Source organism: Lycorma delicatula, chromosome 3 (assembly GCF_047948215.1).
Source record: "Lycorma delicatula isolate Av1 chromosome 3, ASM4794821v1, whole genome shotgun sequence".
NCBI classification, from domain to species: Eukaryota; Metazoa; Arthropoda; class Insecta; order Hemiptera; family Fulgoridae; genus Lycorma; species Lycorma delicatula.
The window spans coordinates 144,466,633-144,588,528 of record NC_134457.1 but is presented as its reverse complement, the minus strand read 5'-3'; the positions used below and the strand labels follow the sequence as shown (position 1 = coordinate 144,588,528).

The 121,896-nt window shown below is 29.4% G+C and overlaps 2 protein-coding genes and 1 long non-coding RNA gene across 4 annotated transcripts; 2 read left to right on the top strand and 1 right to left on the bottom strand.

The window, feature by feature from the left end:
- The first annotated feature begins 9,822 nt into the window (after nucleotides 1-9,822).
- On the top strand, nucleotides 9,823-35,843 carry mora (cysteine and histidine rich domain containing protein). Of its 2 annotated transcripts, XM_075360726.1 has the most exons (8): nucleotides 9,823-10,014; nucleotides 14,221-14,327; nucleotides 22,260-22,415; nucleotides 27,745-27,843; nucleotides 28,513-28,653; nucleotides 29,902-30,075; nucleotides 31,298-31,495; nucleotides 34,863-35,843. In XM_075360726.1, exons 1-8 carry the CDS (start codon nucleotides 9,933-9,935, stop codon nucleotides 35,073-35,075), a joined length of 1,170 nt encoding a protein of 389 aa, XP_075216841.1. In that variant the 5' UTR covers nucleotides 9,823-9,932; the 3' UTR covers nucleotides 35,076-35,843. The 2 variants fall into 2 exon arrangements, with proteins under 2 accessions (XP_075216841.1, XP_075216842.1); XM_075360727.1 differs by lacking the exon at nucleotides 27,745-27,843 and having other exon boundaries at nucleotides 9,825-10,014; nucleotides 34,863-35,838.
- A 3,709-nt stretch (nucleotides 35,844-39,552) lies between these two features.
- Nucleotides 39,553-41,922, top strand: LOC142322076 (uncharacterized). Its single transcript, XR_012755770.1, has 2 exons — nucleotides 39,553-40,632; nucleotides 40,668-41,922. It is a non-coding gene; the product is annotated as an uncharacterized LOC142322076 (long non-coding RNA).
- A 1,728-nt stretch (nucleotides 41,923-43,650) lies between these two features.
- Nucleotides 43,651-107,043, bottom strand: dsf (nuclear receptor dissatisfaction). The gene is made up of 8 exons (XM_075359216.1): nucleotides 106,905-107,043; nucleotides 105,189-105,269; nucleotides 103,396-103,557; nucleotides 76,722-76,966; nucleotides 66,316-66,426; nucleotides 52,815-52,898; nucleotides 50,156-50,396; nucleotides 43,651-43,904 (listed from the first exon to the last, which is right to left on the bottom strand). Exons 1-8 carry the CDS (start codon nucleotides 107,041-107,043, stop codon nucleotides 43,651-43,653), a joined length of 1,317 nt encoding a protein of 438 aa, XP_075215331.1.
- Between the last annotated feature and the right edge of the window lie 14,853 nt (nucleotides 107,044-121,896).

Genomic DNA, 121,896 nt, shown 5'->3' with positions numbered 1-121,896 from the left:
GACAAGAGAACCACATAGCTGTAATTGGGCTTACTGTTACTTTATATTGAGGCAGAGTTATCAATAAATAAAAACAGAATGTATTTATGTATCATCTATTTTCTTACATTTTAGTAGTGGTATCATTTTGAAGGATACCACCTCTGCATGTATTTCTCAAAATGAAATGATAAAGAATAAATAGGAATGCCTGGCAGCATTATTTCATAGTATTTAAGTTTTTAAAAAATCCATTTAATGTGGATGTTCAATTTAAGGTCATAAGAATGACTATATGCATCTTATAGAAATCATGATAATTTTGACATTATTCAATATAAAGGCTAGTAAATCCAATCTAGAATCATCACCATCAAACATAATAAATGCGATTACATCAGGTACTAGTGTAAAACGTTCCCTGCAGTATACATATATTGGTGATGGGCTTTTTCATGTGTACTCTTGCATTGTACAGCTACCCATTACATGCAAAATTAGTGGTGCTAGCACATAAATTACTGCATAAACTTCAACTTAAAATTAAGAGATCTCAAATATACCTTCATTATCTTACATCCAATTAATGTAAACAAGTTACATGCATACAATCCAAAGCTAGCAATGTATTTTTCATTCACTACAAGTTTTTTATGCGGTATTAGTCAACAAGAGTCATCAAAATATAAACCGGAATTTATTTACATAGCTTTATTGATATTAGATAAAATTACAAATAAATTACCTTAATCTCTATATAGTTTCCTTCAACAGAAATACATTTTCTTCACTGGATAGGTAGCTTCCTGATCCTCTCATCAAAAGAACAATATCAGGAGGGGTAACAATTTACCTCCCCAACAACCCATTGCATACAATGCTCGACTGTGGAATAGTCTTTGAATTTTTATCCACTTGCGGCTTCTTTCCGTAAACCAAACATGCAGAAATCACATAGTGACAAAATGGACTGTACGATGGGTGTTCAATAGAAGTCCAATGAATTTTAGCAAGTTTATCGCAAGTCTGAGCTTCTGTACGCAGCCTTGCATTATCATAGAGAAGGAGGTCATTGCAAATCTGTTGCTGGCATTGTTTGTTGCAATAAGCAGCCCTGATGTCATTCAACAACTGACAATAGTATGCTGCATTTACCATCCTTTGTTCATACAGGAAATCAATCATTAGCACACCTTTTGAGTCCCATAACACATTTGCCAGAATTTTTCCAGCTGACAATCATTTCTTGGCCTTGATTGGTGTCCCTCCTAAGTTTTCCACTATTTCATACTTTTTCTCTTGCTTTCCAGGATGTAGTGGTGAACCTATGTTTCATTGCAGTTACAATACAGTCCAAAAATGCCTCTGTTTCTTCCTCAAGCAATTCAGAAGCTACTGACAGATGTCTTTTCAGACATTTCTCTTTGCATCAATGAGAAGATGTGGAACCCACCTCGCCAACACGTTGCTGTATCCAAGAGCCTCTGGCAACACTGTATGCACACTCCCAATATGTATGCCCACCTCTGATGTAATTTCATCAATGATTATGCAGTGCCTTTCACAAAATCACGACTAGAATGACATCATGACTGAATTGGTACTGGTCTGCGGATGATATTCATGGCTTTTGTTCTCCACTGCATCTTAATCACTGAACAATTTTTTTACCAATCAAACTTGAATCTTTGAGAGGGAAGCATATCTGACCTATGCCTGAAGTCATGTCAAAATTTCATAGGATTTGACACCTTCATTGGCGAGAAATCTGATTATAATTTTTGTCAGAGCAAGAGATATCATCATCTCCTGCTCTGACATTCTGCTACTGACATGGGAACATAACCTATGTGCAGCTAGCTGGTTCTCCCCTCCACACATATCCAATTAATCATATCCACAGCATCTCACCACACTCACTGCTCTTCCTCAGTCAGGCAAAATTCTGGTTTATATTTGAATGATGTATTTGATGAATTAAATTATACTTTAAAATTCTCTGCAATTGATCCTTACTAAGAATTCATCAAAGTTAATCAGTATACGTTTCAGTGAATCAGATGTGGATCCAAGATTCCTACATGAGAATAGTATGAAGTTAAAAAAGAAAAAAATGTCACCAACAACAGCACAGCAGTAACGTTCATGTGAAACAAATATAATGCTATTTACCTCCTGATTTAAAGGTAACCTGTAGCCCAAAAAAAGTGTTTGCTTTCCTAAGATATTATTTCACTATAATTATTACTAACATCAATGATGATGTTTTAACATCATTGTAACCACCCAATGCCGCTTTTTAACCTCTTTTTAGTAATTTTCTTTATTTATTTCTTAACATCCTTGTTTATATGACATAATTCAAGAGTGTAATAAACATACTGGTTCAGAATCTTCAGAATATTTCTTTGATGTTCTTTATATTTTCATGATGACCAGTTCGTGAATTTCAAAGTTGCTGCTACATTTGTTTTTGCACAGCTTTCAAATAGAACATTTATATAGTAATTAATTAGCAACTGATTACACAAATGAACACTTTTTAGAATTTTATTTAATCAATGTACTTTATTGTCTTAATAGCAATAACCATTACAATATTACTCACATGATCAGCATGAAGATACATTAATAGCATGAAGATATCAACCTGTAGTGTAATTGTACCCAGTACTATTTATCTTATGAGAGCCAGTTTATTTAATATGACTTTAAATATTGGTAGTTTTCCTTTTTTCTTTTGCTTCTACTTTCAGTAGAGCCATCACATCATAAAGGAGAGTTTCTCTCAAAAGGAGTTTTTTTTTACTAAAAATTTCATTTATTCTGAATTTCAGAATGAAGAGTACCATTGCTCTGAAGAAACAAAGTTCAAAAAATCATGGACGGAAGTTTTCTGTAGATAAGCTTCTAACTGATGCAACACCACAAGAGAAAAGAACTTACAAAATTTATTTAGGACTTGATACAGAGTAGCTAATTAAAAACTTGGACATTGAATATGTTAATTCCACAATTATAATGAAAAAAAAACAAACAATCTACTCCTTAGAATTGTGCAGTTATTTAAATATACAAATTATTTTATTATAATATTATTTTATCATAATATAAAACATTATAAAAATATCTTACAATATTTATTGTGTGTAAACTTATTTTACTGTTTAACACACTTTTATACAATTAGTGTGAAATTTTAATGTAATTTTAAATGGGTGTAAGCTACTTTGAGAGTTTATAAGTTTAAAAAATAAATAAAAGAAAAGTCAAAAACATTATTGTTTTATATAAGAGTAATTTATTTATTGATAGATATCTTGTGAATGTTGTATATTTAAAAAAAAAATTATTTAACGTAATATCAGCGCATACTATTTAGGACACAATTTTAATTTCAGTGTTTAGTAATTATGAAAAGAATGTTCATCTTAAAAACAGTAGATATATACTTGTATGTTACTAATGTTTGTGTCAGTGTGCAGAAAAATGTAATTAATCCTAATGTAATTAATCACCAATAAAGTATGGTTTTTTAAAAGAATTAAAAAATTTTTTAAAAGTATCGTTTTTTAAAAAAATGTATTCATAATGATTCAACCCTAGTCTCCTCACATTCAAGGTAATTATTGTGCTTTAATATAAATGATTATTGAAGAGCAAAACATTCAGAACTCTTTTTATAAAATAAAATTAAAATTAGATAGAAAACTTAATAAAACTTGTTTAGTAAGTTCTAAAAGAAGTATTAGCAGATCGTCTTGCTAATTTATCCGTAATAATTTTAGTTTTCATTTTTTTTTAAGTCTGGCAATTTAAAATTAAAAGTAACCAAGATAATTTTAACATAAAGAAGTACAGCAAATGAAGCATAATTAATACATTTGACTGTTTTAATTACTGTGAATGTATTTTTATTATTTGTATATGCAGTGAACAAGACCTATTTAATATTTTTGTGTAATTTTATATATATATATATATATATATATATATATATATATATACACAACATAAGCAATACAAATAAGTTAGTACATCTGTATGTTTGGTTATGCATGCTGTAGATCTGTATTTGATTCATAACAGTCAAATGATGTCATTTCATATCAAGCCAGACATGTATAGACATGTCATGAGTCAAGTAACGAGTAATTCAACATAAGGAAATATTCTTCAGTATGAGTTCAGCTCTTGGTATGACTTGCTGTGTTTTTTAGTTGTGGTAGTGGTTTTAACATACACATATTACAAAGATTGTTTCATTCGTGGTGCCATAAATTTTGTGTAAGATGTAGCATGCATCAAGTGCTACGTTAAACTAACCTAGTGGTTAAAAGGAAAAAATGAGCATTTGCCTTTTGGTGTACCTATGATTTGGTGAGAGCCTGCTAACCATTATATTGACTGCTGTTTTGATAACAAATATTACTGGTTTCAGTTCAAACAATAAAAGCAGTATTGCATACCCAAATGTTCATTCAGCTACAAGACCAGTACTTCATTGTATTTATTTACCAATTCAAATTGCTACGACTTCTTGGAAAGAAATTTTGGATTCCCTAGAAGTCTCAACCAATGAATTCTCAACTAAAATAGGTATTAATTATATTCTAGAAGAATCAAATTCTGAAACTCACTTCCACCATACAAGCAGAACTGAGCAACCTAATTCGTGACTTTTATTTGTCAAAATTCCTTGTGCAGAACTCCAAAATTCATGTCTTAAGAATGGAATTTATAAAACAAAGATACTAAAATTTCAGTATATAGAAATCAAAATGAAAATTCACTAAAATACTTGAGAAGATTTGGTTTAATTTGTTCCTGCCATGATGTTAGGTGGCTAATGTCTGACTTGGACATTGAATATGTTATTAATGATGACTCATCAAAAAGAATCTTAAAGGCAGTGTTGTTGTGTAAATTGAATAAGATTTCTTCTATACCGATAGGACATGCTGTAAGAATGAAAAAAACATGGAAGTATGTCAAAATTTTAAAAGCTATTATTAAGTATAATGAAAACTCATAGCGAATCATTACTGACCTGAAAGTGATAGGGCTTCTCAGTCTTCAGAGTGGCTTTACAAAATATGTGTTTCTTGTGGTTGTGGGATAGTCAGACTGCAGATAAATATTATGCAGTTAAAGACAGACTAAAAAGAAATCAATTATCCCAGGAAAGGAAAATGTTGTCAATGTTCCCCTTGTTGAAGCAGATTGTATTATTTTATCACCTGTACACATAAAACTAGGCCTGATGAAGAATCTTGTAAAAGCATTAGATAAAGATGGAGATGGCATTAAATATTTAGCTGAAGTTTTCCACAATTAAGTGAAGCCAAATTAAAAGAAGTAATATTCATTGGGTCAAAAATACGAAAATTAATTTTGAAAATATATTTGACAGCAAACTGAATCCTAAAGAACTGTAGCATGGAAGTCATACTTACTGGATTATTGCTGTTACTGGTTTACTTGGAAACAAAAAAGCTGAAAACCATGACCAGCTTATACAGATGAACTCTCTTAGTAAACTACAAAAGTTTAGTCTGCAGAATGTCATTGAAAATTAATTTTTTACATTTTCATTTGGACTTTTTCCCTTTAAACTTGGTTGACATCAGTGATGAACGAGGAGAAGGTACCACCAAGATATATTGGAGATGGAACAATGTTATCAAGGCAGATGGGATGAATCTATAATGCATGACTACTGTGGATGATAAACACAAAAGGAAAATAAGAAAGAATATATATATCACAGTTAAAGAAATATATATATATAGATATATATATAAAAAACCAAGAAAAGATACATCCATTAATTAGAAAACTGAGATAGCAAACAGACTTAAAAAGTGAAAGGGAGAAAATACTACAGACATGGGAAGAAACTAATTTTTTCCTCCTGCTCCCCTGGGTTAGTCCTGCAACCATGCACTCTGGCTAATAACCCAAGGGATTGTCCTGTGACTAATGGGCCTTCCCACCTGCTGGCAGTATGACCGGCATAGCAGGTCGGGCCACCAGTTCTGGATCTTTTATAATCAACTTGTCTGCCTCTAACTGGCAGAACAGGGATAAATCTAGGCTCAACTATGCCATTCCCAGGGCAAATATCTTGCGTGCGAAAATGTACCCATTCTGGTACCATCTACCCTGACGTGTATCTATCTAATCTTGCGTTGGCCAACCACCGCCAGTAATTGAGTCTTTTGGGGGGCAAGACTCAAACCCTGCAACTGCAACCAGTTTCTCACCTGCCCGATCGCTCTCGCCGTCTTTCCTTCCACCTCGGTTTCAGTTTGACACACCATGAGCACGGCCAGATCGTTGGCATACACAGTGGTTGAGACCCCGTCAGGGAACCCCAGCTTCAGTACTCCATCGAAAGTAATGTTCCACAAGAAGAGGCTCAGGACCAATCCTTGTGGAATGCCGCCATACATGTGAAATCTGATTTCTCTTTCTTCCACAACCATCAGTAGTTCTCTATCATGCAGGTAACTGCTGATGGTGGTGCATAGATAAGGGCTGATACCTCTCCTCCTCAATTCTGCCATTGTGGACTTTCATGGTAAACTATTAAAAGCATTTTGGACATCCAGAAGGACGATCAGGGGTATCCGTCTGGTCCTCCTGGTGCCTGATCTACTTGTTTCTATCCAATCTATGACCTTTTTAAGGGCATACCTGTTGATTTACCCTTTCTAAAACCAAATAGAGATGGTGCTAAGCCCCCTGACACCTGTAATTCAGCCGATACTCTCTCTGCCAATAGTCTTTTATATAATTTTGCCCACTTTGAACAAATTTGTTCAAATTTGCCTTTGCAAATCGGTCTATACACTTGGGGCTGTCCTGTGAGTGCTGGTTTGGGGATTAGAACCAGCTTTCCCATCTAACAAGATTTTGGGAAGCTCCCCGCCCATAATGCTTTGTTGACTGCTTTAGAGGAGTCAAAACTAATTACATAAGTACTCCTGCAAAACTAAATCTAAAGCCAAAAGTTAATTATTTTGTAAATAAAAGAAACTTATAAAATGGAGACAACAAAGCAAATTAAAAAGGTTGTATTTAAACAATTCTAGAAAGCTTTTCATAAAGACTGACTTTAATCTACAATGAATGAAGTAAGGTGGTTTTCAACTACAGGAAGTATTAGAAAATGACGTCAAATAAATAAACAAGGAACAAAACATTAAAAACTTTATTCTAAAAAACAATATACCATAGAGAAACTCCACTTATAAAAAAAGAGCACAAAAAATTTAGATAAAAAAAAATAGCAGAGTAAAGAAAATTTACTGAAAATTGTGTAAAAAAACTATAATCCAAGGAATGAACTTAATAATAAAAGTTATTGAATAAAACGAAGCAGAAATAAGGAAACAAATTAATAAGAAACTTTAAGAGCCTATTAAAACTACTTTATAAAGTAGTCATACATAAACTAAAAGAAATCTAAACCAATTTAAATTAAAAAAAAAAAAACAGAAATAATTAGATCATAACATAATGGATAGGAAATAATTTAAGTGTCTTCATCCCATAAATTATTTGTACTTTTGAATATTTATTATTTAAAAGTGGAATTCTAGTAAAAAAGAGTAAATTAAGGGATACATATTTTTAAATGTTATGTAAAACTTTTATACAAAAAATAAAAGAGCTTTTTTAAAAATCATTTAATTTAGTATCAAGATGATGCAGCTGATCTGTAGTTAGTCAGTTGTTGTAGTTAGTTGTTAGATGGTGCCACTGAAAGGAGAAAATGAATTAAAATTATAATCTAACTTTATATAATAAATAAATATAATCTAACCAAACTTAACCTATGCTCGCTTTGATCGCTAACCTTGGCTAGTGAGCAAAGTGAGCGTAGATTAAGGTTGCTTCAATAATATTTATATTTTTAGATTTGTTTTATATATATATATATATATATATATATATAAAACAATTATATACATATATAATTAATTATAATTATATATATATAATTATTTATTTATTTATATAAATTTATTATACAGTCCCCCTTCAATTTACAGAGGTGTTACTTTCCAGAAAATCTCCGCGTGAGATCGTGTAAATTGAGACTCACATCTAATGCAGAAATACATGTTAAGTTATTGTTAAGTTAAACAGTAAATGATATATGTAAATTACTGTACTGAAAAAATGCTGTACTTTATTTTACTATTTCATTCTTACAGTATCATTGTATTATTTTAATATTACAGATATATGTATTTAAAAATAAAAAATATGTTCTATTTATTTTCTTCTTTCAGTGGCGCCAACTAACTACAGATTGGCTGCAAGCATCTTCTTTAAAAGTACCCAGTAAATTCCTTCATTTATTTGATTTTTAATATATGATCAAATGCTGCACATAAAAATATTTGAATTTCATAAAAAAAACAATAATTAATAAAAAGATCCTTAAGATAACCAAACGACAATTAGTTTACGTAGTATTTGGTAAGTCTAACGCATACTTCATTTATGTCTTACTGCAGCATCTCCACAGGAATTTGATTAACCTCTAACTGGAATCAGTGTTTCATCTTCTAAGTTGTAAAGCTTGCTGACGCACTGAATACTTAGTTTTCAAATAGTCCCAAAGAAAGAAATTGCATGCTGAAAGGTGAGGTAACCTAGTTAGGCAAATAGGAAAGTTTCCCCTTCAGGAGATAACATGGTTAGAAAACCAATTCTGCAAAACAGCTTTGTAATGCAGCTCACAGAACAGTTTTTGTTGAAAAAATGGTTCCCTCTTTTCTATAGCTAAATAACTGCTTTTTTAAGTAGGTATTTCAAAGTCTATTCTTTCTACTGTACTGAACACCAGTAGATAATCTTAAACAAGCAGAATTAATAAAAACAATCAGGCATACATTGAAATTATAAGTAAAACTGATGCTGATCTTCCCATTATTGTAAAAATGGTGGACAACTCAGCAGGAAATGTGCATTTACTTAAAACTGTAATAAGTAAAGTTTAAATGTCATCATATTATATTTACTGTATTAATCTGTAAAGTATATATTGTTAGAAATCAATATAAATTATAATTTCACGTTATTGTTTTATTTATAAATTAAGGCAGTGTTCTAATTTTAACATTTTTAGCATTGCCAAAAATGATATTGATAAATAAACTTAACTTACTCCATTACAAATTATTTGCATAAGACTTTGAAAATTATGTGTTATGTTCAATCACAATTGAGTGTCTGATTTAAAATTCAGTTCCTTTATTAGAAGTTTATGTGATAAAAAGTTATTTAAATTTGAAGTTAATAATAATGTGAAGCCAGTAAAAAAACATGCTTTTATTAGCAGAAACGTTATACACCTTCATCATGTTAAAATTATTGTAACATCAACATTAAATCTACGTAAAGCATTGAAAAACATGAACTAATTACAACACTTAATTTCCTGGTGACTTCAGAAGTTCTAAGTTTTCTGACAAATTTAGTAGTCCTTTATGTTGCACTTTATTGAATTTTTTAAAGTTTATTTCATACATAAGATGATCATTATAATAAAAATATAAACACAAATTAACTTTTTTACAAAATGAATTTTACTAACAGTAAACAGGAGTGAATTGCTAAAACTATTCTATTACATTAATTCAATCGCTATAAAAGCTGTAATATTTTCTAGAGTTAAGAATAAGATAGATTTTATACAGATAATAATACTAAGCATGAGATATACTGTCACATCATATTCCATGATATTTAAGATTTTTTGTTCCCATTTTAAACAGGTACATATTTCCCGCTGACAGTCCACCATTTCCATAGCAACGGGAAGATCAGCTGAGATCGTATCCTGCAGTTAAGAGTATCTGCTTGAGTGTTCGTGTGGTAGTTCTTGCTTGTTCGAGAATATTCATTCGAATTTTGTCAGTAGTTGTTTGTTAGAAATGCCTGGTGAAAAAGGAGATATGTTACTTTGCTATAACAGAGGATGTGGCCAAATGTTTGATGCTAAAGAAAATAAAGATGGTAATTTTGATTTAAAGTTTATTACTTTAATTTTTTAGGTAATTATTTTTGAAGCCATGTGCTTTCGCTGTCTGTTACTATGGAAAAATATATTTCACTATCAAGGTTGTGAATAATTTTAGAGTTATACTAATTAAATAGAATTTATTTATTTTAATCACACATAGAGCGGTTGTACGAGTTATTTGAACAATATAACCTACAAATGATTTACTAGTTAAGGTCCCCATTATTAGTTATTTGAGTTTTTACTATTGTTTAATTAATAGAAGTATGGATATTTTATCCTTTCTTAACGTAATTTTGAATAATTTATGGTTTCAAGCCAAATATTGTATATTTTATCCTGCTAGGGTTATTATTGTAGTTCTTTGTGAACTTTGATTTACTAATTTTAGGTTAATACAGATCTTTAATTCGTTTCTTGTTGAATTTTAAACTATCCCTTTGTTATTTTTTTATCATTTTTATTACAAAGGTTTAATTTATTATAATTACAAACTATTTTTTTATCTCTGTAATTTGATTGTTTATACTTTTTCATAGGTGATTATTGGATAGCAATAACTTGATAATTAAACATACTTTAGTGAGTAATTGTGGAGTTATAGTAATTGTGTAGTGAGTAATTAAAAAATATATATTGGAATTCTAAGTGACAAGATTATTTTTACAAAAATCTGTGTTCATAGATTTTAGTTTTTATTGCATTCTTCTTTTTAAAACTTTTTGTTTTACTAGATGGTTTTTGGTGGTAACAGTTATTTAAAACTATTAGTTTTAACTATAAAACTAAATTGATTTAATAGCTACAACACTTTTAACTCTTTTTTTTTTCATTTTTATTGTAACAGTGTGTACAGTTATTGCAGTGCAGATTGTATCTAATAATATTATCAGAACCATTGACTTTACAATAAGATGGTACATTTATATGATATGCCTAATTCTAATTAGGTTTAGCAGATTCATCTGTTTCCATAAAAGTCGGTCATGTTTAAATTGTGGGACTTACAGATTCTTGATCTGAACTGATAGGCTGTTTGATTCCTTATATCAAATTCAATCTCCTAGTTGCTTACTATTAGAAGTGATTCACTGCTCTTCTTCCTCCAAACTTGCTGTATTTCTTTGTAATTATTTTCAGAATCTATTATGTGTTATTTCCAGTACTAATGCTAAAGGGCTGGGCTAAATAAATGTTAATTTGCAAAATTTTTTTCTATCTTTAAAATGTTAAATTTTTTGAAATAAAATTAGTTTATTAAAGTTTTAGCTAATAAACTTTGTAAATATGATTATTAATGTTATTATTTTTGTGTAAAATATATCCACTTCTGTAATATAAAAATGAAACATATCTCAGGACCTTTTAATTATGTTAAAAAATATTATATAGTATATATAAAAATAATTATTTAATCTATGTGAATGTAAACAATACGAATGAAAGAAGTTATTTTCAGTAAAAAAAAAAGTTGAAAATAACATTAGAATAAAAAGTGGTCCAAGCTGTTGGGTGAAAAGCAACTTCTTCCCCTTCTCCAAACTTTAATTAAAATATTGAAACTTTAATATTACATCTAACCTATTTTTTCTCTTTTATCAAAATTTATTTTATCTACATGAAAAATGAAAATACTATGGGGCCAAGAGGTTTTGGTCCTATTGATCCCCAACAATTCCTTTTGAACTGTTTTCTTTTTTCCATAAAAAGAATAAAAATCTGTTAAGAGGAGTTGTATTCTTCTTAACTTCTCATCATGCCCCAAAGCGCACCCCTTATTAACAATAATTAAAATCTGTGGTACTTAAACTGTTCTTTCTGAAAAATGTTGTATGTGTTCAGGAAACTTTAAAAAAATGGAGAAAAAGAAGTTCTCATGCCTTCTTCGCATCCAAAGAGTTGCAGTCTCTAATTAACAGAAATTAAAATGCTGCAAAATGGAAACCACTTATAAAAATCATTCCCACTCCTCTGAGAATTCATTTAAGCTTCCCTAAATTCAAAATTGAAAGCTTCTAATATTCAATCCCTTGTTTTTCTAAATACGATATTTATTGGTAGGCCAGTAAAACCATTATAATGCTGAGAATTTGAACTGTGTAATTACCCCAAATAGCAAAATTATTAACTTCTTGAAGCCTTTTCATTAACAAAAAATTTTTTTGCGATACTCTGACTTTATTATCAAACTACATCAATCTTCCAAGTGCACACAAAAATATTATTTACATAAAAAATATAAGGGACCCTCATCCAAATTCTTTATTTAGTAAAAATTGAAATTAATTATTTCCACCTTACAAATAAATATTATTTTAACAATTCTTTTTAAAAATTGTATTTTTGAGAAATTAAAAAACAGTCATGTTAATCATATTTGAATCCCCCTTATCTTCCTTCCCCTTTTACTCTTCAGTTATGAAATTCTGATGACCTTTGCAATTAGTATAATATGACCACTTGATAAATTAATAATTGTTGAAATCATTGTACATAAAATTAAACTTTTATGTTGATGTATATATTCCCATCAATGTGAAATATATTATGGGAGAAAATACTATGACGTAAGCAAGTCCGTTAATCTTATACTGTATTATTTTCATTAATTAATCTTCATGTTTTCACATAACAATAGTATTAGTGTTAATAAAATTTGTACTAGAAATTAATCATAAACATTATTGAAATACAGTATGAGCTCCACTATAATGTGGCTTGATATACTGCAGATACGAATATAACGTGGATTTATAACCTGTCCCCCAAAAAAATCTGTATATCTGAAAAAAATAGAATAGGGGAAGAAACGCTAGTCACCTACCACTGAATTCCATATCGGTATAAAATCCACCATAAATCCTTTGAAATTGTCAATAATACGCTTCTAATATAACATCTGTCAGTTAGTCGCAACCAATTTTAAAGCCTTGGAATTCCCAGGTTGTTGGTCAGTACTGTCACAGAGTAATACAGAAGACATTGAAACAGGAAATGTTCGTATTTTTACTGATGAACCCACATTGGAATTGTCAAATTCAACCAAGCAAGAATTGTCTGCAAGTCTCAATCTCAATCTCAATGAATATGGTCAAGAAGACAAACACCCATTGCCCATTACATAACCAACGAAGAAATTGTAAACTCCATTCTACAACCTAACGATAATTTCTCGTAGGAAGAAGGGGAAGGTGTTGCAGAGGTCGCTGTTACAGAGAGGTCTACACCCTCAATTAAAGACGTTCTGGAAACGTAATATGTCCAGAACGTCTATATAATACAAAGATGTTCTGGAAAAGAAGTGTAATAAAATAGATGGAGCAACAAAGTGATAGTGTTGATGGTCATTTATTGAATTTACAAACTTTAAAGTCGTATTATAAAGAAGAAATATGCAACCACAAAACAAAAAACAATAACTTCTTATTTTAAAAAATAATTTACATTCAAAGAAAAAATATTGTATCTTCCGTATTTAATCTGTTTCTATTTAAGTACACATTATACTTTATTGGCTTTTTCTATTAAACCAGTATTACTTGATTTTTCCAATTTTTTTAATTGATCCCCTTTGTGATTTAAAATTTACTTCTCGAAATAACATGGTTAGCCTATAACACTGATTTCATGTAAGACCCCCAATAACTGCGTTATAGTGGGGTCTCACTGTATGTTATAATTTAACATGAAATATTTTTTTGAAGGCTTTCCCTATCTAAATATTTTTAAAATGAGCCCTCCGAAACTGTATTTTGTGTCTATTTGGACATGTAAAATGTTTTTATGAGCAATAGTACTTGAATGAATAATGGCAGCATACAACTATCACCATGTGAAACCAGGCACTCTTGTAATTAAATTATTTTTTATTATTAAACTTTTATCACTTTTTTATTTTGTCATTTTCTTTTCTTTCATGTCATTTGGGGAGAAAGCTCCTCCTCAACTCTAGTATGCTGATACATTTTTTTGTGTATTCACATCTTGTCTGTTTCATTTTGGGTTTCTGAAATTATTGTTTACTAATTTTATAATTGTATTCTTTTATACTTGTGTGCTAGTAGTTCTTTTACCAGGAAATAAACGCATAAAACTGCAATAGCTGAAAATAAATCCATTGCATGACTCACTTTCATTATTTTGTCATTCCTTTTTTGCAGCGTAGTATTTACCAAAATGCATTTATTATTTATTTTCAGATTCATGTGTTTTTCATCCTGGTGCTCCATTTTTTCATGATGCTTATAAAGGATGGTCATGTTGTAAAAAGAAGTGTACAGATTTTACAGAATTTCTGAACATTAAGGTGAGAAATAAATTTAAGTTTGAATAAATAAAATATTTGCTTGTTAAAAGTTTCAAGACATTAGAATTTTATGTGAATAAATAATATTGAAAATATTGGGCATTTTTAGAAGAAAAATGAAATTTCATTTATGGTTTTACTCATGAGTTTCACTAGATTTATGATAGGTGGTTAGCTAACAATGAAATTTAGTGTTGCTGTTTTACAAATGGTAGGAGGGGGGGTCCTTCCTCTGAATTAAGAATGGCAGCTTACAACTTGCCCTCATTTCCAAGAAAATTTCATGTCTTTAAATAGGTTATTTGTATATTTGCAGTCACAGTAGTGGTAACAGTTGAATGATGGGCATACTAATCTTATAATCAAGAGGTCTAGGATTTGACTCTGTGTGACAATTAGTTTTTACTTTTAATTTTTTTTATTACAAGTACACTAATGCAGACGACTTTTTATAATAATAAAGTTACCAATAATTTTCTCCAAAATTAATTGTTTTATTCAATTTTTCAGGTCAAAAACTACACGAAACCATCAAATTTACTCAATAATTTAAGTTTAAATAATTTCAGTATGGCTTTATTTTACTTTTAGACAAAAATTGGGGTGAATTTTCTCTCACACTTTAAAATGAAGTATTTCTAGACTTGTATTTTAATTTTCGTTGTTGAACATAAGCTGAAATCCTTCCTGTTTCTTTGTAAGACACCTTGTACTTTTTTTTTAATCTAATATTACCTAACAGAACTTGTATGAGCAGTTTTTTATCCCTCATAAGTAATGGGGTTTTCTTTTATTTTTTTTTAATGTGTATTATTTGGTTGTAATATCATTTTATAATGAGTGAAGTGTTTGTGGAAATAACAATATTGACAGCTGTAAGAAAGCAATCTGATTTTATGAAACTATGAAGCTAATTAGATATCAAAATTATTTTAATAAAACGAAGTTTTTTTGTTTGTTTCTGTACAGTATAAAATTTAATTTTATTGATTGGTTTATAATGATATTATCAGTATTATTGATCCTGATTATAATTAATTTTCGTATTATATTTACAAGAGAAAATTTAATTTAAGTACAAATATTTGCTTCAAAAATTCATAAAAGTAATTTGCAATTTGATGACTATCTTTAAAAGTCTTTTGTTGAATCACTTCTAATTAGTGCTTATTAGAAAAAAAGATATAATTAATAGATAGGTAATTTCTAATTTTAGCAAGTTGAGTGTAAATGGTTGGCTTCAAGTTTTAGGGTAATAAATCATTGACATCAACATTTGCAAAAAAAAAACATGCTAAACATTTTTTCTTAAGCTCATGTTTATATTTTGCAAGATAATTTTAAAAAAAAAGATGAAAGTTTATTTTTTATACAGTTTATATTTTAGAGTACTGCTTTCCTTGTTTAGAATAAAGTAATTATTAACTGTTCCGTTTTATTTCCATGCAACACTTGTTACTAATGCAAGTTAGCAGTCTCATATATTCATAACTTTTTTTAAATTATGTATTATCTTTTTTGTTTTAGTATTTTTCACACCTTTGCTTGTCATAAAAGTTCAGCAATTTTTTATTCTTGCAATTTTTCAAAATTTTGATTTGAACGTAGAATAATTTTATGTAATTGATTCTTCAGTCTGACCAAATTGCTTTCTGTTAGAGAAAGTAATTTTGTATGAGTTGGATCAATTTTGATGAAATTTTTAGATATAATTTTAAATTTAATAATCATGGATTTTAAACTGAATTATTTGTATGATTTATAAATAGTTATTATTTTTATTTATTTATTATTTTTATATTATTAATAATAATATTAATTAAATAGTTAATATTAATAAATAAATAGCTTTATACATTAAAGTATATTTGATTTATTTAATCACAATAATTGTCTAAGATCACAGTGTTTTTTAAAAGTTTAGAGAACTGTTTGTAATATGATATAATGCGGAGTACTGTAGCTGAACTTTGAAGGCATTGTTGTATGGTTTTACCATGCTGCAACAGCAGCTCCAGTCAACACTGCAGTTGTGCGGTGCTATTTTAGCCATCTGTAGAGTTGTTGTTTAGTTTCTTGCTATGCATTTTGAATCTTGTTAATCCTATTTAAAGTAAATACTTAGGTACGAGTATATAACTATACAAATACACTGATAGTTGGATATGTGATATGTTTATATCAAATTTATTTGTACAGGTATCATTTATTGTCTTGTTCTGCATTAATGTTTTATTGTTTTTTTGTTTACAATGGTTTATTAATACTTAATGATTTTTTTTAAATTTTATTTGGGCTACCTTTTGCAATTTTTTTTTGTTGTAGGCCAATACATTTACTGGTTTCACCAATTATATGATTGATTAGTAGCAATGAAAATTATTTATTTAGGTGTATTTCTTTTTTTCTATATAATACTCAGATGTGCTATGATGAATTGAGATCTTTAATTGTTCAAGAAGTGGTTAACTGGAAAGAATATTCAGCTTTTATTCTAGAAGACGCCACTTACTGGCTATCGATAGAGAATTTGTCAGATTATTTGTATCTTATGTCCCCAAATTGTGAATATGCCAGTAGCATGGAAGTTGTGGCAGCAACAAAAATTTGCCCACAATTTCAGTTTCAAATGTTTAATGAGAATTAATAAGCTTACACAACAATAGGGAATGGCGCTATAGTATGTAATTTAATATTCTCAGGTTGTCGAAATATGGGACATTATGAGAACTTGGAACCTAATGATGATGTTGATACATCTTCCGCAAGTTAGTTTCCTCATGGTAATTTAATTCTTGGCATTGAAAAAAATAATGAAAACTGGAAAAAACAGTGTTGGGTCATTCTGAATTAATGGAAAATTATTACAAAGTAAAATAAAACAGAGATAAAAAAATTAAAATGTTATCATATGTTAGGCCATAAGCCCTAAATGACATATTTTTTTATCTTCAGTCATTTGAATGGTTTTATGCAGCTCTTGAAGGTTTCCTATCTAGTGCCAGTCGTTTCATTTCGGTATATTTCCTACATCCTACATCCCTAACACTTTGTTTTACATATTCCAAACATTGCCTGCCTGCACACTTTTTCCCATCTACCTGTCCTTCCAATATCAAAGCAACTATTCCAGGATTCTTTAATATCTGGCCTACAAGTCTGTCTCTTCTTTTAACTATATTTTCCAAATACTTCTTTCTTCATTGATTTGTCACTTTATCCACTCATCTGATTTTTAACATTCTCCTACAGCATCACATTTCAAAAGCTTCTAATATTTTCTTCTCAGGTACTCTGTCTAAGTTTCACTTCCAAATAAAGCTGCGCTCCAAACATATACTTTCAAAAATGTTTTCCTGACATTTAAATTAATTTTTGATGTAAGCAAATTATATTTCTACTGTAAGCTCGTTTCACCTGTGCTATTCATCATTTTATATTGCTATTGCTTCTTCCATCTTTAGTAATTCTACTTTGCAAATACTGTTATTTGAAAATTTTGAAGAATTCTGTAATTCTACTTCCATAAGGTTTTCTCTTCCTATTTTTATATTCAGTGGTCTATTTACATTATTTCTACTACATTTCATTAGTTTTGTTTGTTCTTGAATAGGACTTCATCCATGCCATTCATTGTTTCTTCTAAATCTTTGTTACTCTCAGCTGAAATTACTATATCATTAGCAAATCATAGCATCTTTATCTTTTTACCTTGTACTGTTACTCTGGATCTAAATTGTTCTTTAACAACATTAACTGCTAGTTCTGATTAAAAATTAAAAAGTAACGGGGATAGGGAACGTCCTTATTGAACTCCCTTTTTTATTATGGCTTTTTTTAATGTTTTTCAATTATTACTGTTGCAGTTTGGTTCCTGTAAATGTTAACAATTGTTCTTCTGTCTCTATACTAGAACCCTAAATTTTTTAAAATGCAGAAAATTTTATTCCAGTCTACATTATCAAATGCCTTTTCTAAGTCTATAAATGCTATATGTTGTTTTGTTTTTCTTTAATCTTCCTTTTACTATTAATCTGAATGCTAAAATTGCTTCTCTTGCCCCTATAGTTTTTCTGAAACCAAATTGGTCTTCTCCTAATCCACTCCAAATCCACTCTCCTCTCAATTCTTCTGTACAGAATTCTAGTTAGGATTTTTGATGTGTGAGTAGTTAAGCTAATTGTTCTGTATTCTTCACATTTATCTGCTCCTGCTTTCTTTAGTATCATTACAATAACAATCTTTTTGAAGTGTGACAGAACTTCCCCTTTTTCATAAATATTACACACCAGTTTGTATAATCTATCAATCACTTCCTCATCTGCACTTGCAGTAATTCTACAGGTATCCGGTCTATCCCAGGAGCCTTTCTGCCATTCAGATCTTTTAATGCTCTATTAAATTCAGATCCCTGTATTGTATCTCCCTTGAAAAGGGATCAATTACTCAGATGTCCCTTGATACCGAGATCAATTCAGTGTTTGACTGAATTGATCTCTTCAACTTCTTCATAACAACACCAGTTTCTAATTCATTTCCTTGATATAACTCTTCAATATATTCCACCCACCTATCGACCAATTCTTTTGTATTATAAACTGGTGTACCATCTTTATTTAATACATTATTGTATTTTAATTTATGTACCATAAAATTCTCCTTAACTTTCCTGTATGCTCCGTCTATTTTACCAATGATCGTTTCTCTTTCCACTTCTGAATGCTTTTCTTTAATCCAATCTACTTTTGCTAATTTGCAAATCTTCCTGTTTATAGTATTTCTTAATTGTTGATAGTTCCTTTTACCTTCTTTTTAACACTAGCATTCTTATACTTTCTACGTTCATCCATCAGCTGCAATATATCCTCTGATATCCTAAGTTTGCTTATGCTGATTTAAGAATTTCCATTTTAACATTCTCCCATTCTTCTTCAATATTTTTTACCTTATCATTTTTAATCAGACCTCTTGCGATGTCCTCTGCAAAAATCTTTACTTCCTCTTCCTCAAGCTTCTCTAAATTCTACAGATTCATCTCACACCTTCACTTCAGGTGGTTAAACCCCAATCTACATTTTATTGTCACTAAATTGTGGTCGCTATCAATGTCTGCTCTGGGATATGCTTTGCAGTAAACAAGTTGATTTTTAAATTTTTGTTTAACTATGATATAGGCTATCTGATACCTTGCAGTATCGCCTGGCTTTTTCCAAGTGTATATTCTTCTATTATGATTTTTAAATTGTGTGTTGGCAATTACTAAATTATACTTCTTGCAAAACTCAATAAGTTGGTCCCCTCTTTCATTTCTTCTGCCGGCCTGTATTCACCCACAATATTTCCTTCCTTGCCTTTTCCAATGCTTGCATTCCAATCTCCAACTGTTATTAAATTTTCATCCCCTTTTATGTGTTTAATTGCTTTGTAAATTTCTTTATATACACACCCTACCTCATCATCATCATAGGTACTTTAGGTTTAGATTTTATCCTTATTACAATGATTCTATCGCTAAGCTTTTTGAAATACTCTACTCTCTTCCCTATCTTCTTGTTTATTATGAAACCTTCTCCTGCCTGCCCTTTATTTGACGCTGAGTTAATTATTCTGAAATCACCTGACCAAAAGTTGTTTTCCTCTTCCCACCAAACGCCACTAATCCCTACCTCATCTACATTTAACCTATCAATTTCCCTCTAAATTTTCTAACTTACCAACCTTTTTTAGACTTTATTCTACACTTTTACTCGTAGATGTTATTTTTTAATTTTCTGCTGACCCCTTCCTTGGTAGTCCCCACCCCGGAGATCCAAGCGGGGGACCAGTTTACCTCCAGAGTATTTTATCAAGAAAGGCACCTCCATTTTTGTTACATGAAAATGCAGAACTACATTTTCTTGGAAAATAACTGCCATTGCTTTCAGGTGCGCAGTACTCAGAAGAATGAGTGATGTTGATATGGCCGTTTAAGTGACCCACACCTTTAACAACTACTGAAAGAGCTGCTGCCTTCTTTCAGAAATCATTCCTTAGTCTGTCTTTAATAGATACCTCTCCGATGTAGTTGCACCTTCCATCCACCTACTCTGTATCACTGAGCACTCAAGCCCTCTCACCATCGGCAAGGTCTCATGATTCATAGAGGCAGCTAAATGACATAGATGATGTAAACTAAATAGGTAGACACTCATGTTCAGGCATTTCAGTTGTGTAGTTTGTAACATTTTTTTGGAGATGTTTTCTGACTCAAAGTATTCTACAGGTTGCTCCAAAGGAGTAATTAAACTGGGCCGCACTTGTAATTCCCTATTAATTCAACAACTTATAAAAAATGAATTAAATCATTCCAAAAACTTTATGCTAATATATATATATATATATATATATATATATATATATATTAGCATTTGCATCAATAGGAGCAAAAATGGCTCTTCTTCCAGGTTATGAACCTGGAAAATGGCTCTTTAAAATGAGGCTGAAAGTGGCTTTAGATGGTGAACCACTTCTCCACCATGACTTGCTGATTCAAAACAGAAGAACAGAAAAAAATCAATATTCTTGATCCAAATTTAGAGCCCTCTTTTATTCCCTTATGGGAATCAGAGCTGGGGAATTACTATCCCGCTGCAACTCTGATCAAGAACTACTTTTAACCTTGGAAATCCAAGGTCTCAGTACTGTCCTTTAATTCATAATGAATTCAATCAATTGTTGAGTGCAGGAAAGTTTAGTAGCAATACATTGTTGATGACTATGAAAAAATTGAGGCTAACAGATTGAATTATACAAGACAGAATCAATGTCACCTTAGGGTCGAATAGTACAAGGATCTCTCTCCTTATTGAAATCTAGAATGCTGAGATTAAGGAAAATTTACTTTCTGCAAAAGCTTTTATTTTGCTATCATCATTTCAAGTTAGCCCATGAAATATTATTCAGCACTTTCAACATACAATGGCAGTAGTTAGAAATTATGGTAAGCATGATCTATTTATTACCATGATGTGTACTATGAAATGGGAAGAAATTTCAGAAAATTTGAACAGCCAATCAATAGAACATTGTCCTGATTTAGTAACAAGAGTTCCAACTAAAACTGAAAGGCTACTGCTACTCTATGTATCTGAAGCTAAAGGTTTTGAAGATCTAAGAAGAATGAATGTTGTTCTATACAATAGCTTACAAGAACCTGCAATGCATAGGGGTTTACTTAATAATGATGAAACCTGGGAAAAGACCTTAGATGAGGCAGGAGTTTGTAGCATACCACGAAACTAAGAAATTTATTTGCTTACCTTCTTATTTTTGTGTTACCGCGTTATGTAAAACACCTGTTTGAAAAGTATAAACACAATTTCTTAGAAAGTTTTGCAAATAAGACATAAAAATGGCCATACACTAAATTTTGAACAATACCAGGATTTAATTGTAATAGAAACTAACAACTTTAAGTGTTAACAGTGGTTCATGCAATAAATACAGTCTTCCAATGCCATTATATAATATATCACAAACTCCATTTATTTATTTTAATACTGCTTTTGAAAAGTCAAATAAACTAAATTCAGAATAAAAAGTAGTATTTGAAACTATTAACATTGGTAACCACTTATCAAGAGCTTCCACAGACATGTTTTTTTTATGGTATTGGAAGCAGTGGAAAAACTTAGTGAAATAATATACTATGTATTCTAGTGCCCATTGTATTTTTTTTTTTGCAACAGCCCTTATTGTTAGTTAATGTAAATTAGTTAAGCTGTACCCATAATCCACTTAAAAGTAATCACATTTGTTACAGTTGGTAACCTATAATTAACTTGCCATTATTGAAATCTATATTATATTATTATAGTTTAGATTAATATGGTATTGAAATAATTATTTAATTATATTTCGGATTTATTAATCTAATTTTTTACTTTTTTTTAGGGTTGTACAAAGTCTTTTCACAGTAATGTTAAACCAGTTGAACCAGAGAAACCAAAAGTTGATAAAAATATTGAAAAATCAGAAGTTATTGAATACAGAGCTCCAGAATCACGAACACCTATTGCTCTTGAAAGACCATCTTTTGATATACCACTTGTAAGTGATTTTTGAAATTAAGACTTTATATTAAATCTAGCTTATAAATAATATTCTGAAGTAAGTATAATTTTTGTTTTTTTATGTACCCATTATATAATTCAATGATAATTATTTAAAAAGGTTGGGAAACAACTACCACATACAACTCACAACTTTTTACTCATAACACAATTTACTCACATACAAATCACAACTTTTTTCTTGAAAACCAACATGAAATTTATGAGTCCGCATGATATGCAGGGATTTCCAAATGAGGGCCCACTATCTGTAGTTACATATTATGGTATAGTATACTAATGTACAGTAGTAACATAAATAAATTGTACCATGTATTCTAACTACTTTTGATTTCACATCAGTAACTTAATGTTAAGTCACATCCATTATCTAGGCTGTATTGTAATGCTTGTTTATAAATAAACTTTTGTCATAAGGGTTTTTTATCTTCGTATTTTTGGTTATTTTAACATTTGTTATTATTCATCATCCTATATTTTATATTCAACATAAGTCATCAGCTAAACACATAACAGTATTCATTTTTAGTTAAGTGAAGGTTTATAGCTTACATTTTGTGGGTTCAGTTAATACTTATGACAGTTTGAACTTTAAGTGACCTAGTAAAAATAAGTTCTGTAAAATGTTCGTGTTCATTTACGGTCGGCGAAAAATGAAACGTTATTCACTTAGCCGAGGGAATTGGTAATCGAGCAGCAGATCACAAATATCATAAATGTGTTATAATGAAGAATATATTATAGTATACAGAACATCATAAATATGATATTCTGGAATTGTGTATAAGAGATTGGAGAAAGAAAAAAGAGAAGCTTATGCATAGAATTAAAAATAGAAGAGCAGTTTGTGGCAGAATTATAAAGTTTCCTCAAATGCTCAAGAAGAGCAGTTGTTTCTTACATTCTAGACATACACGAGCAAGTATTTGCTGTTTAACAGAGATTACACACAGTTAAGAATCACAAAACCACACAAATTATGAGGGAAATTCAAACACTGAATTTTAAAGCAAGTCGAGGTTGGTTAAATTGTTTTATGAATTGATGTGAACTGTCAATAAGAAAATGTAACAGTTTACTTTGACATGCCATTAGATTCAGCAATTAATGCTGGCAGTGATAAATCTGTTTGCATGCATACTTGCAGTTATAAAAAACAGGATTATACAGACATGTTGACAGTACTTGTAGATGACAAAACATTTCCACCATTTATTGTTTTTAAAAGAAAAACCCTTACAAAGGGTGAAAAAGTACCTGCGGGTGTAATTGTTAGATGTCAAGAAAAATAATAAATGAAATAACACGCTAGTTTTAGAGTGGGTAAAATATGTGTGGGGGAGTGATGATCTGGTGCTCTTTTAAAATAGAAAAGTATGTAGTGACAGTTTCCATATGCCACAGACAATGTAAAAAAAAGACTTGAGAAAACAAAACAGTGCAAGTTTGTATTCCTACTAGAATTATGTTATTACTCCAGTCACTTGATGTTGGCATTAACCGGCCTTTCAAAGTCCATTTGAAACATTTTTATTCAGAGTGGATGAAGATTACAGTCCATGAAACAACTCCTAGAGGAAGATTGAAAAAGCTGAGTTTTACATTAATATGCAAGAGGATCTTGCTTAAAATGATTGGGCTGTGAAGAACTTCAAGAAATGCCCCATTTCTAATAGCCTTGTTGTAGGGAAGACTCTGCTGTATGGGATGACAAAGATTATCACACTCCTTCTGAAGTAGAAGATTAAAAAAAAAGATGAATATAAAAACACAAGTAAGAATCCTTCAGATTACCATATTTGTAATTAATTTAATTTCTTATTAAATATAATTTAATTTTAAAGTACATATTTGCACTTTATTTTTATTGTATAAAAAATCAATTGAAAATTTTATGTGTTAAATTTTTTTCCAAAAACTAATAGTAATTTTTTGGGTGTGTATCATGCACGAGTAAATAAATAAAGATGCAAATAATAATGCACTTTCTAAATAAATTTAGAAAGATCATTCATTAGATGGTTTATAACTAACTTAATTAAATATAAATATAACCATTGCAATTAGATTTTTTAGGTAGACTTTTCATTTCTAACCGGATATACGAGGTGCTACCCAAAAGTTTGGGGAATTTTACCATAAAAATAAAATAGCTTACCATAACTTATAATTTCCACTGTCTCCTTCAAAGTAATCCCCTTGGGCATTGATACAGTGATCCCAGCGTTTTTCCCATGATTCCATGCATCCCTGGAAGTCTGCAGTTGTAAGTTTTCGAAGCACGTTCTGCGTTTCTTCCTGAATCTCCTCAATTGTGTTAAAACGACCGCCTTTCAATTGAAATTTTATTTTCGGAAAGAGAAAAAGTCACACGTGGTAAGGGGTCAGGTGAATAGGGTGGGTGGGGAATCACTACCGTCTTTTTGGAAGCCAAGAAATTCCAAACAGCTAGCGATGTGTGCGTGAGCGTGTTGTCATGGTGCAGAACCCAGTTCTGCACCATGTGGGAAAACTTTTGGTAAATGTTTGAAAATGATGTATAAATTGCAATTAGTATAAAGTTTAAGTGATGAGAATAAATCATATAAAAAGATCTCTGTGAAGACATACAGGAATGTGTTTATAAAGAAGATTGTTTCTTTTACTGCTTAGTTTTTTATGATGATTGAAACTGTTGAACATATGTGTTATTTCTCCAATATAAGCATGCTTTGTGTTGTTTCCCATGAAAAAGGTGTATGAACTATTATTTTTTCACAAATATACTAACTGGAGAAGTTTATCTTTATATGTGTAATGAATGGTTAATGCCTAATATAAGAAACTGAAATTCCCAGTACAAGATGGCTGTGGCTAATGCCATGTTACACTGTGAACTGTAGTCTTGAACAAGATTGAACTCTGCAAACTATCTGGATGAACACCTCACAAGAGATTGGGTTGGTTGTGCAACTGTTAAAATTATGGCATTGATACGTTGGCCACCAAGAAGTCCAGACTTAGTCCCTTGAGCTTTGTAAATTTTTGTGGGGTTTTATAGAAGACAGAATTTATCCCTCCTTCCTGTTGATATAGATGACTTAAAACAACATATTACAAATGATGTTACTAGTGTTAAATGGGATGTGCTTCATTCCAAGCATGCTTTGCTTATTTAGGATGAATTGGATTGTGTTAATATTGTCTTGTAACTTACAAGACAATGCACTTACACTTGCATCCCTGGAAGTGTGCAGGTGTAAGTGTTCGAAGCAACTTACAGTATATCCATTGAACGTTTATAGATACAAACTGTAAGAAATTTCCTATGAAATCATGTAAGAAATAATTTCCTTATTTGAAAATATAGTTTTTAAAAATCATCTAAAGTATTTATTTTATTTGTAATCATTTAGTATTATTATGTATGAAATCATCATGATTACCTGTCTCCTACTAATTTGAAAGAACATGGATATTAAACATTTTTAATTGTAATTTTTTTTTTTTGTAATTGTAACACATGAATTCATTTTTAAAGTTTACAAAAGATAATATATTATATTTACAAAATATATTATTTATTTTCTATGTTGTTATCTATTAGGCTTGTTTAGCATTTATTGTTTACAGAATATTTAGTTGAAAAAGATTTTCAGATTCCTCTTCACAAAGTTTGCTTACATATGTAGAATTTAATTTAAGGCTTTCCAAGTTTGACTTATATAATCTGTATTGTGTGTGCGCATCCTTGTAGGTGATTATAATGGATATATGTAAATATCTGGATGTGCACAGCCATTAATGAAAATTAAAATAGGTTCATCATTTTCTCAGTTATATCATAAAAGGGAAACTACATTGTAACATGTTTTCAAAATTTTAGTAAATTTCTTAAGCATATTTCTGACAATTTATGGGATCCAGTTAATCATAGAAACATAAATGTGCAGATATAACATTTTATACAGATTACAACTTTTCTTTTATCATTGAGGTTATCATGAAACAGAACATCTGTTTCTGATATAATACAATTTCAAGTCCATATGGAGATATGTTTTTTAATTCATGAAATGAAAAAACTGTGAAACTTCATTTCGTTAGTGATAAATTCATACAATGTAATCTGTATTTCATAAAAACTAATTTGCAGATACTTCGAAGATCTAAATAGCAAAAAATAAAAGTACCTAACAATACACTGAAGTAATTAAATAAAATTGGTTTTATTTTACTACTAGAAAATCATTAATAAAAATCAAACTGCTGATACGTCAACTTATTACTTATATGTATCACAAAGTATCTTCTTCTTACTTGTAATTAAAAGTATTACAAAAAATTCTAAATCCATAGAGTTAGATCTGTTCATATAATAAAGTTGCAAGAAATTACAATGGGTAAGAAATTATAATGGGTTTTGAATTTGTGAAATATGTGCTTACTACATTTTTTATTGACTTTGTTAGAAATAATTTGTTAACAGTCAAGGTAAATCCCATTATTTGGTTGGTCAGTTGCAATTTTCAGAATGATTTCATATATCAGTCCTTATGACTGATAAAATAGAAGGATTTATGGTCTCTTGGGATTGGGTGTTAAAGTTATTCAAATTTGCAAATAGCCAAAAGAGTTATGTATTGTGATTGGTCAAAATTTATTGCTTTCCAGTTGATAAATTCCTTTCTGTGCCATTGATTGATTGAAATATAGAGAATATAAAATATAGAGTAAGGAATTGGTCAATTCCTTTTGTTGCTGTGGGGTTGAAATTAAGTGCGTTTAAATTGGTAACCTTTCCATACTGTGGTAGATGTAAATATACTATTTTGTGATTATTCAAAAGTTTTTATATTTGTGGTTGGTTAATATTTGAAGTCTAGTTGGAAATATGTGTAATCTGATTTTCCTGAACAAAATCAAATTATACAAACATACTAAAATTTAATTGTATAGAAATAGAAACCAACATTTAATAAAATGCTTTTTATGGGTGGTTTAATTTATTCCTGCAGTGACATTAATGGGCTGATGTTTGAATTTGATATATTTGCTGTTGATGAGTGGTATTTATTTATAGACTCGTCAAAAAATTCTTAAAGCCAGTTAATGTTGTTGCATAATTCAAATAAGATTTCTCTATAATGATAACTCATGCTTTAGCAACAAAGGAAATATTTGAAGGTATGTTACTTATTTTGAATGATATAATAATATTATGTTATGCAATATATAATTATATTTTGAATGATAATTAATTATGATGAACACTTGCCGTAATTTGTTTTGACCAGAAAGTTACTGGGCTTCTTTTCGGTTTACAGAATTGCTTTTCAAAATATTGTTTCTTGTGTTTTGGAACAAAAGTTGTGGTACCAATGCTACCAGTCTACATTGCTTTGTTCAAGACTGGACAAAAAGAGGTAATTTCACTAAAGACAACAAAATTTTAAGAATACTCCACTTGTTAAGACTTTGTGAGTTATTTTACCTCTTTTACTTATTGTATTAGAATTAATAATGAATTTTGTGAAAACATTTGATAAAGATGGAGATGGCTTTAAATATTTAACTCAGGTTTTTTCACAATAAAGTGATGCAAAATTGGAAAGAAAGAATTTTTATTGGCCTGAAATCAGAGAATTGATGTATAAAATCATTCAAAAGTGTTGTTCTAGTGTTTTGTGGATAAAAAAAATTGAAAATACTATTTACAATATAACTCTGGGCAAACTAAAAAAATGTAGTTTGCAGAATGTTATTGAAAATCAATTTTATGTACTCTTATTTTTCCCCAAACTTAGTGCTGTAAGTCAAACCGAGTGCTGTAAGAACAAAGTACTGAAATGGTAAATAAGCACATACTTTCTTTTGATAATTCTGTATTTTAATTTGAAACTCTGAATTCCTTGCAGTTATGTAGCCAACTTTGATGCATCTTTTCCAGTGTCAGTTGTTGAGTTTATTCGTTTTTTTTTTTTACTTTATAAGTTGACTTGTTTATCTAATGGTGGTACTGTACTAGTAATATTTCCAGCTTATAATGGAAGTTGATTGAAATTATTTGCTAAGGTGTAAATGATTTTTTGCAGGTAACTCTGAAGCCAGAGGTTTCACCAACTCTGCGACAACAGGTTGCTGCATTAGTCAAATCAACTGACAGTTCAGAGGATTCTGTCAGTGATGAAAATATTGCTATAGGAACTAATTGTAAAAATAATAGTTGCAAACAGGTATCAAGTATAACATTTTTTTTTTATTATATTGCTAAAAAATTATAATTGTATTATATTTTTTAAACATCTCCTTTTGAAAATTTGGGCTAAACATATTTCTATTTATCAGAGTAAATCAGAATGTTTGAATTTTTGTTTTATTGATTGTTTAAAACTCTTGTTACTTCCTTGTATAAAGTAAAAGAAGTATTGTGATTGAAAAAAATTTTGGTTGTTACATTTCAACGGAAATATCTATTTTGATCATCCCTGAATCCATTTTGACTATTTTTGGCATGAAATCTGTATCTCACATAACTCAAAAATAATTAGCTGTAGGATATTGACATTTTGGATTTAGGACTATTGTAACATCTCACTGTACACCGCCCCTTTTGATTGCATTCGACTGAACCAAAAGTATCCAAAAATTCCAGAATCCAAAAATATTTGGATTTTGGACTTTTTCTTAACTGCAGTAATAAGCCCTCATTGAGAGCTTCTCAACAATATATCATAAATGGTACTTATATTCATTGGTTCCAGAGTTATAGTGAAATCAAATTTTAAATAATGAAATATTTGTTTCTTACAAGGGGAAGACACATCGGTTCAGATCCGACTTCATCTCCTTTTTTTAACTTTTTTTTTTAATTTAAATATATTGATTTATTAATAATTATTAACCTCTGATTGTAAAAAAGGTTTTACGATAAATAAAAAAATATAGATAGTATGAAAAAAATATCGGAAGTTATTAATAAAATAAAATTTTATGTACTTTTCATTAAAAAAAAAAAGAAAAGTGTATATGTAATTTAGTAGGTGTACCAGGAGGTCATGTTTTGTCCACATCAGATTTTTTCTCATTGGGTCAATGTGAAAAAAAAATAGTGTAATGTTTACTCTCTTATACTTATATTACATTACACTGGGTTTGGCCCAAACAACTTGTTGGTGAAGTATATTTCTGAAATGACAACAAATTATTGTTAGGAGACTTGTATTTGATAACTAGTTTTTATTCCCAGAAATTTTCATCAAAATAGTTTTAAAAAAAATTAACCTGTATGTAGAATGAAATTTTCACTTGTGTAGGATTCAAATCCAAAAAGAAAGTTAAAAAATATAACCAGTTAAACCTTGTTGAAAAAAAAAATGATGAGCAATTTCTTGTATGAATTTGTTGCAAACATTAAGAGACAAGTTTCTTGATTTATTATTAGTTGATAAATTTTATGTATATATTTTTTTCACTTTCTGTAGACATATGAAGGTACTCCATCATTGACTTCACCTTGTGTCTATCATCCTGGGGTTCCTGTTTTTCATGAAGGTCTTAAATATTGGTCTTGTTGTGTAAAACGGACAACTGATTTTAATGCATTTTTAGAACAAGCTGGTTGTGCTTCTGGAACACATGTTTGGCACAAATCAAAGGTTTGTTTTGTATTAATAAGTTTACTTTTTTAATGAATTAGTAATAATTTACTTGCACTTTCAGAATTTCATTTTTATTTTAAAGGTCAGTTTGTTACTTTATATTTGGCAAAACCTAAAAACTGTTTCTTTCTCCATCTTATATAAGACAATAGCTAATATGGATTCTATAAAATTTTTTAAATCAAAAATAAAATAATCTGGGTTTCCATTTTAGCTTAGAACTTAGGCTTTTTAGAGGTCTTTTGGCTGAACTGCGTATTGTATAACCTAGTTTTATTTGGATAGTTCATTCTTCATTATGTTGAAAATTTTACCGATGAATATTAGGCAGTATGCTATTTTTCTTCAGAAGACTTGATTTGATGGAATTTCATGGAACTGCAGTAGTATAGGTATTGGTTGACTTTTAATTCCTGAATTGCAAAAACTCAAAATTATATATATCACATAAAATCTAATACATCCTGTGATGCCTTCCTACTCTGCTTGGTTTAGCTCATACAAAAATCTATGTTACTTTTTAATACATCTTCTGTAAGCCAGACTGATGTATAACTGACCTGTGTGTGTGGTTGCAAGTTAATAGTTTATACTTCTAATCATTCAACTATTTTACTACTATTTCAACCTGAAATCAAAAAAGTGATTTTTTGAAAAAAAAAATTTACTAAAGTAAGAATAATGTAACTACTCTATTAACTTTTAAGAAAACTTTTTGCTGTAGTTGGCTGCAGATAATTCTAAAATATTACAGTACAGTAAAAACATATTGAATAAGGTTTGTACATGTTAGATTCAAATTGTGGAAAGGAACCAATTCTTGCTGTTTGGTAAGATTTACTTTTTTAGGAGGTTTTTGGTTATATTTTATAAAATGGATATCTATGTATGAAGTTTTAATAATTTTCTCTTTGTTTGTAAAAATATTATTGAAAGAGAATTTAGATAACAAGAAATATAATTAGCAAGATACATCCTTTACCCACAATGGTATACACTGATCTAAACTGCTCATGTAAGATCTAGGTCAACTTTTATTTTTATAACTCAGTTACATAATGTAAAGAAATCCAAACAAATAATTACAATAGTCAGCATTATATTTATAATATAATAATTGCTTATAGTAGTAGTATATTTGTAATATTTCATTTAAGTAAGTAGAATGTATATAAAAAAAATTCCATTCATGAAATTGATTTTCATGTGTAAATTTTAGGCTGCTGGAACAGAAGATAACAAAGTGCAATGTCGTTTAGATTGGCATCAAACACCAAGCCATGTCTATGTATCAGTTTTTGCAAAGAAATATGACCCTGACTCATCAGTAATTCAACTTGCTCCTATAAGGCTTAAATTTACGCTATTTTTTCCAGAGGGAAATGGTACCTATTCAAAGGATTTAGAACTTAGAGGAGTAAGTAAGATTTTTACTAGTTTTTTTCATCATAGACATAATTTAATACACTATTACATTTCTTAGTTTTGTTTTAAATAAAGATTGTTGATAACAATAACACTGAAGTTACATAATACTAAAAACTACCAGGGTAAATCAAGTATGAATGGGATTTTTGTTCCTAAGCGTCTACAGTTGGTAGGACTGTGTCCGTGCTTCGAGTATGCTTGGGTGAGGTCATGAGGATTGGGGAGAGCCGGCCATTCCACACTCCCAACCAATTCGTCAGTAACGCTCACAGTGTCGGAGCAACAGGTGCACCCTTCCACTGTGCAACGCATAATTATAAAATTTCTTGCTCGTGATGGAGTTCAAGGAACAGAAATTTTCCGAAGATTGACTGCACAGTTCAGAGACCAAACAGTGTCAAGGACTTGTGTGTTTGTCTGGCATGAAGAGTTCAAGGAAGGATGAGAACAAGTGGAAAATCAGGAACACAATTGTTGTCCTCTGACCAGCATTACAGACAAAAATATTCACGACGGGTGAGAGTACCCGAAATTGCAGAACAGGTTGGAATAAGTTAAGGGAGCTGTCAAGCAGTCATCACAAACAACCTACAGTTCAATAAAATGTGCCAGATGGGTCCCTTGTCTTTCACTGCAGATCAGAAGTTGAGATGTTTGGTCTGTCGGAGGCTTACAGCAAGTTTTGCAAAAGAAGGTGATGCATTTTTGAGTCAGATCGTCACCTGTGATGAAACGTGGGTCCACCACTACACTCCCCAGTCAAAACAAGCCAGTATGGAGTAGCAGAAGAAAGGGGAGGCAGCCCCAATGAAAGCCAAGACTCAACACTCAGCTGACTAAAAGTTCTTTCAACAATTTTTTTTTTGACCGGTGAGGCATATTGCTCATTGATTTTTGCATGAGCGATGCACAATCAATGCTACTTACTACTGCGAGCTGTTGAATGAGGTGAGGGTTACACATCACCGCAAAAGAGAAGACCAACCGTTCAAGAGGCTATCCTCCTCCATGACAACACCAGGTCCCATTCTCCAGCTCTAAGAGTCTGAAAACTAGAAGAAATGAATTGGACTCAACTTGATCATCCTCCCTACAGCCTGGACCTATCACCTTGTGATTTTTATTTGTTTGGGTCACTTAAAAAAAGCTCTAGGAGGGCAATGATTTGAAGATGATGATTTGGAGATGTGCACAATTGGCTCCTGATGCAACCCGCTTCATTCTACAATGCTGCGATAAAAAACCTTCTTTCACACTTGGAAAAATGTATTTCTAAATCAGGAAACTATGTAGAAAAATAAATTATATTTGCCTTTATTTTTTAATAGTTTTTTTTTTAAATCCTGTTTATATTTTATTTACCCTCGTACATTCAGGTTATTCAAGAATGCTAAAAAAATATATTCTCCCTTTGGTAGTTGAAGATTAACTTCTAATACTGAACAAATGTAACTGTTTTAGGAAAATAATTTTGAATAACATAGCACATTTGAGCAGTGGTTAAGGAGATAATTTATTATTACTTGATTGTTTCTTCTGTAAAGGTACAGTTAACTGTACAGTTTATAACCAAGTTGATTACTAAACAATTCTGAGAATTAATGAACATTTCCTATAAGGAAGCCTGAGCTTGTTCTCAGGTGATTCATTATTATCTGGAAGAAAAGTATTTATTCCAGCATTTATTTGACTAGGTCAGTGCAGTCAACCAACACAATTAATATTTTTTTTTACTAATGTGGTGCTTCATCCCAGTGTGGAGCAGCACGTTACCCTAGAATTATAGATGGGCAAAATTTAAAATAAATTTATAAATAAAATTTAAATTTAAAATAGAGGGCCTTTCAATTTTTGGCAGGATTATGCTTATCTTATTTCATGTATCCTCTCTGGATAGTGTCCCTTTTCACAGTCTAACTCTTTTCTTTATATTTGATTCTTTTATTCTATGTGATTTTCTGTAAATTTTATTTAAATGGTAGGTTTGGGATGGGATATGTTTAATGTGTTTTTAATATTTTTTGTGATGTTTTCTGGTGGGGACCTTGCCATGGATAAATCCAGTACCTATAATTCTATCTGATGGCAATACAGAAACCTTAATCCAGGTTTATTAGATAACTGACTTTACTAGGACTTGAACGCTGGAACTCTTGCTTTCCAAATCAGCTGATTTGGGAAGACGCGTTCACCGACTAGACCAACCCGGTGGGTTGGTCTTCGTGGATACCGGTGTTCTTTGGTGGTTGGGTTTCAATTAACTACACATCTCAGGAATGGTCGAACTGAGAATGTACAAGACTACACTTCATTTACTCTCATACATATCATCCTCATTCATCCTCTGAAGAATTATCTAAACGGTAGTTACCGGAGGTTAAACAGGAAAAAAGAGGTTTATTAGATAAAGGAAGAATGATTTTTTATCCTCGCTAATACATAGAATTCATCACTAACTACAATCAACAGTCTGTATTCTTGTTATTTGATTTTGGAATTTTTATTGTCTTCTAAGGTTGTGATTTGATTATTACTTAATGAGTAAATAATACCTATTGTTAATTTATTCAACTGTATTTAACAATTACTATAAAAGAGATAATTTTGTAGACAGTTTGGAGTAAATTAATTTTACTGTCTATTAAAAGTCTATTTTATCTTGTTTGTTTTCTCTTATTCCAATCTTCATGTTGTAAGATAATGATTCGTAGCTGTCATCAGTTGAATGAATAAAGAGTGGAAATCATAATACATACTTCCACCAGTTTAAATAGTAACATTTAAAGTAAGAAAATTTGTCCTTCCTCAGATAAAACATACAAAATGCTATATTAAACATTTTTTCAAACTGTAGTAAACATTTTTAAAAACACCTTATTTTGGGTCAAGCCTGTTATACTACTTTAAATAAATGAACCTATTGACTTCTAATTCAGTAAAACATAAAAAAAAAATATGTTACATTTTCTTCAGTTTGAAGTAAACTTTTTGAAAGATTTCTTCTACAAATGGACCCAGAATAAAAATGTTACTAGTTGCTTCAAAATAAAAAAAACCTAATGGATACTAAGCTGTAAATCATGATTTTGGCTATTGACATTTTTGTCCTTACTTTACACCATTCAGTTTGCAGGATGGTATTTCCTGATGTTCCCCTGATGATGCAGAACTATTAGGTGTAAGGATGCAGTTTAATATCTGAAGCATCACCCAACAGCTTCTTATCTTATTTTTTTAATCAAATGAAGCAATTGTTTATGGTAATTTGTCTTGTTTGATTTCATTTTTCAGAGAAAAAGAGGAGAACTGATCATAAATTACTTATCATTAATCAGTTATATAATTTTTTTTTTCAGATTGTAGATGTTGCACAAAGTAGTGTATCAATGATGCCAACAAAAGCAGAAATAAAACTACGTAAATTAGAACCAGGTTCATGGTCAAATTTGGATTTTCCACAGGTACAACAGGCAGATGAGAAAACGAAATCTTCTACACCCCATAGTTCAAAAGACAATGAGACTAATTTAGTTTCAAAAGTTGATGCTGTTGATCTTAGTGATTTATAAATATTTAAAAATAATTGTTTTATAAAGGTATATAGAACTGTGTAACATAATAACGTTGAATAGACATTATATAAAAGGGTAGCGAAGACTTTAATTACATGATATAAAGTGTGTTAATACTTGTTAGGTTTTTAATTTTTTGTGGAATCTTTCTCTATTGAATGAGGCATTGAATTGTATAATTTTAAAAGGAGAATTTTATAAGAAGAAGATTAGTTGCATAAAAATCAATCTTGTATAAAATACTTGCCTAAGTGTATCATAATTTAATAATACAAAAGAAATATTAAGTTTTTAAAATAATTGTTTATTAAGGGTAATATAGTTAGTCAAGTATATTTGATTTACTTGTGTTATAACAAATTAATTATTATTTTACCAAAATAAATATTTTAATGCAAAGTACATGAGCTAAATTGACACACTTTAGAACTATTAAAAGTTTATTATACATTTAAATGTATGGAAAACTTATAAGATAGATAGATATTGATTGAAAAACTTCATCATAATAAATGCAAATGATAAGAATGTAAAAACATAATAAAATAAATAATTACTGAAAGTAATTTTGTCATTTTATTGACTGTCTACAGATCTACCAGATTTGCTATCAGATTTCTGACTACAAATTTGTTAGCTCTGTATACTAATACAAAGAAGAAAATTAAAAGAAATAAAGTCATAAAGTATTCCTTTGTTATTCTAATTTAACTTACAAGTGTTTTTCAAATCAGTACTTCATAAAAAAACTGTATGATATAATTAGCATAACTTTACTAATGATTAGTAAAATGGCATTTTGAATTTGTTATAGTTATTATGTTTCTTCTGATATTCACCTCTTTAATGTCATTGTGAGCAGAAGACATTTACTATGTGGCTAAATGTTTTAATTTTATTTGACTTCTATATAAACAATGGTTTAAGTATCTTTGCACTTTCTTGTTAATTAAGGATCATTATGCTAACATTTTTCATAAAGCTGATTTTACTTCAACATTTTCATGGAACGGAACATAACGCAAGGATAGCAGGAGTTGGTTTTTTCCTTGCTAATTGCAGAACCTAGACAAATGTCCCTTGCTGTTCTGTCTTTCTATTTTATCTGATGGGCGGGTTATTATTTGTTTAGTGGTGGTATAGATTTTATTTGTTTCATTTTATTTATGGACAGATTTGGTATTTGCATTCTGGTCCTTTAGACCAATGAGAAATAATTGACTAGGGCTGATACGGGGAAACTCCTTTTGGTGCTAAAGCCTTCTGGTCTAACAGGAATTTGCCTTCCGTGGGAGGCCTAGTGTTTGGAGGAAGCTTCCAGACACACATGTATCCAGGAAGGGTTTGGAGGGATCGTGTGGCCACCGTCATTGTGCTGGTTCATCTAAAACAGACATAAAAAAGAAGGCATGTTCTGTATTGCAAGAAAGATATAACAGACCTCGTTAAGGACAGTATGACAACCCTCTCATGTTTCAACCTACTTCAATGGATTTTGAATAAAAGTTTTAAAAGATATTTTATTTTATTTTATATACTTAACTGAAGACTTTCACTAATTTGTCTGTCGACAATGAAAAGGGTTCGGCCAGGTAGCAGCGTCTTATCTATTTCCTGTTGAGGACACCTGCGGAGCATAATATAACAAAACCATATTTCAGTTATTATTAAGCATTTGTTAGGACATTAAATTTTATCTATATCTACACTATTGTAGGATATTATAATCGGGTAGATTAAATTAATATTGGTTCAAGTATTTATTTTATTTTACATTTAATCTGAATAAAATACAACACAACTAAATGTTTATTATTTGTTAAATACTAGTTAGGGTATTATATTAGTTAGGGTATATTTTCTATTTCTGAAGTATTGTATGATGCTGGAATGGGGTAAATAAAATTGATTTAATTTTGCTCAGAAAAAACCGTATGTCCATACATTTATGAATTTTTACAACTTTACACAGACATCCCTTTATAATGACTTTTTTAAAGACTCAAATCATTTCTGGGAGTTACCTGTTGGCTCACCCGATGTAGAGGCTCCTGGCCTGTTTTATCATGTCCCACCTTTTCACGGTGGTTCATCTAATGCGGCATGAAGCCTTTTCCTCACACCTTGCAGTGTAGGGTCCTCTCGGCAGATGTCCCTGAGATGGCTGTGCTTGGGCACGGCTGCTCTCCTGAACAGTCCATGCGCATGTGATACGCCCACTTCCAACACGGTTTTTATGTCCACGTCGTAGCGAAGTGTGATGTTTCTGACAAACCACGGTGCTTGAAAAATCGTTCACAGCACCACGTTTTGGACAGCCTTAAGCTTTTTCTGGAACGTGGAGCACAACAAAGCCCCCCATGCCGAGTAGGTGTATATCAGAAGTGGCAAGACATAGAATCTGTATATGAGTATCTTAGTCACCAACAAAATGGGGCTGGCTCGATTAAGCACTGGGTATAGGGAAGCCCTGGCGACCTTTGCCGTCTGGGTTACATATTTTACACGTTCCCTTAAGATAAGCCATTTTTCCAGGACCACTCTCAGATACTTACCCCTTTTATTTTCAAATTTACCTGACAAGACATTCATTAACGGCTTTCAACATCAATAAACACATAATTAGAATATCTTTTGTTTGTTAAAATGTTAACCTAGCTGTTTTACTTTCATCTACACCTTTATAGAAATGCTTAATTGACATCCACTTTTTACAGCTGATACTTTTCTTCTTAGTCTGAGCTAAATTAATAATCACATCAAGTATTGTTATCTCATTTAAAACTTCTTATTGTTTATTCCATATTCCCTGAACATTCCCTATACCAAAATTCATAGTCTGTTTTTTTCATTTCTATTGTCTTATACCATTAAAACAATCTGTATTTCTAGACTTTTTTCAGACATATGTTAATAATTGAGATTTATCTGCGAGTAAGGGACTGGCCCACTGCACAATCATAAAGGAGTGAAGCCTTAATTCTCGTTTTCTTCATTGAAACTCTGCAACAGGACATTAAGGTTTCAGGATCTTTGTTAAATTGGTGGTCTAAACTCATACTCGCACAGTTTCCTTTCAGTCTTTTGGCATTTTATACGTGTACCAGTGAGCCTCTCACAGAGCCCCACCACAACTATGGAACATGCTGCTGTCCATCTATGACTTCTTATTTTGATAAAACCATTATTCACAGCTAACCATCATATCTGATGGCCATCTTCTCTCTGCTTTGTGGCCCAAGTTAGGCCTCCCATCCTTAATGCAGGTTATTCTTAATTTTAAGACAAAAATGGAGGAGGTAAGTAGGGATAAAGAGATACATCTAGGATCAATGTTTATTTGACTACCTAAATGAAAACTGTACCTATGACAAATGATTTTTTAGCTTATTTCAAAGGATATATATTTTACTCATTTTATTTTCTTTTTTGCCAGCTGGTAATAATTAAGTTATTTACTTATTTTTAAACTTACTAGCAGAATCTAGTCAGTACTTATTAACAACAATTTTTTTACTGATTCTCTTTTACTTATTGCTGAAGGAACAATATCATCTGGCAATCTTGACTGTTAACTAGTCTAGACCTCTCTTTGTAGATCATTCCTTCAGTTCCTATAGTAATATATAAAAATTAGTAGATCCATGGGAATAGACTCATTTCATTCCTTTTAGTGGTTCTTATCTTTCCTGGTCTTCTACATTTAACAAATTTCAGACTATTGTAAAAACTAATTTTTTTATTTGTTTCAAAAGTGTTTCTGGTACTCAAAAATATTGATATAATTTACCAATTAAATGACATTAATTTATCGCATGACAATAAATCAGGGTATTGAGAGAGAGTTCTCTCAACCATACTCTCTTGGTAAGTTGTAGTGATTCAGTGTCCAACAGCATTACAAAATCATAAGTTGAATAATATTTGTAAAAATATGTTATGTATATACACCAAATTTTTGTTACCTGATGATCTCATCATTCATGAAATCAGTGGGAAGTAATGAATTAGAAAACTAGGAAACCTGAATAAATTATGAATCAGTTTTTTTTTTGCCAAATACAATTTTTTTTAATTTTATATTTTACACATATTAATTATTAATATTATAATTATAATCTATTGCACATTATAAGTTGACTAAATTACAAAAAATAAAAACAAATAATATTTTTGAAAATTTGTTGTTCTACACAAGATTTCTATCTATTAAATAATTACATAATAACATAAAGTTATTCTATTGCACTTGTTTGATATTAATTTCTTTTTAATTACAAATTAATTTAATAGTTAAAAAATCTTATGTGGTTATTTTAAGGTAGATTAGGGATTAATGTTTTATTACATTGTTTCCAATAAGAAAAAAAATTAGCTACCATTGGATATGCTACTAACATTTATTTTATCTTTTTTATTTTATTATTATAAACTACAAAAGTTATTTAATAAATACAGTATTTATATTTAATTAAATGAATAATAATTAATAAACTCTTTTTTCTAATTCTAAATATCACAGATGTAGTAAGTTAACATGTATATACTTATACATACATATTATAATATTATTTACACTAGTTAAAATGTTTACAATTAAATGACATAAATCAATTTTTACAATTAATTACCCTAATTTAAATATACTTGCATTACATTTATGTTAATATAGAATGTGTTTGTAAAGTTAAACACACTGTATTTTAATTGCTTTTCATAATTTAATTTCTTCTTTGATCAGCATTTTTAAAGATATTACAAATTTTAATTAACTCTCAAGATACATGAAAGTTTTATTTTAAGAACTTTTCTTTGTTAATTATGTAGCTCCTTTACTAGTTATTTGTGAAACTGTTGTTAATGGTGCCAGTCTTAAAATAGGTAACCAGTGTTATGTGGTTACATAGTAAATTTGTTAAATTTTCTTTTTGTGTTTTATAAAGTTGATTCTGTTAAATATAGTTTGTGTGAATTTTAATTATTTTGAAGTGTGCAAATGTACAGTAATTACAATACCCAAGAATTAAACATAGTACATAAAAATCAATATATTAATTCACTTGAATAGTATGAAATTTACAAACACAAAAATTTGACAAAAACAGTATATTAAATAAAGAAATACAACTGATCAGACATATATTCTAAAGGAATTTCTAGCTGCTCTAAGAAATGCATCATTAACAACATTGTCACTTCACTATCAACATTACAACTCTTCTGAAGAAGGATCTTCATAATTAATTCCAAAAATATTTTCCGATAGTACAGTTATAATTTTCAAAGTATGTTATTAATTTTTAGTATTAAATTTATATCAGGGGTATGCAAACGAGAATACTTTTCTGTGGATGAAAATTATAAATCCATTTATGTTGCTGGCATCTCCATATTACCAACAGTATAGTCACCCTGTGTTAACTGAAATTCATTTCATGAGAATGTTAAAAAAAAAAATTAACACTTAACAGGCATAAACAACTTTAAATATTTTCACATAATTGTTAGAAAAGGACTAATTAGCAAATATAACTATAGCCATACAAATATAACTGTAGCTTATTTATTAAATGTAACAACAGACAAAAGTTAGCTTATTTTTTAAGAAATGGTCATAGGACACCATTGAAATAATTATTGAATGTTTGTTTTATGTGGTGTCTGGCTGTAATGAAGAACAAGAAACAAGGGTACTTCCTTTTTAGCAGTTTTTTTATGATTTGTGGAATATATGAGAAGTAGAAAGTTAGGTAGATGAAAAGATATAAAGCAATATTGAAATATAATTCTTTGACATATGGTAATAATAGTACAGCAAAAAAATATTTTATATAGTACTACATGATGTTGGGGAAAATGATGAAAAAGTTGTTATTATCCCACCAAACATCTTACCTGTCAAGTAGTCTTATTTCACCGGGGAACTGAACACAGTCAAGCGAGTGACCAGGTTGGACAGTGAGCTAGAGACAGAAACAACCAACAGCTAAGAAATAGTTTTACAGATAAATAGATTGTCATAATACAAGCATGTTTACTTGCACACCTTCATAATAAATGTAATTTGTATGAAACCTGTTACTCTAGATTGAATGTTACTGTAGCAAGTGCAAGTGAGGACTGTGGAGGCTGTTTCTTCGGTGGTTTCTTGCTTGGCAATTTGGTGACAAGTATCAAGAACAAATTTGGTGAGCTATTAATTATATTTGTTGAGCAATCTTCAGCTATTTGCAATGAAGTAATGTTTCTTCAGTCCTGTGGAAGATTGAATTGCTCATCCTGGTTAACATTCAAACTATATTGATAAGTGACAAGCAAAGAAATGATGTGAAAACATTATAAACTGTTTCTATAATGTGTAATCATGTGTTAAGTGAAATACCCAATCTCTGTGTTAATAAGTTATGCTTACAAACATTTGTTTTAAGATATTAAAGGTATTTTTATTGTATAAGAGTTATATTGCATAACTATGTTTTTTTATGTTATTGATGAGTTATTTTCATAGTACATAGATTAATGGTTTTTATGACTTTATAAACATTTTTTATTAATTTTTTTTTTAATGCATAATAATAATGATATAGTTATGATACAGAGTTTAACACCAACAATAAAATTATACATTAATTGCTTCATTTAAATTATGACTGAAAATGTTTGGTAAAAAATTATGTTAGTATAGCATAATATTATACATCAAATTATTATTTTTTTAAACATTTTTGATTGAGGTGTAAATGATGATACTTAACATTAAATGACTAATTTTTATTATTTATAATAGTTGGATTATTTGTATGTACATATTTATTACTAAATAAATAATATAACAATGTGACTAGATAGAGCCTCTTTTATGGTAAAATTATCATTTTTTGCCATTGCAGTTTTTATTTTACCTTTATTTAATTCTTAAGGATGTAGATGAAGGAAAAATAATTTGATTATAAATAAATTAAACATAAATTAATTATATTGGAAACCTGTAGTAAATAAATTTAAAAATTAATTTCCCAAACATATACATTAATATGTTTAAATATTTTGAATAAGAAAAGTACTAAATATTCAGTAGTAAATAGAGATGTCAAGTCTCTCATTCATGCTGAAATTTATTATGCAATCTAACTGCAGTAGTAAGTTTCTTAATGTTTACCTTGGTTGCTGCTGTTAATTATAATTGCAGAGATTGTATTTTTTGAATATTTAAAGTTTGGGGCCTTTAACCATTGCCCGCTGCACAATGTTCAGCTATATTTCAGTATTCCTTGCTTACTTAAATCATTAACTTGTAATGTTTTGTTCATTCTGCTGTTACAAGCAGATTATCTGTTTCAATTTTATCCAGAAAATTTTTCAGTAATTTAAACCTTTCTGGGAGTGAAGTAGCATACCAGGCTTTCATCTGGAAGGTTCCAGGTTTGGTTTGAATCGAAGTTAGGCACAGCATTTTTTCACACACTACCAAATTTCCATTCCATAAGCTTTGAACTTAAATGATGAATTAATCAACAACAATAAAAAATCTCTTTATTCCATGATTTTATCTTTGTAGCAATTCAACTTCATAATTTTTTTCAGTTTTAGCTGTTTGTTTTCATGCATACAGATAATATTTGTATTCAACTTTAAAAATTACTTTGGTTTTTCATGTAAAATTATCTGAAAAATTACTAGTCATTCATGTAATGCTGCATCTACAATTGAACAATTAGTTACAACCAGTTCATATGATAAATTTCAGCATGTTTGGAGTTAGAATATTACCCATTTAAAAAAAAAATGTTAATTTACTTTAAAAGCCTTTTTTTCTCTTAGTTCACAGACAAATTCCAATAACTCTTTACCAAGAAAACAGTGAACCAGTAAATTTTCACTGTAAAATTAAACACCTTATTAATAAAATTATATTAATTATCAACTTTTTTTTTTTTTTTAGTGCAATGCAGTTGCCATTTATTGGAAAGTGTTTGTTGATTGGCAGGTTTAGTTAATAAAAATAAAATGCTTTTTGACAAAACTTAGTTTTTTTGAAAAAACCTTATTTTCATAAAACTGTGTCAATAAACATATTAATAACATGCAGTATTGTGAAATATTTAATAATATATTTTTTTTTAAATCACAAATATCATATAATACATTGTAAAATTTATTTATATTGCATATAACACTTTCTGTGTTTATACATTTTATAAGAAATGAAAGAAAACATCATATTTCATGACAAAATAACTGGTCAGGGCAGGGTTCAGTGAGAAGCCTTGCCTACCTTTCATGTAGGGAATGCTATTAACAATGAACAATTGACTTACCTATAAGAAGTAGGTAATTTAGATGAACTGATTATACTATTACAGTTGTAGATGATAAACACTGCTCTTGTAATCTTTTCTTCTAGTTAGCTCATTGATGTTATTTAGCATCAGCAGTCACCAGCAGCATTAAAAGTTTGGTGTTAATTAATACCAACTATATTCATTGTATTAATAAATTTAAAAAAAAAAACTAACTTGCATGGAAACAAATTTAAGCACCTCTGTCATTTCCATTATTCAACATTTATAGTTCAAGCATATGATTTCTCCATATGATACATATCACCCAGAAGCCTTTGTATTGGTATATCACCGATAGTTTCTTTAAAGAAGAGACGTTCTACTGTTGCCTGCCGTACTGCTCTTAGACTGGGTAACATCAGTAATAAGCGACCAAATCGGGTTGGTTGGCGAGCATATCTACCTCTTACGTAGTCACCAAGTATGCACTGTGCTTGATCTTGTAGCATCTCAACAGGCTGCACATCAACTAGTCCTGATGTCTCTAAATTTTTCAGAAATACAAATTATTACCATAAATTATAATTGCTATCATTAAGATAAATTTCTATACTACTTCTCAAAATGCATTCAGTATATTTTAAACAGTCTGTAACTATAGTTCACTTGAATAATGGAAGTTATAGACGGTAGTTTGAGAATTACAGTTTTATTTTTGTAACCATTATTAATGTTTTTGTTAATTTTCTCTGTAAGCAAATATAACACTTTAACAATAGAAATGCATAAACGTTATCAATTCTTAATGGATTTAATTAATACTAGTAGTTTATTCCCTTATTTTTGTTTTGTATTTTTCAAATATTTATATATGTTTATTTATATACATCCCACAAAAATATCAGGGGGCTACCTAATTACAGTTTTATAATACATTAATTCTGTGTCATATAAACCCAAAACTTTCTAAACATAAATTTGTATAAGTATTTATTTTACTTCCTCCCTAATTTTGATAAGTATTTTTATTTTTGGACAGTGGTTGAGGATATTGTTCTTTAGATAGTTAACATCATACTGTTCGTGTGTAGTAAAGATAAGTTAAACAAACTATTCCTTTAAAGGTTATTGTGATTAAGTATGTACCTGAGTCTGTAGATATAGTTGCTGGGATAGTTCTTTGTAACTTTTAGGAAATCTCAAAATGAGTAAAATATAAATGGGCAAATCAGTATACCTTAAACTACCTTTGTAGTTAATACTCATCTTTATTTTTGGAGGCAATTAAAGGAGGTAGTGGTCCCTCACTGTTGGTATCATGGTTGCTGTTATAGAATATTATACTGTGACCTTGAAATGAGAAGTTTACTTGCTTTAATCCGAAATCTGTTTGGTGTGTTAAAGGTTTTTAGTTATAGAATTATTTTGAACATCATTCTAAAGAAGGTCTAATGCAATTGCATGAAAAACCTCAATTTTTGAAATTAAAGTGAAAGTAATATTGTAAAACAAAATATATAATAGTGCAAAAAATGAAATTTCATTTTCATACTATATACTTACTACTAGGCCTTATACTATTCCCATCCCAACCCCTTAGGGAAAAACATCCATTTTGTGGCAATTCCAGTTACCACACCATCCCCTCTGTTCTGATCCCTGAGGGACCTTACCGGAGGTTGTCTTTAGACCCACTAACTGATTACATCTCACAGTCATCAGACAGGATGCCACCGATGCAAATGTCTCAGCAGACATTTACATTAGTAAAAATTATTATCTCGACCAACGTCTTCACTTTAGGCTTCTTTCAGACATCTTCACTCTTCTTTTCCTACAATATCATCCTCTGAACTAGCTAACTGAGTCTGCAGAAGCATGAACCCCGCACCTAGTCCAATTTTAATACCATCACTTGAGACTGTAAATGCCTCAATCATCAACTAAGTAACAAAACTCAATACAATGTTAAACTCATACCGTTCAAAATGTGTTATATGTAACAACGAAATTCAGACCTACATCCCATCACCCACTATGAACATCATACCTGAAGAACGCCCTTAGCAAGACAGTGCCAAACCTCACAGCTGCATGAACTACCATGCCCTCAGTAACGCAGTCACCCCCCTGCGAACAGCAGCTCCACTACCCAACCTTAACAACTATTGCTCCAAATTAACCATGCAACATTTACTCCCATCACATTCGAAGACCGCTCTTGGAAAGACAGTGCCACACCTCACAGCTACATGGACAACCATGCCCTCAGTAGCGCAGTTACCTCCCCCCTGACTACAGCGGCTCTGCCACTCGACTTCAACCATCATTGCTTTTGAATTAACCGAGGCTCGTTGCCAAAACACCTACCCCCGGCCAATCAAATGTCTCAGCTGGGATCCTACTCCGTTTAAATACCTTCCAATTAACTCGGAGACCCAGAAAGTAGTTCACTCTCTCAAGTTCACTACTGTGGTACATTCATCCTCTTACCGGGGACAGACATGGAGGACATGGTCCACGTGTCATCAACCCCGCAATCCGGACATAGACCTGAATCTACTAAACGAAACCTAGCCAATGTCTCCCAAAAAGCACCATGCCTGGAAAGGAATTGCGTAATATACCAATTGGGGGAAATCCACTTAACCGTGTGCAAATCAGACACAATTGTAAATATGCCATGCGTGTAACGACCAACAGGGGAGACATCCCACCTGGCCTGCCAAAATGTAAAACCCTGGTTTCAATTTCCTGCATACATTCCGAAGTAAGAAGACCATCCTGTTTGGAAATACAATGTTCTATAGCAAGAATATGTATCGGCTTAATGCCAGCAATAACTCAGACTGCCTCCTGCGACATAGTCCTACAAACCACCGACAACAGCCAACAGAAGGAGGCGCTGGGCTCTCAAAAGAATGTCCTTGTAACACCTAAAGATCATGCGATGACCCCAGACAGGTGCAGTGTATAACATGATAGCCTCACTTACACTCTTGTAGAGGATACGCATGGTACAGAAATTCAGCCCCCCAATCGGGATGGATAACTGCGAATTCCAAAAAAAAGCAGCTACAGTCTTCTTGGCAACATATTGAAGGTGTTCCTTGAATCAAAGATTCTCATCAAGGATTACACCCAAGTATTTTTGAGCAGAAACATACCTAATGGGAAGGCCGGCCATTGAAACCCATGCTCGGCGTGAATTGGCCAGTCGACCCTTCAACAACATCATCATGGCTTTTTCTGGACTAAAAATCATCTTATGCTGGAGACTCCACAGACTGAGAATCACACATGCATGGGCAGCTCGGTGTTCTATCTCATTCCACAAGTGCCCCTCAAGCAGAAATAGCCCATCATCCGCATAAGCAATAATGTGGCAGCCATTAGGCAACCTCAACCATAACATAGAATCAAACTCAATTAACCAAAGAAGGGGACTCAATACACTGCCCTACAAACACCCTCTGGTCTTCCCTACTTCCGAGCTGCCATCACGGAGGCAACGGTTCGACAGCTAAATAACTTGAGAGAATCTTTATTTCATTCCACATACAACCACGTTTCTGCATTTGAAACAAGGCAGAAGGCCACCATAATTATTAAAAGCCCTGGATATATCCATAAAAACAACTAACACATACCTACATACATTGGAGGAAGCAATATTCATCACCTTCAATATGGTGTACTTCATGCTCTTGTCAGGCCGGAAGCCGTATTGACTGTCCATCAATAATTGTTCAGTAGTTAATCTACTAATAATACGGAGATACAAAACTTTCTCAAAAACCTTTGCAATTACAGGCAAGAGCGTCAAAGGCTGATAAGAACTAACAATAGGGTCCAGCTGTGTAATTATATTACACAGCTTAGTAGATTATTGTTAATAATATACTCGGTGTAGTACATGAATATTGGAGCTCTAAATAAATTAAAATAACTTATAGCTATATTTACTTGTAGATATTTAGAACATGTACAACCTCACACACTTCAGTATCAACCTTTGCAAATTACTTCATAGAAACAGGATGCATGATTAAAGTTTTTGTGGGCTGCACCACAACATATTGGTTTTACTCATAACTTGTTACTGTTGAAAGTAATCACTCAACTAATATAAAATTTACACATTAAATTTGACAACTTATCAAATATTTATGATAAATAAACTGTTCTGTACATTTGTAATAAAGTATACTGTTTGATCACATACAAAATAAGTTTTAATACAATTTCAAAATAATTTCTATTTTCAGTAGATATTACTATTTTTTTCTGCATTACTACTGAGGAAGATGCTGAAGCATAGACTTAATATTATAACAGCAGATGCAACTTTTCATTCTTACATTAAATATGTGTTCCTGTATTTGTGCAGCAAGAAACCTGTAAATGTGGAATTTCTTTCTTTTTAAGTGTTTCTTTCCTATAAAAGGGTGAGTGTTTCTTTTTTCTTAATAGAGTGCACTAAAGAGGTGGATATAGACATGGGGTATAAATAAAAAAAATCAATATATGTTAAGTGCATATTATAGAAAAGTGAAGTTGGTTGGTTTCTTTGTAAATCAGATTGATTTTATTTATGGATTCAGTGAAAGACATTAGCCAACTATTTGAATCCAGCCATTTATACTGTAATTATTTAGTAACTATTTAATATGCAATATTCATATATACATGTTAACATTCTATGTTCTTTTGATCTTAGAAGTATAATAGCTGTTTTACAATTAAAGCCAATACTGTCATAGAGATATATTCTTGACTGAGCATAGAATTTTAGTTAATTCCGCTTTTCCTTCAGTAGATAGATTACTAATGATGGTTATTTCATTGAACAGAATGATAAATGTGGTTAAAATTTTCATAGACCACTTACTTTTTAAATGTATCAAAGTGTGGTTCCGGATATTTTTGGAGTTATTGTGTAAATTTTTCAGTAGTATTTAAGGTGATTCTATTGTTGATGGATCCTATGTTAACAAGTTTGTAAAGCCCTTTAGCCTTTGGTTAATTAATATATTAGTCCTGTGGTGTTTTTTATATGCTCTTTTTCTTAAATTTGGTCATCTTGTAAATCTCACGTATTTAAAAAGCAGAGAATTTTATGTTCCAAGTTTGAATTTATGGCTTCAATATTATATGAGTAAAAGTTTTCATGTTGGTATTCCAATTTCTGAAAGTGACCTGCAATTGGGTAATCTCTGAACACATTCATTTTGTCTCCAAGTAGATTTAACCATTCTGCTCAATGTATTCCATACTCCAGTCATTGAATCAAGTCTAAAAGCTTGTATGAGTTCATTAATATAGATATTTTATTGAGTCGAGTTCTTATTATAGTTAGCTGATATGTGTAGTATGTGATGATACTCAACAAATACACTTGGCTTGCAGCTTTTTGCCAAAATGAATGCAAGAGATTACTCACAATGCTGTGTTCAATCAAGCCAGTCCACCTGTTCTTACAAGATTTGGAACTATGTAGAAACTACTTTATTGTGAACAAGCAAACCTTTTTTGTCTTCTACTTAGATTGCTAATAGCATGATTATATTATTGTTTCTTGTTCTTGTTCTTGTTTTCAGTTTATTTTTTACTTTATAAGTACATGTATTTCTACATATTGCTGCAAAGTGATGTTTTTTGTTAGTTTTTGTATCTTTTGATTTTATCTATTTTTATCAATTCCTGTATAAGATTTAATTATTTAATGAAATCTGCATTTAATTCTAGATTTTTATTTTATATAAATGATTATAAACCATTAAATAAGTTTTTTTTCTTTATCTGTTCAGCGTAGCTCAATCTTTATGCAGTTTGATACACACATTTGTTCAAGACATAATAACTAATAAATTACCATCAGGTTTCAGGAAAATTATCTTTTTGTAATAATTATGTGGAGCACTAATAAAGTATTTATATTTTATGGAAATTAACTCTATATTTCAGCCATAATTTTTTACCCACCTGATAGGAGACAGAGTATTTAAACAGGTTAACTGGCAGGCAGGTACTATCATCATGAACCTTGAGGGATGTGACCTTAACCCAATAACCCAAAGTAGGAGAAGGGATCAAGGGTAAGGAAAAAGGTTGGATGGTGAGAAAGGATGATGTACATATAGATGGATCTGATTTGATGCAAACAATCTTACCCAGATGATAGCTTCAATGATATAGCCAGGCAATGCGTATCCAGTTATTCAGATGGGGACATTTTTGCCCTTGATGGAAGCAGAATGTTACTGATCAATGATTTTTCTTTGACCACCTTTAATGTCCTGCAACAAAATTGCGGGACATTAAAGATGTCCTTTACTTTTACCCGAGAAATTAAAGTCTTCCTGTTACAAATCCAGCTGGATGCTATTAGTGATTATCACCCATCCTTGAAATTGTATGAATATGGAAATACCCAGCTGAATAACAAAATGTTTAGCTAGACCTTTCCTGCAAATTGTGTTGGTATATCTATTATAAAGTAGAAATAGAATATAAGAATAGTTACCCAAAACAAATTACTGTAAGTTATATAACTTTTATGTCACAGTAATAAATGCATTATGATATTTAATGAATATCATTACTTTCACAGTAAACTACTTCGATTGTTGTCTCTTGTACTTCAGGTGCTTTATATGTGCCATAAGAAAGACTGGGATAGATAGTAAAAAAGAAAAAATATCCCTTACTTCTGTAAAACAGTGCATAATATACCATATTTCAACTCGACAGAGGAGTGTTTTTAATACATGCTAAAATATACAATATACTCACCAGGCGTAAATAAAATAACAGCTTTCATGCAGCCACATTCACTACCATCTGGAGATAATTGTCTGAATCTTGCTAGTATCTCTTGAATGGTCTTTACTTCATTACAAACAACAGGATCATCTGGAGGAAGACGTTCTCTAGCTTTTCCAGAATTAAATAGTGGAGATAAATCCCAAGGAATTGACCACTGTGCTAAATGTAATAAAAATAACTCCTTCCATGATTCTTGAAGTAACAGCAACTGAAAATAAAGTATTTTATTAAAAAAAAAAACTGCAATGTAATTAACTATGATAAAGAATAAAAAGTAAGCAATTTTTTTTTTTTTTATTAAAAAATATTAAGATAAAATATTCTCACATTTTTAAATAAAGAATTTTCCCTACTGGATAGAGAGAATGTGTATATAAAATTCCCTTATCTTGGATTTAGGTTATTGAAAAATACCAAGAATTAAATAAAACAGCTAATATTGAAGAAGAAATTTAAACTATATGTTTTATAAAAGATAGGTGATTAGTTATTTACATGCTCTAAAAAGATAAGATATTATTTTCTCCATGCTTCACAAAAGGTAGGTTTTACCCAAAGTAGAATAATAGCATCAATACATGCAAAATGATGTGTATATTGAAAACATTGAAGAAATAATTGATCATTTATAATAAAAAAGAACATTTTGTTTTATGTGCTGTCATTCAAAAATAATACCTTATTTTTCATTTGTTTTATGATAATGCGATTTCAACTTTCCATATTTTCATTAATAATGTAATAAGTTGTAATTAAAAATCAAGCCTGAAGATGACCTAGAAATTAAAAGATGTTGTTCAATTCTCATTTGTTAGATTTTATTACCTTATTACTTTTGAATGAATTGATCTTATTATTTTTCCAATATTAGTATATTTTAAGTAATTAATTATAATATTCCATGAAAATGTTTAAATTTACTTATAAAATTTTTCTCCACGGATGATTGAAATTGAAGTTTCACTAAAAAATTAATCTCTTACATCTCAAATTTTATATATACTCCATTTGTTTGGAATAACAATTACACAGCTCTTATATTTTTATTGTCTTATCTTTATATATTACTGAAACTTTACTGTAAGTATTTCAGAGTGTATTTTTAAAAGATAAATAAAGGGTCATAAAGATAATACCACCAACAATGTTGACATGTGTATATGTTTAAAAAAATAATAGTTTCTTTTATATAAATAAAAATTCAATCAAAATGGAAATTATGCAAAACCAAAATACATTGGAAGTGACCCGTTAATGAAACATCAAATTACTTAATATATTTGTTAAGTTTAAAGAAAATAAATTGCAGTTATTTAGTTATTTCTTAAACTGGAGGATTAGCAACACCGGGCAATTGGAATTTTACTATTTTGTAGTGTACTGTATATTCTGTTGAAATTTATATCACATTTCTCCACATCTTCCATGTAAAGTTGAGCAGCTAATTTCATTCAATCTTAGGTTAATCATCCCAGAGATAGAATAATCAAACATCCAAATTCAGACCAATTATCCAAAGAGTAATAAAACAGGAATATTCAAATCCAGTTAAAAATAACCTTTTGTCAGGTTGTTCATCAATAGAAATTAGAACAGTCAGGTTAAAGGCAGTGTTATCTTCTTTTTTAGACTGCTAAGATCTAAGATTACATTTTATGTAATCTTAGCAGTCTGTTTCTGTCTATTTTACCTGCTTCAGTAACTTATTTGAAATGTATTTTATAATAACAAAATATATATTGTTACGTGTTCAAGGTTTGACAAGAATATGTATATATGTTATGTAAAACAGACTGTACATGCAAAACTTTTTCTACCTATTTCTTTTCTAAACTATCTCTTCCTAATATAGTTTATTATCCTTAAATAACCTATACAAAATAGCAGTTCAGATTAGATATAAAATGAACTTAATCCCAATTAAATCATAAGTAAAAAAATACAATAACGATTTACTATACACTTTATAATAACTAATGGAAATTATTATTGAGTTAACAATAGATAAAAATTGAAAAATCTCCAATTCATACAATTCACTTTATTCAAGTACTATTAACTTTTAATTTTTACAAAGAACTACCCTACACTTTATAAATGAATAAAATAATGTTACTTTCACTCCTGTTCACAAATAACTCGCGAACAGTTTTTTTGTTTTCAACCACTATTCTGAGTGGAATACTCATGATGATGCATTCTTCACCATTTTTTTTTTACCAAAACTTAATCCGAATGCTCTCGCATACTGTAATCGCTTTTGTCACACTTGAACTTGAACTTGTAACTGTTCTCCACTGGTCTCAGGCAGTACTTATATCTCCAGACCTGCCGTACCAGTAAACAACCCGTCCTTTTGATTGTTCAAGCATAATATTTTGTATTGAATTAATTAACAGAACATCATTAATTTTTCTTTAAAAAATGATATCTCAGAAGCGTAGTTAGAGTAGGTTAGCTGTTTGTACCATTTTTATGACCTTGACCATTTATTCAAACTATTACTAACTAGTTTCTGATTGTTGAGGAACTAAAATTTGAATTGGTGTCAAAGATAGATAAATACAAAAGATAATAAAAAATTGAAGTATTATTCCTCCATACCACTTAAAGTTATGTGGATTACCTGATCACGCTTTGAAAGCGTCTGGAATGGTGCTAAGCATCGAACCCATCTAACTGCCATGAAAAGAAGACGTGCTGTTGTTTCCTATAACAAATTAAATGATGACTTATCATACTACTACAAATATTTTTTAATAGTTATATTTTTTATATTACCAACTCCCTCTTTAAGCATATACTGATTTTATTGCATAGAAAACTCAGTTATGTTTTATGGTTTAAAATAGCTTAGTACTTATTAGTATTATGAAGGATAAACTAGCCTTCAGGCCAGTAATTTATATTGTTTATAAATAGTTGTTAAAGAGTAGTTTAACTTAAGCAGAAGTAGGGCTGATTTCATAAAGAGATTTTTAATAAAAGAAAACTTCCAAGTGGAGAAAATTTTTCAGAAAATCTGAAAGAATTTAAAAAATGTTTATAGCTGCTAAAAGTGTACAAATGATATGTATTTATTATTATTATCTTTTATGACCACAGGACTGTATAGTCCGTTATGCAAGTCTTTTCGATAGGAGTGTTTGGGCCTTGCGGTGCTTCCAGTACTTTTTCATATGTTCTGATCTTTGTGCCCATTCTAGTGTTGAAAATGTTTGTGTTGTGAGCTTTTTTCTTGTGAATGTTTCTGTAAATATTTTAAAAAATGTTTCTTATTTTTAATAGGAATATTTAAACATTTTTTTCTCAATACCTAATACAATTAAAAATGTAATAAAAAGAGACTGCAAGTTCCTTTACATTTTTAAACAACAGATTATGTGTATCTCAGGATTTCTATTTAAAATAATTACTCTAACAAGATTATTTATTTTATAGTTATCTTATATTCCCCAAAATGGATAGGTATTGCACATCTGTTGTTGCACACACAATGTCAGTTTTTCACAGTATAGCATTTTTGTACGTGATTGAATTGTCCTCCTGAGAAAAACCTCAATGTAAAAAATTATAATTGAAAACAAAAGCATTCTTGTATTATACAGTTTGAATAAGGAAAGAAGGAATCCTCAGAGAGGTGCTAAATCAGGCTTGCATTAAAATTTTAACTAACATGGTATATTTTTTAAAAATCTTAGAATCACCTTATAGAAAAGAGTACTATGGATATTTTTTGGGCAGTAAAATTTTAAATTAAATCTAACTTATAAATTATTTATAAATTTATAGATGTGGCAATAACAAAAGTGTTCCTGATCCTCCTAGTCAGGGGATTGTTTATTCCTATAAACAATCCCCTGACTAGGAGGATCAACATTTTTACTCTACAAAAATCTACGTGTGAAGCCAAAATTACAGCCTCAGAATGCAAAAATAATTGACAATTTCTGAGGAACAAATGGTTTTGAGTACTCTTGGGACGGAGGCCAGAGCTCATCAAGGGTTGTAGCACCCTGATTTTTGTAAACATAAACAGATTTATTCCTTTTTTATGTTCCATAAATACAACTTACAGAATAACATATACCTCCATAATACAACTTTTTTTATGAAATATGTTATTCCATATTTTATGAAATACTTTGAAAAAGTAAATACTTGGTAGCGAATAATGTAGTCCAAAAATGAATAGTTTATAAGTAAGCATTTTATAATTAATTGGACAAAAATAATTCTTTTTCATTCTCTCATGTCCTTTCTTAAAATTTGTTATATAACAAACGTATGAGATATATTTTACAGTTCTCGGTTTTTTGTTTTGTTGTGAAATCTCCATTGTGTTCATTACAGTTGTCAATCAGAGTGACGGCCACCTCAAACCACCATAATTTTGAATTTTACCTTAAGTTAATTTTAAAGTAAAACAATTAGTTATAACTTTAATATAGGGTAGATTCACCACTCCTTTTTGAAGTGCCTCCTTTCAGTGGTCAAATAGTACATAATTTATTTTTTATGAATCCAAACATAAGCTTAAAAAACATAATATCCAGTATTTACTATAACATAATTTGTATGTATACAATATTCTTGTGCATATAATTTTATGTGTGTTAATCATCACGATTTCTCTCATTGTGTTCTTCCATAAGCAACTGCTCTTCTCTGAAATACTCATGTAATCGAAAGTATCACATTAAACAAAAAATAATAAATAAAAATCTGTTGATTAAAGAGTGCTTACATCAGGTTTTTATTACTCTAAATATTCATCAGAAATGCAATCATGAAGCAGTAGTTAGATTTCTTAAAACACTTTGACAACTTTAATTAATTTTTTGTACAAAATGAAGTAAAAAAAAGTTGTCTCGAAAATCAAAATTTAACACAATTTTTTATTTATTTGAAAAATAGATTTTTTTTATTTCAGAAATAGAAATTTCAATTTTAATGATTCAAATTATTTGTTTGTTGTACATTTCTTACACAAACATCTTGTGCCAGTAAATATTTGGTCAAAATTAAATTTTTTTACGAATTCATAATTTTTTGACAAGAGAAATTCTGAATTTGTAGAATAACTAAATAAAGTATTAAAAACCACCGTAGAAATAGCAAGTACAAATAAACAAAGTACATTAAATAAAAATTTAAACCAATGAGAGAATAATTTGATTTTGATCAAAAAGGCTGGGATATGACTGGGTTGTCCAATTATTATTGATTGCTAAATTATAGAATAACATACTGTGTTTACATCGGTAAGTAAAGTCCCAACATCTTTTTAATTCTGTTGTTTCTGTAGGTTACCACATATTCTTTACAAGAAATTTTTTTTTTGTATTTTTCGCGAGGGTTGTATTTACGGATGTTTGTTTATTTACAATAGAGAATAAAATATCCCTTTATGAATTAGATATTATTTTTATTCACGATTAACTATACGGCAAAAATTCTTCAATTCTCTTGGTAGCTTGTGAAAGAATTGATGGAATGGAGCGGAGAGACTCGAACAGTTAAGAATGATGATACGTTGTTGCATTTTTTGTTATTAATTGAATAGTATTTAAAAATACTTTTTATTGTTTATTTTAAGTAATAACTAAAATTTATGTACGTGTATAAATAAAACTTTAATGACTTATGTCGTTTTAAAACAGCGAATCATGGAAAATAGGAAAGTTACATAAAAAAATAAAACTTAAAAGTCTAAGAACTACTTCAAAGAACACAAAAAAGTAAAAAAATACTATTATATTCTTTAAATTTAGACCTTTTGATTTTGGTGATAATTAAAAACGAATAATCGCTAACTTAATAAATCTTAGTTTGGTTTGACTTAAGTACTTCAAAAAGTAAGGATATTTTATCCTTACAAAAAAGATGCATATCTTTTATTTTTATTTTTCGTAAGAGCTTTTTCCAATTAATATTATTGTTTACTTTTCTTTTTTTTAAATGTAGATACCCTACAAAAAATCCCCGTCTTATGAAGTGAACTGTTTCTAAAAACATAAGAAAAAATCTAGGTCATGATAAAAGTAGAGAAATGCTGTGAAACGATGTTAATTAATAACGAACACGTAAGCTAACGTTGTTTGAAACGCGATAGTACTATATGAACTCGATTATTTTTTTTTTATTCACCTCAAGTTTTCTAATTTAATTTTCATTTATTTCAATATTGGGACGACTTAATGTAATAATATAATTCTGCTATAACAATTCATTATTAAATAATAATGACTAATAAATGAAAAATATCTTTAAAATGTCTACATGGCCGTGTAATAAGTTAACGATTTGTTATTTAACCATTATTTACGTACATCAGTCATATCTACCCTAAAACTAATTTTCCACAATCGTTCACAAAATCTTCCACTAATTTTATCTAGTCAAAACTTTCTACGGGACTGCCAAAGGAATTTCTTTTATAAACTTAAAATATCAACAAAGCCGTATTGGTATTGTTTGGCCGTGAATAGGGCTTGAAAATTAGAAAATAAAAACAATTCAGTCAAACTGAAGAAACCTTTTGTTTGTTTTTTAATTCTATTAAAAATAGTAACAGGTTTTTTGAAAAATGATGTTATAAAAAAACATATTGAAAATTTAATTGATATAGAATTCGGAATTAATAGTAGGACAAACTGAAGAAGCTAAAGGTTTATGGCGTCATAAGTAATTAAAAGGAAAAGTATTATATATTCTAAATGTAGATTTATAACATATTCATAATTAAGCGTGATACAATCATAAAACTTGACACCTGACCATGTTTAGGTCTTTGCCGTGGATTCACAAACGTTTAAAAATTGAATTTCCTTTACCATTACTTAATTTAATTAAATTTATTTAATGATTTTTATATCAATTTTTCTTTCTTGAAATTCATTTATAATGTGAAGAAAAAATTAATAAACTTGTTGTAAGCAGGAGAGCTTTTAAATTTATAAAGAAGCCTTTTAGTTCGTTAAAGTCTCGTAAATACTAATGTTCAAAATTAAAAATTAACTTGTGAATTATTTCTTTATCACAATTTTACAGTTCGTATTAGGAAATAAAATTATTATTTTTATAAATTTTTAATAATACAGATATTGTTTTATGAAGTTATTTATTTTTTAATCAATCTTTTGAAGAATCATACAAATGAACAGGCCATTTTACAAAATTCTTTGTTAGTGATTTACTTGTGATCGGTCTGGTTTCTGATTGGTCGGATTGAATCCACCAATGGTTATATTGGTGGAGAGTGGAGAAGTCAGAAGGTCGACTCCCTCTTAAAGAGAAACCACCCCTAAAAGCTACAAAAACATGCGCTCGGCTAAGTCAACTATTGACGGTGGTGAAGCTGCGACATGCGCCGTTTTAACCTTTCCCTTAGATACAAACAGTTTCAGTCCACCTTTTTCTTCTATCATTTCGGTACTTTAAATACTTCATTTTTAAAATTTTTATTATACATATTTGTCTTTCTAAACAGTATTAAAATTATATTAGTATTACAATTTGAAAAAAATTAAGTTTCTGCTTTAAATCTTTTATTTTGAAATCGATCATTAATGTTACTTCTCGTTATTGAATTTTTAATACTAATTTTTTGCTGCTGTTTAGAACAGTTTTAAAAAAATATTTTGTTTATTTGTCAATGAAAAAGAATCGTATTTTTAATTCGAAATTAGATTATGCATTATAAAAATTAAAAACAGTATAATATCACGTGTTATTTCAGAGACTAGCATCTGTGAAGTAAACTACCAAAACAACAGTAAATACTTCTTCTGATATAAAAAAAAATATTTTCTTAGTTCTGAGTACCTTCCTTAATTCTAAAATTCTTCCTTCTTTAATAGCAATTCAATCTTTCTTCTTCTATTTTAATTTCTGTTTATTTACTTCATAATCCTATATAAAAAATTAATTTGCTCTAATCAGTTCCAGTTTGTTGTAGTCTTGTATGTATCATAGCTGCAGGTATAAAAGACTTGACACGACTTGACAAGTGTCTGTCCTAAAATTGGGGTAATCATGTTCAAACCAACGAGGATTCCACGGTCACCACACTTAGAAAAGTGAGAAATCAATGTTTCCTTTAACAAATATTACTCATAAAGCCGATTAAAATGCAGGGAATATTTATCCGTAAGTGATGCCTTACTGATTTACGACATGAACAGGATAGTTAGGAAATATTTTGCCTGTAAAGGTACCAATTATGATTAATTTCTTTTGTATTTCATCTGTTATACGTGAACAGGGATTAATAAAACTGGGACACAGTGCAAAATAACAAATTAATGGACCTTTATTTATCCTAAAATAGGCAGCATAAACCCTGTACTATCTTTGTTCAAAAGGAGAACAGTCTTACTTTTTCCGCTTTCTTTTATTATTCTTCATTATCTTCAACGTTTGTTTTCCCTTTCTTTTTCTTTTGTCATTCCTCATTCTTCTTTCGATTACAGATTTTTTTTTCTCCTACACAACCAATTTCAAACTTTTCCAATCACTGATCTTTCAACCTCCATTAGCTATATTCTTCTAGACAATTTACTAACAGTTGTCACGTTTTTTCTATTTATATTGAAATGAATGATTTATTCAATCTGTTTTTGAGTCAGGGTCCCGAGTTAATCTCTAACGAAATAAGAAAAGATACTTTTTTAATTAATAATTTTCTTCATAATTTAATCTAAAACTTTATTTTTGTAAGTTAATTTCAGTTACTGTTGTTAAAATATGAAACAAAATTTGACAAATATCTTAATTGTAATGGAGCTTTATAACTTAATAACTCTCAATGAATTAAAAGGAATATTTCTTTAAAAAATATTGCAGTATTCCATATACCTTATTTTGAAAATTGTAGGTGCCTATTTCAACAGATTTCGTTGAAATTAGATTGATATCTATATTTCTACGCAAACGTCATGACTTTTATACGATGATTTTTTTTTTTTGTTCTTTCCTGTTACTTATTTTTATATAATATTCTGCTAAAAGTTTTTTTTTGTGTAATTTAAATGCAATATTCTTTTTGTAATTACAATAATAATATTTTTATGGTTTATTTTTTATTAATTATTATCATTTTCATAATGTCCAAATAATTTCATTTCCTTCAAAATGAAGAATAAAAAAAAGTTAATCATTATTAAAGTTACATTTTAATCAGTAATGTTTACATTTTCACGTACTGAATGACAAAACCAACAAAATAAGGACAACATTCATAAAGGCCTACAACCAAAAACAAACCTTACATTAGTGTACTTGAATCAACTTATAGCACCGTTATTGACTAATGATTATTACAAAATTTTAATTTTGGCGGCCATTTTGAAGTGAACCCGACGACCAACGGCCAATGATTTTTTCATTTTATTTATTTATTTTTTTTTTTAATATGTGATATCTAAATTCATTTATTTTATCCATCTATGCATAAACTGAAATTTGTGAAATGAGCGGTAGGAAGAACAAAAATTTAAGGAAAGAAGATAGAATAGAAAGAATTTCTTAATAAAAGTAAATATGATCTTAAAAAAAATATAATATGATCTTTATTTCTATTTCATAGGTAATATGAATTTTTTTTTTGAAGACTATATTTTTTTAACAATAGAAAATTCATAAAAATTTATGAAACTGATACTTTTTAAAAAACAGATTGCATCTTTTGTATAGTCTTTATAAAAATCAGAACATTGTTCTGTTTCATGTATTAATAAATGATAAATTTATACGTATAGATAAATCATTGAGGCTGAAGGATTTTTTTTTAATATTTATTATGAATGTATTTATAACAAAGTTAAAAGGAGTTCATAGATAAAGCAGGAATTTTTCTCAGAATTAAAAAAAAAAATAAAATAAAAATAGATAAGATATACAGGGTTGAAAGTCAAATTCCCTGTTTAAAATAATATATCTTTTATTTCTGTAGAAAAGTATTTAAAGCAGCTGTACTTGATATATTAAAGTACTAGCACACCCGGAAATGCTTCGCTATTGCTAGATTTGAGCATATATATAGATTAAATGAACACAAATGGAAGTTTAATTAAATATTAAAAAACTGAACATTTTGGAACATTACAAAATGTAACCATTTTTTTCCTTCTTTCCCCTTTCCCTCTACACATCTTCACCTCTTTCCCTCTTACCCTTTTCGCAAAAAATATTTCTTTTCACGTAACTAATTTATATTCTGAATATGAAACAATCTGGACCATAAATACAATTTTTCGAAATATCTTGACACCAGCGCCACCTCGCAGGTCCATTTTTTGCAAAAATATTTCTTTTCATGTGACATACATATTCTGAATATGAACCAAATCGGACCATAAATACAATTCTTTGAAAATCTTAACCACAGCGCCACCTAGCGGGTATAAACTAATTCAGAAACCTTTCCTGGCATGCGTCCAATCGTTCCCCAAAGTTTCATCACTATCGGATGGACGGTTTAGGAAGATATAAGAGACATACAGACACACAAACATTCATTTTTATATATATAGATAAATACAAATTTCATCTTTCTTATTTCCCGCTTCATCCATTTTTTATATTTTATTTGTAGTAAATTTTTACGACGGTAATTAAGAAACAGAATTAGTGATTTATTATGGCTTTTTCCCTGAAAAATCAAATAAAATAGGTCCCAAAACCGAAATTCTCAGTATTTTTTGAAAAGTTTTGGGTGAAAATCATTAAATTGAAGTAAAAAAAACCTTTTTTATGTACGACGTACAATACATTTGTTAAATAAGTAATAAGCACATAATACTTTTAAACAAACGGTGTAGATAATTTAATTCTGAACAAAACGGTTTAAGGTAAGTTGAATAAAATAAAGAAAAGTTAGAAAAATTCTAATTTTATTTAAAAACAGTACATTACTACATTTGTCAGAAAAGTACTTATTTAATGTGAACAAAACCAATTTTTTTTTTTTGGTGATGTAAAAATTTATAAAAACAAAATTTACTGTTAAAAAATTAAAAAACTGGAAATTACACAACTGTAAAATTAAAATAAATAAATAAAAATTACTTAGATAATAATTATTTTATTAACGACAGAAATACAGTAAATTATTATTTCAAAGTTATCAATAAAATAAACAACAGTTAATCAACAAAATTAATACTGTATTAGCGTTTAAATCATTCTGTAAAGTACATTAATTGTATCGGGTACTGTGAACTATGCTGCCGTTAGCGAAGGTTTTCTGTGAATTTTAGTTTGAATATGATCGGATTGCCATTGAAGTAATGCCGTACTTATTTACAATAGAGAAATACGCTAATATGGCATTCATCTTGGGTGTGTTTAATGGTAATGCTACAGCTGCTGCAGTAGAATATGTATGAAATACGTTTTCCGAATTGCAGGATTCCAAATCATAAAACAATTAGTGCGACTTTTCACAATCTTCGGTAAACAGGTTCACTACTTAGTTTGTTCCAGCTACAAACGATCTGTCCAACACGTCGCTGTTATTGATGACATTATTATCGATGCAGTTCAGCGCAATCCAGGCGTCAGTACACGACGTCTGTCTAAACGGATCGGAGTTTCACATTCGACGGTTTGGAGAACATTTAAACAAAACAAGTTTTGTCCTTATCATAAACAGCTAGTTTAACATCTACACCCAGGAGACGGTCCGCTTCGCTTGGAGTTTTGCAACTAGTGGAATACAAATCGATAACTCAACAAGTATGTTTTTTTATGTTTTGTTTACCGACGAGGCAAATTTCTCTCGAGGTGGCGTCAATAAATTACGCAGTGAACATATATGAACAGAAGTAATTCCTCATGAAACGGTGGAAGGTAATTTAGCGTCAATATGTGTGTGGTGCGGCCTTCTTCACAATCAGCTGTTTGGACCCTTCATATTACCTGGCTGCTTAAATGTTGAGGTCTACTTGCACTTTCTTTAAGAAGAATTGTCGCAGCTGCTTGAAGATTTTCCTCTAGTGCTGAGACGCTAAGTATACTTCCATCATGATGGTGCGTCTCCCCGCGTTTCTTGTGCTGTTTCCACTCACTTAAATTATCATTTCTCTGAGAAATAGATCGGTCGTGGAAGTCCACATTCCTGGCCACCAAGATCGTCTGATCTAACACCTTTAGATTTTTTTGCGTCTGGAGATGGATGAAAAATATTGTATGTAAAGCAAAAATATATTCTTGTAAGGAATTGATTGTCCGCAATATAGATGCGGCTGAGTCACATAAGGTCAGCCCTGAGGAACCAAAAAGTGTAAAAAAAAAAATAGCACAGAAGCCTCTCAAGAAATGTGCTAAAAATGGAGGATTCATTTTTAAACATTTACTATAAACTGATACGTATAATGCACTTCGGTCTAGTATTAATAAAAATCGAATTTTTCTAACTTTTCTTTGTTTTATTCGACTTATTTTAAACAATTTTGTTCAAAATTAAAATCTCTACAAGTTTTAATTAAAGTTGTTGTTTGTTTATTACCCATTTAACAAAGCTATTGTACGTCAAACATAAAAAATAGGGTGTTTTACCCCAAATTTCTCAATAGCTACTGCAGATACGCTGGTGGGTACTATTTTATTCAATTTTTCAGATAAAATACCATAATAAATCACTAATTTTGTCTCTTAATTATCATCCTAAAAATTTCAGTACGATCTCATTTCAGTGGGATAGCTGTAATATATCGTTCGATATGAATAAAACGTATTGCGACTGAAGTTGAATTTGATGTTAAAAAGACCGAAATATATTATTATAAAGTTTCAAGTATCTCTCTACTAGTAGTACTAGCTTTCCGCACTGAGTACAGGCACTGCTTATAATGCAGTCAAAACTTACAATTTAATTCAGTCAGCACATGCGACTCCCTTCGGAGAAGGGGGCGCATTGCTTCCTCAAAATAACTAAGGCTCTGGTTAACTAAGGCTCTGGTAGGCGTATTCCTGCTAGCCCAGAAGGTGCTAGTACCGAAAGGACTTCAGCGGACGGACTAAAGAGGATTCACGCCGGGAGTACGAGGCTCAAAAGCTTAGTTTCTCACGGTCAGACCCTGGTCACACGCTGGTCCATACGGATAAGAACGCAAATCACCAAATCCGTCCATAAATAAAACTTAAAATTTATAACCGCCACTAACCCATGAAACCCACCCGATAATAGAAAGATACGTTAGCAAGGGATATTGTCCAGACTCTGCGAACTGTAGGGAGAAATATTGAAACTCCCGCCATTCTTGCGTTCCGTTCTGTTCCCCTTATAATGCAGTGTTTCTCACTGCATATATTAATTTGTTATTTAATATATTTATATTAATTTGTTATTTAACACTCAATTCCAGCCTTTTTTTAAGACTTTGATACATCTGACGCGGCTGAGATACAAGAGATAGCAGTACGAGTTTCTTTCTGCGAGAGTAATAAGTGTTTATTAAAATGATAAATTTCTGTAGTTAATAAAGCGAAAATATCATTTGTAGGGTAAAAAAATACCTGCATCTTGGTGGTCTTGGCACGATGATGATATTTAATAGCATATATGGCTAAGTAAAGATAGTAACTTGAAAGCACTTCAATCTACTTTCCCTAGAAAGATATGGCACGGGTTATTTGTTATTCTTGAAGGTTGCTATGCCATTTTTAGGAGTGTCTTTTGATTCATATCAGATCATCTGAAAACCAGTACGGTTATGGAATTTCACAAATATACGTACATTATTTTTTTGGTATATAAAAAACACTGAAAGTAATTTAAATAGTAATAATAATAGATAAAGAAAATTTATGTAATAGAGTATTCATGCTAATTAAACGAGTTTTCTCTACTTATAGTATGAGATCGTAACTTTTTTTAAAACTATTCACGTAGTTCCTGGACGATAGGATATCTTTTTCACACCAGTTCATCAATGTTATCAGTATTTTCATTTTTTATGAGATTAACTTACAAAATGAAATGTTTGTAATAATCATAATAAATATATTATTAATTTATATTGTTTATTATTATTAGAAAAAAAATTATAAAGGAAAAAATTGTAAATTGGTATTATTTTTCTTGGAATGTTAGTTTTTATGTACTTTTTATCGTTAAAAGAAAAGTAGTTTTATTATTAGATTCTTTATAAAAAGAATTGTTTTCACAAAGCAATAAACGGTTGATTATTTTATAGTAGAGTATGTTTTTGTTATTAAATATTTAATAATAATCTAATGTAAATTTTCATAAATATATAACCTATGTGTGAATATGTTGAAATATGAATTTATTTGAATATTAACATCAACAATAATGATTATTATTATTATTTTTATTACGTGCTATTCATGTTTTAGATTTAAAAGAACTTTGTACTGTAAAGTCGATAAAGCAGAAAATTAAACAGAGCTGGTATTACATTTTATCCAGGTTTATCGTCTACTGTATTGTTTGAAGCAGGAATGTTGTAATTCTGTTTAGGGTAATGTATGGATTGGGTGAAGCGAAGTACAATAGCCATCGGCCAATCGAAATAATTAATTACATTTTCTATTATTTAGTGCACTGCAGCGTAATGATACTCTTTATAAATGTTGATGTTATGAAATGAACCGGCCTTGTCACACGCGTATAAATGCAACTGGCTTATAACACGGCTTGGTCCGATAAAACAGGAGACCATAAAAGATTAAAAAAATAAATAATTAAAAAAAAAATTGTTTGTGAAATTTTATCATTTTTCCCATGTTTTGAAATGTTTGCTCAAACGCCAATGTCTTTTTTCTTTCATAATTATGTTAACATTTTTTAAATATATTTATGTGAATACATCAATGTGTGTCTATGTGCTTGTTTATTTGTTTGTTTTATGTTTAACTTATTGTTTTTTTTTCTATAGGATATACAAAAATTTTTTAAAATTAAAAATTTTGCACGTGTATGCGTGAATTTTTTTTATATTTTCTATAGAGTAAACATGTTTATATTTGTTTGATATATTGGAATGTTAACAAATATTTTTTTATGAATGACATTGCACTTAATAAAACGTTTAAGAAAATGTCGTACGATTTTTTATACTAACGGCTTAACTGGTTTTAATAGTATCTAATTTGGAATTAAATCTGTTATAGTTTACACGTTTAGGTAAAGTAGTGTGTAATAATAATCTTGATTATTATTAATATTAATATACATGAAATGAGAAAAATAAATCTGATCTTTCCAAAGTTGTATTTTAAGAACCACTGATAAAAAAAAAGATAAATTTATGCACCGTATTAAAACCTTTTTTTGTTCTAAGTTATAATTTTCAGTTGCAATATTTATTAAAAAAAAAAAATCTATAGGATTCATGTTTAACGCTTTATTTTCAATTTGTTTTCGTGGTAGAACATTTCAAAGGTCATATTAAAGAATTAATATTTAATTTTATTTACGAGTATAATATTTATTATCTGTTGTTTAAGTATTTACAAAGAATTTTCGGTTGTTCTGTTTCAGTATGGCAGTCATTTAAAAAAAGATGTTATTTCAGGTTCTAATAAAGATAATACTGAACCATTATTTGTTTCATGCTATTACTCGTCGTACACCCTTTCATAATTTCAAATAACATCGGTATAAAAGAAAGGTTGTGAAGAAAAAATGACGAATGATGTTTGATTAAAACGGACTGAAATCGTCTGTTAACGAATACTATCGCTTAACATCTACGTACAATTTAATTCAAATTTTTAAACGAAAGAAAATAGATATTCTTTTTGAAGATGTAGTTTTTTCTTTGTGTCAAAACTATATTATTACTGTTGCTAAATCTATTAGGTTATCAGTAATGCCTATTCTATGCATGTTGAGTAAAAACTCCTAGCAGTAACGTTGATTTTTTAATAAGAATATTGGAACTGATTTCATTTTGAGGATGTCTTTTTATGCTCCTCTTCTGATCGGCGATCTCCTCTGAGAAATTTTACGGGGTTTACTCCTTTATTGTCAAGCGTTTACCTTTATAAATATTTATTGCATCGTAAAATATATTTTAAAACGTGGTTCACATTTTTACTTTTATGTTCAGTATTTTTAAAATAAATCTGTTTAATAAACTTTAAAAAATGCTCACCTGCAACACTTCCCATGTCGGTGACAGTGGAAGTGGTATTGCTGGACTTGGTGTTACTCCCACAGCTGCTACTCTATCCTGTTCTGGGACTTTACCTGTCCAAACTAATTCCTGGAAAAAATTTTAAAAATATGTTGATTATTACTATTGCAGTACACTGTTATTAAATTTTAATTTTAAAAAGAGTTCCTTTAAAAACTATCCAAAGTTATTTTATATTTGCAGCAATAGTTGTTAAACTAATGAGGTTAGATATAAACTGAAAAAACGGTGACTCGAATCGGTATTTGTCTAAAAAAAAAAAAAAAAAAATAGGAGAACTAATATACTTGTCCTATTCACATATATTTTAAGCTTATATTCTATACAGTATATCCCACGAAGAAACAGAGGAACTTTCAGGACATGTTCTACTGGTGAAAATAATGAAAACAGTTCATAAAAAACATAGGTCTGGAAACGGTTTGTTTTCGAGTTTCGGCTAGCGAAAGATTTCGCCTGGATTTCAGCACTTCTAATAAAAAGAAGCCCTACTGTAACTTTTGGGACCCAGGTTAAGGATTAAAGTTGTAGTTTCTTATGTAAATCGCTTGAGATCACTTATGAAATCACTTGAATGCTAATTTCTTAAACTGGATTGGGACGTGGTGGAACAATCAATTGGCCACCACAATCACCTGACTTAACGCCACTGGATTACTTCATTCGTGGTCATATGAAAACGATAGTGTACCGACAAAAGGTTAATACTAAAGAAGATTTACTCATTAAAATATGAAATATTACTGAATTTATACGAAACGATCCTGAGATGATGTCACCGAAAATATTTTACTTTGGACAGTGTTGTGTACATTGTGAAAGATAATTACATTTCGGATAATTACTGTAAATGAGGTTTGTTATTCTGTTACAATTTATCATTTCATGTATTTAATTTTTTTGTTTTGCTATATTAAGAACAATGTTTATTAGGTACAGAATAATAAGATTTTCTGTCTATCTTTCGTCTGATTTGTTTCAATTAAAAACAGATTTTAAAAGTTTTTTTATTTACATTTTATTGGCTATATTTACATTAATTTCCTCAAAATTAAATTCTCTACAAGTTTTGTTACTAGATCTTTTCCATTTATTAGTCATTTAACAAAGCTATTGAACTATAAATCAAAAAAAAAAACTTGTTTTTCGACACTGAATTTTGTGCTTTATTTTGTGCTGGGATAACTTAAAAACTACTGAAGTTACAGTTCTGGGACCTATTTTATCTTATTTCCCAGCTTAAATTACATACGAAACCACCAACTTTACTCCTTGATTTGGGTCCCAAAAATTACAGTAGGATTTCTTTTTATTAGAAGAGCTGAAATCCGGACGAAATGTTTCGCTAGTCATAACTAGAAAACAAAGCGTTTCCAGACCTATGTTTATGTAAACGTTTTTCATTATTTTCACCAGTAGAACATGTCCTGAAATTTTTTTACATTCTTCGTCGGACACTGTACATAAAAAATAAAGATTTATTCCACATTAACATGATTCAGTAAAAATATTGAAACCTAACATTACACTAATCAACAATAAATAACGTTTAGCTTATAAGAAAAAGAAGATTAAGATCTTTAAATCCTGGATAAGAGGCAATAACACTACAGACACTGACTGAACACCTTACACATTATTCTAAACCAATTATTCTCAACTTTCTTTCTACTTTCACAGCCGTTGGAAGCATATGTTAATAAATGTTATACCGTTCATATTAAAAATATTCACTTAACCTTTTAAAAATGATTAATCTTTTTTATATCTGCTTCTTAGTTAAAATTATTCGTGATTAGAATGTGTTTACCTTTTTACATCATTATTCAATATTTTTCCTCGTACTATTTTAGCATTTAGCCAATAGTTCGCTTACTCTGGTTTTTGGAAACACCTTGCTAAACAGTTCAAAGAAATAACTTCAACATTGTAACTGATAGAATGGAAAGAGATTAATAAAAAGAAATTTTTGGTAAAAACTATCTATAAAAGACATTATTAAAAGCAAATATTATTATACGAGTACTAACATCTTTATTATTTTAATATTAAACTTAAAAATTTCCTCAAATTTATATTCTACAATAGCAATAGTAACGATTGCGGTTTACTTCCTATGAGTATTTTAGAACCCTAGTGAGGGTTATTTTAGCTTCGCATAGGGTGGAAGCGATCGAATCCGCTGATAGTCAGCTTTTATTCATTTTCTTGGGGATAACAGAGATGAATTGCAGCTGCTTAATCTGCCTTCGGGCTAGTCAAGAGGACATCCGGTGTTAAGCTTCACTGCTCGGTCATCCCTCTATCATTCTACTCGTATGTATACATATTACACTTGCACATAAAGTACCGTTTATCTGGTGTAATTTGAATTTATCTCTCAGATAATACGTATAATCTTTTGATATATTGCAGAATAACAGGATAATATCAATTCCTGTGCTCTTTGCTAATTATTTACTCAATTATATAAAGACTTTGCTGTATAAATTGAACGTTTATTTCATAATTTTATCAATTTCAATATTTATTTATTGTATAGTTTTATTAATGGAATATTTTTATTCTTATATGTTGTTGGTAAAACAAAAAAATTATTTAGAGGAATTATAGACCGTATTCAATACGTAGTCTACAATTTACAACAAAACAATATGTAAAAATTACAAAGGCGTATAATACCAATTTTAAACTGTATTTTAAAACCAAACTTAAAAAAATCGAAATTTAAACCAATAAAGAAAGATAGTCATAGTTAATCCTTTTACATACGATTACATATGACGGTAAGACAAAGTTAGGTGGAAGTAATGTTAATAAATTTTCCTGACATTTGTATAGAACTTAAAAGTTTAATATATTCTCGTGTGCTATTGATAAGTACTCCAATGTTGTTTACTAATATTTTATCTAATGAAAAATAATGAAGACATTCTAAATTATTTCTCGAAGTAATAAAAAGTTTTTAAAATTTGCACACATCAATCCTTTACTAAGGAATATTGTCCTTATATATCGTAAAATATAGATTAAAAACGCCTAAAATTAAATAAATATTATAGTGTACTAATTGCAAAAAAAAAAAACAACTTTAAAAATATATTTAAAAATTAACCACCAATTAATCCTAAAGTTAAAAATCATTCCCTTCTTGATAAGTCTTACATATAAAAAAAAAATTAGATATTTAGTCGATGGGTTGAATAGTAAAAAACGTTAAATTGGGAGAAAATTACCCCTTAACAATGTGAACGGCTTAAAACCAGTGTTAATACCGGTTTCGTTTAGAAAAAAAAAATATAGGGAAAATATAGAATCCGATGTGCAATAAAAGTCATAAGTTAGATAATCTTATAAAAATATTTAAATCCATGAATAGCAGTGTTTTCAATATTTCAAAAATATTTTTAGATTTGTTTCATTTGTTTTTAAAATTAAAAAAATTATGTTTGAGTAAAACTTCTATAAGTTCAATAATTTATAACAGCATTTCTATTAATCCCTTCTCAACACCTAACTATTTCAGATTTAAATAATTCAATTTAAAAAAAAAAAATTTAAATACTAGCTGTAAAGATTGAGTTAATTAATTTTTCGGTTGATTAAGTAGAAAAATTTATAGAAATATACTAGAATAAATAAAGTGTAAAATGAAAAAGTCACAAGCACAGAATCGTTTACTAGATTAAAATTAAAGTGTTTGAATACGTGTTGTGACTCAGTATTCTACTCTGATATCGAAAACACAAGATAAAAAGTCGAACATTAAGATGGACAAAATGAAATTAACATAAAGATACTTTAATTATTTTTTTTCTTAACATAAAATAATACTGATATTTAATTTAACACTCCTATGTATTTAAAATCACATACTATTAGTCTCAGAGACGTAAATGCGGTATCATTTTATAACTTACATGGTCAGCTCGATATACGACTTTGAGTTTGCGTCACAGGTGAGCGAGTTGGCGAGGAAAGGGCACAGTGCATATCGGCCAAAACTGGCGCTCTCGCCCGTTTTCATTCAGTGTAGCTCACAACTTAGACGTGATAGCGCGGTGATTGTGTTTACAGCTTGTCGAGGTAGATTTAAGTTATAATAAGTGTATTTTGGAGGAATAAATACAATATTTATGTATAAAAAATTAAAGTAAACATGTTAAAAAGTATAAAAATTCAATGTGTCAGCTTCAGCCCGCGCAAAAGCCAGCCGGAAATATAAATTACGCATATCGTTGAAAAAGGGAGGTTATGATCCACGCACAGGTACCTCAATGTTCGGTGCCGAGAGAGCGAGACTGTTTCGGGAGCGTCGCAAAGCTGACACGGTGCCCTCAGTGAACGACGCCGACGGCGCGAGCACCTCTACCGCTACTGTACCCGAACTAATGGAAATAACGAGTAAAGATAACACTCATACATCTATGGAAGACGTTCCCGGGCTGATGAATATCAACATTAGTTGAATTGATGCGATGCAGGACCATTCGCGTGCAGCGGACAAACGCTTCAAAACAGTATTTAAAAACAATCCGTTTGGTCTATCTTGCAGCGTTTGTGATCTACTTCGGTTCGACAGAGATTTAAAGCAGGCGAAAGCTCGCAACATTCCTCTTTTTCTGACTAAATAATACCCCGGCGAAAATGTAGCGGTATTTCATTTATGTAGTACCTGTAACAAGTCGGTTCGGTAGATGCCAATAAAGTCTCGACGCTGTCGCGCTCAAAACTTATCTAGAATTGGCCAAATGAAGGAACGAAAATTTTCCATTGGAGACTTTCAATTTTTTTCAAAAAATACGATGATATCTCTCCTATTTAACTGTACAGATAAGTTAGTCGGTCTGTAGCTTGGATGAACTTCATCCAAGGTCTGTAACTTTCACGTTAAACCAACGGCCGTACGCCCCGACACAGCCCCACTCGAATTTTTGTGTTCCTGTGTTTCTATTTCAATTTACTTTACTTTTAATAGAAGTTGATAAATAATGTCACAGAACAAAGTAAGAATGTACACTGAAACGTAATTTGTATGTTTTTTTTTTTTAATTTCCTTGTTTGGAATCAACTGAGAGAATACGTTTACCTTAATTTATAATTTATTTAATAATATTTTTAATTGTTGTGACAATCTAGAATTTTTTAGATTGAGGTTTAATTGCAGCCTAAAATGTTTTATATAAAATCTATGCTTTAAAACGAATGTCTACTAAAAAAATCTTTTAATTTTCTTTTGTCGATGGTGATTATAATAAATTATAGGTAATTTAATTATAAATAATTCTATCATAAGATGTTACATAAAATATTTTGATACAATCGAGAATTGTCTAAGATTTAAGCAAAATTATTGGGAATTTAATTTTCTGCCCAAGAATATTGGATACCATAATTTATATTAGATTCCTCTATGTTTACGCTTTTCACCTCATTTTATGCAGTTTCCTCTTGGGAATAAACATGCAATAACCAGAGCATAATAGAAATTATTCTAATTATAAATCATTTTGTTTTGTATATATTTTTCCTCTACATCAAGTACTGCAAACTCCAGTACTTCTGTAGTAGTGTTACAAAGTAGTATAAACCCATATTTAATTAATTAATGTTCAAAAAAATAATAGAATTTCAAATAATTTTAATATGATACATAAATTATTTAATTCATATAGAGCTTAGTCTCCATTCTTATTTGTTTTGTTCTTTGTTGAATTTATATCAGCAATTTGTATCAGCATCTTGCATTTTCCGATTTATATATTCTGATATTTGCCTACCTCTACATTTGACATTTTATCGTCCACCCAGAAAAAAATTAACTAAACATTGATATCTTAACGTTTGGCTTACACTTTAATTCGACTTTGATTCCGTCAAAGAATTTCTTTTCTTCTTATCGTAACCTGTACATCTCAAACTTTGCCAATCCATCTAATTTTCATCTGCAAATTTTAAAAGCCTCAATTCTTGTTTTTTTTTCCTGTTGCCACCTTTTCTCTTTTCTCTTTTCTCTTCGTGTCCATGGTTTTCTTATTGTTCTGTTTTATCACATATTACACTTAACATAGGTATTTTTAAGAATCTTTTTTATAGTTGTAGTATTTATCTTTAATATTATCGAATTTTTTACTACATGAAATCTCTTCTTTTTTACACCAATCTATTTTAATTGTCTTTCTTATTTTAATCTCATTCTCCTGTCTTATTTAATTATTCATCATTCTTTGTTGTACTACAATCCATTAATTTTGTTTTATTCTTTAATTTAAAGGCGCTAATTTAATATAATAAATTATCGTAATAATACTTAATCTGCATTCGATAATCGATCCATTATATCTCTGAGTTTGACATCCTATGAATCTCTTTTATTAGACAAACAAATTTTATAGTTGATAATTCTCAATAATGTCATCCAGAATTAAAGTTAGAACAAGAATCACACGCTTTTTTCATAGTGACTTTTTCCAATGCGATTTCCTAAAATTACGAGTATATACACCATTACTCTCGCCATGTAAAATGTGGTTCAAGGTCATCCATCTACTTAAATAATATGTAGAATGAGTGTCTTGATTATGTCAATAATTCTGTCTGGTTTTCCTCTCTCACTATCCGCTAGTCTTAGTAAAAATGCCCTTTATCGTTTAACTTTAAAATCATAATTTACAATTCTTTACTATATAAAACAATTTTATTATAAGTTAATAAAAGGAATTACGAAAGTGAGTTGCAAATTGGTAGAAGATATGCTAACTATGGAACTAGTAATAAAATAAATCCCTTGATTATGTTAAATTTTTGAATGATAAATGCTGCTAAACAAAGAATGTTTTTCAAAGAATAAAAAGATTGGCTTCTAAAAGAGAAATGGAAATAAGAGGCCTAATATAAAATAAATGCTTAATCAGCGAATCAGGGTACAACTTTTATAAGAAAAGAAACTAGTCCGTATTGAGAATTTTTTCTTCATTTGTAAAGACGTTTGATGTGAGCACGCCTGTCTTTTAATCATATACAATATGTATAAGAATTGACTTTATATCATTTAAATTCAAAATACGTAAACGTTTTGACAGCTCTTATTGTACAATAGTGTCTACATGAATTGAATATGCATTGTTTAAATAAATTTAAATAAAATGAGTTAAACAAAAGAATATAAATTAAAATAAAGTGATAAATGTAGAATAAAAGAAGATGAGAAAATAGGTTTTGTAGATGAGGGGAAAGGTACAGGTAGTTTTAATAAAAGAGGGTATGAAGAAGTGAATGAAAATAGGGGAGGGGGTTGAAATGAAGATGAGACGATTTTCAGATGCAACATAAATACGGGTCATTAATCTGGGATGGAGTTTACAGCACGTATATAGAAGTAACTGGCTAGCCAGCGAGCCAGCAGCGGCTGTGTTGAGTTCACAATGAGTCACTGGACGTGGGAACTATCACCTGACATGGGATTAGCCTGGATGGTTCTCTCGCTCACTCTTTCTCTCTCTTTCTACCCCCTTCTCTCTTTTTTCTTCCCCCCACCTACCTAAACATCCTCTTTCTCTTCACTCACACATACCGACTCATCCCTTGTGTTGATACATCCCCTTCCTATATACACTATTCTACTTGTTGTTCCTCTCTGATGCTGTGTGTTGTCTCCCGTCATTGTGAAGAACATAATTACTTCGAAACCCCCCTTCACCAATTTATTATATCCTTGTACAGTTATACAGTTGTATTACAGCTGGTCATTTTCTAATTTTTAACACATCTTTTATTTTTAGCTTTTACCTATTAATGTAAAAAGTGTCTTTCATAATGTAATTGTTTCAGGGATCCGTAATGTTGAGAACAGTCACAAAAATCATCTACAAAAGTAAACTTTATTTTTTACTCTATATACAACCAATGAATGCTTAATATTTTTGTTCCTAGAGTCTTCAATCGTTTTCTTGAGTCTTGGGGCAGTACAGAGGATAGATACCGCCTTTTCGTTTAGAAGATTTGCAGAACGATATTAGCCGTATCAATTGAAATTTAACTGTATTAGTTCTCCTCTTTTTTCCTTAACGACATATCCTGACTTGAGGTGTATATCTCATCGGAATATAACTACTCTCAATGACGTATAACTAAATGACGTATAAGATATTTTGGAGCGGGTAATTTTTACGTCATGTCATGTGCAGTGCACACTGTCTTTTGTAATGCCATTAGCCTGTGTAAAGTCAGCAGTTAACAAACACGGAGCACGATGTATTTAATAATCATTAATTATCTTGAAAAGAATCATATTGTAGATAATTTGGGAACCTATTCTTATATCTAATCGAGTGTATGCAATCGGTCACTTTACGAACAAGAACGGAACTAGCTATGTCTTTTAGATAAATAAAATTAAATCAAATATTTTGGAAATTTTCAGATGTTTGTCGATTAACTAGCTCACCATATTTTACAACCCAGAATTAAATCTTAAGATACTTAAAATGGCATCATGAACTACTTTATCAGGAAGTTTTATTATATTATAAATTTATTTCAGGCAAAAATTATGGTATTATATGATAGAAAAATAATATCAGGGATGGATTTAATTTTGTTTATTTGCAGCAGTAAATTTGAAATTTACTGCTGCTTATCTTAATTTTTCTCTTTTAATTTACTTAATTATTTATTTATAAAATAAAATAAATTGTATGTCTTTTTGAAAAAGTTTCGCATCTTTCCCTAAAACTTTTTCCGACGATTTTGTCTATGCCTATTACTATTTTATTTTACTTTTCAGGAAATATATTTAACCGTAAATAATTAATTTTAAGAAAATAAAGAAATAAAATTTGAAAAAATATTTAAAATCCTAATAGAACGTTTAAATTTAATCTTTTTACCCTTGGATTGGAGACGGTATATGCGACTGGGGTAAGAAGTTGTGTATATGTCTGTTACCATTTTCCTTAAAAATTATTGGACCGATTTCGATGTGGTCTTTTGCATTACATAGGTATCACTTCAGAGCAGGTTCTTCGACATGTTTTACGGTTATAAGCCGCCAGAGGGCGCTGCAGTAGATATGTTTCTTCAAAACGGCTTCATGGGTTTTTAACATTTTTAATTTTGTCACTTGTTAAATCTACTCTAAAATAATTTATTTCTACTAAAATTTAAGACGAATTTCAAAATGTAAATATAAATATAGTTTGTTTTAAATATACTCGTAGTTTTCCTACTGAAATATAAATGGATCTATAACTTGTTCCTCATACGTATTTGGACCATTTTCATGATTTTGAATGTGAGGAGCAACCGAGGGTTGAGGCTTTTTGGATCCCAGTATTCCTGGGTCGTCTTAATATTTTGATAATACTAATTTTCAGAAATGATACCTCAGATAAATAATGAAACGAAAATGGGAAAAATATTCTATATTACTTAGTGGCATTAACTTTGATAATATAAATGCTATTAGCACATTACTTAATTAATTAAATAAACCAGTTGGTTTATTAAATATGAATACGGTTTCAATCATTCACAAACTTTGCCTTTACTTCAACACACCATTCAATTAATAAACTGATGCTCCTTGACGTTTCAAGTTAATTCCAAACAGTTTATGTGGTTTACAGTACTGGTATTGTTGTTTTATTAAGACTTAAATCCTATATTTTTTCTATGTTTTTTTTATATTGTTTTCAAAAAAATTGCCACTATAATACACAGACCGTGTTATAACAAGTTAAAATCAATCATTTATTACACCGAAAATTAAAAAAAACATATCCGAAAAACTTTTTCTCACTTATTTTAATACTGTAACTGTATCTATCTTTAACACTGACTACAAAAAGTGATAACCTTTTCCTTTTAGATGATTAATTTACCACGTAACCTTGAAAATTTTAATTGGGAATATGGAATCAGAATTTCATGAAGCACAATGAAAAATTCCAAGTTCTGACTAGGTTTCGAACCCGGGTTTCTTCCTAATGAAAGATTTAGACGCTACCACTTTAAGACAGAGTTCGGTATAGTTGTAGCGTAATTACCTTTTAGCAATGGTAAAAAAAACAAAAAACAATAACGTAATTACTGAATGTGTTTTTTTAGCATTTATAATTTTCATCTCCGTATGTAAATTAAGTATCGGTTTAAAGTAATCATATTTTTATAACCAACCGTTTAATTAAAAGCTGAATTAGAATTAGAATTTCTGAAACCTAGGTAAACATTTCATTTCAAAAACTGGCAATCATGAAAATTAGAAAATTTATTATATTAAAATATATATAATTTACGAATAAAATAAGGTTTTATTAAAATAAATGAAAATTTGATTAAATTGAATGTAAACTTTAAAAACAAACCTGGCATTTTTCAGCTGACATTAGAATTTGTAAAAGTCCTGGAGGTGGTGGTTGATGTGCTAAAAACAGGGGATGTGGTGTACCTTCTGATGAACTTTTTATACCAGGTGGAGGAGGAAACATCTGTGGTGACGTCATTTTAATAGGTGGAACTGCTGCAGTTGCTTGATCTGGTATGTGACTTCCAGTCGATTCTTTCTGATGATGTAATTTTGGTTTTCTTGGACCTCTTTCATGCTGAACCGCTATTAATAACAAAAAAAAAAAACCATAAAAATTTTATAGCCTATTTAATTAGACATAATTTTTTATAATACTGTAGAACCTTTTTTTTCTTTTTGAGGGATGTTTTCTATCCAGCAACGGGTACTTCCTCATTATTTTCCAGAATAGACATGAATGCGTCCAGTTTTTTTACTACTTGGTTCATTTTCAGTTTTGTACTTAATTTATTTTTAAATTAGATACTTAATATACAATCATTCATTAATATAAATAATTTTAAAGTAACGTCTCTTTCATAGATGCAGTAAATTCTAGCCAATAAATATATCATCGTTAATCTTTTAGAGATTATCAATGTCCTTAACAGTTTAGAAATTACATTTTTAAATTAATATGTAGCCTTTAGATATTTCTCATATTTGTATCACAAAAATGAATTTCAAGGCTTATTTTTCATTGTCGGTTAATCATAAACTTATATTAAATAGATAAAACGGATTTTCCAATAATGATATTACAAAACCACACGCGTGTGTACGAAACACACACACATGCATATACACGAAGTAAAGGAAACAAAACTTTATTTTATATTTTATTTATCAAAACCGAATAGGTATTTTTATCGGATAGTTTTTTACAATTTTACAATTAACTGAAGATAAAGCAGTCGCTTAAAAATTATTCTTGGGATAAAACATTCACAGGGAAAGTCTACAGGATACTTATTTACTGTAAGTAAATAAGTATCACACGCTTAACCTGTAAAAATTTTGAACCTAAATATTTATGATTTAATAGGTATTTCATGCGACTGAAATCACGCTTCTTCAATATTTTACTTCATTGTTTTTTATTTATTTTTAACGAAGAGCTATACCATACTCATTTTAAAACGAACATTTTTAAATATTTACAATTTCATTTTATTAATAAAATTCTAAATTAATGTTCTAAATTTGTACTAAATTCTAAAATTACTATCCGCTTTAGTGAAAATAATATTATTAATTGTTATTTCTTTATTTTTTCAACGATTGTTAATTATAAAATAAAAGAAAGTTGTAAGATGGGATTTTCAAATGCTCTAATGAGATTAGTGTCATCGTATTGAATAAGGTGAGGAATAAGTGGTAAGAGCAAAGTCATTTCACAGGGTTCTTAGCGTGCAAAGTGTAAAGTACAATTTGATTTATAAATAATTAAAGTTAGAGAGCAGAGCGCGGGTAGAAAGGGTCGTCGGTTTGAGGATGGGTTAAAGAGGGCGAAGGGCGGTGTAGCGTGGTAATGTGCCTGGAGGCGGTGAAGTGTTGGCTTCGGGGGTGGTGATGGTGACGGAGTACAGATCGGCCTGCCTGTCGATTCCCAGGATCCTCCTCAGCAACCCTCTGTATCAGAATAACTCCTTTTCTACCCTTAGGCTATACTAATGAGGGCACTACATTAGGCGTATTCTTAAACTTAATGGCACATTTTAAATCTCAAATATGTTTATAAAAATTTATATTAACGTTCGTTACGTAAACAATTTGAGTGATTTTAAACTAATTGATAAATTTATTATAAGTTATCAATCAGAAGGTTGGTTCATCTTACAGGGATTGCTAATCTCTGTAATAAAGATACTAGGAAAACTAGTAAAGTGTACTAGACAAAATTTTACGGTTAAGGTAGCAGCCATATAATTTTCTGTCACCTCAACTGGATGATTGAAATTATCTGAAGAAATATTTATTCATCATATTTATTGTACTTCCACGAAGTATTAAGAGTTAATAATAAATTAGACGCTTCATACAGTAATACCGTTTTAAAATTTCGTCAAATGTTATTCCTGTATATCTTAAATTAAGTTTATGCACAATTGATCAGAATTTTAGATTATACAAGCGTGAAAAAAAAGTTCTTTACATTTTTTATAAGGTGGAATATGGAAAAATGAATTACTCGTTAAAAAAATCAATGTTTAAATATAAATTAAAACACACGAGAGGTAAGGTCTTTAATATGATAATTTAAATATTAAACATATTTTAATTCCCATTTTCTTACAATTTCAGCAAAATTTTGGTCATCCCTTGCCGTAAGGGTTGGTCATATCAAAAATTATTTCAGACAAAAGTTTTAGGTAATGTTTAGACTAACCACCACTTTAAACCTATTCGATATTGTGCCTATTAAGGGAGGTATGATTATTTTTGTCTTCGAAATCCCATTTTTTCCATCCTCCTAGGCCAATGGTTTGTGATAACAACAAACTTTACTTAGATAAGTTTTAGGCTCTTATCCAAAGAATATTAGGAGCTTTAAAGGAATTCAATATTTTATTTAATAAGAAAGTTACAGCAATATTTTTTTTTTTTGAAAAAGCTCCCCATTTCCACCCCCATGGTTCTATTTTGCCCATTAACGAACTCGACCGATATTTTGGGTCGTTATATTTTATGTATCAATTTGAAAGTGATTGGCGCAAAATTACGACAGTTATCGTGTCCACAAGAAAGTGAAATTATATATATATATATATATATATATATATATATATATATATATAAACTTTTGAACTGACAATGGTTTTGGGTTTTGGGGTGTGAAACGCGAAGATATATCGAAATTTTCCCTAAGTACCCATTACAATAGGTAATTTTCTTATGTAATCTACCTAAAAGGAAAAGAGAATAAGAATGTTTTGTTTATAAAATAACTGGTTTTTATTTTAATTAAATCTTTGTTAATTCACCGCATGATGCTTGAAGACATGTAACGTTATCTAACACTGTTCTTGCAATTACCTTCATTTTTTTTAATTACATTAGGGTTGCATTTTTTTGAGATATGGATCCTTATGAAATAAAAGTTTATTACCTGCCAATAGAATTTGATCTTTTGAAAAAGAAGATAACATGATGATAAAGAAATTAGAATTTCATAAAACTTCATCTATTTTTGGGTCTTCCAATAAACGTTTTAAAGATACTTTTTTTCTGTTGCAAACATGTAGGTCAAAGCCGACTTTTAGCTTTCCTTTGAAAAGGCTCTGTTGGAGTGGGAAAAAGACAAAAAACAGAAGAACTATAGAATATTTATTAACATAAGTTATTCATCTACAAGTCTTCTTTTCGACCACATTAACAGAAAGCATTAGTTTCACCTCGTTACTGAGTTGAGCTTTCCATGATTAAAATCCTTCGATATCCCTATTATTCCTCAATTAAAAGCCGTGTAAAAAGAAGTTCTGTAACTCATTTATTTTTTCCGTAAACAAGTTTTTAAAAAGGAAGCGTTTAGTTGTAGCTATGTTAGTTGCCAAAACCAAGCAATTAAGACAACCTGAACAAAGATACAAGTCAGTTTAGAAACTGGTATAGCCATTCTCATGATAACAAGCATTCCTGTTAGGTCAACTAAGAAAAATGAGGAATAAAATGGTTTCCTATTGTCTCTTCATTCACCCAAACATCTTGTTGCATATCGACATACCAGCCCATTGAATTTCAGAGATTTCAAAACTATAGGTGACATCTTCATTCTGTTTTCAGCGGATGAATATTAAAAATTATTATACTTACAAAGAAAATTCTGGATAAAACGATTCAATTTGAAAATAATGAATTTCATTTAAAATTTGTATCTAAATTTTATAGTGTAGGAAAGATGCCTATAAATCTTTCTTATACATTCCATATTAGAAATAAATTTTGTTTGTGATTGTAACTGCGGAAACTAAATTAACTGGCATTATTGTAAGTTCTTGACTAAGTTGTAGACTTAGTCAAAAGTATTTTAAAACCTCTGAAAAATAACCTCTTAAGTCCTAAAATAATGTGTTTTCACGAGTAATTTGCATTTAATTTGTTAAAAAATCACATGAAAAAAGACACTTACGTCAAGGGTATTCTCGTATTTAAATAGAAGAAGTTATCTGATCCAGCTGCTTGTAACATCACCAATCGGGTCTAAACCAGATCTTAGCTACTCTTGTATATAAAATAAATTCAATCACTTATAGCTTCAAATTAATTATTGCAGAAATTTTTTTCATAAAACGGCTTCTTTTTTATATCAGAACGAATTAGTTAGTCTAAATACTGGTAAATAAATTCCTGTTATATGCGTAAAGAAAATTCATATTTATTAATTTTTCCTAACACTAGGAACTACAGTTTTTGGTATTTGGTTAGTAGTTTTTTGAAGTCGTTGTTCATTGAACTGGTTTGATGCTTTACCTCATTTCATTTTCTTTTGCGCTAACCTTTTAATCTTAAAATAATTATTGCATGCTAATAATTACATATCCTCCGATATTTGTTTTATAAATTCCAGTGTTTCATCTTTTTTTACGCATTTTATTCTCTAACATTCCTTCTGTTGTTAAATAAACTAAACCTAGTCTTAAGATGTCTCATCAACGTAGATTCTGCGGAAACTTATGGTATTTTACTAGATCCTACCGCAAATTTCTCTCAAATCCTATTTGTCTTAAGACTTCGCTAATCAAATTTTTATGAATCTCCTAATTTTTATCGTTTTCCTAAAAAACCATTATCTCATTTCTTTTTCTTTTGACCCTTGTTTCTAACTTATAACGCTTCGCTCAACACAATTTTTTTTCGAATATTTTGCTAGTTCTTAGATCTATATTTAATACCAGCATCCTTCTTTTTGCATAAAAATCTCCTGGTTCTTTCAGACAGCTTTTGTTGATCTTTATCTTGCTTTTTCCATTCTTTTTTTAATTTTACTACCTAAATAATAAATTTTTGCTATTTATAGTATATTATATACCCCTACCTTAATATCTAATTCCACCATATCCTTCTTTCTGTTACATTTCATTATCTTGGAGCTTTACTTTTTTTTATTTTCAAACTGAATTTCCCTGTTACCAACCCATACCATTCACAATTTCTTCTAATCTATTCCTGATTTCTATCAGAAGAATAATATCATTGACGAATCTTAAAATTATTATTTTCTCTTATTGAATTGCATGCTCTATGGTTTAGCAATAATCATCGTTAAAACGATATTTTTAGAAGTTAGATTTTTTTACACATTTCCAAAAAAATTCTTCAACTGTTAAGAGTTACGTTATAGTTTTACTTGATATTAAAGATTCTCGATATTAATTTTCTATAAAATTAATGAATTTTGAGGTGATTTTAACATTTTTTTTTTTCAAAATACTAAGTTAATTCATTTTTTAATTTTCTTTATGTGAATTCCCTTCAGTCATAGACATATAAAAAATAGAACATACTCAGCAGCAAAACAAGTAAGTCTCATCAATTATATTTATTATTAGAAAAAAATTAGTTTTTTCTAATAAAACTGAATTTTGGTATTTTTTTTTTTTTGATTGAGTATAATGTAATTTTATTATTTGTGGCATTATTCTGTTTGTAAACATAATCTTCCTTTGTTTTTCAATGTTCGTACATATACATCAAAAGGTCGCAATTATATAGTTGTAAGAAAGTGCAGAAATTAAAATTAAGGTTTATTTTTTTAAAGTTTTCTATAAAATAGGACAATCTTGCCTAGATATTATTATCTATTAGCAGTGGATAATATCTTAGAATTACTCCCGTAGTGCTGTAAATTTTCCTAGAATATTGATAAATAGACCTTGACACGACGGAAAGATGCATTCGGCACGGATGGATGCATGCAATGACTAATCTTTTATGAGTGTAAATAATTCTACTGAGAAAACAATGAAGTCCTTCATCAAGGAAAGGGCATACCAAGGATTTAAAATGTTCTTTCCCTCTAATATATCTGAAATTATTCAAACAGGTTACGGAAATTTAACTCTTTACACGCAGGCGTACATAGACGATCCTAATACTCTGTTTGTCCATAAGCATTTTAAGCATAGTTAAGCTTGTGACGTAATGTTCTTACTCCACACTATGTTCCGTTTTAAATAATTAAAGTAACCGGACACAACTAATACAATTATTTATTGGAGAGGGAAGATGAAGGCGATCCTATTCACCATTCATTATCCCTTTCTGTACCGTAGACTTATTTAATTACTTAAAACTGTAATTAATTCTATTTGGGAAAAGAGAGTAAATTGTACGTCAGAAGAAAATAAGTATTTTATTTAAATACATATATATTTTTTTATTGTAGTACGATATTCGGGCATTATGGGGTGAGTATATGTTTTCTTGTGGTTTTAGTTACTGCTGTATTTTTAGTTCCTTTCTGTTGTAATGATTCTGTTGTAGGTACTACAAGTGAAATATCCTTTTGTGTGATGTGATGATTGTAGGAGCTTTTTAACCTGGCGTCCGGTCGATCGACTGAAGATTCTGTGTGGGGAAAGGGTGTAGTACCGTACTGTAAGGTTGATGTGGTCTAGGGGGAAGGGGGTTGTGATGTAGTGATAGCATCTTAAGACGAGGCCACGGTCGTTGTTAACACGGGAAAGGAGGGGTACGCAGAGCGCTGATAGTGAGGAAGGAGATTGTAGTGTGAGCTGTTTATCACAAGGCGCCTAGTCGTCTCCAGGGTAAGCTCAACGGATCTTACCGCGGTTGAAAAGTGTGGAGCGCGAATATAAGGAAGGGTGGAGTCGTGACGGCGCAGTAAATAGCCGGGGCTGCAGTAAGCCTTCAACCCCCGACTCCTCGACTACCCCTAACGTCTCATACCACTGTAGTATACAATCCGACATATCCCTCATACCCCTATTTCCACCTTCCTTCCCTTACTTCCCAACCTTCAACCCTCTATCCTTACCGACACCCTTTACAAGTTTCCGCTGATTTAACTAGCTGCTCACATCGACGACTACTACAAGGACGATGTCTCTGTCATAAATTTATTTCTCCTACCCCTTTTCCGCAAACACTTCTTCACCTTCTAGCCTCTACAAACATACCAATCGTGATATTTTCTACACGATTTTAACGCTAAACATTTATAATAAATCATATAAATCGACTAATTTTTTTATATTCGAAAATAAAGTATTTAAAAATTATTCAAAACAAAATTTCTATCTTTCTTGTAAAACGTCTTACAACAAAAATTGAAATATAGTATATATTTTTTTATTCTCATGCTCAAGGAAAGTTCATGTATGAAAGTAATTATTCTAAAATTTTGAATTTTAGTATACTAAAGTTCTACTCTATTCTGAAAGCTTTTAAATTAATATTCTTTAATATCAATAGAAATTAATATTTATTAGAATTAAACTCGTGGCATTAAACCATCACAGTATGATCATTTCTGATACAGTGTTGTTAATAGAACCCTGTTCACTAAATTACACCAGAAATATGATACTTAAAAACGACTATAGCGATGATTGGATTTTACTGATTTATTTCAATTAAGCTTTTATTCATTTTCTTAGACATTTAAAAACTCACAAAAATTGTACTGGCATGAATTATGAATAATAAATGTTGTTAAATGTACCCATGAATACTTAAATATTATAAAACTGTTCTTTTTTTTTGTTTTCTTTTTTCATTTAAGAGACGTATACTGAGTTATATTTAGTTGATTAGAAGCCTTACGGCTGTTCCCATTTCATTTAAAAGAGAAACGCCTTCGTTAATTTAAAACTTAGCCAAAGTTTAAAACCACAACCATATAACCCAATATAAGGACATTTTCATGACATAATACTCATCTGAATTGTATTTTATAATCTGGATTGAGTTATTAAATAAAATCTTTTGAATAGACGATTTATACAATATAATAAAAAACACATGATTTATATGAGAAAAGAAATGGGTTAACCAAATATTGATTTATAGAATACAAAAATTTTGAATTTTTATGAATAAATTCCTTTTAAGTAAAGCAGGCCTAAAAGTGAGGCAGGGATGTCTGACTTAACAGTGAACTAAAAAGATTTTTTTTAATATTATTTAGTTTTCGTGAAGTTTCTATAGCCTCTTGTCTTGCATTTCCCTGAAATCACATGATTTTCTACTTCCTTTTATTATATAATGAATACTTTTTAACCAGCTTACTTCAAAAAAAGGAGGTGATTTTCATTCTGATAAGTACGTATTTTTTTCAATCACCCTGCTTGTAAAATATTTCTTCAATAAACAGACCGACTTCAACGAGTTTTTTTCTGAAAGAAATTTCTCTGACGATCTTATTGTAAGTTTTCATTCCAGAACTTTAACTTTTGTAAGTTTCATTCCAGAAAACTTTAGTAGAATATTTTTTTATCGAAAATTACATTATCCTTATAAGTGCTTTGAATATATCTGTTATATAATTTCTTTTTTTTTATTACGACTTCAAATATACTTTTGCGGTTTTTTAACGAGATAGAGGAAAATATCAACTTGACGAGGGATCGAAGCTGATACTAACTGATTTAGAAGTGAGTGTTCTAACCATTATACCTACTAGGTGGTCACTCTTTAGTCAGTATTAGCTTGTTGCAGCGTAGTATTGTATAACCCTTCTTTTTCTGTTTAGCCTCCGGAACCACCGTAAGGTATTACTTCAGAGGAAGTAAAGTGTAGTCTTATACAGGCTCAGGTCGACCACCCCCTGAGGTGTGTGGTTAATTGAAATCCAACCATCAAAGAACACCGGTATCCACGATCTAGTAATCAAATGCGTATAACATTACAGAGATTACACGTAGCCTTTCATTGATTATTTTACTACAAGTCACATTTAACAGATTTATATCTCTATAGTTACTTTTACTAATTTTATCAAATCTTTTTAACATGACAATAACCTTGGCCACTCGTCATTCATCTGGAATGACACCTCTTCAAGACATATTAAACAAGTAAAGTATTTTAAACTGAAGCAAAACTACACCGTACCTTTTCGAGACTTTATAGCCACTGTAATGCCATCTGCCCTTGGTGCTTTCTTGTTTTCCACTTTCATCGGAACTTTCTTTAGTTCAAACAATTCAATATGATCGTATAACCAAAACATCATCTAACCCAACATCCAGTCATGTACTTTGAAATTTATAAGCGATTCCCTGTTATCGTGCAATCATTTTCTATTCTAATAATATATTTGTCTCATTATACCGGGTGATTGAAAAAGAACTTCACAATTTTTAAAACGTATAAAATTTATTGAGATAATTTACAAATTCAGTTGAGGTTTCATTTCATAGAAAGACATCAACTTTGTTGCCCAACATTCACTTTGGTTCATCATGGATTCCATTTGTATTGAGACATACATCCCACCTGAAGTCGATTTCATTTCAGACTGCAACAAGTCGGGCGTTACCTCTGCAGCTGCGGCGTTAATTTGAAGTCTTAGCTGAACAAGATTAGCAGGCAAAGGTCGTACATAAACCCGATCTTTAATGAAATCCCATAAGAAAAAATCTGGAGGGGTCAAATCTGGGAAGCAAGCAGGCCATGAAATTGAACCTTCACGACCAATCCACTGACCTGGTAATCGAGTATCAAGAAAATATCGGACTTCTAGGCGGTAATGAAGTCCTTTTAGTCCCCGTCCTTTTAGTGATATTGGCGTCCATCTTGGTCATCAACATCATCTAACTGAGGAATTAAAACATTTTGAAGCATGTGCAGATAAAGGATACCGTTTACGGTTGCGTTCTAGAAGAAGAACAGTCTTTGTTGTCTTAGAGCACAAAAAAAATTGTCCTTAGAGCTATCACGAATCTGCTGCAAACTTTCTTGAGGGTTTTCACTACCCCATATTCGGCAGTTATGGGTGTTCACCTTGCTACTGACGGGAGGTGTAAACTCATCATTAAAAATTACACTAATCTAAACATTTATCGTTTTCTGCAATTTTATCTATCGATTCCACACAAAACTGCACCGGAGCAACTTTTTAATTAGGTGTAATGTGTTGAACCACGGTTAGTTTGTACGGCTTCAATTGCAATCGTTTACGTAATACGACCCAAACAGTCGTTTACGGAATGTCAGTCTCACAGTTAATTTCTTCGGACTATGTGCAAAGCTTTCTCCGAGTTACTTCACAGCAGCTTCAGGGACGTGTGGGCGTCCTGATGATTTTGTATCTTTAACAGAACAACCTGTCTCAACAAAGGTTTGGCGCCAGGAGTAAATTGTATGCCTACTAGGAGGGTTCCTACCGTACTGTCTACGAAAATTACGCTGAAATGCAGTATTACGTGTCCCAATCGCTCACTTGTCATATATTTACTAAAAGTTAAAGTTAGTTAAAAGAAGAGACAGATTTATAAGCCACATATTAAGGCAACCTGGAGTCGTCGCTTTAATATTAGAGGGACAGGTAGAAGGGAAAAATTGTGCCGGCAGGCAACGTTTGGAATATGTAAAACAAATTGTTAGGAATGTAGGATGTAGGGGATATACCGAAATGAAACGACTGTCACTAGATAGAGAATCTTTGATAGCTGCATCAAACCAGTCAAATGACTGAAGACAAATAAAAATTGAGATATAGGACATTATTGTTCCGAGACGTTATCTTAGATATGGAGAAACATCATAAAACATCATTTTATGATGTTTTGAAATTGTTTTCGTACAAAACAACTACTTATTTCCGCCTTTCAGAGAGCCTTATCTTACCCAAGAGAGTCTGTTTACGTTTCTCAAAGTAGGTATAAGATAAGTAGGTTTCTCAATAGGTATAAGATACAGATTTTATTCCTTTTCATTTCTTATAAACAACTTTTTTCATACTTTCATGAGCTTGATTATGTTTAAAAAAACAATAACACTGGTTCATTTTTCGTTGACGCTACAGCTCACTGTGAACTTTAGACTTCTCCACCACAGTCGTCAAAGTTTTTACCATCAACAAATCTTCTCTAACCTGTACCTAATCGTCTCTTGACCGCTATCCATATCCTTCAATTTCTTTCTCTGTCTACCTCTTTTTTTCTTTCTATTACACCTTCATTTTAAAATTATCTTTGGGATTCTGATCCGCCCTAATGTAATAGTTTAAAAAAAAATAAAATATAGGTTTTTAAAAAACCCTAAAAATTAAAAAAGTTACATTTCTTTTTTAACGTCACTTTACGTTTCGACTTTTTGAAGTTGGCGCTAATTAAAGGAATAGAATATTTTGAAAAAGTTTTTGGCTTCCTAAAGTCAAAATTAAACGAATTTAAAAGTTTTACTTTTGAAGACGTTTTTTAATTCGATTTTTGAAACTTATTTTACTACTCTTTTGATGGATTTGTTGTCAAAATACAAGAATAATGGTATTCAGTATTTTATGCCAGTATTATAACTTAAATTCCAGTTACCAGAAAAATGCCAAATTTATCAATATATTTTTATGTAAAAAAAGTAATTCAAAATATTAAAAATATCTCATTAATATGATATTAAAAATTCTCATCTTATTAAGATTTTACTAAAATAAAATTCAAAAAAATAAATGAAACGTATTTATCCCTGGACATATTTCTGAAATTTTGTAAAAGTTAAGTTTGAATTTGGGCCAAATTAACCAGAATTAACATTCTTTTGCAATTTAATATCTGTGGTATTTATAAATCACAAAATTAATAATTAAATAAAATAATTTAAAAAAGATAAAACCGACTTCCAAAAAATAATAGTACAAAATGTTACTAATAATTATATATACTTATTTATTAATTAAAAGTACAACGAATAAAGTCGCTGCCAGCCAATACAAGTTAAAAAAAAAAATTATTTTATATATATATATATATATATAATACAAATCCTACTTAAAACAATGCAAAATTGGTAAAAGAAATTTTACTGAAATAAAATACGATCTAGAAAATTATAATATAAGAAGAAAATGCTACAAAACATACAAAAATATGATATAACAATGCTTTATAGATGGTTAGGTAACTATTATCACCAAGTACATATGCCTTAGCGAACTCAAGATGAGATATAATCGTGAAATGCTCTTGAGATCCTATTTTACATGTAGGAATCCCGTTTAGCCGCCAAACAGTCGGTTAAGTTACCGACTTTACGTTACTTTATGTTTAATGCTGACACCGACTTAAAAATGGTTGTTTGTTGTAAATACTTTTACTTTAATTAAAAAATAGAAATATAATCATGTGTAACTATTCAGTACTATTATTTATTGAAATAGGTTATTATTTTTATTTTTTATAAATTGTTTTATAAAACCTCCTCTTTTGTACCGTGCGAGCGGTCAGCGGCTAAGGGTGTCGAGCCATTCGGTTTTTTTTGGTGTTTTTTCTAAGATTATCATTGGATTTGGTTAAAATTTAGAGGGAACCATTCCAAAAGTATACTTCTTCGTTTAAAAAAAAATTCAAAATCGGTTTACTAACGTCAGAGATACTGCGTATCACACATTAAACAAAAAAAATTGTCGAATTGATAATCTCCTTTTTTAAAGTCGGTTAATTTATTACAGTTAATAAAGCACGACCATCAAACCAATATATCATTTTCCAAGTTTAATCGTTTTTTTCTTTTTGGTAAAAAAAATTGTTTTTATATTTTTGCATTTTAAAATCCGATTCCTCTGCTTCTGTTTAATGTACTGTATTTTATCCTAGTTAAAAAGGAAGATTTTATTACTACAAAAAATTGAAATATAAAAGGTGTCTATAGCCCTTGAAGACTAAAATTAAGTAGGAACGAATAACAGCCGAGATTTTCGCAAAATTAAAAAAGCAGGGTTTCTGACATTAAATTGTTTTAAAGTCAAGATTATTCTATATTCTAGTTTTGAGGAAGTATAGAAAAAAATGCATATTATGTTTCGCAGAAAAAAATAAAAAGTACTCTAAAAATCACAATTTAAATGAACAGAGCATGTTTTAATGTGATTGTTTAAGAGCAAACCGGATGACGCTTTATCTATTTCAAGAGATTTATTACAAAGAAATGAATTTTATTAAACATACAGTTTTTTTCATTGATTTTACTAGAAAGATCATTAGCACCATACAGAAAAGAATCTGAAAAATATAGTTCGACTCCTCTATAATGCGGTCATCCGGAGAACAAGTTACCCGCATTATAGGCTAACCGCGTTATTTCGAAGATAAAGTGATAAACGGAAAAAAAAGCCAATTAACTTAACAAAAAAGCCAATTGACTTAGTATAATAAGACAATCAAAATATTATCGTTTTTACACTTAAAAATTATAGTATGATAGGTCAAATTAAATCTAGAAAAATAAAATTACTGCACTGCGTACGTATCGTAGAATACATACATTTTTGTAGCTGGATTTCATTTTCACATTGTTTTTTCGGAAGATAAATTACGGTAATTGTATAGTTTTTTAAGCAATTACATTTATGACCTAACTGAAAATACAGTACTGTAGTAAGTATTATGAACTCAAATACTAAATAATATAGAGTACTATTTATAAGAACACGTTACTATTTCATTAACGCAACGCATATGAATGTATATAACTTAAGATTCAGATTGAAGACAGTTATTTGAAAAAGTAGTGAGTTATTTTTATTTGCTTGGAGTTGATATTTTTTACAGCTATGTGTAATTTTACAGAGCTAAATGTATTAGCGTATTTATTTATTCTGTCAATTTATTACTAAATATGCATACGTAGTTAAAATTCGTTTCTATATAACTACTAAAAAGTAGAAATCTATTTGTTTTAATATCTGATAACAGTTTTTTTTTTGTTTGGACATCCATTTATAACCGTATTATAACAATATCCGCGTCAGTTGAACCGTGTTATAGCGAGGTCTTATTATATTTAAAAAACACAACTTCACTTCAGAAATACAAAGAAAAAAAATGGTAGGATTTAGTGATGAAAAAAATTCTACATTTCCTTCCGTATAACAACAAGATAAGGACATTTTTTAAATTAAAAATTTACCGATTACCATGATATTGGGAAATGAGCTCTTTCTTTACTTGAAAACACTAAGCATAAAACTAAAGTATTTGAAAGAGCGGGAATTAATTAATAGATTTATGAAGAGAATAGGTAAAACGTTTGAGATCCTAAAAGACTGTTTTAAAATTTAGTAAATGTTATAAAAATGCTGATATAATGTGTGTTGTTTGCTATGCTACTTGTATTACACGTATTTACGTCATTACGTAGTATAAGTCAATTTGCGTAAACTGTATAATGCATTCATTATTCAAACTAAAAGAAATATTGAAACTAAAATAAAGAATTTTCCTCATTGCAAATTTAGACCACAAAACTCGACGTAGACTAGGATTGCCTGGAAACCGATCTCAGAATTTAGCTTATCGAAATCGATAGTTTTAAAAACGATATACGTAATAATTAGAAATTAAATAGTTGGGAAACTTACTCTATCGATATAAAAGAAAGAACTTCGTTGTTGAACAATGACAGGTGACCAATATTCAATACTCTGCTTAAATTTTTAATCTGTTAAAAAACCTTTTGTGAAAGTTTTCAAATAAAAGAACATTAAATGGTTACAGTGCTTTTTAACTTCAATTATTTAAAAACGAGAGTAGTTTATTGCTTGTACTACTTTTTTAACTTTTACCGTGATTTCGGGTGACGTATCACGGTTAAATGAAATCGGGAATTATTCTGTAATAATGATTATATCCAAGCTACTATGAATGCCGTCCTCCGTGGCGCGAGTGGTAGCGTCTCGGCCTTTCATCAGGAGGTCCCAGGTTCGAATCTCGGTCAGGCGTGGCATTTTCACACACGCTACAAAATCATTCAGCTCATCCTCTGAAGCAATATCTAACGGTGGTCTCGGAGGTTAAACAAAAAAAAAGCTACTATGAATAAGTGATTTTTGATTGCTTAGTAACTGAACCGCGTTAATAAACTAAATTACCATTTTAATTTTCAAATTTTGGACTCCTTTTGAAAATTTTCAGGATGTTTCTCTACTTAGATCAAAGACAGTATGTGGAACTTAATTTTCTGCAACAGTTCATTTCTTATGTGGAAAGATAATAAAGAAAATAGCGTATAAAAATTCCTATTGTTCGTTTAGACAGTGATTATTTTTTCAAACGTTTTCATTCATTGTCGATCTTGTAGCTAATAATAATAATAACCAAAGTTAATATTATTTTTATATTTGCCTAAATAACTGTTCCAAATAATTTCAAAGCGGATGAGTATGTCTTACTTTATAGGTCAATGAAAAGATGTACCATATATATCTTATAGAAAGAATCCGTGTTCTTCCTCTCCTTATGTAAACAATTTTTTTAAATTTTTTACAGTTTGGACAATATCTAGAGGAATTAATTAAATATTATAACAATTACATCAATTTAAAAACATTTTTTTATTTTTAATAATTTATATTTAATTTAAAACGATTTTTAAGTTTAGTATTAGAACTTTATCTTTAAGCACAAACTTCATCCTTTTGATCATGAGAAACAAATTTCTTTTGAAACATTTCTGGAATATTTTTTTTACTAAGTTGATGCGTATGCAACAAAACCTGTTGAAAATCAAATATAAAATGATTTCCAATTAAATAATTTTATATTTGGTTTCGTACCGATTTATTTCTTCTATAAAAACAATTCTAGAAATCGAGGAAGGGCAACGAAACGAGCTCACGTAGTTTTGAGCGAAACCGATTACTGTTGCCTGTTTGTTTAAAATTAATATTATTGATAAAGCATGTAAATAAAATGGAAACCGATTACGTATGAATTCATTTTTATTCAATTCAAAAGTAAGTTGACCATTATAGATCATCATTAACTAAGTTTTTCAAATTATTAAAAGTAATTTGTTAAATCCTCTTATGATTGAATCACTTTTTCTTTTCATTATTACTTTTTTTATAAAAAGTAAAGCTTTGAAAATAAAGTAATAAATTTTGCAGGTTTTATTTTTGTTTTTTCCTTTTTGTTATCCAATCTCTTAAAAACGGTTTAAAATCGATACTAATTACTTGGTGAGCATTTATCACGGGAGGTCGAACACTACAGTCTAGAACGGAAGCGAAAACGGTTTTAGAAGTATAAGTTGTCGCTAATGACATTACCGCTTCTTCAGAGGCCTGATTAATGGAGCGCTTAATCCATAGAGACCGACGTCAAAAAACAAAAGGGAACGGTTTCAGTGAAAAGAGAATAACGATGGAAAGGAAAGAAAATCCGCTCATATTTTTCTCTTTACTTCTTTTATTTCCTTAACGCGTCGGTAGTTTTCTTCGTTCTTTTTTTTCTAGACTTAAAGCCTTTACTGCGTAAATATAGTAAAGGGTTTCAGGTTTTATATCATAAGCTGATATACCTTATGGTTTGAGTCAACGTTTTTACTCGCTTAGTTATATTTTGTTTTTGATTAACTGCCAGAAAAATATTGAAAAAAGAGATTCTTTTAAAAGTTTTTTTATTCTTTACGCTAGAAAAGAGTGATGTAAGAAGTAGGTGTACATGTGTATAATTGTTATGACATTTTCAAAAAGTGAAAATAGATTTGACTAATTGACAACCTGATTCTTTTATTAATATTAAATTTTATCATTAATATGCCCTTCAGTTTATTTTTCATTAAAAAGTAAGTTATTGTTTTATTTTAAATAATATTTTTTGAAAAGTTTTAATTAAGTAATTTAACTCCCAAGTTTATTTAATCAACTTGAAGCTATATTTATCCCTAAAAGTACCTTGTGGTACATGATACACTAAGGAATAATCAATTTTGTTTTATTTTTACCCTTTTTAAAGATTAATACTTGTATTCTTCTTTATCTAAACTTTAATTAAGTACAGATTAATGTAGAATTAAACCAACGAGTGAAGTAAAGTCTTGCAACTATTCTGTTATCTTGAAATAAAAACTGAACACTATAAAAGTTGAAATTATACGGTAATTCTTTGAAGTAGTTTTACATGTTCAGTATTTATTATATTGTTGTATGTTCACGGTTCGACCAGGATGTTAAGAGATTAACAGACTAAAAAAAATTCTTAGAAATACAATTTATTTTCCTAAAGACGTATAAACAAAATAAATAATGAAAAGGACAAGAGTTGTTTAATCTGTAATCCAGAACACAGTCCAATTTAATAAAACGTTATAATGACTACAAGAATCTAATATTGCATTTACAACAACTAGAAAAGTATAAAGTTCTAATAATTCAATTTCTGCAAATATTATTATTTTTACTGTTTAAGTAAAAATAAACTACCCTACACTTTATAAATGAGTAGAATACTGTCACTTTCACAAGTGTTTTACCAGTAACTCGCCTAACAACTTCCTGCGTTCACCCACCATCCACGCTGATATACTCGTGACGTACTCTTCACTCGTTGTTACCACACGCTTACTGATATCTCTGTCACCGCAACCGCGTCGAATTCGAGATTGCGAAACTACTCTGTAATCGCTTTATTTATCACGGTTACTCCGAACACGGCCTCGCAGAACTACTGACTCTCTCTGCTGGTCTCTTTTTCTTTTTTTGTTTAGCCTCCGGAACCACTGTAAGAGGATGAATGAGGATGATATGTATGAATGCAAATGACAAGAATCTTGTACAGTATCAGTTCCACCACTCCTGAGATGTGTGGTTAATTGAAACCCAACCACCAAAGAACACCGATATCCACGATCCAGTATTCAAATCCACGTAAAACTAACTTCCTTTACTAGGAATTGAACCTTAGAACTCTCGACTTTGAAACAACTGATTTGCAATGACGAGTTTACCGCTAGACCAACCCGGTAGGCTGGTAAATAATGTATAACCTAATGTCATTCTGATATTCAAAGCATTATCTCATGAAAATTCTAAAAAAATTAGTAGGAAAACTCAAGTTAGACTAAAGTTTACCACCCATTCCCATTTTTCCTTTTTTTAAACGAATTTTAGGCTTTAGGATTAATTGTACTCGAAAGATTAAATCAGCTGATTTGATGACGAGTTCACCACTAGATCAACCCACCGGGTTGGCCTCCACTGGTCTTTGGCAGTATTTATGATCCCTTTAATTGTTGAAACGTAATAATTTTCATCGTCCGCGCCCTTCCGTTTTTCTATAAATTCTTATTCCGGTCCGGTAATCCTTCTGGTCGAACAACAGCTTTTGGAGGTGCCATTGTAATAAATAAATACTTAGTGTATTTAAAATTGCAAATTAAATTAAGAAAATTCCATGAAAAAAGGTTTTTTGCAAGAATGCGAATCACCCAAAAAAAGTCATGTAGATTCCTACTTAACAAAAAAAATTAAAATTGATTTTGAAGTGACCTAGATTTTGAGATTGTCCAACAAACCAAAAATTATTTCTACAGTTTTATTTTCACCTCGGAAGAAATTAACCTTTATGAGAAAAATTTCTTAACCAACTTCAAAAAAAGGAGGAGGTTCTAATTCAATCCGTATGTAATTTTTTCTTTTGTTTATTTTTATGTACAGGCCTTATTTAAGACAAAATTTTTATTTAGAGAAGTTCCTCTGTTGATACTTTCAGATAGCATCAGCTGAAGATTTTTTAAGTGAAAATTAATATGAACAAGTAGATCGTTTATGATATTCTAAAAATTTTATATTGTGAATATACATAGAATTGGATTGGTATAGCGTAAAGATCTATAGCGTGAAGTCAATTTGATTTTCAAAATATTTTAAAAAGAAACGTTTTCTTCAAAGTTTTGAAGTAAAAGCATTAAATCTAACAGCAATCTAAAAAGTTATGTATTATTGCATAACTTTAGTATATTTAAGGTGTTTAAAAACAAAAAATGATAAATTCGATATTATTTCTTGAACATAAAGAATAAAAACATAATTTAACTTTATCTATTCCACCATTTTCTTATCGGATTCTGAGGCTCCTGATTGATTTTTTTTTATGTTTTCCAAGTAAAAAATAATTTAACATAAGTATAATTTAGTGATAAAGATTTTATCGTTCATAAAAAAAAAGTGAATGGCCTGTGTCTTCCAAATAATACTGACAATTTAACACCGAGAAGTAATGTCAAATACAAAGAAAACAAATAATAATAAAGTATATTACAAAAAAAGATAAATAAATAACTAAAATAAAATGAATATCAATAGAATTAAATTTTCTTGTTAAAATTATGTATGATTCATATTAAATAACGTTTTACCGACTTTTCGAAAAAACAACGCTACTACTTTCGGTTGCACGGTGAGACTAGGGGCGTTAAAACATATTTTCTTTACGTTTTGAGGTACGAAGAGTTCGGAAATACCATTCACTTAAATTTATTTTATATAGAGGGTTATGTATAAAATTTTGTGGCTCAAAAATTTCCAAAACTATTAGATCAATCTTATTAAAATTTAAATACAGTGTAGTAATGTATTTAACATTTTGCATGTGAAAATTTTATGAGTTGTTCTTGACTTACGTTCAATTTAAGATTTACAACATAACCTCATTGAGGTTATGTTGACTGTGCAGTGGTATATTTTTCATATGCGTTTATGCAGTGAGTGACAGTGGTGAGTGAGTTGAAACTTGATGCTTGTGTGTAGGGTCTATTCCTTAATCTAACGTATGTAGTGCGTTGCACTTTGAAAATCAGTGCGTTTCTGACTGCGAAATAGTGAGGGTGTCGAAAAAGAAAAGTTGGTCTTAGTGTGCAGAACTGCGAAGGAGTTTTTTTTCTTAAAAAAAAGTATTTATTTTTTTTTAGATTGATTAAAGACTTCCTTCACAAATTAGGACATTTAAAACCATTTTTTAAGCTAAAAAATACTGATAATAATAATTTTTGATTATTAATTATTTGTGATTATAATTTGTGGTTTATTAATATTTCAAAATATTATTTTGTAAGTCGGTTATCCTCTTAATTATTTTTATTTATTTTTGTTTTGTTACTGAAATGTTTTAACACATTGAAAATACAAACTTAGAGATGAATTAAAAAAAAAGTTTTATCGTTACTGATACAAAGTTAATAAAACAAAATTGTCAAGCAGGCAAGTATAGATGAAGATGAAAGTTTGTCATCGTTCTTTGTGGAAGGAAGGATTATTTCTGGATGAAACTTTTCAATTTTCACTCTTCTATCTTTTTGCTTCATCTTTGTTTTTGAGCCAGCCCTTTTTAATTGGTATGCAAAGAAAGTTCAGTGCAGCTGGGCGGAGTGCCAATATTGATCTTACTTGATTGCAGCAGAGTCAACCCCGTCTGGACTACGATGACAACGATATGAGGGCGTAAGAAACTCCCATTCAGCGGTTTTTGATAAAACTTTCAATAGAATAGTAACTTAAAAAAAAGAGCTTTCGGTGCTCTTGAATATAAATCCTACAAACTAAACGAAAAAAATGATGATACAGATTTTTTTTATTGTTTCTTGTTGATTTTATGATTAACAATGTTTGACAAAAATTTTTTAAATTAAAACTTTAGAATTAGAGATATTTATTTTAATAAGAAATTTTTATGCTCTAGTTATATCTTTCACTTAATCTATGGATTATTAACTGGAGAGAATACGTACATGCGCGTATGTAGAGCTTTCAATTTTACAGCCAGCGATACGTAAGAAATAATGATTTATAACTATTATCGTCATTTCCTTGTCAGAATGTTTATTAAGTTTAACCGTCCGAGACCCAACGTCAGTAAATATATGAATACTAATTACTGTCGATTTATCATCCAGTAGCTTACAGGTTTTAGCCAGTTTCTGCGAAATTAAAACTCCAACCATAAATTCAACTATTCTAATCTATTCTAATAGATAATCAGGAAATTATAACAGCTAACGTAATAAGTATCAGCTAGCTTCTCAGCATAATAAAACTAGTTAGCTTGATGTCCAACTTATTATTCTTATTATATGCAAATCTATTTAATCTTCTGATTAATAAATTTTTTTTTTTTTTATCGGGGTTACAAGAATCGACTACTTTGGCATTAGTCCTTTTCCCAAATAAAAAATAAAAAAGACACAAAATTTGTCCACTTTGATATGTATATTTACATATACTCGTACGTATTTTTGAATAGTCCATATTACTTCGCCTGTAACAAGAATCTCTCATCTGATGTTCTTTCATTTTGTTTAGTCATACTATTATCGTCTTATTACTGTATTTTCTATTCTGACCAACATATAACTAAGAGTATTATTTTTCATAGTACAACCATATTAGTATGACTAAATGGGGTCGAAACTCAGTGATACTGATTATAATTTGCATTAATTTTATTTACACTGAAAGGTATCCCGACCAAGTTACGTAACTTAGGTTGTTAAGATCTGACGAATTGATTAGAATTTTTAACGAATAATGTTTTCCCTCATTATTGGTACTCTAATAATAACTAATATATTATTATTATTTATGCAGAAATAATAATTAGAATAGTTTATTTATAATGGAACCTCTTTATTTAAAAAATAATCATTCGTTTTTCATAATTTAGCAAATTATTATTGCATGTAAGGCAAATCTTAAGGTAGATAAGATTTATTTTTTGTAATAAAACTATACATTTCCTATGACAAAAATATTTTTCATTTTTATAAAAAGTTATCGAAGCTCCCCAATCTTTGGGAATACCGAGGTTTTCTTGTGATGTAGATCCGGAAAAATAATTGAACTCAAAATGGTGTAGAAATAACCAAAAATAGTGGAAATTAAAAAGTATTTATAGTTAAAGACATTTAAAAGTATTTAGATAAACCAAAAATTTCCTAGTCGTGAAAATAATGATTGCATTCTTTACCACAGAAAATGGGAACATTAATTTGGCTGTGATATTTATTTGAATTACAAACAACCCTAATTACAGTTGTTTTCTCTGAGAGTAACGCTTTTCATTATACAGTCCTTTCCTAGGGTGAACAGGTTGAATATGTCACTTGTCGGCCTGAATATTCCTTATATTTCGGTGAAATTGGTATGCGGATATGTAACAATATACATAGTTTAATGAAGAAGGTAATAGAAAAAAGAAACCACTTTACTTAAGCCAGACATCTTGAAATATCTATTTTGGGAAACAGTTATGCAGTCTTTAAGAATGATTGTTTTTCCTCAAATAGCTTATAACCATTTGGTTATAGTGCAAACACGCACATACAAACCAAATATAGAGAAAAATACTTATACTGCACCAATATTTTCACAAAATATAGTGTACAAAGAATGGTTAGACTCATTTTTATAAAACTGATACAAAATAATTAAAAATACATTTTCTGCCGTAAATTTTATTACGTTTCTGATAAAATTTTAATATACAGTGATTCAGGGGAAAGGAAATTTTGAAATTTATGTTGGTGGACCTGGGTATTGTCAACACTGAAAAAGAAGCCAGCACACGTCATCTTGCCAATTTAATTATCATGGATACTTAAATGGTGCTCATCGTGCTTCTCCCAAAAAACATTTTTATAAAAATGTCTGTGTGGAGGATAGGAGTAGAGAATTTTGTCGCCAGTTTAATTTAGGAAGCCATGATCGTAAACCGTCAGCAAATCCGATTAACAAATAGATCCGTAATTTTAAGGAAACAGGTTCAGAAATGAAAAAACAGACCTCCAGGCAATGTGCGGACCATTCCTACAGCAAACATGTTCAGGAAGATTTATTAGCCGTCATGCAATGTCTTTACAGTCGCATACTTCAAGTATAGGACTTAGTATAAGTGCAACTTACAAGTTGCAGGACTTGCTTTACCATCCGTAGAAGGTTTAGATCACCCAGGAACTGAAACCAAGCGGTCACAAAATCCGCCATTAATTCTGCACCATATATACCGAATAATTTTTATTGGAATAAAAATCATTAAAATCGATTTTTAAGTTTTATTAATGATTTTGTTTTTCAGAATTTTGGTTGAAGAATTATCTTTCTATTATGATATTTTTGTATCGTATTTTTATGTGGTTTGTATGCCAATAACGTGTTTAATATTAAATTTTTACGAAATTAGTCGGAACGTTAATTTATTTTTTTTTTTTGTTATTCCGTTTTCTTAAAAACGTATAAAGATGAAGAATTTAATAAATAGCTAACTTAACAGCCTGCAAAAACAATAATAACATGTATCACAGACAGACAGGGAAGCAGATTAAAGTGTACTGAATAGGGTAGGTGAGTATGGAGGCGTTTGTTTGAGGCGATGCCGGGGAAGGGGTTATGTTTTGAGGGTCGTGTGGAGGGACGAAGAGGTAGGGAGGGCGTCGGAATGAGATTATAAATCGCCTGCTATTGTAATGGAGAGGAAGGGTCGCGGCCAAGTGACAAAGCACCGATCACAGAAGTGAAATGTGGATTACTCGAAGCCCACCTCATCTAGATCAAAATCCATTGTGAACTCATGTGAATCGTTGCAATAAAACACATCTGGCAGGCACATCATTGAACATCGAACTGAACCTGAACCTCGTTCAAACCCGATATCCAATAAAAGATAATATATACTCTATAGCCACCAACACTTTTAAATGGATTCTATCCTCCAGATACGTAGTGTACGGTTCCGTTTACATCTCTGAATAACACCTTACACCTTACCGGGTATTTATTATTATTTATTCTGATATATTATAATGATTTGATTTATGAGATTAATATCTCTCTCTATATATTTTTTATTCATTTATTTTTTTAGATTTTATTCTTTGCTGACCAGATGCTGATATGCAGATCAACAATAAATTACTTAAATAATGCATTTATAAAAAATAAGTATTTATTCATTTTATAGCAACTTCCGCTCCTATTAAAATAATATATTGTTAAATTAATTTTTAATTTTTTTTTACGTGCTGTATCTACTGATTACTTTTATATTAAGCAATATTTAATTCTAATATTAGATTTCAGGAGATTATCATTCAATAATGTTTTGAATTCTTTGTATTGGAAAAGAATAAAAGTTTACGCATGAATAATTTTTAATAACTTAATTCTATATTAATACGTATCGTATTGTTTAATTTATCGTATTTTTCAATTGTTCGCTACGGGTGTGTTAAAGAAAATATTATCCAAATCTGTATTCATTAAAGGATTGTTTAAAAGGAAATAAAGCTGCTGAATATTTTTATAGTTTATACCGTAAGTGATGATGAGATTTAATGTAGACCCCTTAAAGTTTCAAAACTCTTTGTTTTATAACGATTTTTTTCCGTTTTAGTTATTCTCAATATAACATAATATTCATTACTAAACTGTGAAAATTAAATAGTACAATAGATTTTGTTGTGAACAGATTTTATATTTGTTCTTAATAATCCTTTTCTTTAATATTTATTAATTATTAATAAATATTAATAATTAATTATTATATTTCATGGTTTGAAAGTAAGTCAAGGAAGGGAAACCACGATTAAAATAATCCAATCCTAATAAAAATATTTCAAAACACTTGTTACGTAAGAAAATGTAATTCATTCTAATAAATTAAAAGGATTAATTTAAATAAGTAGTCATGGTTTTATATAATTACTTATAAGTAATTGCATAAAATCATTTTTCGTTTGGTATAAATAGGAAATTACTTCGAGAGTGTCTTCGCAATCAGTAAAAAAAAATTTCCTCAGGATTTTGATTTTTCAAAAAAAAGAATATAAAAATTTGCTCGGGTTCTTAGAATTACAAATCAACTGAAATAAAATTTCCACAACATAAAAAGCAAATCAACTGAAATAAGCTATCGATGTATATCTTTTCTTGTTGAACTCCCGAATTATTTTACTAATTTTCACAAAAGAGAAGACACTATAAAATATGTTTTGGTGAAGATCAAATAAATGCTTTCTCCAAGGTAAATACATAAAAAATGGTAAATGATTTTTTGTCGTTTATCATCCACATTTTAAAAAAAATTTGAGTGAAAATATTGCAAATTATAGTATGAAAAAAAACAATTTGCAAATGTTTTATTCTATATATGATGTATTTTATTAAAACTAAAAAATTCTAAATATTACATTCAGTATTATTTTTTTTTTAATTTTAAATAAAAACTACTAAAAATAGAAAAGAAAAGATAGGATTATACTTTGGATTAATTTATTTTCAATTCAGGTTTCTCTACGTCAACGCAATCATAATACAAAGTATAATAAAGTGTATGTCCAAACATTTTGATTTTTCAAAGAAAAAAGTAAAAGAAAAGAGTATGAAAGAGTTCACATGCGTTCTTAAAAATCAACAGAAATAAAATAACCACAAATAAACAGAAAAATACAAATTAACAGAAATAAGCTATCGATGAATATATATTTTTTTGTCAATGTTCGGTGATATATTTTACTTTTATATTTATCATATGATTATAACAACGATTATAATCTAAAATGTATGGATTGAAAGATAAAACAAGTATAAAATGCTTATTTTAGTTAATACAACTTGCGTTTAACGCAAATCTAAATAAATTTCAAGATAGAGAGCATAAATTCGACAGAAAATTATATAAAACAATATAATTTCGTTAAAGACAATGTTATTTCGAGATCAGTTACAAATTTACACGATTTTATTAAAGTTTAATTTTATGTACTTCGTCCAATATTCCCGTATGTGTTCATTCCATAAATATAAGAAACACATTCTAGCTTCTCCTTCTTTGTTTGTGGTCTTTTATTTTTTTTTAAATTCACATCTGAAGAACGGATTTCGTACTGATAAGAAATGAAATTTAGTGCATGTTTGAAATCCAGTATTGTCTACCAAATAAACAATTAAATACAGAAAATGTTTCTTTTCATACTTCTAAGAAAGCAGCCTCACTTAATTAGTGTTTCCTAAATCATTATTTCTGTTAAAACTATGATTTATTCTCCAAAATTTGAAGAATTTTTGGGGATAAAATGAGTTCTCATTTTTTACAAATTAACTAAGAAAATTAAACAAGAAAGACACGACGAAAATTGTTGCTGTAAATCTTACTTTAAAATTTAAAAATGGAACAATAATCTATAAAAAGAAATAATTCTGTGCCTGATTACATTTCTTCATCTAATATAATTTTTTTTATATTAAAATAAAATGTTAGGAGTTTGAAAATTTAATTTTAATTCTTAAAGCTAAATAATAATATATTTGAATATAATTAATAATTAATTCTGTTTATTCGGGTTCGATATTTTCTACAAAATTTCAAATACTTTTTTCTACTATGAACAATACAGTACGTAAGCAGTAGATGACTTCTTTATACATCCGGTATAGTCAACAACGGTTATAATGACTACATCCGAGTTCATGACAAACCGTATATAATATATTAGTGATTGTGTATTTAGAACTGCGTTATTGATCGTGCCCAATAAACAGTTCTAATTCCATGTTTTAAACTTTCATTAATATCTATAACCATTTAAATTGATAGATTAATAATATATTTTCTATCAGCTTTACGATCTTCAATTTTAAATAGGTTTATATTGAAATCTTTATTGTAATCCAAATAACAGTTATAAACTTACAGACGTTATTAATTAATTTTTATCGTTCATTTAACTAAATAAATGTTACTCACCGTCCTTATTCATCGCTGATTGAAAACACTTATTTAAACGGCAAGCTCGACACTGATTTCTATGTGTTTTGTCGATCGGACAGCGTCCCTTAAGCTCTCCTTGAGCTTTGCAAGTGTAAACACGATTTCTATGGATACTTCTTTTAAAGAAACCTGAACAACCTAAAATAATAAATATTTAATTAAAAAAGAATTATGAAAATGAATTTTATTGTAAACTTTTATTATTTTTATTATTTTCCATAAATTATTCAATTTTTTAAAAAATTAATGCTAGTTTTTATAATAATTAGATGACTATGATTCTTAATTAAAGTTGCATTATGATTCTTAATTTTTATTATAAAATTTTGTTATATATTTTTAATACTGAAATTTCTTTTAAGCATATTTTAAATTATAATCTTAATTAATTAAGTTTTAACCTAGTTAAATTATTGACAGAATTATCTGGAGTTATGAATATGTATTTACTTCTGCTATTGATGTATTTTTTAAATTTTATTTTATTGATTCGTTGAAATTCTCTTTTCTCTCTGTTCTGTGCGTAATTTAATTTCGAAATATTTATTACGGATAATGCCAAAGAAAAAGAGATTAAGAAAAAACATAATAATAATAATAACAACGGAAAAAAGTAAATTAGACCAAACATAAATCCTACGAATGCAGATAATTAGATTATAACCTCAAATTCTGCTTCATTTTTTTTATATTTGTCTTCCTTAACTGTTTTTACGTTAAAATTTCCTGGTTGTCTTAACACATTGTTTACCAATCTAGTACTATTGTTACAAATATAAACTTCTCACTTTTTCAATACGTTTATTTCACGGACTGTTTTTATCAGTCCATTTTTTAACATTCTCTTGTAATAAAAATTCAAAAACCTCAATTTTTTCCTTTCCTTTTTCAATTTTTCGTGTCTCTAACTCTACACTTATACTGTATGTAAATAATTCTTTGTTATATTTATATGTGATTCTATTAAAATTCCTTCGATGTTTCGCTACTGCTGTTTTTTGTGGTTTTAAAAGACAAATAAAAAATTTAATCAAATTCTCCTAATTTTAATCTCCTAATTATTCTCCTTCTATAATATTTAATTTATTTTGCTTTAATTTTTTACTTATTTTGTTACTTTATTATAATTAAAATAATTACTTTCAGTTTTATTTTAGCTCTAATGACTTCTCGATATCATTTCAAATTATCGTTGGGATCTAATTAATAGATCCTGGACTGACAATCTATAAATTTAATGAGGTTCAGGAATATTCGCTATACAAATAAGGAACGCAGCTCCCTAAAGACACCGATAAAGGAAAGCTGCATTGGATACCCGGAGACTTTCAGAATATCATACGAATCAATCACAGTTTATTTTCAAATCTAATTTTTTTCCTAGCAATGAATCAATGCCGCTAAATATTTTTTAAAGGTAATTTTTACTTTATGTTTAAAGAAAAATATCATCATTTAACCTAAACATTTTTATTTTCTATTCTTGAATTGTCTCTCTCAAAGTTTTCTTTAATCCGTGTTTCTTGCTTATATCCACATTCAATTTGTAAACCCCCACTGATATAATATCTCTCTGCCTCATCACTTTTTTGTATTGGTTCTTACATTTCCTCACCCTCTAGCTTTAAATAAATTTTCCTTTGTATTCGATGTTATGTAAATCCTTTTATGTAATTTATTACGGTAACAATTTATATCATATAAATACTGTATTTATTTTATTTAAAAAATAAATACGTAAGTGTATTAATCAAATGATATACTCTTACCGTCACAGCTATATATTCCGTAATGTTTCCCAGAGCTTCTATCGCCACAAACTTTGCAAGGTATATCTAACAGACGATCTCCTGAAACAGAATATATATGAAATTCTAATATTATTTTCTATCCTTTCACTTCTTTTTTACAACTATACGGAAAAAATGTATGATGTTTTTAAACATTTTCAACACGTACTTTTTTTATTGTCTCTTATAATATCTTTTTTTAATCTATTATAATAGATTTTACAAAAGTGCTTCTATTTATACATTTGAAATAAATAAGTAAATCTTAATATACAGATCGAAACACTTTTAACCAATTAAAATTTAAATTTTAGTTAATCAAAAATACTGAAAACCTAGCTTTCTACTATCAATATTACTACTGTTCTTATTTGCTGTTTGTTGTAGTTTCTTTTTAGGGATAAAACAATAAATAAATATTAAAGACTAAAAAAAAAGACTGCCCAAAAAAAAACATTGCTGACAAACGTTCTTATTTAATATAGGATAATTACTAATATAAGATAATTAAAGAATGTGAAGGTGACAATTTTGTATAGTAAAAGTTTTTTCAGAATTTTTAAATCTACTTAGACATTATATATATATATATATATACACATTACACTCCTTTTTGGGTAGTCGTGTAACAAAAGTAGTGAGATTAATAATTTTGTCACTAAATTTAAGAAAAAAACTTTCATCTTAATAAATAATTTAGTGTAATTATTTAAACTCAAAATCAAGATATCTTTATAAAATTGATTACGCTTTTATCTGGAATTTGTTTAGTTTATCAGAATATTTCGAAGACATGATCCAGTTTTTTGCAGTAAGATATTTGTTAGCTTTAATCTACTACCGACTTTAAGCGTAATGTATGAGATTCCATGAAATGAATCCATTAATCAACTGGTTTAAATTGTATTTCTTTATACAACATCTATACTGTATGTAAAAATGTGAAGTACGAACGGCACTTGTCAGGCAGTAAATAAGTACTCAACAGTAATACGTTCCGTCATTATATTTTGTCTAAAGAATGTGTTTGAATAATATTGTCTGTGAAATCATAGAATATATAGTATTTTTGCCCTGCTAATTCCATATAGCTTTCTTTTTCCTGTTTAGCCTCCGGTAATTACCATTTAGATAATACTTCAGAGGATGATATGTATCGTATGAGTGTAAATGAAGTGTAGTCTTGTACAGTCTCAGTTCGACCATTCCTGAGATGTGTGGTTAATTAAAACCGAACCACCTGGTAAGAATACACTTCATTTACACTCATACATATCATCCTCATTCATCCTCTAAAGAATTATCTAAACGGTAGTTACCGGAAGCTAAACAGGAAAAAGGAAAAAAAACCACCGGGTAAGAAGACTACGTCACTTGGTTACTACAAGCAGCTAATATTAACTTCAACCACTGTTTCATTTATGCTTGTGCATTTAATAAATATTTTGTATAAAATAAGAAGACGTTTACCCATTATCTTTTATTAAATTACATTCTTTAGGCAAAATATAAATTACCTTTGTTTGATTTCATTATTTTGCATTATCAGTAATGGTTTATATTCTTCGACCGAACAACATAGGACAATAGATGTTATTACATCATATATAGCAACTGCTTCACAGAATATTATACATATTAAATTTTATATTATATTATGATATTATATTTTATATTTTTTTTTAGTTTTTATACGAGGTACTCTGACACCTGCACCTAATATTGTACAGCCTGTTGTAAAAGTTCCTGTTGCTGCACCACATACTGTTAATGATACTGCTAAACCAACACCTGTACTTGCCATAAGTATGGTGATAAGCTTTCTAAAAACCATCCTATATTTATGCGATGTCGTTTATTTGTCATAACATAAATAAAAAAATCTACATTGTAACTAAATTATTATAACTATCTTTATATATATTTATAATTTCGCAATTTGTTTTATATATATATATATATATATATATAAAGATAGTTATAATAATTTAGTAACAATGTAGATTTTTATTTATGTTATGACAAATAAAGGACATCGCATAGATATAGGATGGTTTTTAGAGAGCTTATGGGCAAGTACACTATGAGTACTTATGATAGTACTTTCCACAGCAATACTTTCTCTGATAGTAATAAGTTCTCTATACAGTCAAATAGATTTGAAGGGCTAGCACTTCAGTTGGTTTGTTTCTTTGAGATATCAATATAGAATTCCCGATGTAATAGCTCAGTGAAGCAGACAACGGGAATCATTTCATCCTTAATTCTAAAGTAAGCATAAACTGGAATGCCTGGTATCCCTACAAAGAGCTGTTTTATTTTCTGGAATGACTTTCAACTCAATAGATTGCCTATAAACTTTACAATTATAAAAAAACAAGTTCACATGCTAGCTTAATAAAATTTTTAACCAAAAAATATAGATTTGTACGGAAGATAACGAAGATAACGTTATTTTTAAGATAAAAAGAAAAGGACAGCTTAAACCAAATGCTATATTAGACAACATAAATTCTATCATATTAAAATACTTTCATATGAAAGACACAACTATTGTTCTGCTGAGAATATCACTTTAATTTGGATTACAGTACTACTGTGCTTTTTACAAAATAAAAGAGGATTTATTAAAAAATATATAATGATCAAGAGAAGGGATTTTGTATGGGATTGCGTTTTTTAGGGAATCGAAGATAGCAGTATTTTACTGCTGAAATTTTAGTTTTAAAAGTATTTGATTTTTAAAATTTCTCACAAAGGATAACAATATTATTATAAAAATGCTGTATATATGTAACATTAATAACCGCTGTATTATTATTTGTATCTTGTAAATATTAACCTACGAAAGCTATATAATAGAACCTCTTCAATTTTTTGCTCCGATAAACAAATTTAAAAATTAATGATTTATTAAAATAAATCTAACGGGACTTCTTTAAAGCTTATCATTTATTCCTTTCAATTTTAGTTACTAAGATTATAAAAAGTTACTCATAATTTTTTGTAATAATCGTGAATAAAAAACTCTTAAAAAAAAATTAACGTATTGCTTAAAACTGGTACGATTTTTTAGCAGCTCACTCGCATTTAAAAATAGACATCGATAATTTTTTTAGAAAAAATTAAAAGTAATTTTAGAAAAAACTAAATAAAAAATTTAATGTTATTGAAAATATTTGATTACCTAATTAAAAAAAAAAAATCTTTTAAGATTATTCGTATTTAGTTATGTTAAATAACACTTGACGAAAAACTACACTATCACACCTAGAAATTAAAAAAGAATTAAAAAAAATCCTTACATATTTTTGGTTGTAAAATCTCTTAAAAAATTGTGAAACAGAACCAAAATTTTTTTAACCCATTAAGGAAATTATCTGTCTTGTCCAATTATACCATAAGTTTTAAATAATTTTTTATACTGAACACGTGAAAATTTGTTATAATATGATTATTTTATAGAACACTCATCTCAAGTAGATCCACCATACAAGGAAACTACCTAAATAAAAAAAAAACTATTTTTTTTATTTAGGTACATTCGTAAACTTAACAAAAATACGTTTATACGGATAAAGTAGCTTTAGATGGGATATTTATCTTGCGATATCTACCTAGAGATATTTTTCAATTTATAATATGCTCTTACACACAAAAAGTATTCTATAATATTTTTAAAATGTCCTACTTAATCTAAAATAGCCGTTTCCATAATATAAGATAAAATATTTTTATATTTGCAAAAATCATCAAATATTCGTGTAAGAATGTTACTGGATAAGAATATAGTAAAGAGCTGTCAACGATAATGCTTAATTTTACCAGTTACTGCATAAAGCTTAAAATTTAACTCTATTGAAGTAATAAAGATGAAATTTATTTTTCTACTGACTATTCCTTCTTCAAATTTTATACCCAAGTAGAAAGTCTTGATTGGTATTTTAAGAGTAAACATTTTAAAAACTTTAATTTAATATCTAGGATTTAAAAATCCTATTGAAAACACTTCAAACGACCAATATTTTGTAAATGACGATACACAGGAATGTGGTAAACAAAAAATTAGTTTAACAAATAAAGTTAAACTTGACTGTCATTGAAACAATGATAAGGGTGTTTTTTTACTTTTTTTTATTTAACCTCTGATACCACCGTTAGGTATTGCTTCAGAGGATGAGATGAATGATTTGTAGCGTGTGTGAAAATGCCATGCAAGACCGGGATTCGAGCCCGGCACCTCCGGATGAAGGACCAAAACACTACCACTCGCGCCACGGAGGCCGGCGCTATGATTTGATAAAATTACTCTTATCCCTTAATAAATCCACTTAATCCACCACATAAATCCCTTAATAAATCTACATTTAGAAAATATAATAAGAATTTTTAAATTGATAAGTTGAAAGAAAAAGTAAAGGAAAGAGAGAATTTTATAAAATTTTTAAGTGCTTCTTTAATTTTTCTTTCCAAAAATATTGGTGTAATGATATTTCTGGTTACCCTTTCAAGGCGTTGTACTAAAAATAAACATTAAGAGTTCTATTTTCATAAAGTCCAATACCTCTAAAACAAACATCAAAATATCTATTCACACTTATATATATTTTTTTTCTATAATTAATGTTATAACTTTTTCCCTACCAGAAGTAATAACTACAAATATTAATGTTAATTTAATATTTGTAACGATTATGTGAACGTTTAAAAACAAATACCAAACCATTAATAAAATAATTAGATACCTAACTTTTATGTAGTGTGAATACAAATTTTAAATGTCCTTAGCACATATTATTTTAACAAAAATATATTTGGTATTAAATAAAAATTTTATGCTTAATAAAACAAACCCATACAACAGCCAAATCTTACGGTAAGTGACATACACATACAATAATCATTTTTAAAATCAATTTTTTAAGAGCTATTCAAAAATTATAGTTCCATAAAAATTTGAAAGTTGACGTTTTACTCAAACAATAGTTTTTCTTACATACTCTACTTTGTATATGGTAAAATAAAATATAATATCTTTTATTTAAATCATGATTAATATTATGAATAAATTTTATTTTAGTTTTTAGTTATAACAAATTTATATTTTCCATTCTTGAGATATTGACCGTTTTAATGGAAATACTTTTATTTCAAATTTTGGTCAATTTTATTTATTTATTTATTTTTAAAAGATTATTAATTTTCTTAACTATAAATTAGATATTTTGAACTGTAGCTTATATTGGAGAACAAATGAAAAAAATTTTAAATAAAACCAAGTCAAGAATATTTGGTACGCAATATATTTTATACATGTATTTTATTTTATACGGTTTATTAGTGTACACCACAAATCTTCACTTATTTGTCACTTAGTTTTAGTTCCACATTACATATCAATTCACTCACTCAACTGCTAACAATTTTCCCCTCGTTTGTATTTGCGTGTGTCTAAGTATTTGTGTGCGCGCGTCGATGAGAGAGAAACAGAGAAATAGAAAAAGATAGAGTCAGAGCGAGAGAGAAAATGAAAGAGCAGTTGTAAAGAGGAGAAAGGGAGGCTATGAATAGAGAATCCATTAACTGATTCCTTGAGGCGCCATTCCAACCGCCACAGAGATTGCACCCCCGGGCCGGGGGCTTCCTAACTAACCAACTCTGCTGACGCAGTTCAGAAAGTCTTACCTTATTTCCCTTTCCAATATCTTTACCGATGACACTCTTGTCTTCATCTACTAACTCTTCCGACTACTACCACACGATCTATCAAGATCACTTTAAGTGTATCATTTCTAAATTAACTATTATTTTGAAAATCGTTGTATATGTAACATTCCGTTTATTTGACCTAATTACGGTATTCAGGATGCTTTCCAAAATTAGGACTTTTGTATTTTCAAAAAGCAAATCAAAAAATATAATAACAACAATAAAGCGTAAATTTTTAAATCTGAAAATAAATTAAATTTCTTGTTCTTGACGGTCAGCGATGAAATTAATTTGAGTTATACATTTTTTAACGATATATCAAACTAAATTGAATAGTAATAAAACAGCTTTGAAAAAAGTATAACATTCAAATTTTATAAAAATAACCTACATATATAAAGTGTACTGTTCCGATATATAAAACCTATATATATCCGTTTGCACAGTGGGTGCTCTACATTAATCAAACGAGACATATATTTTCTTATAATATCAATGATTAAAATACTTTTGAAAAGAAAGCATGAAATAAGTTTAGACGTTAATCTTTATAACAAATTAAATGAGCGTCGCTTTTAGTTTAATACAAAATAATAACAAAAATTGATTAACAGAATCATTAAAAAATTAATCATCTTGTATTTGAACAGTCGTACATTAAGATTTTTTTGTGTACGACTAAAAAAAAAATTAGTAATTCTGTCATTAAAACACTTGAATGGGAAAAATAAATACTATTGATGGTAATTTTTTTTTTACTCAAGATAAAAATAATTTATTTTTAAACTAATCTAGTTATTGCATGTTTTTGTTATATATAAACCTTTGTTCGTTTTTTTTATTTTTATTTTTTTGGGTACCGCAAATATCTTGTCATAAGATCCTGAAATAAAACTAGTTGTGAAGTTTCCTGTTGTCTCAACTAATGTTGCTTTTAATTCCATACACCACATTAATTATTGAATTTAAATTAAATACTATAATTATTTAAAGTAAGTTCGATGAGGTTTGCAGAGTCTAAATAAAGGAAAAATATCTGGTCCGGAAGGATCGACCACCTAGCCTGTACTGTTTATAACCCATCCCTTCCTCTAGTTTTCGGTTACAATTATCTACTTGTGTATTTATAAAAATCACGCATTCCGTCTTAATCTAGTATATTTGTTAAAAATACTATTTTTCCTAAATCAATCAGCCGATTTTTAACTCTCCAGTTGTAAATTAAATAATCTTTAAAGAATGAAGAATTGGCTTGCATGACTCAAATATGTTTTAATTGTGCTAATTTACTAGATTCGGATTATGACACTGAAACTTTGCTTTAAGGAAATAATTACAATCGTTGATTTATTTTTTCATATATGTAGTTTTACTCATACATTAAGATTCTAAACAGTTTTAGTAAGGAAAAGAACGAAGTAAAATGGGTTATTTTTTGTAAATATTAAAATAAACTATTTATTTTAATACTAATGTAATAAGACTTTTTAAGCTTAAATATTCCAACAGCTATTTATTTTTTACAATAAAACTCAGTTTTTTGGTGATAGCATTTTTTGTGTTCCCCTCTTCGTAAAAGAGTGTTTTTATGATAGTTTAACTTTTTAATTAAGGATCTAAAAAAAAATATTGGAACAAAATTTGCAGAAAAATTATTTTCCTTCAATTATTGTACTTTTTCTTTACATTACTTTTAAAATAAATCGTATTATGGATAAAATGAACCAAAAATCAGTGGCTCCTTTTTTTGAAAAAGGAAATAACACTCAGTCATCGGGTATTTAATCCAAAAAAGTATCTGTATAACTTCTCTAATTTAATTTTTTTTTAGCTTTTAAATACGGAATAATTTTTATTTTACATGCTCGTATACTTCAAACGAAGGAAAAGTTTGAAGTCATTTTTTTCCACATTTTTACTACGCAAAAGAAAATAATAAAAAGTCTTTAAAACATAATAATATCCATGTGTAATTTCTTTTTACAAAGCTAGATTTGGTAGTATAGTTTAGATATATATTATCTCGTAATAAAACTTATTAAATTAAAAATGTAGTAATTTTTATCAATTATTTTTAATATATAAGCATTTGTAATTCGGTTTCTCAGATCTAAATCAACCTCAGGCAGAAATGGGATTAGCCATCAAATAATTTTCAAGATAGCACATCTCTTTGGTACTGTCTATTTTTATAAATAATTAATATTACTTGGGAGAATTTTGTATATGTGTAACTTGTACCTCAGAAAATGGTTTATTTTTAATTGTTTAAGGATAATCACACAATACTTTTTATTTGTTATTTTCCAAGTTTTTACTAGTAAGTAAAATATAATTTTTTTACAGTGGCTCAAAATAGACTTTTTTTGTGACATTGGGTTTACTTATAAAAAAAAAAAATAAATAGAAAAGTTGTGATGTTTGGACTATAAGAATGAAAGTACTACATTATCTTTATTTTAGTCTGTTTACGGATGATGAAAAAGCTGCCGTACTGATTTTAACAAAATATACTACACCAATTTCAGATTTAAGTTATTTAATTAAAATCTAATGTATGAAGTAACATAAGATTCACCTGCCACAGTGAAAAAAAATTTTTTTCGGCATTCACTATTTCCGAACTCAATATCGAAAAAGATATCAAACATTAATTAAAGCTCACGAACTTGAAGAAACTTCAGTGGGATTCATTTTTTTGAAGTTTTCAGTTTTGTTTTTTTTTTTGTAATATATCAATGAATAAAATCGTAACCGCTCAGGGCTCAGGATGAGTTGTAACAAAACAAAAATGTGTTTAATTAAAATTGTAAAACTTTGTTAAAAACATTTTTTAAATCTTCGAACGAGGATTCCTTCACCTCTTGAAATAAGTTACTCCGTACGCTTAAAAATAGTTTTAATAAAATGATTAAAAATTGAAGTAAATAGAATTTGAACGATTTTCCTTAGAGTTATTCTTCATAATTGGGATTTCCCTAATGCTAATAAAAATGAATTTACAACTAATGAAAGAGTATTATTACATACAAAGTGCTAAGCAGCTACCGCTCTCCCAAAGCATTAGATAAAGTGAAGGTTATTCTGACACGTACGTAATGCTTATTACAGTTTAGCCCCTGAAAGAAACCACAACGCTTTTTTATTGTAATATCTGTTGAAAACTGACAAGATTTTCGTCAGACTATCTCGAATCAAACTTTACACACGTATAATTTTTTCTTCAGAAGAGAGGGGAGAATTTTGCATTATAGAAATGTTTGATATCACGTTTACCCATCCAATAATTCATGATTTTTGTTGATAATCCTGAATTCTTAGATGATAATGTTGAATATAATCATAAAATTTTCGCAAAAATATTATAATGAATTTTTCCTCGAAAAACAGATAATTGAAAACTCTAATTAAATAAATTAAAAATCAGCATTAGTTTGTTTAATTAACAGAAATAAATAAAAGTCCAGATGCTAAGAATCTAAAGAAGATTAACGAACCTATCAGAATCGAATACAAACGCTATCAAGCATGAAAAAGTAGTTCCATATTTTAAAGATATTTTTAAAATACTTCCCAATAAAAAAATTGAAAATCTTTCTAAATGTATAAAAAAAATTAATCGAAAATTGCATTTTTAAACATTTTTTAATTTTTTTTATCTATTTTTGATTCTTTTTTTTTAAAAAATGCTTAAATGAATTGGCTAAAAGATATTTTAGTTTTTATAATCTAATTTGGTCTGTTATAACCTGATCTTGGATTTCTATTTTATTTCTGTAATTTTTTCATTAGACTCTTCAATTTCACACTTAAAATACGTATGTTAGGTACCGTAACAAAAAGGTTGTAGGCTACCTGACATAACATGAATCACGCATGAAATTGTTGTAATCATTATCAAGGTAACATGCAGGGTATCCTATCGGAGGCTTACAAAGGAGAATGAGGAGTGAAGTTATTTCCCGTTGTCTTCTTCACTGACCTAAATATGCACCTTCAAGTTGCCAAGGTCACTGATGCAGAAAAATTTCAGATTTAAAAATGGACTCTGTTCACCAGAGAATCGGCTATTTAGTAAACAACGTTTATATAATGATATATTGTTTAAGTTAGTACCGTTAGCTTATGATTTTTTTTTTCTTGATGATCTCATCAACATAAGATTGAAGTTTGTCCGTGGGATATAAAAATGGAATTTTGTAGCGTATGAATAATGTTTTGCATGATCGGGATTTGAACCCGTGACCTCCGAATGAAAAGCCGAGACGCTACCACTTAGCCACGGAGCTCGACAAAAGGAAAATCCAAGATAATTATTTTAACACATAAAACGAAATACATTTTGAAGTTTACCTAACATGAAACAACCACATTTTTAATCTGTGTTTTTCTTTTAAAATTAAGCAGGGCTCTTATTATTTTATAGAAGATGAAAAAAAAATCCGGTTGTTTATATTACACTGGTATTTCTTTTTGAAGATGAAATGGCATAATTTTTTCCAATTATCAAGACTCAAATTATTTTTAACAAAAAGAATGCCATTTGAATCACAACAGGAAGTACTCCAAAGAAATTATGTCAGCCTCTTTTCCAAAAATCTGAAACTTTTGACACTTTCAGTCGTTTAATTATGTGAGTTACTCAATTTTGCTAAGATGAATGTTGACGCTAGATAAATGCAACAAGATATCGTCAATGTTTAAAAAGCGTAAACACACACAGTTCTCAGTAATTCTACCCGGGATGTCTGAAATAATGGTAGTATTTTTAATAGTACAATGTAAGGGATAGTATACCTTGACTGGACGTCATAGGTAGTAAGAAGCCAGTCGTCGGCCCAACAGGCCTTATCCATCCTGCGTACCCTCCGTTTCCTCCTCAGTAACACCCGCTCACCTGTTTTCCCGGCTTAATTATACATACTATAATTACATAATATAAAATAATTATTCCTGCGTAATACTTCCTGCTTTCTAAATTTTTTGACGAAAGATTAATATGTTGTAAAATATTTTAATGTCAAACGTAATGTATAACTCAATAATTTCATTGTTGTAAAATTCTTTATTATAAATTGGAAGAGCATAATGATTTATAAATCACCAATGCAGCTTACACATTTGTATTGAACATGTAATGTGATTTTTACATCTACTATTTCATTTTCGATTAATACTTTTGTTAAATTTTTCAATGTTATTTTTTAAATTTATGATTTATATTAAACTGTAATTTAGTGACTTGTCATTTGTTTACATTGAGCTATCCGCTATAAATGTTAATGATAGAATACACACTAAATAAATAAATCCAAGTAATCGTTTGAATAAAACATCATTGTAATAATAATTAGTATTCTTCGAATAATTATTATAACTGGCTTTATAATATATGTTTCAGGATCTCTTTTTTTTTCTTTTATTCTATATTTACGTTCGTAAATTTTTTCAATAATTATTTATTTTACCACTTGTATTTAGGTTTTCTAGTTAACACACATCTTTTTATCTTCATATTCAAATAAAAATTTTCAGGAATTCACGATTTTAAAACCTAAAAAATTAATTTTTAAACTCTAAAAAATTAATTTTTTTTTTAATTAAACAATTTTTCATTTTTGTTGGTAATTATTTACGGTTGTAATAATTTTTATGTCGGTAGAATAATCAATATATATTACGCTTTTTAGTTTAAACAATTTTTTTCTTGCCAGATGAATCTGTATAAATAACGACTGGTCTCAACGTTCATTTGAATAGCATCAATACACATGAGGTTAACGTATGTTTTGTTGGTTGTATAATATGTAGAATGTTATGGGAAAGGAATAGAGAAGAGATGTTCGACAGTAGTTTAGTATAATATATATTGTGTACATGTAACACAGTTGAGCCCATGGCAATCTGGTTTAACCTCACAGTGACCAGGACAAAGTTACCTCAAAGGAACATCTATGCATCCAATTCGGAAAGCGAAACCTCCAAACCACTGATGATGCATCGGTCGCTCAGTTCAACCGTTTCCCCCTCAGTATCACCCGGTCACCTGTTTGCCCGGCTTAATTATACATACACATGGACTCTCATATACACACCGATATACATTTCAATTGTGTAGTAGCTATTACAAATAGATCGTACGAAAACAAGAAGTAAATTACACCTGAACTTTGTATTTCTATTTATTTTAAATTAAAACCAAAAATAAAAAATAAAGAAATCTGATAAATACAAAAAGAATAATGTACTTAAATTAATGTTTTTATTTTTAACAGTACCATCTTTTTATTTTCTATAACATAATGATCTGTATACCAAAGCAAGAAAGCAACAAGGAACATGCAAAAATTATATTTCCAAACCTCAGTAGTACTATACGTTTTCGGAAACTCCCAATAAAAATAAATAAATAGTTTAAAAAAACTGGTTTTTAAAGAGTATAGTTTTATACACCTATTTTTTGCATCATTCGTCAATGTTTAAAAATCAGTTGAATCATAGATTGGATATGGATTGCTAAACCGGTGACTGGGTTCTTTCTATCTACGACGTCCTGTAGTGACACACTATCCCTTTCACTGTATTAATAGCAGTGCTACTTCAGACACCCAGGTAAAATTACCGCGTATCTGTGTGAATACATTGTTGTAATTTTGACGAGTAATAATTGACCACACTACAAGGTCATCAACTAAACTGAATTTTTCAAACTTTTTGTGTCAGGAATACGGTTTCCATATTATCAATTTTATGGTGTTAGAAATATTTTTCCATGACTACAAAAAAAAAATTTAATTTGATTGTTCTATAAAAAAAAATTAAAGAATATTTTATTAAGTTAACTGCTATTAAAACTGCAGATCTTAATAAACTTGTTAATTTAACTTTATCATGAAGTGTAAACTTTTAAGACGAGTGAAATTGTAAAAAATCTGATGTGGACACCATATGACTAACTTGTACGCCTACTAAATTACGTATACACATTTTTTGCTGCACTTCATTTGAACTTTCATTTTATGGATCGCAACTGAAGGATCGTATCTCACTTTCAAATGAAAGTGAGATACGATCCTTCAGTTCTTTGATAAAGTGGATACACTATTGCTGAAATATTAGTTTTTATTAACATCATATATTTATGCAATTATTAATTCAACAATCTTACATAAAATATTAGGATAGAGTATAATTCCCTTTATTACTCGTATTACTAAATCAGTATTATTCGTATCTTCGTGAGTTTTTTATTAACAAAAATTTCAGATTTCTGGTTTGTCGTATAAATAAATGTTAATAATAATTAAACTATTCGTTTAGTGAACTTCTGTATACCGGTTACAAATGTTAATTTCAACTTTACGGTGTAAAATATTCAGTTTTTATTAATGAATTATTTGGTGAATAATCAAAAATGAAAAAGAAACAATCTTACAAGAAAAAGAAAGATAACGTGAAGAAATATATCTAAAAAAACGACAAGAAGAGGAAAAAATGTTAAGAACAAGGGAAGAATAAAAAATTAAAAGAAGATGATAAATATAAAGAGGAAGAAAACGTTAAGACCAAGGAAAGAATAAAAAGATTAAGAGAGGATGATGAATATAGACACAGAAAATTTAAAAACTAGAGACGTGTACACAAAATAAGATCAGAAGAATTATATCAAACCAAAGAGCGATTAAATGATTGAAAACAAAAAAAGAAATAAACGAAAATGATGATCAACTCCGACTTTGGGAGAATATTGTCCGACAATATCAGAGGAGTAATGAACTAAAAGATAAGAATTTTGGCAATTTATTAAAGATCAGGCATGTATGCCTCAGTGTATATGTTGTTCTTCTGAGGGTCTATTTTTCAGTCACTCTGTAGTTAACTTCAACGTATATAAAATTAAACAGAAATTTCGGGGTAATTAAATAAAATTAAACTAGAAAATCCAAAAATAATGCGATTCTAAATTATAATTTTCAATTAATATTAAATAATCTGATGTCTCACCAAATCTATTACATATACTCGTACAAATGTTTAAAAATGCCTATTAAATTACATACACATTTTTAAGAGTACATAAAATTTTATTTCACTAATAACTTTTATTTCATATATATATATATATATATATATATTATTGCTATTATTGAATTATTAATTATAATTTTTTTTACATATTTCATTTTATTAATAAATCAATAAATTTAAATTAAAAAAGAAAATGAGAAAAAATAAACAAAAAAAAAATGAGATGAAGTCTACTTCGAACCGATGTACCTTTCCTTAAAAGATCTAAATATTTCATTAATTAAAATATTATGTAGCTATAACTCCAATGAAAATAAGTGCCACTTTTGACATATTGTTGAAAAGCTCTCAATGAGAGTTTATTACTGCCATTAAGAAAAAGTCCAAAATTCAAATTTTGGGGGATTTTGGGCTCTTTTTAGACAGTCGATTGTAATCAAAAGGGGACGAGCACAACTAGATTTTACAACAATCCTAAATTCAAACTTTCAACAATCTACGGCTAATCGTTTTTGAGTTATGCGGAATACATAGACACATACGTACGTGCGTACAGATGTCACATCGAAACTAGTCAAAATGGATGTTTCCGTTGAAATCTGAAAACATAAATTTTTCGCGATCACAATACTTCCTTTACTTCGTACAATGAAGTAAAAACCAAAGAAATTGCTATTGATGATCTGTAAACAGATTGGATAAAAGCTCTGACCATAAAATGGTTTATTAACATTTTTCACGAAAGATTATCGATCAGAGGTAACGTCATTTTACAAAGGATTAAAACCAAAATATTTATGAAATCTTTCTGCAACTTTTTTCATAAACTGTAACTTGTTAAAACAAATCCCAAATTTTTTATACTAAAAGATTTTTATTTTCACAAAACCTACAGTAATTACAATAATTTATTTAGGTAAACACCCAATATGATAATTATTATGTAATTCTTTAATGTGTATTAGGAAAAAAGACTGGGAGATCACTTTAAGAAATGTTTTCTAACAGTTAACCTTCATAAAAAAATTTCTCAAAGTAATTTCTACCAGAGGACTATTTTTATATATTTATTTCTTATTACAATGGAAACGTACCTGTTCCCATCCTCCAGTTCAGAAAATAGGTCAAATCATCCTGCAGTTCTAGCGGAGCCAGAAACTACACCAGATTCGATTATCTGAAAAAATAAATAAATTATGTAATAAATGCAAAATATTTTTCAAATCTTGTATTTTCTTTCATTGATACATTTCTCAATTCTTTTCTTTTAATTAATTAATTGACTGATTATACTCGTATAACTCAACTTACTAACATTATTACTGTCGACTTAATTATTCTCTTTTCTAATTTCATAATTTACAGTGAAATATGAAGCCTGTATTTAAATCGCGTATAGCTGAAATAATATACTTCAGCCGATTATGATCGTTACAATAAGTCTGCTATCATACATAAAGTAAAATAATGATAAACATTCATGTGTAAGATTATTAATAACATCCCATTGTTCCTTTCATACATTTGATATTAATTTTATTATAATTCAATAGCTGTTGTTTACAGAAAGAAATTTACACCTTTGTGTGAAAATAAAAAATCTTTTGAAACTATGTAGTAATTTTTTACATAGTTTCGTAATCTTCCGGTCTGCAACAACACATCTTCCGGTATTATTCTTATTTCATCTCATCAATTCAGCCATAAAAAATTATAATGAATTGTTTTAGAGCCTGTTATTGTCCCATTTTTCTTAAATAAAATATATTCTATACACTTTACAAAGTTTTAATAGGAATTTTATAGTTGCTAATAAAATCATGAAGTTAATTTATAAATATAATTTTATAATTTGTAGTTGCCTTTACAAGGATAGACTGTTTACGATGTTATAGCATGCGGGTAAATTCCAACATAAAAAAATTCCGCCCGACGAGACATTTTCGCTTATGATTTGTATATCTCAGAAACTTTTCGGCATTCTAATCTAAAAATATTCTAGAGTTACAGCACTTAAAATAGTGTTTGTTACTGTTCTCATAACACGTAGGGAATAATTCAAATGTAAAAAGAAGAGTAAAAAGTTTCTGTGTAAAATCTTAGGGCATGTTTGGAATTGCTGAAACAAATATTTAATAAGTTTTTGGGGTGCTGGTTCGCGAAAATTTCATTGTTATAGTCAAGTTTGAAGCCCTCACACGCAATGCTATGATGTTACGTTTTTTTGTTAATTCAAATTGAATAAGCAGAAAAACTGTATTAATTATCTTTCTGTAAAATGCGGGTTTTTAAAGTTATGTAATATTTATTAAGTTTTACTTACGGTGATAGATAATACATGAAAGGAAAGAACAAGTCAGTTTTCAATGTCACACGGCACACATCAAGCCGATAGGAGAGTTCATCCCATACTTTAATCAGCAAGTCTGGTGTAACTGATACGACAGCTGTTTCAATCCTGTGTCTCGAGTCGGATAAGTTACCTGGTAACGATGGTACATACACTTGATCCCTTATAAACTCCCAAAGAAAAAAATCGCCCGGGGTCAGATCGGCAAACGTGGAGACAAAAAAACCCCGTCATCTGGTCCCCGGCTACCGATCCAGGATTGGGGAGAATTTTATTCAACCGATCACGTACAACGTTATGCCAATGAGTAGGCCCACCATCTTGTTGCCAAATAAAGTTATTTTATTCGTATTGCAGTTGAGAAAAGAGCCAATGTTATAGCATATCAAGATAGTTCATTCCAGACACGCCTACTTCTACGAAAATGAATGGCTCGTAAACTTGCCAGGATACTTGTCAGGATACGGCAAAAAAACCTTTCAGTTTTAGGGTGTCTCGTTCACACAACAATATTTCGTGAAGATTTTGTGACCTCCAGATATGCATATTGTGAATGTTTACTTTTTCATTAACATGAAATGTTGATTTGTCACTGAATAC

Bases quoted from the DNA above. Each gene is read 5' to 3' on its own strand.
- dsf (XM_075359216.1), bottom strand. From the start codon at position 107,043: ATGGTTTTTAGAAAGCTTATCACCATACTTATGGCAAGTACAGGTGTT. The intron at 103,558-105,188 runs GTAAGAGTATAT...TTATTATTTTAG, and splicing joins CGGAATATATAGCTGTGACG to GTTGTTCAGGTTTCTTTAAA. The intron at 66,427-76,721 runs GTTTGTTTTTAA...AATTTTTTCCAG, and splicing joins TGTCAGCTGAAAAATGCCAG to GAATTAGTTTGGACAGGTAA.
- mora (XM_075360726.1), top strand. From the start codon at position 9,933: ATGCCTGGTGAAAAAGGAGATATGTTACTTTGCTATAACAGAGGATGT. The intron at 22,416-27,744 runs GTAAGTGATTTT...TTCGGTTTACAG, and splicing joins CATCTTTTGATATACCACTT to AATTGCTTTTCAAAATATTG. The intron at 28,654-29,901 runs GTATCAAGTATA...CACTTTCTGTAG, and splicing joins AAAATAATAGTTGCAAACAG to ACATATGAAGGTACTCCATC.